This window comes from Alosa alosa, chromosome 1 (genome assembly GCF_017589495.1).
Source record: "Alosa alosa isolate M-15738 ecotype Scorff River chromosome 1, AALO_Geno_1.1, whole genome shotgun sequence".
Lineage (NCBI taxonomy): Eukaryota > Metazoa > Chordata > Actinopteri > Clupeiformes > Clupeidae > Alosa > Alosa alosa.
Window position 1 is genome coordinate 12353903 of NC_063189.1, and position 141062 is coordinate 12494964.

The following is a 141062-nucleotide window of genomic DNA, read 5'->3' on the forward strand; positions in this document are numbered from 1 at the left end:
CCCACGTAGCACGACTGGCTAAAAAGCAACCCACAGTACTGCATTTATCTGTGTTTTTTGGGCAAGGAGTGACTGGTGCGGTTTTTGGTTGTCCCTGACCAGATGTCAGGCGTGGACAGCTCCAGCCTGGATAATTAGTGAGTCAAGGCGAGAGGGCTTTTCAGGGAGTCGCTCAGCCCTCCTGAGCTGCCTATCAGAGGCCGACACGTCCCTGTGTGTCGGACAGCACCTCAGGTCTCGATTAGGGATCTCGCTCTGCCTTGTCATCACAAACAAGACAAGCACTTTCCCCAGTAGCCCGTTCAGCACTGCACAGCAGCGCATCAGCATCAACAGCACAGTTTGTTCAAACTTGAGTCCCACAGGACTGTGGTGCATGCAAAGGCAACATTAAGGACGCTGAAGAGCGGAAATATTCTACCTCTCCTTTATCCTACTCTACTGCACGCATACATTTTTTGGGCCAATGCATTTTTGCAAACGTTGCAACGCTATCACAAGCAGTGGCAGACATTGATGGTGAACAAAGGTTTTATTATGTGACCTTAAACTGGCATAATGCAATGATTATTCTTCCAAAGGACCACAAGTGGTTTTGATTTAGGTGAAGTAAAGGCAAGTCTGTTTTTCATCTTCAACCAGTTTTTGGAGATTTTATTTCGAAAAGTGCTCTGCCACGGTAACTAAACATTACACCGACATTACACAGTGGTAACCGTTTAAATGGTTGTACATCAGCGCCAGCCTTGGCTTCTTTGCTGAAAGAGCACTGTTAAATTACAGCGTTCATTAAGCCACTCTAAATCCCTCTCCCACTGGGACTTCCTGCAGACAGCCAGGTCAATACTGCCCTCTACAGATAACACGCCACTCCAAGTGGTCCCACCTCCAACGTTCCCCTGATTTTATTTACTTCATTCATTCATTCATTCATTCATTCTTTCACTTATTTATTTATTAATCTGGCTTTCATATATAGCGAGCACTTTAGACAAACATGCATGCTGAGCTCAAGTGATGGGGAGGTCTGAGTTCACCGGTGGACAAAAGGCTCTTAAAAGCGAGAGTTTATCTGGCGGGGCTGAGGGGTATTACTCAGGAAGTGAAATGAAGGTGGTATCTTTATCTCTGATGGAGGTCAAGTCTCCCAGGGAAAATGGCAGGAGGATTAGATATGGGGATTAGACTGTCTTGTAATTACAGTCAGTGGAGGGGCGAGAAATTATGCAAAAATAGCGTTAATCAATATGTGAGGTCAGGGTAATCCAGGCGCAGGGCAGAGAGAGACGTGCAGTGAAACTAAGTCTGAGGCATTTCTCCCCGCTAATGGAGTCTTTAAACAGTGTGAGCAACCACTGTCCTTTCATTCCATATGTTCAGTAGATGAAAGGTTGTATGGGGGGTCCATTTAGACATCAAATCACATTCTGTCACTGCACTAGATAAGTGTGAGGAAAACAATTTGTGGTAGCCGGTAAAAGGCAATGCCTGGAAAGGGGCCGTGTCCTCTGTCTCTGTCTCCAAACTCACATTTTTAGCCACTGCAACTTTTCTCTGTGGTAAGCAGCCGAATGAGGTGAAGACTCAAGGTTAACCCAGATAAGGTGTGACGGCTGCGGCTGAGTTCTAATATCAGCTGCCGGTCTGCTCCCAATCCCAGATTTATGGCGTGAATTGAATTTCAGTGTGTCCCACAGGCTTTGGCTCAGTCAGTTTTCTTTTTTCTCTCTCTCTCTCTCTCTCTCTCTCTCTCTCTCTCTCTCTCTCTCTACCGCTGATTGTCAGGGTGCTGTAAATCTCATTGAGTTAGCACAGACTGCGATCACAGTGTGGCCAAACCCGAGTTACATGAAAAATGCCCACGTGTGAAAAAGAAACAGGGGAGGAAGGGTTCTGGCAGATGGGGGGAGATCTCACTGAACTATGCATAACGGATGTCTGGGTTGCTTTCTGAGTTTTCTGAAATGATTTCCGTCATCCATCAGGCGCCAGAGATGGAGTGTGTTGCATATGGCTTTAAAGACTCCAGTAATAATTCCAGTTAATCACTGTCAGTCAGCCACACTCATATCAGCGATTCATCCTCCTCTCATCACCCCACCCCCCCTTTAAAACGTCCGCCGAAGTATTGACAAATCCCCAAACAGAACCCAGCTCCGGGCTGCCACGTGTGCACCAGAGGGAGAGAAGAAGGGCGCTATTCATGAGCGCTTCGGCGATTCGGTGTGAACGCAGACACACACACACACAGAGACAGACACAGAAACACCACACACACGTCCTCATCGTGTCTTCCCTGTTCAGCCTTGGCACCAGGCGCCTCACGAGAGCTGTGTGCACGGCAGCGACGGTGGCTACCCACCGCTGATGAAAATGCATGCCATGTATTATTTATGCAACTCCACACTGCGGCGCCGGCTCCGAAATTGAAAATGCACATTGTGCGAGCTCCAGCGGTCCCCAGGTTGAAATCACCAGAGAGCAGAGCTAACCTGCCACCAGCCCAGATGAGTGATTGAATCCAAAGAGGCTTGAAGGCTTAGCACTCCTCGCACGCTGGAGAGACTGCAGTCCATCGCAGCTCCAGCGTGGACTCATATTTCGATGCGGTGGGAGAGAAGGGAGCTTTCTCGGCCCCCCGGCGATCGCCGCCGAGGCCCCCGTGCTGCGTAGCTTCAGCCTCCTATCAGCGACCATCTGGGGGAGCCCAGGCCGCATGTCTCGCTCAGCTACGCATCGCAGGGTGATGGCGCTCACGCTCACCATGTGCGAGCCACCACGCCACGGCTAATTAAATGACATCAAACAAGTTCCGCGTGGGACCGCAGCCCCCATACGCGCTCCCCTGCCATGGTATTAACCCATGGGAAGGAACCCTGCGTCTTCTAAAACACAAATGCACACACACACACACACACACTCACACTGATGGCAGACCATTTTGAGAGTGAACCCATGCTGCAATGACACACACAGAGATGGCACTTACACAGATTTCACAAAGATTCACACACACACAGCCTCACACACATTGACAGACACACACTTTGATCCGCCAAGGTCAAAATGGCAGCCAGAATGACGCACTCAGTTGCACTCCACACCTCCCCCCTTAAAATGAAAGGGAGGGGTCAGGAGGAGAGGGTTAGAGAGAAGAGGGGAGGAAGGAGAAATGTCCAGTCATTTCACACTCTCTTCAGCACTCTGATTTGGACTTTATTCCCTCTGATCTCATTTGCCTCTGGGCATGTGCGCTTATAACCTATGAAATATTTTCCAGTTTTAAGATCAAAGAGCGAGCAAAGTGTCATCAGTCAAGTACGTCACAGAATCTTCAGTGATAAATCAAAATGTACTAAAGGTTCATATGAATAAATTAAGAATGCATTTAGCCTTGAGGATCAGATTACATTTGAAGGTGGAAGGTCCTTTCAGATTCACTGTAACAAATGCTGAGCTCTGAAGTATGGCCCATACCAATAGACCAGCGTTTTCTCGAGTAAAAAATAGCAAATAACAGTGTTTCACCCAACCTTCTGATCAAATAGTTTTACACAGCGCATTTCGCAACAGCTATAGGAGAAGCTAAGCTGCAGGTGTTATCCTAAGAAACCATCTCCATTCACCGAGGGCTTGTGGAGGTGTTTATAATGAAGGGCTTTCGTGTATTCTTCACCTAGACTGTCAATGGTGGATATGTATAAACCTGCTATACCCTACTATGAGTCATGCTGTTGATGCTTTACGAGTCTATCGTCAACCCCCTCAGGTGTGTGAGGAGAATATAACATTCTTATAATGACTGGGTGAAGGTAGCCTAGTGTCGCCTCAGCTCATGGCAACTATCATAAATATCAGCATCATAAAGGTCTGTGGGGGCACGCAGCTGTAGGATTTCTTCTCAGCCTTATGTTACATTCACAAGATACGCCTATGCTCTTTCTTTTCATCTGGTATGGTGAACGTAGTTGGTTTTCTCCAAAGGCGTCATAGCGGGATGCAGGATTTAAAAGTGGGAACAAATTAACACTATAAATTTAATTGGATTTTTTTTTTTCCAAATGGATATCTCACCCATGCACAATTCAGCTTATGGTTAAAATGAGTCATTTCCACGGTTTGTGTGAATGGGGTCTTTCTGTTCATTTGGCAGAAGCACGCTAGAAAACCAGGAGGGAAACGGTGAAAAATGCCTTAAATTGTAGGCCTAGCGCTGTGGAACAACAAATTTTTGAAAAGATTTAAAAGAAAGTGTAATACTTAACTCAGTGTGACTAAGGCACCCCATAAAATGCTCAGTGTTTTAGGAGAGTTCGGCATGAGGGAATTCATAGCCCAGGCCTGATTTAGCCTCCTCCCACTGCAGAGCTTGCAGTGTAACTTTGGAACATATGTGGCCTTTGGAATATTTGCTTTGCCTTGGGAAACAAAACCATCCTCGCTCAGGAGACACAGCTCTCTCCTCTCTCTCTGTTGTGAAATGAGGTGTGAGCAGCCTCCTCAACATATGGACTCAACAAATGCCTCTAACCTTCCTATTCTCAGCCCATCTTCTAGTTCTGTAAAGCAAGCACAGTAAGCAGTCTCTAGACACCCAAATTCATGCCAGCCTATTGCTCTGTAGTTTGTAATGGACGAGAGACTTGATAGCTGCCGGTATATTCCTGTCTTTATTGGTGCTTTTAAAGAAAAGAGGCAGGCAGCATTTGTGGTTTGCAGACCTTAACCCTCTCCTCTCAAAAGGTTATTTCTTATACGCTTCATCTGTCTCAGCACAAAGGCCTGTTGAAGTATATATATACTATATATATATATATATATATATTTATAGAGAGAGCTCAACAATCAACGTCTAAGGCTATCACATGGATGAGTTTCATTTCAACTCTTAATTAAATCTTTGACATTTTTCCAAGAAATTAGTTGAAGGTAAACGTGAACGTGAACTTATAATGATCACATGCCTGCATGAAAAACTTATGGTGTATGGAGGTCTTTGAGGTCCCCTTGATCATGTATACATGTCATATCAATGTGCATTCTGCTCTTTAAAAGACGGTTATAGTGTAAATCCTTGAAGTTAGTTGTCCTTTAAACAGAGAACAGATCAACATTTACTGTGTTTGGAGGTTGAATGGACAACATGACATCTAAGATGTAAAGCAGCTTGAGTAGTGGCCCAAATGTCTGTTCTAGAATGTTTACTACCTGGTGGTGAAGAGAATGTTATCATCATGTGAAGCAGAGTGCTGTGTATGGATAGGATCACTCATGGATCCATTACTGGATTGAATTTATCCTAAAGGCAAGGCACAAAACCATCACAAAAAGACATGGAGATTATGCTCTAATAGAAAGATTTTGTATCATAAAATAATATTGTGTTGTTCAAGTTCATAAAACGTCAAGTTCAATTTTATCAAAATTAATAAGTGATGCATTACAACTAAGACAGAAAAGTAATCCCTTCAATAATATAACATAGTTCCAGTCATGATTAATCATGCAAGACATTGTTCGCCATGTTATACAAATGTAAACTCTCCAAACTGATAAATATATCATATAATATTTACTTCATTGATTACCTTTTGTGCTGGGAATACTAAGCTGGTAAGTCAATAGTCTCTTGCTTATAAATTCAAATGTATTGAGTTTGTTTTCATCAGCATAGACATATTCTCCACAGAAAGTCCCAAAGCTCAGAGTGTTACACAATCTGCTAAAATATTGACAGGAAATTTCATCAGGATGGTTGATAAACAATCTATTATTAAAGACTGAAAACATCATGTAAGAATGGAGGCAGAGAAAGAGAGAGAGAGAGAGAATGTACAAAAGGTGATATTGCCATTCAATTTAAACACAATGCCAGTCATTGTTTGCAGAATTTCATCAAACATCAAGAATCATATATTTTTTTATATATTAAATGAGAATGCCAGCAGAGTGTGGAATGTAGGCCTATTGCATGTATTGTGTGTGTGTGTGTGTGTGTGTGTGTGTTTGGTTACACATTTTACTTTTTTATTTTAGAGTTTTAGTTTATTATTTATTATTAGTTAATTTTAGAGAATTACTGAACTCTCTTTTGCACAGATAAAAGGCATGCACCTTCAAATGTCGTTTACATGTAGGCCTACAATAACAATACAGATATATTCTATATTCTATTGTAATAAGAAATAGACCAACTAATGCTTTCAAACTGGGCTCATGCTTAGGACATGTGTAGTGCAGAAGCTGGTCTGACAAAGACAACTCAACCTGACACTCCGCCTGACTCATCAAAGCTCCTCTGAGGAGGGCACGTGTTGCTGCGTGACGGAGAGGGAGGCTGCGAGACTGAGAAAGAGAATTATTAATCAAAGGGAGTCTATTGTGTAGTCCTGGATCACCATGTCTGGCGACTAATTGAAAGCAGTATGTCTAACAGGTACGTAAGTCTCCATTAATTGACTGTTAATTTCGATGTGAGGTGAGAGCCCCAGTGGGCCAATAAGACGAGACGTTTCCGGATTCGCACTACACACAGGACCCTCATTACACATGGACAGTCACGCTCACAAGTGCGCGGTTGCAAATGAGAGGAGAAGAAAAATATAAGTGTAAAACGGACTATGCCGGGAGGAGCGAGCGCTTGAATGTAATACGGTCTGAACGCGTGTCCTCTGCAGCATTCCCGACGGGTAGATTTGTGCACGTGAAATGCACCATAAGAATGCCGCAAGCCGAGTGTGTAGGTCAAACTGCAAAGCAGAGAACTCTGGAGGCTTTGCAGTGGGTGCTGTGGATTACCAAATCCTTTTATCATTTTGGACACACTCACTCAGGGGGAGCAAACCAAGTGGTTTATTTTAACATAACAACCTCAAGTTCTGTGTACATCCTCCATACATTCACATTGTGACAGGTACACACACTCAGCACAATATGTCTGGGTCCTACTACATTTCCAATGCTACAGACATGTCTGAAAGTGTCAGAAAGAGTATCGGATACATGAGAGCAAGTCAGTTGTATCTCATTGTCACCCTAAGGATTTCAGCAGGCGAGGCCCCCCCTGATGAGCGGTAATAACTATGTCATGGCACTGCACCCTTCAAATAACTCCTCCTCATTGCCTTTTTGAACTCTGTATTTCTTTTCTTCCTCAGCCCAAAAATTATTAGAAACACAGCAGACTGCCACATTAACATACAGGCCCAAAGCTGTGCATTCATCTTGGATCCTTAGGCCCGAGGTCTTCACTCGTCTGAGGCAGACAACTACAAAGTCGGCCTCACTCCCCTAGATCTCACAGATTAAAAGACAGGAGTGCCATTTAGTCAAATACTTGGGAAATGGCTGCCAAGCCAATGTGCTTTTTTCTCCTGCCATAGCTTTTGCCTGTCAGATGAGATGGGTCTTTAAGTATATTTCCAACTCTAAAATTCAGCCTCAGCATCAAATCTTAACCTCATTATCATGAGGCCTTTAATACCCATTAGATAGCAGTGTAAAATATTTGGAATTGCTTTGCAATTTTTATGGGTCATTTTGCAAACTCTTCATGTCGTCCTGCCGCTCCATTAGGCATATGTTTGTACCAGTGGCAAATGAGTCTTTTCACCAAATTAAATCATTTTTTTTATTGGTTCCTTGCTTCAGTTTACTGTGTTGTTCTCTCTGCTGTTTGTCTCTGATTGTGCTGTTGAGTTTAATCCTCCATCGTTCGACTTCCTCTGTACTTTGGGTCTGTACAGAATAACATCTTTTCAGATGGCAAGCTGCCAAATTTACACTTCACACCTTCCCAATGCATTTTCTCCTCACAGCGATCATTGCAGTGGATGTTTTTGCAATAATGGCAACCCTTGTACATTTCACAAAGGTTTTTTTTTTTTTATCATAGACAGTACCTTGTCTTTACGCTACTAAAGCTCAGTAGAACTCCAATGGATTTCTTTGTCTCTGATGAATCAGGTAGGCATGATGTGTGTGAATGGACATGCTATAGCGGACATCCACTACAACTGTGTCTATTCTCTTAGGCACAAGAAGAGAGCCTATGTGCGACGCTAATTTGCATTTAGATATTCAAACCCTAAGCATCTTTTCCAGCAGTTGTAAACACTTACCTAATAAAGCACTGGCCTATTCAGGTCAAAGCCGTTTGTAAGACACCAAATGGATGGCCATTAGACACAAAACATATGTTGGAGGCTCATTATCCCAGAGAACATTTTAAAGATGCCTCGAGGATCCTCCCGGCTGGATTACTACTCCGCCGAGAGCCGAGAGTTGCCCCATGAGATCAGAAAATTCCTTCAATTGCACTGGGGCCAATTACTAGAGGAGGGGAGCGAAGAAAAACGAAGGGCATCCTGTCTCTCAGCTGGACTATATTTTAAATTATACTGCAGTCGGACTTCAGAAAAGATGATAAATAAACCCAACAACTATGGTCAGCGTGGACAGGCTAAGTAATGCGTGTCCTCTCAGTCCTTCTGAGAGCCAGGTCACCCATCAGCACAAGAAGCCATTTCAACTGTATGAGAGACAACTTTTTATATATAAAAAAAAAAAACACACAAAAAGAACAACAGAACCCCCTCAGAGTTGCATCAGTATTCTTTGACTGGCCACCTGACTCATTCATTGCTTGTTTTTGGAACCCAACTGAAGACCTTGTGTGGGTTGACTGGCACGTTGTTTCGTCAGCTCCAGTGGCCAGCGTCCCCCCTGTCCTCACAGCTCACACCGCTGTCACATCAAGCAGGCAGCTTCCTTTAGCCCTGTCCAGTGAAGCAGGAGGGGAAAGCTCTACTTTTGAAGCTTGCTTTTGGATCGGTGACAGCCGCGGACGGAGAGAACAGAGAAAGGGATGAGGCTCCTCTCCGCTATCTTTACCTTTCGTCCTCTCTCTCGTGCTCACACACACACACACACACAGAGACTTAAAGAACAAAAAAAACAACCACACACACACCATGCCAGAGAAGAAACACTAGATGTATTGGCTCTGTGTATTTTCACAGAATTAATGAGAACAGCTGCACAGGCCTGCTCACTCGTCCTTTGAGAGGAGCAGGAAGAGGGGGAGGAGGAGGTGGTAGTGATGCTGGCAGGTAGCTCGCAGCTCACGGTTCACCACCGAGTGCTAGTGTGAGGGAGGAAGGGGTCACAAACAGAAATAACTAAAGGGAAGCAGGAACAAAAAAAAACCCATGGCACACATTAATGAACGGACCTCCGAAATGGCGTATATCACAGTTTGATCATCTAACCAGAAGAAATAGATAATCTACGTTGTGTCCTGGCTGTCAGACTGCATGATTGATGGTTTGGGGTTTATTTAACATCTAGAACACCTGATGGTAGCCAGATGGTTTGTACTTATTTACTTCTTTACATTCAGCATACGTTGCGCCTTCTTAATTTATGAGTTTTCCAATGAATCATACAGGAACAAGGAAGATGACTGGCTGTAAATTGCTGTGTATACTGTAAGAGTGGAGGAGCCAGGGCTCTGGTGTGTGCAGTGGCCTGGTTAAGTACGTCTGCCTGCAGAAATAATACAAGCTGAAGGCCAACACTTCAATGGAACAACGCTACCCCCTGTTGGAATATGCAATACTGTCAGCTCACATCACAAAGGCAGGAACAGTCTGGCATTATTCAAGAGTCAAGATTCTGGCATGTATTATATTTTATTACAAAAACAGCATGATACAGAAATATCTGAAAGCCTGAATATAAATCTATTTTAGTGAAGAGAATGATGGAGGCTGTATTCAGCACGCCCAGCTCAAACAGCTCAGCCCAATACCTTCCACCGTCTTCCTCCTGGCAGAGGGCTGACGATAAGTCCCTCCATGTCTCATTCCCACACAGGATAAATCCTTTCTCCCGTGAGGAGAAGGAGCACTCAGACACATTCACAGACCTCTCTAGCCGGGAGTAATAGGGTGGCATTAGTGGCAGGTGTCTACTTGTCCCCCTCAGGCCATGTCACTTTGATGTGGTAAGGCTTCAGCTCCTCTTCAGACACAAAGTCAGGTGCTCGGCTCATCAGGTCGTGACCCCGAAAGGACTTAGGGAAGGCGATAACATCCCTGATGCTGGGGGCACCCACGATAATGGATATCAGCCGGTCAAGTCCTGTAGAAACAACACAGACATACATACATACAAGCACGCATGCACATGCACACACACACACACACACACACACACACACACACGCATACACAAAGACAAACACACAAATACACACAAAAAGACACACACACACACACACATACATAAGATTTCTGAATGGAAGGATAAAGTCTACTTCTTTAAAAATCAACTAACCATATTCCCGTATGTGCTTCCTAATTAGTGTTTTTTATAATTTCCATACTTGGGGCATTAGAGGAATCACTGCACATTTTTCTAATGAGTACTGTACACGTCAGTAGGCACATTATTTTCGAGCAAGACCATTACAACATTAACTTCTGGCTGGTCCACATCCAATTTCGGTTTGACACAATCCCAACTAATCAAATTATGCAGCAGTTTTATGTCAGTTATAAGCTCCCGATTAATAGACAAACTGCAAGGAGCTTGGGAGCAGAACGAAAGTATACAGCAGGATACAAATTAATTCGCTCTGAGCGCAGCGCAGCAGAACGCATGCTGTCGAGGGGGCCCCCAGCTTACCCAAGGCAATGCCGCCGTGAGGAGGAGCTCCTGAGTCGAGAGCCTCCAGGAGATGAGTGAGCAAGGAGATGTCCTCCTGGAACGTACAAGAACATATCAGCAAAGCCGATCACGGCTGGCGATCCGACGCGGTCCGAGAGAGGTCAGAGCGTGTCTCTCTGATCGTAGCACGCAGGCAAACCAATTACAAGGCTGGTCGGCGAAACCGAAGACATGTTCAAAAGGGGAAATTACCTGGAGGATGGTCTGGAGAACGTGGCGCTGCTCGGAGGCGCTGTGAATGCGAATGGAACCTCCTCCAATCTCACAGCCATTCAGCACCAGGTCATAATGCTGGCCACGCACCTGTGGCCCAGAGAAAGCAAAAGGGGAGGCGCACACTTAAGGCCATTCAGAGGTACAGAGCTAAAATGGGCCTGCAATGCTGCTTGACCTGGTCCACAGACTCTCCCCTAAGTGAGTCCAGGCCTGACTGGTCAGCTTGCAAGCTCATGATGAATTTATCTCGCGAAGTTTACCGCTGAGGTTATTAGGAGTTTAAATTTTAATGACTAACAAATACACACTCTCACTCTCACACACACACACACACACACACACACAAAACTGTGCAAATGTGCAGCTTGTGTCCAGAATAGCACTCTTATGTTCAGTCATAAAATAAGTCTAAAATATTTAACACTCTGAAACAGTGTTGCTAAAGCCTTGGATAACGTCCAGACCAGACCGAGACGAGGGGGCACAGCTTACCTTGTGAGGCTCAGAGTACAGCAGATGGGTGTCTTCTGGGACGGGAGCGGTGAAGGGGTGGTGAGCCGACTCCAGCTGCTCTGGATGGTCTTCTTTGGGGAGAAACAGCGGGAAGTCCACCACCCACAGGAAGTGGAAAACAGAGGGGTCACGAAGCAAAATGCCATGGCTCTCCAGCTGGTCGGCACACTGCAGCCTCAACTTGCCTAGGAGGGGGCGCTAAAGATGTGAGGAGGTGAGGGTCAGGTCAGTATCATGGGTCTCCACATGCTCCCGACCTAAATTTTAGATTAGGTTTGACATGAGCTATCTCTGGTCAGCACATTAGTGACGTTGGATCACAGTAACCATCATTTTTTGTGGAATGGTTTCATTACACAAATCTGAACTTTAGGTTTGTTTTTAATTTCTATCTCACGTGTTGTATGTAACCCACTACCAATAGTAACTATAAGGGGTCAAAAACAACCAGTTGACTTACCTCTGGCCAGCACAGTGTGATAACCTCCAGATCACCACTTTAAGACTCAGACAAGTTCTTGAAAATTAAACCATTGCGAATCCTTAGGCGCAAAAGAAATGTGACGCACATAGAGACAGTGAGTCTCGAGGACTATGACCTTGAAGATTTTTTACTTTCTTACCCTTTTTTATACGAGCAAGAGAGAGAGCTGTTCTTGCATGAGCGAGTCTGTTCAGCTCAACTCCTTTTCTCCACAGAAGGGCTCTTTCACTTACCATTCCACCCACATCCTCCTCACAAAAGACTGCTATTGATCCGCAGCCATATCAGAGATTTTTCCTCTTACATTACGCAGCACGGCATCTGCACCAAGCGTTAATAATACAGCCGCTGAAACCATATAAAACTGACAGTGTGCGATGACAATGACATCAAGGCGCCTATTAGGCAGACGTATCAAATCAGGCTTACTGATCAAGACAGAGTAGAAGACATCCGCCATGAAACACGTCCCTTTGTTTCAAAGTTGTCCAATCCAACTGAATGACTGAATATCCCCTCCCCTTGCAAACCCACCTCAAACATCTGGATTCATTTAATGGCTTTGACAACGAGCTCTAACGATGCTAAATCTGTATTACAGCACCATTAGCGGAGGGCAGCTGAGCGCGAGGCGGGTGACAGACGAGAGGGTGGCTCGGGGGCCGGGCAGTGGGTGCGTTATCCTCACCACGGAGTCCCTGGTGCCGGCGGCGAGGAGGACCAGGTCTCCAGCGCTGGCCCCCGCCATCTGGAGCAGCTGCAGCCGGGCGGCGTCCGACAGGAGCCTAGTGAGGGGAGACTTCAGGGAGCCGTCGGGCCGCACCTGCACCACACTCACGTCCTGCCGAATAGTGCAGAGATATACACACACACACACACATAAACAAATGCACAATCACAACAATGTGTATATGCGCTTAGACACACACAGACACACACACACGCTGATTCACATAGGCGCACGCACACACACAAATAAATGTTATCATTCCCTCTATTGGAAACTCAGATTTTATAGAAAAGGTGGTGTCCAAGGAGTACCCAACCAAATATGAGATGTGTGTACTGACTAAAAAATGTCCAGAACCAGACACAACAAACGCACAATACGAGGAGCTATCACCCCCACCTGTATGTGCACAGAATCATATTGCTTTCAGCACTGGGATAACATCGTGGAGGCTTCCTCGAGCAGGAGAAAGTTTTGAAATGAGTACAATAGACTTGTTGGTCAGACTAAGATGCACTACACAGGTAGTGGAAGAACTATCTGCACTAATATATAAAAGAGGCAAACTGTGATTTCATTTTCAGTTTAAGAATGTCCTGCCTATGCCAACAGATAAAGTACAAGATTTTATGCATGACTCAATGGACTGACTGATACATTTCTAGATAAAAGATGCATACACATTTTTGTGCATACCACTGGCACATGCATTTCAATTGGTGGATATACCTGGTTGAACTGTGTCTTGGCAGTCTCTTTCAGGGCTTCTAAGTCTTTACCCTTAAGATGTTTCTGAAATGAAAATGTAAAGACATTTTCACACTCAACATTGGATTTTTATTAACCTTTTCATAGCATTTCAAAAATGAAAAAGGATAACATATTGAAAGCCTAGAACAGTGTTCGTTAACTGGTGGGTCGGGACCCAAAAGTGGGTCGCGGAACCATTGTGGGTGGGTCGCAACTCTTGTGGTAAAACAATTCAAATGCTATCGTATCAGATCTAATATTGGACCTTTATTTTGATATACTTTACTCGTATGTCAGCCATTGCCATGGACATAGACAATGTTTATGTGACAGGTCATGTTAGACATCATTTTAGTGGTAAACACAAATAGGCTACGGCCCTGAATAGGACATACTGAATAGGTTAATAGGATATAGATTCAGATAGATATAGGTGTGCAGTGAATTGCTGGCACATGAGAGCATGAAACCATCAAAACTAACATGCTACATGGAAACATCCCTTTAAAAAACAAACTCTGAAAGGTGACATCAGGAGTTAAAGACTTGTACACAAATGTAACGCCAAACATCAGCATGTTCCAAACAAGTAGGCATACAGGCACTTCACATGTCTTATCATGTAGCTCATTATATCCATTGGGTTGATAAACACTAAAAAAATATCTGGGTCGCGACTTTGAAAATTGTGGGTCCCAAAGTCAGACCAGTTAAGAACCACTGGCCTAGAACATAAAGGCGAAAACCCAGGCAATTTGATTTCTTGTTTTACTTACAGATCCATCTGGCACACAGATTGCTAGGACACAGCCTCCTGATTGCTGAAGTGCATTCCGAAGAAACTGGATTTCAGTGTTTCCAAAAGCTTCACTAACATCTACAAGCTGCACAAATATAATAAATATAATAAATACTTCATTCACTTAATTGAAATTCACAGAATAAATACTTCATTCACTTAATTGAAATGCTCCACTTCTTATAGTAGTGAGGCCAAATAAAGAGTTAATAGTGTTGCTTTCTTTGACTGTTATCTCTACCTTCATTGCAAACCTGGTGTCCGGTTTGTCCACTCCATAATCTCTCATGGCTTCTTCATAGCTCATGGAAGGGAACGGAGTGCTAACGGCCCCCTTGTCCTCTGGCCACGAGGACTGCACCAGGCCTTCGACCAGGGCCTGGATCCCAGCCTGATCCACAAAAGACATCTCTATATCCACCTGCAAGGACGGAAAGGACATGGAGACATTATAGAGCCGGCCACAGTCAAAGCGCCGAGGTCTGAGTGCTGATTTTCATTCAGAGTGGGCCCTGGCTGTGCCTATTAAGAGAGCTGGCTGTCTGGCTGACTGTGTGGGAGTGAGAGAACCAGGCACATCATTAAAGCAGTCTGTAGCTCATCTACTCTGGCCAAACTCCCTTGCAATTTAGCCTCTCAGATGTGGGGTTGTGCTAAACATATCATTACCTGTGTAAATTCCGGCTGTCTGTCAGGCTTAGAGCCCTCATCTCGATAGCAGCGAGCCATCTGAAAATACCTGAGGCAACATCAAAACAGAAAAAATGTCAGCAGTTATTTAAAGAACCTATATCCAGCTTCAGAAGACAGAAAGTATATTTTGAGGAGTACCAAAATGTGTTCTTTCACTATATATTTGGCAACACTGTTCTGTAAAAGCTGGCAATAACTTTAGTAACAATGTGCCAGTACACAAAATGACATAACGAGCCCATGTTGTTGGTAGGAATGGTATGTATTCATATATTCCTCTCTGTTGTTTCACATCACCACATACAATCAAAAATAACTCCAGAATGCTTTAGATGTCATATTCGTCCTTTCTTTCTCCTTCTATGTCCTGAACAGTGTGCAAAATTGCTTATCCAATTCATGACACTGATTTTTGACCACAATTGTATGCATTCTCTATTAAATACTGGTATTACATTTGCAGACCATGATTCAATCCAATTTAAAACACTACTAGCAATTGTAACTGGCCAGCTTAATGACTCCTCTAAAACCTCTGGATAATGAACTACCTGTCTATGCCTGCAACCATGAGCAGCTGTTTGAACTGTTGTGGGCTCTGGGGTAAAGAATAAAATTTTCCAGGCTCCCCGGAGGGTACAACAAACTCTTTGGCACCCTGAGGAGAAAGGAGTGGGAAAAGGTGAAGAAGTGGCTCTTGAAGATGAAACAATATATCAGAAAAAATGTCAAATAATATGGAATTGGTATTAATCATGATCATGACTGATAGATAATCTATTACTGAATCTGTATTACAACATTGTGATTTTCAGAGGATAATAGAGGACTTACACCAGGGGTTCTCTTAAATAAGGTTGGTGTTTCCACATCCACAAATCCTGCAAATAGAGTTGGGAACATAATCATTATATGAGTTTATTAGGCCAATGATGCACTAACTTAAGAGGCGCTTATATGGTGTTCCTACCATGTAGATTGCAAAGGTATTCTCTCATTTTCATCACAAGACGAGACCTAACTCTTAAATTGTACTGCATCTGTGATGAGCGAAGGTCAAGGTACCGGTATTGCATTCGAAGGGCTTCGGACTTCTGCAAAGCAGGAACAAAATAGAGATTTGCATATTCATCTGGGACAGCCATAATAAATCATACATTCTGAGTCTAAATGACACTTGACTAATCAATTGTTTTATAATTAATTAGAACTAGCAATGCATGTTCTTTCCTATAAGTACTCACTTTCACAAAGTCTTTAATTTCAAAAGGTAATTTTCTGCATTTATTTATAACCTCCAAGCTGTCAGCGTGGACCTCAATCTCTCCTGTGAACATTGCCTTGGACATTAGGGGGGGGGGGGGCAGAGTTAAATGTTTGCTTCACCACCATTGCTAATTATAGTGCTCTTAACGAGGTCTCACACCAACCTTATTCTCCTGCCCTTTTGGACGTGGCTGTACCTTTCCCCTCACCATGACAACAGACTCCAAAGGCAGTTCAAAAAGAGTTTTCCTCAGGACCCGTTTAGACTAATGACACAAGAACATAGAATAGCATTTGGTAAAGTTAATAATTTGTATGCTACAGTTAAGCTATAAGCTAAATGAACCTAAAGAAAATATGGGACAACATTCACAAAAATAAATCATGTATGCAACTTACCTCATCTTGAGGGATAAGAATTTGCACCAGTCCACTAAAATCTCTCAAGATCACAAATAAATCCTGTCTGTAAATGTATAGCAAATAATTTTAACATTTCCCAAACTCCAAACATAATATGTTTACATGCAGTGTGTAACAGAGTAAGTTTACCTCACATATTGCACCCAGCCATACAGTGTTACTTCCCGTCCAATGTGTGTCGAGCATAATTCTCCACAAGAATGTGTTCTCAGAGAAAAAATATTTTTGCCTGTTAAGACATACAACAATATTGACAGAAACTACTTCACAAAATGATAAAATATATGATGCTAACACCTTAAGCATTCTGAAGAAAACAAGTGTGATGTCACTGTTACTTGGGAATGGGTGCTGGTACACTGCTATGACCAGAGAGTAAAAAAGTGATTGTTGAGTTACCTGATGTGCTGTTAGATATGTCACTGTGTGATGCATCGGTCCGGATCCAGGAAGTCGTGATTCGTTTAATGTCAGTGGCACAGAGCTGACGAGGACACTGAAGTGCAGTTCTTCCAAATGAGCATGGTCTCAGTAAAGACCAACCTCTCCGGATCAGTGTCTTGTATTTGCATGCCATTTTTCACGGTTTGCACAAAGTTGAAATTATTTTAATACAATAATTAAGTTGAACTGACTAGTGATGGAAGCTTAATTGCATGGCGAGCCAGTTCAATGACAGGGTGTGCTTGCTAGCTGCCTAAGCAACGTTATCACACTACTGCATGGCAGTAAGCGACATAGACCACTAAAACGTCTGTCAAACATAAAATTACAGAAAATGTAAACATCTCCATAACAACATAATGACTGGGTATATAGATGAAGCTTACATCTTCAGTGACTGATCTAGCTATCGACCCATGCGTTTGGTTTACAGTCACCTTCCCGTTTAGAAAACCCGTTGCGAAACAAAACATGCGCAGACATCGCAAATCTCTATATAATTTGGGTAGACTAAACACGGCGGACTAGTACCATCCACAAGCATTATAGTAAAATGTCAAGGAAGTCCAATCACATGGCACGACACTAGACTATACCAATCAATTACAATTAACATTGTCCATATTCAGTTGATAATTTCATAAAGTAAGCAGATATTTAATTTAAGTGATTTAAAACATAATGTGATTTTGTCCTCACACGTTTGCTTCAGCTACATAAAAAATACAACAACCTGAACTAACAGACTGACGATTGCTCTTTAATTGACTTGTAAGCCTATCTAATGCGCGGTTCCACAGAGCATAGCATAGCATATGGCGCGATGTTCAAAAACTAGTCTTGTTTGTTAGCCATGGACAGACGAAGGTACAGTTCTACAATATTAGATACTACTTGTGAAATGTAACTCTTTTAGTCTGTTTATGTATTTGGCTTTGAATTGTTGGGTTATTTAGAATGATCACCTTTTGTTTTAATAAATAATGCAATGACCGTTAATGCTAATATGTATAACATGCCATCATAGCTATTGTTATGCTAGCTTGAGGTATTTGTTGTGGGTGTGACGCTAGTTATTAAGCTAACATTAAAATGAATTGCGTACAGTGTTGCTAAGACACATATATATCCTAGTAATCGAGTTAATGTTATGCGAAAGACATAACAACGAGAAGATTAACTTTTTCTGACGTTGACATAGCTAACTTTTGTCGACGTTGACAACGCTATCGGAACTCCCCCTATTACCGTCGGTCCCGTATTTCCGCCGTCTTGCGTGTATGTGTCACTTAATATCCATTTCTATACAAACCAAGACGGGGAATTCCTAAAGAAACGCAAGCACCCACACCATATGTGTATCTAAATTAGCTATGTACCAGTAAGGACATTTTACCGTGACTCGAAGAACTGTAAACAGTGTTGTAAGGCTGCGTATACACATCCGCATGGAGCTCCAGTGTAATTTTAATTTCTTTACGAGAATTCTCGGTCTAACCGTTCAAGTTCCGTTGAGACGGCGTAAATAGGCGACCCACTAGGCCAGCACTAACCTCCGAGCGTGGTAAACAAAATCGGATATTTAATGCAGTAAATGCTCCCGTTAAGAACCCAAACATATATTTTGTTCAAATCTACACACCTATGGCTACTGAAAAATGTAAGGTTAATTTATCAAATGTTATTTTGAAGTATTGAAAAACATAGTTGTTTTAGAATTTTTTTAACGAAAGTGGTGATAATTGGAGGCGTTACGACTTACAACTTTTGAAAATAATGAATCAGGTTTATTTATTTATAGCCAAGTAGGGTTTTACATACAAGGAATTTGCTATGCTAATATTGTTATCTCTGTAAACTCTGTTCCAGCGCTGTGAATACTTCTGTGACACATCACACAACACATCGACGAAGTAAGAGTTATGGTCGAACCTTTGACGCAACATCTCGCTTCTGCTACACTCCTGGGCAGCTTACCATCACGAGAATACCAACAAGCAGAGAGGCAGCCAAAGCTCACAAAATAACTGTAAGTAAATGAGATGAAGAGTTTCGTAACATTGGATACCAATGTTATATCATCAGTTACTGTTTCTTTTTGAGTCATTGGTCAAACTAATAATAATTTTCCTTTCTTCAAAAGGAAAAAGTTGACCCTGAACAGGTGGCCCTTCTGGTAAAAAATGAATGGAAGCTGTCCTACGTCACACCTTTATATCAGTTTAGATATACACTGTTGAATGTGTACGCCAAGCATCTATCAGCCTTTTTAGTAGCGGAGAAACAACAAGGCACAGCAGTTGAAGTCGGCCTTGAGACAGGCTTTAAAGTCACATTCTCTACCGTCCTTGGGATGGTGGAGACAAAGGATGATGCAGAGACCGTTTTCATACAGGTGAGATATTTGCATGTTTACAGAGTTTTGTAGAGTCAAATGTTTAGGTAACATTAATGTACAATGTTATGACCTGACCCATGCATCATCTTCACTTTTTCCTGTGGTGACAGATTCATTCTAAGCCAGTGTTTGCTTCTGCGGGAGATACCCCACGGGTTGTGTGGAGTGGATGGCTGACCTGCATCAATGGTGACCCAGAGTACCTCCAGTCTCTTCCACCAGAGTTTGTCAGCTTGCCCTTGTTCTGCACAAGTGGTACAGAGTCTTTGACTTTCTTGGTAAAGTTATGGTTTGAAAGGACATTTGACTGCAGCTTTGGCTCACTGAGCCTCGACCCCAACGATCTACAATGGCTTGCTGCCCTTTGGACTGGTTGCCACAGTGACAACAACATCAGGTCTCTGAAGCTGGCGTGGACGCTGCCAGCTCAGCCTCCTCTCGACGTGTCGCTCACGGTGAACGGCCAGGACGCGTGGGACCTGTGGGAGAAGGTGCGACCCGGGGACCGTGCCGATGACTCTGTCAGCATTGAGGAGGTGAAGTGCTTCATAACCGGCATCGAGTCCCACTTCTTCAGGCACTTCAAGATCCACCTGTCTGCTGGGGTCCTGAAGAAGGTCTCCACAGCGCTGGGCTCTGTTCACCTCGATGGGAAAATCAAGGTAGGTTTGCCATCTTTCTTTTCCCACGCTGCAGAGTTACATCCATCCGAAGGGTTGCCCAGCATCACATTTTAGAGATGAATAAGTAGTAGGGCTGGGCGATATGGACCAAAAGTCATATCCCGATATATTTAGGTTGAATATCGATATATACGATATATATCCCGATATTTTTTCCGCAAAGTTAGCGCTATAAAATGAAATGTTCAGTCAAATATGTTGTTGAAAACTCACTACTCAAATAATAATAAAATGTAAACATAAAACTGGAGTGCCTTTTTTGAAATCAAAACTCCGTAAGGTGCACATTTAAATTAAAAAAATATCCTAAATAAAAATAGCCTATAAAATAAAATAAGCCAATCTTTTTCTGAAATTATTTATATGAGAAAAGTAGCGTGCAGTTTCACAGCAGTGCAGAGAGGGGAGCAGTGCAGAGAGCTCCGGTCAGCGGCTTGCGTGGAGCAAGGATCACGGCGCAAATTTGAACTATTTCGATATATACGATATGGTCTAATTCCATATCGCATTTTAAAATATATTGATATATATTTTATATCGATATATCGCCCAGCCCTAATAAGTAGTATAAATGTATTGGATTAAGGTGAGAGGGTTGTTTTAAATATTGGGGACATGAGGGATGATGTGACCTTACCCCTTTTTTTGCAAATAAACACTTGAGTACAAACCAAAATGTTATTTGATTATGATGTGAATTCTGCTCACAGGCAAATACCCAATTTCATTGTTTTCAAAACATTGCTGCTTTGAGCTCCCTTCATGAGTTGGATGCTTTTTTTCCCTGTGACTGGAAGAAACTAATTATTTGCTTTTTCTGTAGATCACATGCAGCGACTACATGATCACCGTAATGACATTGTTGACCGAGTGTGCCATCCTCAAGATGCCCACAATATAAACTGTATTTTGTATTCTATATTTGAACTGTAAAAACATCTTTTGTTACTATTCATTACTCTACTTTGCCATGGAAGCATTCATTGAATGAAATGAATATACATGTATTTTATTTACCCTATACTATAAGGATAAATCATGATCATTTTCTTGTTTTTATACCTTTATATTTCTACATATTGTTTAAAAATTTTCATGTAACAACTTCCATTCTTGTACATATAAGCTTATCTATTTTCCTTTGCACTCTGTTTGAATGGGGCTTTTAAATGTGATTTCAGACATGTTGAGTACTGGCTTTTTATTGTTCTTTTAATATTTCTTTGAAATAAATGGACAGTGCATTCAAAATGACCTTACTGGTGTCTACTAGATAAAAAAAAAAAATCACTTCAAATTGCACAGTGACATCCATACTCACTAGATGGAACACACATTGCAAGTCTTTAATAAGCCAAATGCATATTCATTGTTCATCAACACTTAATACCCTAAAACATCGGTGACATGTGCAAATGATAAAATGGAAACTGAGTTTAATGCATGTATGACAACATATTAAGAAGAAACCCTCAGTAACATGGGCCAATATCACAGAGTATCTGGCAGGCCCAGTAAGTGAAGATGAAATACATGTCATCCACTGATTCATTTCCCCATATATATTTCTAACATGTCTATACCTTCAAAACAAAACAACAAAAGGGGTTAAAGTGCATGGTCCAATTAATTTAGGTGTCCTTTCATATAAAAGTAAACAAGAGTGATTGTGTATGTCTAACTGATGTTTCTAAAAATATTCACCAACAGTATAACTTACTTTTGCACAGCCTTTAAATTGCAAATTTTCAACTGCAAGGGTTGCACATTCAATTTAGCAATGTTTGGTGATCACCATGGTACCAGAACTGCAATCTACAGGTCACTGAATCTGAATGTCTCACTTGTCTAGGAAAAGATGCGGCTATAATAACCAGTCACAGTGCATCCAACTCAGATGAATTTTAAAATGACTGAAGGAGTAGCTTATTTGTGAGGCCTGGGGACAGAGTGACATCACCGTCTCACAAGCCTCTCCACTGTCACTTCAGCAAGAATTGGCCACAAGGTCCCTTTTCAATTTGAGCCGCACAGAGAAGCAGGCGAGACTGCCTTCTGAGAGAGTCTGACCGTTATCCTCTCAGAAGTTTTCCCATGTCCTTGGAACAGCAACAAATGTTCACCGGAATCGCTGTGAAGACGGCTGGACAATGACAACCTCAGCTTGCATACCACTGGTCCTTTTCAGGAGGCCTCGAGCTGGTGTAGACTGATGTGTACAGGAGCGAAGGATGGGGCCGGATGCGCTCTCAATGAGCAGCTAAAACAGGACGAGTCGCATGGCGAGGGGGAAGGGACTCCTTGGCTTGCCATTGGAACGGCCAGAGATGCGTTTACAGTCTTGAGAGTCGTATTCTTTTGCATGATGCACAATGTCTGAGGCACAAGCTATGGTGAGGCACCAGTGTAGTGGGCGTGGGAGTGTTACCATATATGGGATTCACAGTGAGTCATTTTGATAACACCGACTCCTCCTCCTAGTCTTCGGTAATTCATTCCGCCGTAAAGCCTGTCAGGAGAGTTTGTCAGAACAAAGTTGTGGTTTTGTTTGAAGTTAGAGAAAAAAAAAAAAAAACAAGACAAATAGGAGGAATAACAATGATGATGGCAAACAACTACTAGTAGTTCAGTGGAAAATCTTACCTCCATGTATTGGCATCAGGATCATACACCTCTATTGTTTTCAGGTATGTCGTGCCATCAAAGCCACCGACGGCCATTAACTGCCCATTTACAACTGCTAGACCCACCTGCAAGAGCAAATTTGAAATGTATTTTCTGCTACAGGCTTGTAAGGCTTCTTTAGTGGGCCTATATAGAGCTGCAACAATAGTTTTGTTGTCAACTTAATGAATCGGCAACTATTTTGGTAATTGGTTTGTCTCTTTTTAAGGTACATTCCTCAAAATTCTGCAATTGCAACTTCTTAAACATTCTTAAATATTTTCCTCTTCTATGAAGCTAAACTGAATACCTTTGGCGTGTGGACAAAAGTGGGTGTTTGAGGACATCATCTTGATGAAACATGTTTTTCTTAAAAAAAAAGTCATTTTACTGACCAAACAACTAATCAATTTAAAGCTGCAGTTGGCAAGTCTGACAGATTGAGGGGACTTAGCCAAAATTTTGAATGTTTACAACTTTCATGGCCCTCCCCCACTACCACAGAGCGCCCTCTCATCGAGTTTGTGCTCATCAGTGCGCACCAGACTGTGACTGACAGTCAGATATCACACAGCCCTACTCTGATTGGAGCAGAAGAACCGGGAGCCGTGGATTTCTGCAAAACAAATAACAGGCTCTAGGTGGAGGTAGAAGTGCGGCTTTTTTTCTAAAACCTGCTGATTTATGTTGTTCTGTTGGAGCATAGTGTCGGTTTCAGTGAATATGATCAAAAAAATCTTGCCAACTGCAGCTTTAATTGAGAAAATGGTCAATAGATTAATTAACCATGAAAAGCCCAAATCCTTCACAATGTGAAAATGAACCACAGCTCCAATGTGTTAACGCCATCAGACGGTCCGCTGAAAGACTGCTGAACCAATCAGAATCACCACAAAACAACAGCTACACACCCCACTTCTTCGAGACGTCATGGCAACCACGGGAGACCACTGATTGGTTCTGGGGTTGTATCGCTCCGCGCTGCTCAGTTCTGTGGTGTCGTCCCGTCCGCCCACGGAGTAGATCATGTCCTGGTACACAGCACAGCCTAGGTGCTTCCGCCTGGTACCCATCGGCGCCACCGTGTGCCATCTGTTCTCCTGGGGGTTATAGCGCTCCACTGCAGACCACACAACAGTCAGTTGGCCAGTCAGAAACAGGACTTCACAGACAACATTATCATCACGTATGTATGTGTACAGCATACTGGCCAGTATACAATAACAATGCCGGTTAAAACCTGTGCACCTCTTATTAGTAACAGCGGAAGCAGGATCTACCGCTGTGTGTAAACCAAAGCACATGTGAAGTGAACGAAGCAGAGTGGTTGAGTACCTGTATTGAGAGGGGACGTTCCGTCTGACCCCCCCACTGCGTACAGAAATCCCCCGAGCACAGCAACAGCCACGCCTAGCCGCCGGGTGCTCATGGAAGCCACTCGTGTCCACTTATTCTCCTTGGGGTCATACCTGCAGCGATGGGGGCGACAGGACAGACATGAACCACACACATATCACTGCATTCCATTTTGCCTTGGTGCCTCCAGGCAAGTGTAGAGTGGTGAAGGCTGGCCATCTCTGAGGAGATACGGACAGGGAGACCTTTGCCTATAGCGGGATTCATCCAGTCAAACCTGCTCCTCTGTAAATGCAATAGTCATCCAAGCTGCCCTCATGCTTGCGTTGTTGTTGTTTGCTTGTTTGTACGTATGGGTCATGTGGGTAATGCTAAACTGAGACTTGCCACTTCAGAAAGTATTTAAATGACACACAGCACGTATACACTGTCATGCAGATAGAGAAACCCCAGATTCAGTGTGAGTCCTAGAAGTTTGTCAAGCTCACCTCTCCACTATATTGAGACAAGAAACTCCATCTTGACCTCCAACAGCATACAAGTAGCCTCCCAGCACAGCTACGCCTACACTGGTTCTGCAAGTACTTGTGGGGGCCACATCGCTACTCCACTGGTTGGTCTTGGGGTCATACCTGTGGACATGCACAAACACCATCATACTTCTGTTTCTGTTTCAGTAGGGGCAGACCGTATCCTACAAATCCCAAATGATGCACCACCTGCGGTTCCCTCACAGAAATGATACATTATTCATTATGAATCACTGGGCATTATTCCCACATTTTGTGACATTTCAGCATGATTACTGATTATGGTCAAGTAGTAGCCCACCTCTCCACACTGTTTAGGTATGAGGAACCGTCATGGCCGCCGACTGCATAGAGGAGGTCGTCCAGCACACTGACCCCGACCCCACAGCGGCGCTTGCTCATGGACGCCACCATGCGCCACTCGTTGGTCTGTGGGTCGTAGCGCTCCACGCTGGAGATGGCATCACCGCTGCACCAGCCCCCCACTATATAGCAAGCAGAGGAAGGGATGAGGTCAGCCCCATGAGTCATCACCAGAAATCCACGCACGCACGCACGCACACACACACACACAAAATCAATGCTTTTCTATTTTCTTACAGCTCTGAGGTGAATCAATACATACAAACATACACACAAACATCTGAAGTAGTCAGTTTCAATGCAGCCCATACAGTATATCCCCTGTTCAATAAAGATACACCTGACCAACATATAGATGTGCTTCTGTTGTTAGTCAGGGGCTATGATATGATGGGCTGCTGTGCACTTCCTGACTCCTGCCTACCTGCAAACAGCACCTCTCCACAGCGGATGGGTTTGCGGGGCCGAGTACGAGGGCCTTGCATGAGGGGGCGCTCTTGAGGCAGGAGGAGGTAGTTCTTGGCTTCATCCACCAGATCTCTGATGAAAAGGGGGGGGGTCAGAAAATGTCAATTAAAGGACACCTCTGAACCTCTGTTCACCACTGAGGTGAAAAAAATGATTTTAATTATTTTATTTAAAAAAATAAAATAAAACCTTATTCTCATTGCCAGGCAAAAAAATCAGACTTAAAGCAACACCAAAGAGTTTTTTGTACCTTAAAATAATGTTTCCAAAATTGTTTCAGTGGTTCAGGGTTCAGGGCGTAACAGGGTGAACGGCACTTCTGCATTTGCTTCGCGGCCCTCTATTGGCTGTAACCGCATTATGTAAGTTTGCCAGATCGGGTAGCGGGTTTGTAGTTCGATGGAATGAGACATAAGAAACTACAAATTTGACTTGCATGATGTCGCAATACATCGTACTTTCATAAAATCATGCAACATATTCTACCTTGTCTATGGACATCGTTATTTGCAAAGCAGTTGCTGGATAAACAAATAGCGTGTATGCGACAGAGGAAAAGTTCTTTGGTGTTTTGGTGAGAATTCCGGTATAATATTGACCTAAAGTGTGTTGAAACATGATACCGAGTGTGAACCTATGTCTTATAGCTCATCTCGTCTTGTCCCCTGCACTCAGAAATCTGGCACTAATTAGCCGATGCTACCAAGTTTTTCGATGGGGGTGCCTCAGGCATCAGCCTAGCCATGCAAATAATTCACTGTTTTACACCATTTACGAGGCTCAAAGTAGCTCCATACTTCATTGGTAGACGTCTGAGGGCCTTGACATTTAAAACGAGACATTGAGAACTTTGAAAAAGCACTGGTAGTTTATTTAAAAGACGATTTATACAGACAGTATCTTCAGGAAGTTTACCGTTCGCCGCCATCTTGAATTTAGTCACGATAAGTCGAGCGACGAGTACGAATGAACAGGTATGATAAGGGATCAGATTCTAAGGGATCAGATTCTAAAAATAATTCCGTGCCTCGTAACCAAGTGCAAAGTGGGAGTCATTGCAATTACTAGCTGTCAAAAGCTCAAAAAGAGATAATAACGAGGTGGTATTAATAGAATGGCTGGATGAAAACCCTCGTTCTGAATCTCTGGCCCCTGGAGTCTGTGGTCAGGGAGCAACAGTCAGCATGGAGCTACAGCATGAGTCATGACAAAACCCACCTGCACTCCTCATCACTCTTAATGAGGGGGTCTGACCCCACAGTGCCCACCAGGAACTTTGGACTGAGGAGTGGAAGACGAACATGCTGGAGTACCTGTTGCCACGGAGAGATAAAAGCCTTGAGAAATCTGTTGTCACGGTTCATCTTACATATTCATCATTCATGATATAATGGAAAACAACCCAAGAACAAACACTCTGTTCTTTAGGTTAAATTAATAAACATCTACAGCATGTCTATGATTTTTCTACTAAGCCTAATATAATAAATATGTATTACCTATACGAGCTATATTTTTAAAAAGAACAGCAGGGATGTGAGTTAATCTATTATGTCACTATGTTGTATTGACGGTTTCTTAATTAAAGTTTAATTGAATCTGAAATTGGAAGTTTATACTGACCCTTATTGCAAATACTACATCTTATAACTATAAACATAGTGTATATTGACTATGAGAGGCAGGTGTGTGTGTGTGTGTGTGTGTGTGTGTGTGTGTGTGCGACCTGTGGCAGCTGAGGTCGACGCTCCTGGATGCTGTATTTGACCCAGGCCATCACCGCATTGAACACCTGCTCCTCACTCCGAACATTCAGCTCATCACTGGAGATGATGTCTATGAGCTGATTGGCTGGCAGTAACATGAACTCTTCACTCTCCATGACCTGGCACAAGGAAGGTGGGTACACACACACACACACACACACACTTTTCAAAACGGTGTTTGGCTCAGGATAGTAATAGGTACTAAGCCAGAATCAAAGAGGAAAAAAACACAAAGCTGTGACACACACACTTGCACACTGGACACCCAATAAACAAAGAAAGGAAAAGACCAAAGCAGGTCTGGTCTTCCATCTCTCAAGAGTATTCACTGGCCGGGGATTTGGAAAGATTTTTCAACCTCTCACAGAAACCCAATTCCAGCAATTTACAACATGACACTGTACAACAATAAAGACACTACCCCATAACCACACCAAACACATTGAAACTCCTCTTGTTGCTCACTTTGACAATCTTTTTAGTATGCCTGAAACATTTTAATTCTCCTCTCAATTAAAGAAGGACACTTCCTTTATGTGTTGAAGTGCAAACTCACTGCGCACACACACACCAAAGTTCCGGTAATTAAAACTCAGGGGAGAATCAGATTTAGCTCTCTTCCTTGGGGTAAAAATAACGAGGAGCTGCAGTGTCATCAAGGAAACCCGAGAGGCATTGCTACTGCTAATGCTAGCGAGAGACACCCTGATTCTGACGGGATCATCTTTATAGCCTGGAAGTGGGGCTAAAATTAGTGGCAGGCAGCAACACACATCCGCGCGAGGGAACACAGAGGGCATGGTTCTTAACGAAACCAAAGTCACCACAGCACTTTCCTGGTCTGACATCTGTTGCCTTTCAACTAGCTTTGAGAGAGGCAGAGCAGCATACAATCTGAATAAACGCACGGGAAAGCCTAACAACAGAGAAAACAACGAGGAAAGGGTACACAAAATAGATTGCTCATAATGAGAGAGAATAGGCGAGACATACATAGAAACAAGAATTCAGAGAGTGACCGAGGCTTGTCTGTGTCTGTTTGTGCGTGTGTGTGATTGACAAACAGGCGTCACCTCTTGGAAGTTGTGCTGGGTGAACTTGTCGGCGATGCGCAGCAGCTCGCGGCAGGAGTGTGTGTCGGCGAAGGCGCGGATACCGAGGCAGTTAGAGGGGTCCAGTTGCCGTTTCAGAAACTCGCAGCATGCCTCCTGGATCTCGGCCAGCTGCAGCAGACAAGCAGCAGGCAACAGGGTCTGAACGTTGCCCTCCTCCACCGTCACCTGAACGCCGCACAGCACAGAACATCAACCTACTACCACACACCTGGACACCCGCTTAGCCTGCTCAGATGTACATGGAAGCATGCAGACACTTACAAACATATTAAGAATGCACCATATTGGATTTCTGTCAATATCTGATTTGCTGATATTTTCAATCTCAATTTTCCTATCTGCTGATAATACAATTCCTAAGCTGTTATCTGCCGATAGCGGTGTCGTACCGATAATATCATGCATCCCTACAACACATGTTCGTTAAACACGCACACACGCTCACAGGCGCGCGCACACACACACACACACACGCAGTGATGTACCAGTAACAGTGATTATTTGGGTGAGATGGATGGAGAGAGAAAAGGGGAGGACCAGTGAATTACAAATAAATACTCAAACAAGCATAATGCTTGGCTTTGTATCTCTCGCATTTCCACCGTGATTGTAAATATGGCAGCTTAAGAGGAGACAGTGGGCAGCTACTCTAAATACAATAGTCTTATAAAAACACATCTATTATGTTTTACTATTCCGCTACTTACGTTTCATCATTTCTATTTTGGGTACAGTGATTGAGAACATTTTACAGTCGTGTCATAGCAACACTAAAATAAAACAGCAATAGACATAACTCAAAAGTTACTTTCCTTAGTATCAATTTATTTATACACATTATTATTATTATACAAATTATTTTATCACAAAACTGTGAAACTGTAACTAGTTACTAATTATCAGTAAATCCCACAACACTAATGAGAAGTGCTACTTGTGTTATACACCTAAGACTAATCAATAACCGCATCAAATCTACAACAAATAAACTCTTCCTGAATTCCTTGTAGCACAGATGAAAAACAGAGAACACCAAAAACTGAGAAATGCCGCCGAGTCGTACCTGTGAGGTGTAAGCAAAATCAATGAGCAGCTCCATGGCGCGTTCGTCGATGTCTCGGATCACCACCTCCGTCTGCCTGCTCTCCGCCAGCTCCCCTGTGAACATGGCCCGGAAGTAGGGGCTGCAGGCCGACAGGATGACCCGGTGCGCGTAGATCTTCTTGGCTCCAACCACCAGCACGACATCGCATAGCTCCCGGTGCTTGCGTAGCAGGTTGATGACCTCCAGTGTCTGACGGGGGTGCTTGTCGGACACATAGGGCATCCGCGCAGGCTGGGGGACCCCCTCTGGAAGTTTGTTGGGGTCACCAAGGGTGCAGCGGCTGGTGATGTCCATTCCGGTGTTATCTGGGCGTGCACTGGTACCCCTGGGTGGGAGAGAGAAAGGTGACGATTTTCAACTGGTGTCTGTGTGCATGTCAAAACTACATAGGCATTCACCAGTCTGATGGCATAATGCCTCTAACAACTCCCTATGTCGTTATAAACAAAGAAAAAAACAGTATTTATGCTCCCTTAAAACAGTATTTATGCTCCCTTAAGTCTGATCAGCAGCAAAATGTGTGTGTGTGTGTGTGTGTGTGTGTGTGTGTGTGACAGAGAGATAGAGAGACAGAAGGAGGCTGAAAGAGAGAGAAGTGTACAGGACAGAAAGACCCCAATCCCAGACTTCTTCCTGAGACCTTTTTTTAACCACTACACATCAGTCAGTCACACAGAGAGTCGCAATGTTTTCCCTGATTCTCTAGCCTTTGTTACCAAAAACTGTCATTAGTAAGCCTCTGCACTCTGGTGAAAGGGGAATGGCATTCTGTCAGCTTGTTCAGTGTTTGATCATTTCAAATATTCAAACATTCAGTCAATCACATAGGCCTCTTTCTAGCACTGGATATTGGAATAGATTTTGACCAAATTACTGTTGCTATTTGATCAAACAGCATAATAGCTGTCTATTAATATATATATATATATATATATATATATAAAAAATATTTGAATCCAACATGTATCTGGAAAATAACACTGGTTATACATTCAGATATAACTCAGTGGTACCACAGTTGAGGTGACTGGTGGTAAGATTAAGTTTACATCCTTTCACTTACTCACTGTCTGAAATGTCTTTATGAAAAAGTTGGGCTAGCTACCTGTAATGTCCATCATCCAAGCACACCTTAGACCTACAGCATGTTGAGGTACGCTTAGCTCTTAAGAAAGGAAGCTACCCAACATGCTTCTGGCACCATTTCAGAGATCATGTTTAGCTGGTAGTTGCATAGACTCTACTAAACCTGTGAAACATGTAATTTACTCTTTACCTCCAACACCTGAAATACAAATTGATACTTCCAGTCTGAAACACACTATAAAAATGTAATGGATGGAACAACATGAACGATAAAATATTCAACTGATCAGCTCTGCAATTGCAAGCTTAGAGCTTTAACCAATGGTCCTCTAGAAATACTCATTATCCATGTCTGACTCTCCATTGCCTGTGGTCATATTAACTGATATAATATCTGGGCATATTAATACTTTAGCAGGATTTGGCCTAATAGTCTTTCTAATAAGTTTCCACTGTAATGTGTCCCAATCTGTTTGGTTGACTTTCATGTCTCTAAGAATCAGAAGTAAAAGATTTTCACTTGATATTTCTACAACTGACAACAAAAAAAACGAATCCACTTAAATGTGTTAACCATACCGTACCAAACCACACAGCAACAATGCAAATATCTAATCCAAACACGTTGTCTTACACATACCTGAATGGTTGAATTCAAGATTTTGTGAAGTCGATCCAATTACACATCATGCTATAACTGTTTCAACAAATGGATATTTCCCCATTAACTAAATCAGCTTTGATGCGTAACTGCAGGGAGCATGTCTTACTTAGTTTATTATAAGAATATGAAAAGTACGTAATTTAAGAACAACCTTTAAAAACGTGTGAATAATGTGAATAAAAATATCTGAAATAACTTTAGCATACTAACCTGCGCATTGGCTTTCCGTCCATGCACAGAAAAAATAACCCTTCGTGGTTCACCTTTCTGCTAACCTGTAATGCAAATAAACATTACGTAAGCTGTAATCTAACTTCCATAATTAATGATTGTGAAGACAGGATCTGAAACATGTTAATGCATGCAAACACCACAGTAGGCTAGTATTAAGGGAATCCTGAATTAATGACTGAAAAAAAAACAATCTCTCCCTATCTTTAGCTGGAAATGCTTCCCGCAAACTTAAACATTGTTGTAACCACAATATGATGTGCACTTACACACGACATTGAATTAAAAATGCAGCAGCTAACGTGAGAGTGTTGGTATGTTTTCAGATCTCTTCATTCGTGCCAACACATAATCTAAGCTTACGAGTTATCTGGTCGCATTTCATGCTAACTGTCACAGCTTAGCTACATTGTAGAGCCAACTACGCCTGTTAGCTACGGGTACAGCGACACAGCGAGGATAACATACCAAACTAAATTGCTAATCGACTTCACTTTATTGCTGGCCGTCAGCTTGGTTTGACCTCGACCTAAATAACACTTTACGGCGTAATACATATCACTAACGTCATGGAAGCTACCTGCTAGCTAGCTATCTAGCTAGATTCCACAAGTAGGCTATTCGTATTCCGTAGAAGTGGCTTCAAAATAGCCTGCCAGCTAGCTCACTATCCCAGTTCTGTGTTGATAGTTGTTTCATTTTACATTACATACACGTGATTAAAATGTCGACCAAACCAAACGTAAAAGAACAATCGATACCTCATATATCCATTAAAATGATAAAACATCCGAGTTTACTTGTCAAAGTGTGGGATTTCAGAGGTAAAACCGAAAAGGGCTATTTGATTCCGTCTGTAAACCCAGACAGGATGTGCATAAAAAAGCGCAGTCCCCGGGTTAACAATTGCCTGTCCTTAGTTCCGCTTGAGTCTAGCGGTCTAAAGTGGTCTAGCCCTTTAGCAGGCCTATTGATACATGATCTAAGATCATTTACACCGAAACACTGTATCGATCTGTCGTGCCATATTGGATACTGCCTATACAAGTGCCTAATGACAGTTATTAGTTATTTCTTTAACTGTAGCTTACCAATTGCCTAGATATGCCAAATACATTCAAAACTGAAATGTGTTCCAGGAAGTCACCTGCCAGACATAGAATATAGATAGATAGATAGATAGATAGATAGATAGATACTTTATTGATCCTCAAGGGGAAATTCAAGGGTCTCAGTAGCATACAGACATAACACACAACATGCACTTACAGCAGAAATGGTAAACAACATGCAAAAAGTAGTCCAACATTAGTCCAACAGTGCAACAGTGCAAGAGTAAGGTCTAGAGACCAGCATAAATAATATAGACGAATAGGAGAGTAAAGTAAAACAGTAGTGAAAACATTAGGCTGTGTACAATAGTAAAACAGTAGTAAAACAGTAGTAAGCAGTAGTGGGCAGGCAGTACTCAAAAAACATGGACATGGAGAGGGTGGAGAGGAAGACAGACTAAGCAGAGAAGTATATCACTCGATCCTCTTTGTGATCTGTGTAAATTTAGAAGTCGGGAATGTGGTGGACACGGTGCAGTAAACTTGTAACAACTGGTATCTATGGAGACGGAAACAAACATGACCTCCAACTTGCGAAAATGCAATCCAGTAACTGTGTTGGTTCTGTTTACCAGTTGGCATTGGCAGGTGACGTCCCGGGAATACAGTCCATTCTGGAAAATGAGAGTGCTACCAATGAAGAACGATCTAATTTGTTATGGGAAGAGGATGACATCGGAAGAAATGCCTTGTTTGCTGCAAGTATGCTGGGACGAAGCAATGTGGTTCGTGAACTTGTAAAACACGGTGCTGATGTGAATACCTGGACCGTCAGGGGTAGGCACTAAGCTTTTTACAGGCTAGACCCCCAGTATTGCAGTATGCAGTATTGCAAATTGGCTATCTTGTCTATCTTACAGTTAACGTCACATAAAAACAAGAACACAGCTCATCACATCATCAAAAATTACTTAGGCCTTTCAAAGCCATGTTATATTCATGTTGCCTAGACTAGGCCTAGGCTATGCATGGCTGTGTGGTTGCGTTGTTGCTTCTAGAAAAACAAAACAATCATTAGGCCTATATATTTTGAATTGATTCTATATGAGATTTCTATTGATTTAATTTTGTTTACACCTCTAGGTTATTCTCCATTGCACTATTCTGCCCTTTGGGGTCAACTCGATACTCTGAAAACTTTGGTGGAACTTGGTGCCGACATTCAAGCTATAAACTTTCGTAGGGAACGGGCAAAGGAGGTTGCATCTCGTTATTCAAAAATGGATTGTGCTGATTATCTTTCCTGGGCTGGTGAGGGGAGATAAAGTTTCAAACATCAGAGAACTGTTTTCAAGGGGTTCCAGGTTCCACAGGTCTAACATTTATTGCATCCTCCTCAGAGGCCAAACAGAGGTTGCAGTCATATATTACAATGGTTCGAGAAACCCTAGCGGATCCAGAGAGAATTCAAGGGAAACTGAGCAAGGAGGATAAGGTAACTCAACCACTACTGATAACTCTGACATTCTTCTCCTCCTTCTTGTTATTGTGGTTGCGTTGTTGCTTCTAGATGCTACATCATAGCCTACATCTTATATTCTTTTAGAATGTCTGTAATAACACATGCACAGCAAAGTCAGATTGGATCCTGAATTCCAAAAACCCAACGACTCAAGACTTCTGTGAACAGAGAAAACATATTGAAGATGTCCTTTCTCCCATTTTGGCCAAGTTAACACCTCAAGGTAATATACAGTTTAATGATCACCCACACAGTTAAAGCAACTCCAAAGAGTTTTTTGTACCTTAAAATAATGTTTCCAAAATCGTTTCAGTGGTTCATCAACTCGTAACAGGGTGAACGGCACTCTTTCTGCATTCACTTCGCGGTCTTCTATCAGCTATAACCGCACTATGTAAGTTTGCCGGATCGGGTAGCGGATCTGTAGTTCGGTGGAATGAGACATGAGAAACGACAAATTTGACTTGCATCTGATGTCGCAATACATCGTACTTTCATAAAATCATGCAACATATTCTACCATGTCTGTGGACATTGTTATTGGCAAAGCCTGTGCTGGATAAACAAATAGTGCGACAGAGGAAAAGTTCTTTGGTGTTGCTTTAAAGTGCCAAAGTAACCCCCACCCTACAACAATGCTCCATTTTATATACTTTGCCAAATCATTTTCTCTTTGTTTTTACAGCTGATGCATCTTCCAAAGTGAATAAGCAGTGATGGCTATTTGGATAATTAAAGGTTGATTTTCCCAAAATATTCTGCTTTAAACTTGAACCTTGCATCCTCACAAAATAAAGAAATGTATTTCAAATTTTAACCAGTAGGTGTCTCAGTGGTGTTGTTTTGTTTTTTTAAAGAAATGCCCAGTGAGCCTAATGGATTTCTTATACAGGCCTATTATTTTCATTCTTGATAAGCTTCTTTAAAATAGGGTAGGGTATAGATTAAATGTTGTAGGTTGTTTTCTGCTATATGGTTTGTGTTAGCTAAACCTATACCAGCGGAATTTCCTGAAATGCTTTCTCTATAGTTTGCACACAAAAAACAACTTATATTCCATAATAAGTTGATGTCACCTATTATAATCACCCCTCTATGTCAGAGGAAAGACTCTGAAGGGCAATATATGGCCAGTGAAATTTACACAGTGCATATCTTTTTATTATGCTAAAGTTAAATTATTATTTAAAAATTATTATATATATATATATATATATTTTTCCATCAAGTTTCCATATTATGTATCCTAAATAGGCCTGCACAAAAAACTTCCTAGGTCTATAGCCACCTCATTGTGCGTTTTTGTGATTTAGATGATTGGAACACAAGCCTTTTTCTTTGGGTAAAATAAATAAAATACTATTAGAAAAGTATTCTCAGTTTTAAGACAGAAAAAATGCCTGGGACTATTGAAAAGAATGACCAACAATATTAACCTGGAAGTGGCCATGTGAATCGAACTACTCGGATATCCTCTTGTCTTCCCTGACTCCCTTGAATCGAGACTGGCAAAGGCATGTGATTGAGGTGGAAACTGGTCTGGATTTTTAAATGTGAAGGGACTGCTGTGCTGACCCCGTTGTCGGAGCTGGTAACACCAGTCGTTCAAGACACCGGGAGGTATTTGAAAATTCAACAATGGACTTATTACAGGAACTATAACAACAGTTTTCCGTCCAGGCAACTAGGCTGAAAACTTCTGTCATTGATTTGGATAGCTTTAGAGTGCAGACGACGTTCTGAGTCTATTGTGCAGTTGTCGCTAACGTTGGATTTCGCTAAGGCGGTGGAGTCATCGGCAATGTATTGGAGCCACTGCCCACAGCTAACATTAGCGTTAGTAACTGTTAGTTAGCAGCAAAACAGGACAGTGCTCAAATAACATTACCTCTTAATAAGTCTTTATTCTGTTTAAATATGTTTATACGTTCAGAACAGTAGCTTTAATGGTAAACGAAACGTTATTTTCAATGCCTACCCAGTGGGAGAACATCTGGGTTGCAGTGAGGAATATGCAGTTACATTACCTTTACCTAGCCAACAAGTTATTTAGCGAACCATCTAACTAGGGAAGTTGTGGTTATTGTACAGTGTTGTCAATGTGACCATATACTGATTACTTTAGGTATCCAGTTCAATTCAAAGAATCTTTCGTCGGGAGTTTAACACGTGTGCAGCCTGGATAGAATTTTGGATTCTAGCGTAAGGGCTAAACAAAGAAGATGAGACATGCATTTATTGAAACAATTATGAATTTGGACAGTTATTAAGTTTAAAAAAAAATTGAAACAGTGCTCTACATCTTCACAAGTGCAAAGAAGGTGTTTTCAATTGAACGAATATTTCTCGATTACTGACACCGGTGCAACACTACACTACGTTACAGCACAGCCAACAGAGGGTTTATTTTCCCTTCATTTTCTCACGGAAACGTCGTGGACTTTCTGGACATGGACTCACTATCAGTACCTGGGATTTACCGTGGAGGTATATGTATGGAGACTGATTCGACCGCTGGCGACGTGGACAGTATTCAGGGGGGAATGGTGTCTTTGGACCCTGTGCTTGACGGCATTTTGATGGATTCATTTTGCCAGCAACAAGGCTGGATGCGCGTATACGGTAAGCAGCATTTCATTGTTGTGTCCAGCTGCTGTATTTCTGACTGGATGAATGAGTTTCGCAATGGGCGCTCAGGTTGAAAGGTCAGCGGCAATTCGCACCTAGCACATCCATCAGAGCAAATGTGATGTAAATACAGCATAAACACTGTAAGATAAACGCACTGCAGCTAAATTTGATGTTGCAGTCCATTATACCGCACCTCCCTTTGCTGATTTTAGTGCTGTTTCGTAAAGAGATCATTGCCACGCCAGCATATGCCATCATTGGTAAATTATACCTTGGATCACTGAGTCCTTCCACAGGCTATAAGTGTAAGCTTTCTTGAGCTAACGGGGCTCTCTATCCACTCCCTTATTTCTAACAACACAACGGAAAGGATGTGTTACGAAGTTTCTACATCATTGATTGCTGGCAGATACTTTTCACCGCTGTACACACTTTCCATGTCCGTCAACAGACTTGATACGTCAAGTGAAGCACTCTCCTTATTATATTACCGGTTAGTGATGATGTCCACTCAACATTCTTTCCCCATTTCTACATAGCTGCCATCCTGATCTCAGCAAAACTGAGGGTGCAACTTAAGAGATCAAAGTTACTCAGGCGCCGAACAATTCAGTTAGAATTGACTGACAATGCTGGTCAATAATGCCTCATGGAATAAAGCATACTATTTCATGTTGAGACTTCTTCACAGTGTATATTGGATGTTTGCACAAGATGAACAAACAGGTGTGAACCATTGACTGTATGTGAACAGGAGTAGCAGTTGCATTAGAAGCTATCATGTTGACTAATTGTGGTTCATTGTTGTAGGCCATGATGGATCAGTTCTAATTTATCATCTAATCATAAAACTATTAATTCATTCCGCCATTGTATTATGCGTAAGGAATAGCCTACATCAGTTCCTATAAATAGGCTTAAACAATAATAGCCCAAGTCAAAGCATCACAAGATAACAAGTAATCAAGTTTTACTGTAAGTAGTAATCGGCATATCAGTAGTGCTGTATGACCGACTGGTTTAGATGTTGACAGAAGTGTCTGCAATTTGGATAATTACTCAAATGTTTGGAGAAAAATACTTTATGAATGTATGATCTACCTGTATGCACAGCACAATCAGTATGAAACATGTCTTGTAATCTTTATATAGCCACTGCATATTGGGGAAAACTGTTATGCCGGAATACTTGGAGCGGAGCCTGGTTATAGTTTTGTTCTGTCTTGGTCAGAGTAGCTTCTCCACTCAGGGAATTTTCAGAGCACCGGGAATGTGAAGTTGCTTGGCATGGTTACCTGTCTCCTGTACTTTCCCCAATGTTTACAAATTTGATTCTTGTTGCATTCTGAAGGTGGCAACAAGCTCTTACTGGCCTGCCTTTCAGGAGCGAGATGAGGATGAGCCAGGGATGAGTCATGCCTGATGGGACCTCTTTTCTTCCCCTCTCTCTCGCTCTCTGGCTGTCTGCACTGCATGGTCCAGCAGCATGCCAAAATCAGATACCATAGGGGCTCCCACACCATGAGTAAAGACTCTGTCATCATGCTGCGTTCCCTCAGCAGTGCTTAGGCCAAGGCGGGAGGAGAGCTCTGGACGGAGGTGAGGGGGCGTTCTCCTGGTCAAGCGCACAGCCCACACGTCTCACAGGGGCCTTTTGTCTCTTTTTCCGCACATGACATCAGGTTCTTAAGGGGGTTCCATCATGACTATTTCTAGTTATGACTTGGTCATTTCATGGGAAAGTGACCTGCAAGGGGGAGAGGTTGGAGACCCTGCCGTCTTTATTGGCCGCACGTTTTTGATTCGCTGTTTTGGTTCACATCCGTGTGTTTATTTGAACAAGAAGGGGCGATGTTGATTGCCCAACCAATGTTGTGTCACTGCCTAAAAGCAGAGAGTGGTATCCGGTCTGTCTGGGAGACTTTATGATGAAATGTGTGTGTGTGAGGGTTAAATTCCCTCCCCTCCCATTGGATCTGATGCCTGTCGTTATCACCGTAAGCAGCACAGGGCCAGAAACAGGTTGAGGGAGGAGGAGAGCGATTGTCTTTTGTGATGTATTTTTGGAGGTGGTTGTGTGGGTGTGTGCGGCTCTATTGTAAATCACTTAAGTCAGCTCCTTGGCATGCTGAATGGCACTGTTCTGTCTGCCTGGTTTTGGGTGTGGGCCGGTTTTGACAGCATGTCTCGGGGGTTTCGGTCAAAACACGAGCCCTCCCTCACATCCCTCCTCTGGCTCTGAGGGTGGATAACCGACTCAAGCTGCCAGCGCTCTGCTTCTGAGCTGTTTGCTTGTCTGTGGCATGTTGTTTCATGGTGGTGGTGGTGGCGTTGCTTACAAGACGAGAGTGTTAGAGGTTTTGTAAGGCAGGGGTGGGGGGAGGAGGAGGCACTGCTGGGGGATAGCATAGCCATGGGGGGAGTGCTGGCTGGAGAGGCAGCCGTGAATGGCGGGATTGTGTCGGTAGACAGCTCTAGCCCTGTCTCAGGATGTGTGACCCACCCCCCCCCTTCCACTCTCTCCCGTCCCTCCCTCCCTCGTGCCTCCCCCTGCTCGCTGCATTGCCGGACGGCGGAACAGCCATTGTGATGTAAGCAGACCAAGCGGAGGATGACCTCAGTGGCCAGGATTCTGAATTCCAGAACAGCAGGCACCAGTCGGTTCGTCACTGCGTTCCAGGGCTAAAATAACTCTGTTCGGACGCCGGGCCTGCCGACCCTCCTGCATGCCATACTGCCGCCCAGCATAGCTATTCTTCACAGGGCTGACGTAAAAACAACAAAGCCCAAAGATCTGCCATTGGCCTTCACAGTTGCGGAATCTTTATGCCATTCCTTTTAAAGCCGTTTAAGAAGGAACAGTATTTTAGAAATAATAACAATTTATCATAATCCATGTCAACAATAGGCTAGACATGTGAAACAAAAATGTATTCAGTCCAGTTTCAGAAGGACCTATTCCGGCAATGTCCTCATGCAGTGTCTCTGTTAAGAGATGCTCCATAGAGAGGGCGTGACATTTGGGGTGGCAGAAGTTTCCCCTAGTGGCTTCAAAGACCGGTTGTCATGGATGCGCTTGAAAAGGCTCTCCAGGTCACCAGAGAAGCGCAGCTGAGGCCAGTTTTCACAGATTCACTTGGACTTCCAATTAGATGAGTTTGCAAACCTTTGTAGTCTAAAATCAATTATTGATTAATTTCAACAGGAATGACCATAAAGTCCATGTCCATAACTGAAATTGCCTTTTTAATCCTCAGATTTGCAAAGCATTTATGACTCATATGGATTAGGATGTGTACCTATATTCTATGAGTGCCACTGCCTGGTTAATGCGATTGGACCTTATGATGGAGTGCATTAGTCAGAGACAAGCTGTTGTGGCTAAGCTCATTAAACTTTATTTAGAAAAGGGAAGATGGAAAGGTTTTATTCTTGCGTGCTTCCCCTTTGTGCAGTCATTACCTTCTAAGGCTCTTGTACAAAAACGCATGAGTTTTCTATTTGATGAAGGTATGACATCCAGTGCTTTGTAAACATTATAATGCCATTTGAAGTTAAGATGTGTTTACCCTCTCTGATTGTCTGTTTCATATGATTTTATGAATTTGTTTAAACACAATAGGAAAGTGCAGGCACTTTACAAGAAAATTATGAAATTATCTATCACTGTCAAAGAATCAGTTGTTTTTGACACTAAATATCACATTATTTTAGGGCTCCTGTGATTTTGGTTGATTATATTGTGGCCTACTTCCTGCACAAGCAAGTAGTTCCAAGGTGAGGACTTGAGCTCAGTAATCTGAGTCAGTCTGAGTGAGAGCGAGTGAGAGCGAGTGAATGGAATCAATTAAACAGAAAGCCTCTGCAGTCACAAGTACTTCACATGCTCCACTTCCTGTTAGCTGGGTGCTCCCTTCTCACAGGCCAGGATCAAACGTATTTTGTCTTTAAAAATGGAGAGTGTGTGAAAGCAGGTACTTCGTCTTCAGTAAACACTGTTTTGTAAAAAACATCAGACATGTCGCAGAATCTTTTCAATTGTGCGTTGGTGCTGTCAGCCTGGTGACTCTGTCATTGTTGTAGTGTTCCCAGCAAACGAGAGCAGCTATCTGGGCACCACCACCTATCCCCCACCCTTTCCTGTTTTGAATGCCTGTTTTGGATGATGCATCTTCTTCCGGCGTTCTTCCCAGAGGGTTAATTGTTTTTAGAGTTGAATGAAGGTGACAGAATTACAAGCTCTGCAAGATGTTTGCTAGAATCAGAGGTAAAGCTGCTTTTGAAGCTTTAATCAAGCCCTGACTACCTTCAGAAGCAATGCATCAGTCCTCCCTCGCACATACAGCATGTGGGTAAGATATGGCCACAGTGTATTTCCACTGTAAGCACTTTACAACCCCCGTAGTTCGTATGTGCCTCAAGCAAAGGCTCGCTTACAGGCAGACACAGATGCCTCGCCAGCTTCCCTTACCACCTTACCGTGGGCAGATGCCTGTGGTTTCCAGTTGCATCCTATTGATTTGAATACATTAAGAGCAACACCATACCTCTTCCGGCCCCCCTGGACTTCTAATGAATCTGCCCCCCCCTCCCCCCGAATGCCTCGGGGCAGCAGCTTCTGCACTGAACAGTGTCAGATTAATAGGTCTAATTGGCTCAGCCATGATGGTAGTGCTTCGGGTCAAACGCCTCATGTCCAGTCGGGGGATTTGTGTATTGGTCTTAATGAATCTCAATGGTGCTGCTGGTGATTTGCATGAGTGCATTATTAATTAACACTCAAGGCAGACAGGTCCACCAGCATCCATCACGCCTGGGCCTGATGGCTCCACTCTGGGATGTGATTTGCAGCTCAGTGTTGCGACGTGGGTGTGGTGTTACCATGCAGGCTGGCGAACAGCTCGTTAGGCGGCTATAGAGGCTCACCTGCTGTAAGCCTGAAGCTCAACATATGGTGAAGCTGTGGAGAGACATGGAAAAGTGGATGGGTCCCTCACTCTCAGCCACTATCCACTCAATCTCTCTCTCTCTCTCTCTCTCTCTCTGTGCCTTTCTCTTTCTGTTCTTGCGCTGTCTCTCTCTCTCTCTCTCTCTCTCTCTCTGCCTTTCTCTTTCTGTTCTGTCGCTGTCTCTCTCTCTCTCTCTCTCTCTCTCTCTCTCTGCCTTTCTGTTCTTGTGCTGTCTCTCTCTCTCTCTCTCTCTGCGGTTTCAGAGAGATGAGGCTGGGAGATGGAGATGCAGGTGGAGGCAATGTGGGAATATGGAGGAAGCCTTTCAGCGCTTTTGTTTGAACAGTCCACACTGTTTTGATTCATAGCTCTGCTCATATTGTGTAGCATCAGTAAAACTCCCCCCCCCTCCCCTTTTAAATAATAAAACACTCAGGTCGTCTGTCTAGCGCTTACTGGGCGGACAGTAATTTTCCACCTGCCTGGTTTGATTCTCCATCACCACTCTGAACAAAGATGGCAGAATCAAAGGCGAGCGGGCGGAAGAGACACCCAGAGCCAGCCGACCGGGGTTTCACATTTCATCGACACATGTGACGCTGCAGACATTTAATCGCTTTAGACAGGAAGATGAGCTTCACTCTGGGTCAGAGGACCTTAGTGGCCCAATTGGGTGGACTTATTTTCATTTTTGTCAGTCCAACTCAGCGTTGTGATCAGGAGAACAAACAGCTGTCTGATGTGTGTGTGTGTGTGTGTGTGTGTGTGTGAGTCACTTTGACCGACTATATCTAAGAACATCCAAGGAAGCCGTTTTGTTCCGTCATGGTTTGGGAATATGGGGCACTTTTTTTCAATTCGCTGGAGTTTCTGCTTTGCTGCCTGGACAGGGTTCAGCAAAAGGTCTTCATAGCTTCTCACGCAAGCACACACTCTCTCTCACTTTACCTTTCTTTGTCAAACGTGCTTGCATAAGGACACACACACACTCTCGCTCTCTCTCTTTCTCCCTCTCCACACAAATGTAACATCAAATACAGTGAGTCAGTTCTCCTGTCTAGTTATCGAGAAGGCATTGCAAGAATTTCAGGTGGAGATCCAAAACAAAAATCCCAACACTGCAAACTCAGTCAGGAAGACCACATTTGGTGTGTGTGTGTGTGTGTGTGTGTGTGTGTGTGTCAGTGTCATTGTCAGTGCCTGTGCATATCCTTTGGCAATGCGAGGGCCCTGAATAGTGGCTTTGGTACTGCACCTTTGGATTCCTCCAGTGTGTTGCCAAGTAACCACAGGGTTACTATAACTACCATCTTCCCTTTCTCATTCTAGACCGGGTTTGTGTTTTGCACGTTGGAGTTGGTCATGCAGGAGACGAGTGCTGTCCCTCCACCCTTTTATTGTTCTCCAGCATATGATAGGAAAGAAGACAAAAGGCTGTTGGATGCTGGCCATCTTGGTCTTAAATTTAGTAGCAAGGGCCCACCTCATCCTCCATGGAAGTCCTTTGCTGTTATTGTTGAGTTGTCTCTCACATAGTCCTGCACATAACTGTCACGCACTGTGAAACCAAGGAACTAATTCTCACTTTGAAGAATGATACCAAGAGGCCGACTCTTAAGTGTGTGGAGATTGAGAGGTTGTTGAACCAAAGGTAATTTATGAGCTGATGTAATTATACGATAATTCACATGTAATGTGCCTTTGTATCTCTTCCCTGGCGATGGTGGTGTTTGTTCTGGCAGTATTGTTCGGACGCGGAATACTTGATAATCTTTTGAAATCAAGCATCATTCCGTAGAAATGCGCTTGGCGGCTGCCAAGAGAGATGAGTGCAAGGCAGAGGGTTATGGAAACCTACTGGAGGTTTGTGTGTGTGTGTGTGTGTGTGTGTGTGTGTGTGCTTATGAGCATGCTACAGTGCCAGCCCTGCTGCCTGAGGTGATTTGGCACCGCTGGAAAGCACCGCTTGATTAGTTGATTGAGGAGTGCTACATGGGGCTTGGCGGTGGGTTGCCTCGCAGGCCTTCGAGAACGTCACTGGACGAAGATTGTGGGAACGACTCGCGTCTTTACCAGCCCATAAACCATGCAGCCTCCCTCCACAGAGCAGCCTGGTGGAGCCAGCAGCATGAATGATAACATCTAAGTGATGTATTAGGGCCTCGGCCTTTGAATGCCAAATTATTTATTGATATGGCGCCTCGATATTCGAGCGCTTATGTGTTTCTGAGCCGCACTGACGCTCTTGCTATCGCTCTGCTCCTCCATCCCAGTGACGGCTCGGCTGTTTAATTTTTTACTGCTCATTTGACCTTGCAGTTATGTGGTGCACGCTCGAGCTATAAAACAAGACTTTATCATTAAATGTGGTGTGTATGTGTGTGTGTGTGTGTGTGTGGGTGGGTGGCTGGGTGGACGTGTGTGTGCACATGTGTGCTACCCAATGACGTCATTCGGTTGGTGGCCGGTGATGGTGCGCAAGACCTCCCACATCCACCCTCTTCCTCGTTGTGCCTGACCTTCGTCAGCTCCACAGGCACCATGTCCTTTTCCCTGAAGGCAGCGAGGCATTTTTGTTTGTGTGTTGGTGTTTATTTACCTAGGTAGAAGGGATGGCTCCTCATGGAGCGGAGCCAAGGTGTTTCAGCTCCTTGGTCTTTCTTGCCTACCTATCTCCTCTGTGCTGCAGATTCTAACCAGTCATACCAAGCACCCAAGAGCCATGACAAAGCGTGTGCATTCCAACGTGTGTTTTTTCCCTGCTCCATTTCACTGGCGCATTTTTTATGTGTTTTTTTTTTTTTTTTTTTTACAAATCTCACAACCTCACACACAATAGGAAGGCAGGCCGTGGAAGGAGGGGAAATGGAAAGTTTCTGGCAACCCTCCTCCCCCCACCCACTCACAGCAGTGAGACACTGCACTACGTTGTCGGGGTTGGCAGGATTTCCCCTCCTTAGAACCAAAACAAGAACACTAACCTGTGTCCGCTTTTAAAAATAAGCCTCACTCTTCTATTTCAGGGGATGGCTGGAGGAAGGAGTCATGGGGGTGATGGGGGCACTGTCTTAGTTGGTGTGGATGCTAAATTACAGTACATAAAGTACATAGACAATAGATGTCCCATCTCTCCCATTTAATGCGTAAAGAAGCTCCTCTTCCATGAGTCTCACCTTGGTAGTTCAGATATTGACTCGATCTAAGGCTCTATATATTCTATTATTAATAGAATTGTATAAACATGCTAAGATACTCTAAATGTAGTCTAGCTTACAGTCTACTTGATATTGAGAAGTTTTTAAACTTATTTAAACCTAAAATCTATACTGAAGGTATCTAAACTGCAGTAACATCTATAGCATAATGTCAATACCATAATACAGCACTATCTGAAATGCAAAAATATTGATGATTCCCAACTTTTAACTAAACATTTCCTCGCTGTGTAGTAAGCCATCTCACTGAGTGCCAAGCATGCCTTTGTGAATAGGACCACCAGTGGAGCTCCAAGGGCCCACCAGTCCTGGTTTGCATGCCATTCTGAGGTGACGTTCTGTGCAGAGGCCTTCGTCCCCTCTCCCTCCTGATTCCCCTCCACTGATTTATGATGGCTTTTTATAGCCAGGTGCTATTTTTAGGAGGGCCTTTGTGTGTGTGTGTGTGTATGTGTGTGTGTGTGTGTGTGTGTGTGTGTGTGTGTGTGTGTGTGTGTGTGTGTGTGCGCACCATGCACCCGTACCACTTACTTAGAAGAGGAAGCAGAAGAAAGGAAAGAAAGACAAAGTGGCATACGGCGCTGCCAGTGGCCTCCTGTCATATTTCCTGTCCTCCAAAGTGGAGACAGTGTGTCCCGATCTAGATCTACGCCATGCTGAGAAGGAGGAAAATGGGGGTGGTGAAGGATAGAAGGAAGGGAGTGAGAGCAAGAGAGAGAGTGTGTGTGTGTGTGTGTGTCTCTGTGTGTGTGTGTGTGTGTGTGTGTCTGTGTGTGTGTGTGTGTGTGTGTGTGTGTCTGTGTGTGTGTGTGTGTGACTAATTTAAGCACAGAGGAAGAAATGTGGGAAGAAGGCATGAGAAAAAAAACCCCTGTTGTCTCTCATTGTCACTGGTTTCCATGAGAAGCGATCTGCTCATATTTACCCTCCCCAGGCCCTCGCTACAGTCAGCAGCTCCGGTCCCACAGACCCACGTGGCACCATGCGTCAGCACATGGGAACGACTGAGCCGCTCTCACCTTCGCTCCTCTTATTATCAACTGTGCCAATAGCGTTGTTGTTGTCACCGTTTCTTGTTTGTGTGTGTGTGTGTGTGTGTGTGTGTGTCTGTGTGTGGTATGGAAGTGGCAGGCCCCACAGTGCAGGAGAGTGCTAGCCAGCCTTTAATGACTGATTTCTCACGCCCGCTATAGCCACCAGGCGCGTCGGGAGCGTGCTCGGTGAGGTGTTAATTGCTGTTGTCCAGACTGAACTCCTCCAGTGGTCCTCCACAACAGTCTTTTTCCAGTTCAGCAGCAGGAAATGTTTTGTTTTTTTTTCTCCTCCAAATGACCCCATAGGCAAAGTCCATGTTTCAAGAAAAAAAAAAAAGACAAGTGTGTGTAGTGTGTGCTTGAGACTGTCTAATTTCTCCCAGAGGCTTAAGGCAGTTAAAAGTTCTGAGCGTGGTGGTAGAAGCAGAATTTGTGACATGAAGGCCTGTGTGTGTGTGTCTGGACTATCCTGTCTGCGGGCAGCGTGAGGATGGTGTAAACAGGAAACCGTGCTAAGGAAATGGCTTCTCCTGACTCTGCCGCTGGGATTGACTCTCCTGCTATAGAAAGTGTGAAATTTGCTCACTGTATTCCAGGATGACACTTAGCGGAGTCCGCGGGATCACCCTCTTTGTTCCCTGGAAAAATTATTTACGATTGTTTTGTTTTTCCTCTGGCACTCATGGGCTTATTTTCATTCAGAAGCGTGCACATTTCACTCAAAACGCAGTCTAGAAGTGCTTATGCGCCAATGACCTCCAAGACTTTTGTCAAGTGGCATTAATAAGTAAATCACCCAAATTGATTGGATTTCTGTTTGTCAGCCTCTCTGGCAGTGGCCTTGATTTAAACCCTGCTGTGCTGCGTCTCCACATGGCAGGGCTGTTGGATGGACAGCTGGTTCCTTTGGGAGAGCTCTCGGTTTCCTCAGGCTAACAAAAGCATCACAAAGGTTTCAGCTTCTGTCAGGGGACTGCTCAGTTTAAAATAGGGTTGCATGAATATTTATGGCTGTGGTGGTATTTGGCAATTGGTGTGTGTGTGTGTGTGTGTGTGTGTGTGTGTGTGTGTGGGATAGGGTGACATTTCCCTTGCGAAAGTCTTCTGGCATTGTTATGTGACACAAGAGACTCTTGGTTTGGAGAAGGGTAGACACAGACCTAGACCGTGATCACATAAGACTACAGCTGAGCGCTCCACATAAACACACACACACACTCACACAGGCACACACGCTGACAACAAGCCATCCTATTTCTCTTTGACTAAAGGGGTGTGTAGGTGTTAATGCCCCTCCAAGATCATTGACACCTTGTTCACCTTGATCTCTTAAATGGTAGCAATATATTGCAGTGTTACTGCTCCACAGCTTAACAGGTGCAGAGCGGGCTGCTGTTGTAGATGCAGTGTTATTTTCTTACATGGCCTTTCTTGGAATTATAAGTCCCATCATAAGAAAGTGGTGCTATGAGCGACAGTAAGACTTTAATGTAGTGTATTCTGTTTTTTGACTTCCTGGTACAGCTGAAAACATCATTTTACTGTTATTTTATCTTCCTTTAATATTTTTTTGGAGTGTAGGGATCATACACATGAAGACCGTATTTGTTTGAATGTCATTTTGTCATGAAACAGAAACCCTGAATCTTTGAGCACTCTTTTGAGGCCGCTGATTGGACAGAAACAGGAGACATCTCTGTTGCGAAAGTATATCTGGCACCTCACTTCCTCTTAGGAAGAGTAGTATCAGTGCTGAAGTCAGGAAATGGTACGTCAAGACAAGCCAGTGGACGCCTTCAGTAACAAAGACAGGAGATGGGCTCCCGCAAGCTAAGGCTGTTTTGCTGAAGGCAATTGCTAACTGGGCGAGGATGTTCTGGAGGATCATCTGAGGGCAGAACTCCACAGCGTTGAGCTCAAAGATGGCGCCTTCGATCAACACCGCGTCAAGTCACGCGCCGCGGTAAGACTGTTAACGCCGGAGGGCAACTGTGAGCCGGTGGGGGTTTTGAGGAGTGAACAGGGCTTCCTTCCTGCTGTCTGTGGTCTGGCCTGCTTGCGTGGCTTTGGGGCCCTCAAGCTGAGCGATGAGTCTGCGAAGGAGCGCAGCGCTGGAGGAGCTGAGTCGCGCCGAGGCGGAGGCGAGCTGGAGCACTCCCGCGTGGGCCTCCAGGGGGAGCTCCGGAGGGCCCGGTCCGCCCCCGACTACCAGGCCCTGTCTGACGCTCCGCTCCTTCTCCGTACCCGAGAACCCTCCTGACCTCATCAACAGGGGGACCATGGTGTGGCAGACCTCTGAGCCAGGATGCCCCGGCGGGCAAAAGGTTACCAGTGGCCGGTCAGTCAACCCTCCGGTCACCAGGGCGCAGTCGCTCCCCCACCCGAGGAACGTGACCAGCCGCGGGGTGCTGATGGAGCACGTTCGGCCCCAGAGGACCGAGCTGCGGGAGCCCCCACACCGTGCGCCCCCGTACCACAGGTCCCTGTCGGAGTCGGGGACCAGGGCCACGGCCACCACGCTGCCCCTACGGTTCGACTACAGCGCTGTGTCACTCTCGGGCCTCGTCTCCTCGGTGACCCGCCGCCTTGGCCGGTTCCTAAGTCTCAGGGAGGATTTGTACCCAGCCGAACCAGCTCAGGACGGTAGGACAACATGCTCTGCTAGTGACCTGGCTGAACTCAAGGTCAATCAATATATTTAGCCTAGTGTTTTATATTTGAAAATATTGTACCAACACTGGCCAATGTATGAGTATGTGTTTTCTGTACCAACACATATGTAGGTGTTTTTGCAAAGGTTGACCTGAGCATTCATGCCTGCCTGTCATTACTTAACTGAGCCTATTGTTGTGAGTTCCCTATCAACCTACACCCTCCAGTCACTACATCCATACTACATCCATGGGGCAGCCATGGCCTACTGCTTAGCGCTTCGGACTTGTAACCGGAGGGTTGCCGGGTCGAAACTCGACCAGTAGGAACGGCTGAAGTGCCCTTGAGCAAGGCACCTAACCCCTCACTGCTGCTCCCCGAGCGCCGCTGTAGCAGGCAGCTCACTGCGTCGGTATTACTGTGTGCTTCACCTCACTGTGTGCTGAGTGTGTTTCACTAATGCATGGATAAATGCAGAGACCAAATTTCCCTCACGGGATCAAAAGAGTATACTTATATATACTATACTACATTGACACCACCTGCTGTGGAATAGATCTGTTTTATCACTAGTGCTATGTGCTGGTTTATGGTTTACCACAGAAGAGCTTGCATTGCAAAGGGAAGTTCCAGACAGTTCTTCTGTATTAGAATTTGGAGGGTTCTGATTAATTCTGTCATCATAAATTATTCTCACTGACTCGTAGTGATAAAAGTTAGGACTGGATATGAGCGCGATATCTCATAATTTGGCGATGCATTAGTTAGTCGTAGTGTGTTACACTCTCTGATTTGGTTGTGGGATTATAACGAGACCAGTCCTCTGGCTAGCTCTGCTGTGCATAATTAATGCATTATCATGATATTATAGAATTTTATCATCATTATATTGCGCTCCTTTACAAGGACCATAAGGCTTCTTTTTGAAGGTCATTGTATGCAAATCACCATTTCATATATCTGGGTATCACAGAGCCATGGCTTCAAGCCACTGCTGCTAATCATCAGGCTTTATTCTGTAGATGCACGTTTCCCATGAGCAAGGTTCATTTTTAGTGCGTCACGCATGTAAGTGAAACTAAACACCACAAACAGTCTTTACTTGTCTGTGACAGACATTTTGTCATTTCACGTTTGGTTGCACCTCTTCTCTTTGGACAAATGCACAATGTTATTTCTGTATTTGTTTGTGTGTGTGTGTGTGTGTGTGTGTGTGTGTGTGTGTGTGTATGTTCTCCCTGTGTGCCGTTATTACTTTATTAATATTTCAGCTTCACTTGTTATCTAACAGCCTCGTGTTCTAGGCACCTCCATAGAGGAAGTAGGCAACATATGGTTTGTACATTCATTGGAATTAACCCTTTCAGACCTGACAGTTTTGTACACTTGATTATTTTGGCGGTTATGTTCAATGCTATTGCTTATGTTAGTATGAGCTTCCATTCGAAAGACTTCTCAGAGTAATTCACCCCCACACACACACACACACACACACACTAGCCTTTTTCTCTTCTATTTTGAATATTTAGGTCAGAAGTAGGTGTGTGTGTGTGTGAGCGAGAGCCACACCTCTCAGTCTTTTGATCTTTCAGTTCTCTGTGCCTACTTTGTAAACACTCTCTCTTCCTCATTTCACATTCACAGCCCCCCCCCCCCACCCACACACACACACACACCCCACAGATTGCACCAGTCTGTCTGCGGATTTTCCCCTCTGAATTACCATGAATGCTAATTGGCGAACAGAGGAAGCCGTATGCACCAATGCACGTCTGAGTCTCGAAAGTGAAATTGCGCTGTGTTCCGTTTTGTCCAGGGAAGCTAAATGAGAGCCTGAAGTATCTATACACACACACACACTACACACTACACAAAAACACTGCATTACGAAGCTTCAAAGGTTGGAAGGTTGGGATGGGAATTCCCAGTTGAATCTGTGACCCTGCGGGCCACAGCGGGTGAGCAGAGCTAGCTGTCTGGCAGTGGAATCTACCCCCATTCCCACCCACCAAAATACACCCCACACACACACACACACACATTCGCACCCCTCCCCTCAATCTCCTGTTATCCAGAAAAGGGAAACAGCCTAGTTCTCTTTTGTATGCAAATAGCAACTACCCTGTCCTGTCGCCATACAAAGCATGTGGCCACACCACCTATGGCCTGATTAACTTTTCAAAGGCCAGGCCAGCCCTGGTCAGCCAGAGTCATGAGAAAAAGTAGAGACCGCTCTTGCACTCTTCAGGCTTTGGCTGAACTCGTGTCATGTCCCAGAAGAGGGCCTGGGAGACGGTTGGTGAAAGTCCCCCTGGCCTGGAGGCCTGAGACTGGGCCAGGCTGGTCTGGCTATTCACTACCAGGCCAGACAGGCTGTGTGCAGCCACACTGGCACCGCGCCAAGCTGAGCTTTTCATGCAGCCTGCATTGTGCCGTCATGGACGGGTAGCTTCTGGAATGCCCGGAGGTTCCAGCAAAGGCAGTGGTGCGGTGGCAGACGCTGCTGTGTGGCACGTAGTGGTGCGCACTACAGACCGTTCACACTTCAGCCTGCTCAAAGTGTAATACCTGCGTTTGCGTGTTACACATAGGCATACCATTGGTATCATAAATAACACACACACACACAGTCACACAGTCACACTACGCCAATGTGTCTGTGTGAAGAGAAACGAGCAGCGGGCATGCAAATGTGCTAAGGCTTTTTTGAATATTAAACAACGACAGCCACAGCAGGGGAGGAGTGGGCTCCCCGGGGTAACAAAGCAGCATGTATTCTCTCTCTCTTACACACACTCTCTCTCTCTCTCTCTCTCTCTCTCTCTCTCTCTCTCTCTCTCTCTCTCTCTCTCTCTCTCTCTCTCTCTCTCTCTCTCTCTCTCTCAATCTCTCTCTCACACTCTCTCTCTCTTACACACTCTCTCTCTCTCTCTCTCTTACACACACTCTCTCTCTTATACACACTCTCTCTCTCTCTCTCTCTCTCTCTTACACTCTCTCTCTCTCTCTGGGCCCTGGGCTACTACAATGGGCTAGCTAACTGGCACATCATTTATTAGAGCACATGGTGCAGATTGTGTCACCAAGTGTTGGAATGAGGGCTGTCAACACTGTGGTTGGAAGTCAGGGTTTCTCGGTTTTGTTTTGTCCCTGCTTTGATAAGAGATGTGTTTCCTGACGACTTTTTGTGCCTTATCTTCTTTTTATGCTGATGTGAGATTTGACTAAACCTGACACACTTCTTTGAAGGTAAGGCAACATCATCCTGTGAGCACTGCACTGCTGTCTTGTTTTGTGTGTGTGTGTGTGTGTGTTGAAATTCCAATGGCAGCCCTCCCCTCCCCCAGCAGCATGTTTTACCCTACTTTCTGGTAAGAACTGTCACTCAGGGTGGTGCACCAGGCAGCATTGTGAAAATGGGGAAACCCTCCACCCCTCCCCCTTCCCTCTGTCCCCCGACCTCTGCCTCCAAAGAAACAGAGTGGTTGTGATTTGGGGAGACGGCCGCGTGTTTGCCTGCAGGGGATGGAGCGGCGAGCGGAGCCTGTGTGTGGCCCGCGTCTTCCTCGCGAGTCAGCAGCCCGGCTGAGCTGACGTTGACGCGTCTCCACGGCAGCCGTGCGTGTCTGCTCGAGCCTCGCCACTCTGCCTTCCACGCCTGTAACACTGGACTGAATTATGAATGATACGAAGCACTCCGCTGTCACTGCAATGACACAGCCGCAGACTTGAGTCTCTTGACCCTCTTTTTTTCCCTTCTTCAAAAATGCAGAGCCCACAGAGGCTGTGTGGTGACTTATGCCACCAATGTATGCAGTTTCACACAATGGAATTGAATTTGTTTAGCTTGTTCGACTGCTGCTGTTTTATTTCCGAAGAACCCTTGTTTTCATGTGACTGAGACAATTCAATAACAGATACCTTGAAAAGTGGAGGGTTAATTTATTCAGAGATCTGAAAAGGATGAACAGTGGCCCTGAGCGACTGAAAGCAAAATGTCCCTCTGCCCTACTGACTAAATGTAGATTTTGTATTCCTTCAAGATGTGTTGGAACACACACACACACAAATTACGCTTATCAACACAAACCAAACTTCTGATTACTCCCTCTCTGTGCTATCTGACTGCTAACAGCTGGAGTTGCCGCACAAACACACACACACACACAGGGTCTGCAATCACAACTCAATCTGTTAATTGCCGTCATTTCCTCCCACTGCAGACTCTTTCTCAGCCCCTTTCTCTCCAGCTACCAATTAAACGTGCTAATTTGCAATGCTGATAACCCGCCAACCCGCAGTGATATCTAAATAGGGGCCTCTGAATTATTATGATCTGTAATGGAAGTTGAAAATTGCCACGCAACATTCATCCATTCAACGGCGTCTCCTACTCAAGGCCCTGACATCTGTTGAATGGCACGCAGGCTGCTTGAGTCATTTGCATTGCAATTGCACGGTGACGCAGTGGAGATGGAAAGCTGAGCCGCCTCTTAAGTAAGCTTGTTTATTTGTTTCGGTCTGGCTCCTGTTTGCAGTCGGGTTTAGGGCAGTATCAGTACCACACCCCGCTCTTGCTCCAGTTCTCTCTCTCCCTCTCCCTCTCTCCCTCCCTCTCTATTCTCTCTCTCCTCTCTTTCTCTTTCTTTCTCTCACTCTCTCTCTCTCTCTCTCTCTCTCTCTGTCCATCTCTATTCTCTCTCCCTCCCTCAGCTTGCCCCCCCCTTTCTTCCATGTCAACCTATGGTGACCGCATCCCTCCACCCATCTCTGTCATCCCCTCGGGGCCCGCTCTTTCCGTTGACCTGGCCGTCGAGGCTGACGTCGCCGCATTGTTATTGGAGGAGCTGTTTGTGTTTACAGGTTGCCATAGGTTACCAGGCTAGTCTGGTGCCGTATTGGTTATCATGGGGCGGGGGGGGGGGGTGATGGAGCAAGACAAGAGTCCAGGTCGCGGCAGCAGCGGAGGAGCCACACAAAGCATCCTCTGTTCGCTGCCTGTGCGGCGACGCTGGAGAGAGAGAGTGTGTAGTGTACTCAGCACACACACCTGGCACAAGGTGTGGGAATGCAGGCCAATGGCTGTGAGGCTGAGACAGCAGGCCGGGGTAAATCCCAGCTACATTCCTAACATCAGTCATAATCACACTCACTCACTCACACACACACACACACACACACACACACACACACACACACACACACACACAGACACAGACACAGACACAGACACACTCACAGACACAGTCACACACACACACACACACACACACACACACACACACACACAAACATAACACAACAGAATAACTGACATGTTGTGAATAGGGAGAGTAAATGGCAAATGCCTCATGTTTGTGTATGTTGGGAATATGACAGGCTCTTAAAGGCATCTGAAAGTAAAGTTAGATAACTATCTGTTTTTTCTCATTTTAACACCGTGGTTAAAGGATAATTCCGGTGTGATTTTGACCTAAAGTTTGTTGAAACATGATACCGAGTGTGAATGTATGTCTCATAGCTCACCTCGGCTTGTCCCCTGCATAGGGACAAGCCGAGGTGAGCTATGAGACATACGTTCTTTAGGTCAATATCACACCGGAATTCTCCTTTAAGGGGTCTAGTTTTAACAGCAGCAATTGCTCCCATAGTTTGTGTAAATATACTTCTGTTTTTGCACGGTGAGAATGGTTTCTTTTTGAGGGCTTCATGTTCTGTCAGAAGGGGGAAATGAAAGGGGGATTTCTCTGGGGAATCTGCAAAGAGCTGGAAAATTATGATTTCACGCCCCGTCAATCTCAGTCTTTCCTTACAGGCTGGATGTGTGTGTTTGTATGTGTGTATTTGTGTGACATTGGGTGTGTTGGGGGACTGATCAGCTCTTCATGCTCTGTGTGTGTGTGTGTGTGAGAGATGGGAGACTGTGGCGCTTTGAGGCAGTGGCAGTTTGTGTGTAGTAGTACATGTGCTGTTAAGCTCCGTGTGGTAGAGAGTGGTGTGATGGTCCTGGATGGGTTGGTGGTGGTGGTGGTCGGGTGACATGATGTGACATGGGGGTGACCGTGTTTAAGTGGCCCTGGGAGCATTCCCCCTCTGAAACTCCATCCCAGACAGGTGGCGTAGCCTCACCCAGAGCCCCAGACATTCCACCCAGGACTCCACAGAGCTTGGGTTACTGTGCTGCTCTACCCTGCTCCTGACCCGCCACACACACACACACACACACACACACACACACTCACACACACAACACATAAACACACACTGCAGTGGACTCGAGCAGCTTGTGACCTCTAGTAAGAGGCACCAGTGTGTGATGGGGCACAAACGCGTGCTGGTGGGTTGGAGGGCACTGGTGTGTCAGTGTCATGCATGCATTCTTCACATGCACACGCATGTATATATAAACTACACAAACACGCCGCTCAGACACAAACATACTCGTGTAGATGTGTTCATGCCGGGCTATGACTGGGTTCTCACGCTCACTCTGCCAGAAGCTCTCTCTCTCTCTCTCTCTCTCTCTCTCTCTCTCTCTCTCTCTCTCTCTCTCTCTCTCTCTCTCTCTCTCTCTCTCTCTGTCTCACACACTCTCATACACACACACACACACACATTCCCTGTGGAGCGGACAGGCCCCTCTGCTGCCCTGGCCGGTGAGCCATTTGTGCGCGCTGACCCCCTCCGGGGTCACAGACTGGCAGCCCAAGCGTCCAGCTGGCAGCCGCCCCACAGTAATTGTTTTCAGGCTGCGCCACCACCACCACCGCCTCACAAACAAACAGGCCAGCCATGCCAGGCCCGACCCACTCGGCCCGCTCCGCTCCGACCCACTCTCCTCAGCTCTCCTCTTCTGTCGTGGGCTCGGCCGGCGCTGGGGAGCAGGTCCAGGACACCCACGCGGTTACTGCCTCATTACGCCCACCGTGAGGCCCTCACACAGTCAGGCACAGCCAAGAGGTGGGCGGGTGGTCGGGTATAATTGGCCAGGAGTGTGCTCTGTTCCGTCTCCAGCTCTCAGATCAGCCAAATAGGATGAGCCCTGGGGACATGGCACCGTGCACTGTGGTGAAATAAGCTATTAAAATAAGACACATACTTTAACCAACTAGGCGAAAACACTGCCTTAAACACTGCTGTAATTTCCTCTAGAACCTTTCTTTGCTTAATTTATCACATACTCTCATCCTCTGAGGTAACTGTGGCAGTGGAAGCTTGTATGTTGCTCTTACTCTGTGTGTGTGTCTCTCTCTCTCTCTCTCTCTCTCTCTCTCTCTCTCTCTCTCTCTCTCTCTCTCTCTCTCTCTCTCTCTCTCTGTCTCTCTGTGTCTCTGTGTGTGTGCACGTGTGCGTGCTCGTCCCTCCTGCTGCGTCACATGGCATGCTTTGACCAACAGCTTATGCTGGCGCTGTCTGTGGCTATGCACCTCCTGTTCTGGCAGCCCCCCCCCCCACCTCTCAACTCTCCCCCACCACCAACCCTCCAGACTGGCACAGGGCCCCAAGGTGCAGGCCACCACCGCTCCAGTGAGGCCGACACACACACACACACATACACACACACGGACAGACACACACAGGAACACAAGGTGCAGGCCACCACCGCTGCAGTGAGGCCGGCACACACACGCACGCACACACACACACAGGGCCGCCTTCTTCATGATTTCCGTGTTGAGAGTGCTGAAGTGTTGAAGATCGTGCAGACTGTGACCTTATGTTCCCAGCAACACTGCTCTTCTTATCAACATGGCCTTTTAATGTCTGCCTTTATTAATAGGATTCTCTGGAATGTCTGCCGGATGGAGACTTTAGTTCATTCCCTCCAACAAAAACATCTTAAGTCATGTCATTCTGCAGGTTAGGTCAAGGATTGTAAATCAGCGCTGTGACTGGGAGTCAGATTTATCTTATTTTATTTTAGAAAAGGAAAGACAACATAGGGAAGTGACAGAGTTCAAAAGGCCTCCGCCACTGTAGGTGGTCTGGCCATGAACACCAGGGAAGAGGCTCCCTGCTGCACCAGCAGCGGCCACAGAGAGCTGTTAACGGCTTACGTAACGAGGATGGCCGGTGACAGCCGGCAGGCACGGCGCCCTGCCACGGCAGATGCCCACTTCTCGCCAGATGAAGGGCTCGCTCGCATCGGAGTCCGAGTGAGACTCGTGGCTGCTGTTCTCTCTCTCTCTCTCTCTCTCTCTCTCTCTCTCTCTCTCTCTCTCTCTCTCTCTCTCTCTCTCTCTCCATATGTCCTGGTCCTGGGAGAGGGTGCAACTTCTTGCACTTGCGGAGGGAACTAATTGCCATGTGCTATCGGGCTAAATATAGAGGGCGAGTTCCCAGCACAGTCCTGCACTGCTCCATGCTGCTGTAGCCTGAGAGAGAGAGAGAGAGAGAGAGAGAGAGAGAGAGAGAGAGAGAGAGAGAGAGAGAGAGACATGGCTTGCCTTTTACACCCCTTTCAGTTCCCTTGCTTCACTGACACTGCTGATTTTAGTGCCACACAGAGAGAGAGAGAGAACATGCAAGAACAAAGTGCAAACCAGGACACAGGTCATTTTGCTCTCGGCAGAACTCTCTCACACATCAAAGAAGTTTATTTCCACCCAAACAAAAATAAAAATGGAAAAATATTATATAAAAATGGGGGTGCCTGGCAGTATAAGCAGCTGTTCCTCTGCACGTGCCCTGTGCCCTTTGCTTGATTGCTTGCTGTTTTACTCTGCTTTGTTCCTCCTGAACAGTCAGAGGTGCGTGCGTGTGTGTGTGTGCGTGTGTGTTGTGGGGGCTGGCCTGCCGTGCTCATACTGTGTGTGTGTGAGAGAGAGAGCTGAGGCAGGTGTGGATGAGTGCTTCCTCTTGAGGACAGCCATGCGGGGAATCCATTAAGAATTCATCCAGAAATAGGGCCACATCCTCCAGATGGCACACTGCAGTTGTCACCGTTGCACCATCGAAGTGCACAGTCACATCGGTGCTTTCTCTCAGTTTGATTAATACTGAAACTAGCCTAACCTACATCTACAAGTCGCGTTGCCTTATCATGGTCAGGTTTCGTTCTGTCTGAAACTGGGGTGCAGTTAGTTGCATGTTGGAAAAATGAAACGTTGGGTGGACAAAATGTCTCGGCCCTCATTGTGGACAGACCAAATGATCTTGGGCCCTCAGGATATTTTCCTCCACCAAATGGTCTTAGCCCTCCTGCGAAGATTTAACACGCACACGTGTGTAACCGGTCTCCAGGCTACAGACCTGTGTTTTCCCCGTCGTCTCCTACATGGTGATGACCTGGGCAGATCGCTATCACAGTCACATGAAGCCTTCATCTTCCCACAAATCACTCAAAAGATTGCAAAGAAATGTTGCACAGGGCTGCACTAGGCTACGGCGGCTTAATAAATACTCTGGTTGTTTTCTCGCCCACGTGTGTGTGCGGTGAGATTGCAGCACTGCTGGTGGTACTGTCGGATTGGAGACAATCTGCCAGAGGGCCTGGACCAGATCCCGCTCCCACCCCACGCGTACTCTCTCTGTCTATCTCTGGTTGTGGGCGAGCTACTTTCTCGCTTTCTCGCTTTCTCGTTCTTTCTTTTATTTCACTCTCTCTCTCTCTCTCTCTCTCTCTCTCTCTCTCTCTCTCTCTCTCTCTGTCTATCTCTGGTTGTGGGCGAGCTACTCTCTCTGTCTATCTCTGGTTGTGGGCGAGCTACTCTCTCTGTCTATCTCTGGTTGTGGGCGAGCTACTCTCTCTGTCTATCTCTGGTTGTGGGCGAGCTACTTTCTCGCTTTCTCGTTCTTTCTTTTATTTCATTCTCTCTTTCTCTCTCTCTCTCTCTCTCTCTCTCTCTCTCTCTCTGTCTGTGTGTGCATGTAGAACCGGGCTTGGCACGCTGGCTGTGAAAGCGCGTTTGTTTACTCTGCCATGACATCCGTGTTTGCATAGCATCTGAAGAGGAAAACAGTCTGTGCCACCCATTCTCTGGTGACGCCTCCCACTGTCGCTTCCTTTCCTGTGGATCTGCCTGAGAACTCTCCACTTCCTCCTTCTCCTTCTCTCGCTCTCTTCCGCTCTTCTTTCTATCCATCTGTTCCTCACTTCTGGCCCTTTCTCTCCTCGTACCCCCAAAGGTGCCAGTCTTTGCTCTGGTGGCTAGTCATATTAGCAGCAGGGCGGGGTGGGGTAGCAGGCAGAGGGAATCAGTGGGAGAGTAAACACTCCCGGCGCTGGGCACAAGACAAGCTCAGGACAAGGGTCCCACCCATTCCCCTGAGATGGTGGCGTCACTGGCCTGCACTCTTTCTCCTGACTCAGCCACACAGACTTCGGGGAGATTGATGACTCCTCAGGGGTCAATGATGGCCCCTTTTCCTAATCAAGGGTGACACAAGGGCACATGACCTCTGACCCTCACCTGCGACCTTAGCTTTCTTTCTGCTTCGCTCCATCTGACCTCAGAACTGTTGCAGATAAATCACATAAACGCATGCTGAAGTGTGTTTTTGTGGAGGGCAGGCATCATTCCCGTCAGTTTATGAATGAACTTGCAGTGTAACTGTGTTCTGTATGAAGTGTGATTCTCTTCTCATTTCCAAGGTACATTGAAGATCTTAAAACAGTGATGGGTGCCATAAAAATTTAGTCAAATGTGCTACCTCTTTGATTAGCAGTCGTTACTTGTTCAAGGCTGTAAAGTGTGGGGCTTGAAATTGATTTTCTTCCACCCAGGAAGGTGTTCCTACATAAAGATGCTTCTATACTGCCCCCTACAGGCCAAAACTCTATATGATGGAAAAATATCAAGGCATCTGCAACTAAGTTAGTGTTAGTGGTTTGTAATTGAATTTTCACAGTCTTCTTCAAAACAGCCTACAATGCTTCTGTGTCTCTGGGGAACTATTTTGGAGATTAGGGGATTTTTACAAAGAAAAGTACGCCTATGTGTGCAATTCTTTCAGCATTTCTTTTTCTAAGTCCCAACCTTGTGCGAGATGAGATTAAGTCTTTGCAGCTCCAGAAGGCAGAAGAAGTCACTTAGGCTGGTCCTCACCAGGCATCTTCTCCCAGTTTCCCCTGGCTTAGGCGTAGCATCTTAGCAGAGGTGTGCAATGTGGCGTGGCTGTTTCTCCAGGCGGCTGCGGCGGGACTACTACCCTCCAAGCCTCCTGTGGGACGCAGAACCGTGCTTCAGCCCGCTGACATGTCTCCTCTGTCCCCTGTGCACAGACGTGAAGGGCCCACCCACGCACCGGTTCTCCTGCGGCCAGTCGCCCTTCTCCGAGCCCAGCGTCTGGGAGAGGAAGTACTGCATCCTGACAGACAGCCAGCTTATCCTGCTCAACAGGGAGGAAGAGGTGAGAAACATTTTTTAATTCCCCCTTGCCCCCCAAGTCCCCTTTCCCTGCTGGTGTTAATCTTATTTTCCCCCTACCCCCTCTCATTCCATCTGTCTATCCCTCTCTCTCTCTTTCTCTATCCTTCCCTCTGTCCTCTCATCCTAGTGATGAACAGAGGGAGGAAGAGAGGGAGGAAGGGGGCCAGAGCTGGAATCTGAGTTCTAAGAGGCCTTTTCCTCCGTGTCCCTGTTGTTGTTCTCCATGGTGATGACAGTGTTTATGCTACAACAGGAAGCTGACCAAGCTTCATTTTGTGTTTCTGTCAAACTGCCCGAGGATCCTTGATGTGGATTTGTGTGGTTCATGTTTGGATCTCAGTAATGTAGGGGTCACACAGGCTGATTGGCTTTGACACCTGGGTAGAATGAAAACCTTACTTGGCTGTTAACTGTTTTTAAATGTCACTGTTCTATGTGACAACCATGTTTGGTGGGTGGCAAAAATAATCAACCTCACCCACTGGAAGCAAGACAGTTCTGTACTAATTGTCCAGCTGTGTCTTGACCCGCTCTCTCTCCCCTGTGAGCAGATGCCGGTGGACATGCATGAGAGCCCCACTGCCTCCTCGTCCAAGGGCAGGAGTCTGCGGCGCACAGTCAGCGTACCCTCCGAGGGACAGTTCCCAGAGTACCCAGCAGAGGGCGCCTCCATGCTAGGTAAGCACACTGGACCCACTGCAGAGACATCATGACCACCCAGTGCACTGATGAGAAGATTGGACCTCAGCATCTAGTCTGGGGGGAGCTGTGATGCAGACACAGCAGTTGGCACAGGTCCTAAACCCAGTGCTTCCCGTCGGCGTACCCATCCATAAATGCACAGCTCTTCATTAGCACCTACCTTTATCGGAAGTGGCGTAGCAGGGCAACACGCATAAATATTCATCAGTGTGTGTGCTTTGGGTGTCAAGCCCATGATCTGGGGGTGAAGTTAGCAAGGTAGGTTAACACCAGTAGAGTTACAGGTACATTGCAGGTACAGCTAAGCAGCGGCTTTGAGTTCTTCAGTAGATCATGTCCTTTCAGATGTCCACATAACATGTCTATCACCAATGCCCCTTTTAAAGGCTACAACGGGTGCTGCGGTGTTCTGCTTAACATTCTGTCAGGCAGCATAAGATCTCTCTCTGGCTCGCATACTCCCGAGGTAAGCTGAAATGTGAATAGCCTGCGGTGTAATAAATGCAGCTTTAACTCATTTCAGGCATCACTGATTAACACTTACAGAGCACCCCACCCTTCTTCCCTCCTTCCTTCCTTCTATAGCACCATCTGCGCTAAAAGCAATAATTACATTTTTAGCTTGAAATCTGGATTTAAAAAAAACAAAAAAAAACAGAAACAGAAACAGTCCTTAGTAAACAGACTTAGTACACAGACTGCACGAGGAGGGCGCTAAAACAACAGATTGCGTAGGGCAGGGGGAGGAAAAAAATGAAATAAAAAAAAAATGTGTCTTGCCAGCTGTACATAGATTATAGAAGAGAGGAGGTCTGTGGAAAGGAGGAGAGTGAGCCGTATGAGGGTGTGAGGAGGCAGAGCAACGCACGCAACACTCTCCCACAGGAGCGGATGGCTCTGCTATTGTTCTGAGCGGCGTCATTGTCATCCTGTTTGTGGCCCGTTGTCCCCAACAAGGACACATCCTCCCATTTCAATCTGATCAGTACCAAACCGACGCCAAAATTGGCCACAAATTATGGTGGTTATATTGGAACAGTATGTTTTTGTTTGGTTGTTTGGGATTTCAGATTGGATTTCAGATTGAGATTTCGTTCAGCACTGTACCTCCTCAGTGTCTTTCCATGCTGGCTTATGGAAACACCAAAGGGATACTCAGAGAGTTGTGTCATAGTCATGTTATCCTGTCTCTGTAACCATGTGATAATCACTCTCAGTCGTACTTAACCTCGTTCTTCGAGTCTCTCTCTCTCTCTCTCTCTCTCTTTTCCCCTCTTTCTCTCTGTCTCTCTCCCTCTTTCTCTCTCTCTCCTGCTCTCTTTCATGCATAATAATAAAGTTGTTGCTACTCTGTGTGTGTGTGGTGGGCTGTGCATGCTTGGTAGAGTGGGTAGCAGGAGGGAATGCAAGACAAACACTGGCGGTCTGTGTCAGGCCACCCATCTCCCAGGCTCAGTGTCCCCCTCTCTGAGCTGCCGCTGACTCTGGGGGTAATAACATAGGCTTGGCTTCAGAGAGCCTCCATTGTGAGGGAGTGTGTGCGGGGGTGCGCACGCTGACAGATGAAGATGCAGAGGTCTCAAGGGCCATAAAGGGGAGTGGGGGGTTTGAGATGAGATGAGTTGGTGTGAGATGGGGGAGGGGTCGGGTAAAGAGGCTCTTGGAACAGGCCAGAGGTCCCAAGCTGCTGTATTGTGGACAGAGGGGATGGCCAGCATCGTGGACAAACCCCTGTGATTGAGGGGAGTCATTCAGCCCCCTGACCCTCCTAATCTGGGCTGCCAGCGCCTGGGCCGGGGGTGCGCATGCTTATTTATATGGTAATGCACGTTGTTGCCGCGTAACAAAGAGACCGCCACAGACAGGGTGATGAGAGCTATGGGTGGCAGTGGACACTCCAAGCACTCCCTTTTACTGTGATAAACAAGCATGTAAAAAGGCCTGAAAAATAATTAAACGGGATCATCACTGCCTTCAGTAGAGCTCCTACTGGGCATAACTAAGGGCTTATCTCTCCACATAACAAATTCAATCACGGGGTAATGAATCTTATGCCATTTATACATAAATGGAGAAAGAATGCCTTACCTTGGAATGTTGGGACACTCCTTGGTTTCCCAGGACAGGATAATCCAATCTGTTTCCCTCATAAAGGGCAGTTCACAGAATGTCCTTTGTTACAGGCAGTATTTTTGGGACCCTTCAGTTGTGATCCTTTGATTTTGAGGACAAATAGTGAAATCGTAAATAGATCTATAAGTAGTATATTTCCGCTCCTACTGTTGGCTGCAGTGATCCTCTCAGATAAATGTTACATTTTATTTGCCCAAATAAATGTCAGTCTTGTTATTCTCAGAGGACTCTATTATGCGAGCTGTTTTTATGTTGTTATGCGGCACTTCGGGTACTTAAGAGAGCTGCTGTCTTTGAGGGCAAGGATAAAGGCAATTAAAAAATGCTCTGTCAGACATAGAAATAGTTTTGCTTGCTACAAAGTTTTCTCATGAAAGAGTGTATGTTATTCAAGGGGTTTAGTGCATTTTATGCATGAACAAGACGGAGTCGCGAGATCTGAAATGTTCCACAATTTCCACAATGTAGCCAGTTCCTGTTTGTTGGGTGTATACGTTTTGATGTTGTCGACTGCTTCCTTTGGTGCATGTTATGCTCTCAGTCTGACATTGATGGAATTGCACAAAAATGTAGTTCACAGAATATATTGGTGATTTAAAAACTAGTGACAGTGACACAACATTACTTATGGGCATGGAGTAATAACGCAAATAAAACTCCCGTTAGGAAAACGGCCCTTTATATTTTCTCATGGACCTGGATCGGATGCGTTTGTCCTCTTTTCCGTTCCACGCCACTGAACATATTTGCTCTAGGACTCGTTCTCAACAGGTGAAACTTGCCATTTAAGACGCTGTTGTGTAACTGAAAGCTGCCATTCTTAGCCACAGTGAGGGTCTTTCTTCGCGTCGTCTTCCCAAGCAATCAAGGGGAGTTGGAAAGGTAGGTTTGCTATGCTCAGAACTTTTTTTCTCAGTCATGTTTACTCATGCTAAGTAGATATAGCTGGATATAAAAATATCAACTAGACAGAGACATGTAGGTATTTATTGTGTTGCCATTATCAGGCTATGCACATCGGTAAAAGTAACAGATGGTTTAGGTCCATGATGGCATAGTGGCCGGCCGGCATTCAAGCACAGCTCTACGCGTCCTGTGAAAGCGGTTACGCACATAGGACTGCTATTGTAGTGGTTTCAATGGGCTGATAGAGGAGAGAAAGCGGAGTGGGTTTGACTAGCTGGGACTCAGGCTTTTCTGCATTCCACAGTGCCTGGCTGGGGGTGAAGTAGGAGACACAGAGAGGAAGAGCATAAGGAGAACACGTATACGTTTCAGAGCTTCAGAGTTAAAAACGAGTTTAACTTATTTACATCGTGGACGCAATGTGACGGAATGTGGAATTTAGAATTTACGGACTTCTCTGGTAAGCATGGTTTATGTTTTCATAAGCCAAACGGCAACTACACGTGTTTTGTTTGCCTTGTTGAAGCAAACGTTGACCATTTGTTCCTCATACGAAGAAACACTACGCTTTCTTTGACACCAGAAACCTGTTGCTTTGCAATCTCTCACTGTTAGATATAGCTCACCATTCTAGGCTACACGTTTAAACTTTTAAGATTAGAAACGAGCATCCTTGAATTAGGCTACTCTACTGAAATTAAATCATGCACAGAAAAGGGCAGTAATGCAAACCCTATTATTAAGTATCAATATATTCCCAATACAGTATTACAGCCTTGTTCAGTTACAAACCCTAATTGGGTCAAACAATACAGTGTTGTCAGTTTGTTCAAGGCATAATGAGACAGAATACACCAATTCTTCCGGTTCCATGCACCTCTGTCTTTTCAACGGTCGATCAGTGGCAGTTTGGATTTAAACTTGCCCCAAAAGCAGCTGTCCTCAGCAATCGCTTGTCATTTAAATGTCGGCCTGTGTTTATTGCTTAAATGCCATACTATGCCTAGTGCCCAACGGAGGCCTGTCTAGTAGGGATGGCATGCATCATGAACGTTCTATAGCTGTGAGTTACATAAGAACAAACCATGTGTGTGATGCAAGTGATTATTCTGAAAGCAGGCTAGACATTAATATCAACAAACAGATGGAACATGTACTTGACAACAGGGAGAGATAAACAAAATGTCAGTGTTTACAAAACAAATAGCCCAGAACCTTACACATGAACAACATACTGTACATTATCAGTATGTGATCTGGGATAGAAATGCCACTGATCCTTCCCTAGAGTTTGGCAGTGGGTGTTTGATTTCCGATATTTGAAATGGTTAATAATAACAGTGTTATTGATAGTTTGAAGAGGATTTCTCTGTGACAGCAAAACTGGTGTGAAGCAGAAATGTTATTAAAGGAGAATTTTGCAATTTTTTTTTTCACATAGATTTCTGTTTCTCAAGGTCACCGAGTACTGTCGATATGAAAGGGAAAAAAATGGAAAGAAAACAATCGGTTCTACCAAGCTTGAGTTGCTGCAGCCAACAGCTAGAGCTGGCAGGCAGCTACACTGCTACACTCTGGGGGCATGAGTTCTCCTTTAACTGTATAGTTATACTATAAAACATGAGGTGCAGGCCAACATGTGGCTGGCTTCACAATACAGCTCAATCAGACCGGGCACCAAACCGGATCTGTAGGTTTGTCTTAAATTCCCATCATAGTTTTTCTGATTACAGTGTGTCCAATAATGCTGTGATGGCATCATGAACACGCATACCATACCAACTGATTGTGTTGTCTCAGTTGTCAATCATTGGGAGATGGGCTTAAACCCTTTTCCTAAGGTTTTCTGTGTCAGCTGAATTTTTACGTTTGACAAACAATTAGTGGGTCCCAGCCAATCCCAGCCATGGACGTCTTGGAGATTCTATAGATTAAATATCTAACATCCTTGCGTAAGGAGTTTGGAAAACTTGCGTCACGATGGTGTTTGAAACCATTCCTCAACAGAGATGTAGTTTGACCTCATGTGGGCCCCTGTGTGTGCAGACAGGTGTGGCACTGTTGGCATGCGATCAATGGCAATGAAGCATGTGTGTGGGTGGGTGCGTGTGTGTGTGTGTGTGTGTGTGTGGTTGTCAGTCATGTGCTTGTTTAGTGACATCATAGTCTTCCAATTCAAGTTGAAGTAAACAGAAGAGTATTGCTAAGTTACTACACAAAATGCACTCGGGTCATTGTGACGCAGTCACAACTCCGTGGTATTCAGTAGTGTGCTAACAGAGTTGACTTGATTGAAAATGCCTCTTGGCTGGTTCGCCTAAAATGGCCTATTCATTTATCATATTTCCCGGTCAGTCACTCCTCGTGTCCATTCCCAGAGTCGCTGTGGTTCCGCGGTTTTCCGCCGTCAGCCAGACTGAGGCACCCATGTCTCAAGAGACACGCTTCGCTTGTCTATTTCCTCATCGCTCTTAAACAGCAACGTGTGCTATGCATAAGAGAGATAAGCATGTCGGAGGTGTCGGTTAGTTGTTACTTTATGAGCAGACTTGCCCCAGGCTATTTATGTTCCGTCAGTCACACAAAGGAGAATTTCAGGCAAAGGTCACATATTGTAGCCTTGTGTACACAGCATTGGCTCACACTCTATTTGTTTTCCTTACTGTCCGTTCCTTAAGGTGCTGTTGATGGATAGAGGGGAAAAGCCAATGTCGCAAGTGCTAGGCCAGACCGCTGTGTTGGGCCGAAGTTCAATACTACCCCAGTGTACTGACCGACCTGAATAATTGATGCCAGGCATCCATGTTTGGTATCAGATATCATCCGCGTCATTAGAAAGATGGGTGAGAGTGGCAGGAGAAGAGAAAGGAGGATTCATATCAGCCTGTCTGGGTTTGAGAGAGAGAGAGAGAGAGAGAATGGGAGATGGAGAGCGCTAGAGGGAAGCTTTACACGACTCTCTCATCTGGCACAAGGCTCATGCATATCTGCTTGAATGTGTTTGTCCTCCCATTTAGGCTTTCAGAAACATTTATGAAAGGGGACAATACAGCCACATGGGGACACAACTCATGGCACAGCACTCTTGCATGGTGTGTGATGTTTTCCCATCATGTCAAGCACAACCACACAAACCTTTTCCTGGCTTATTTATCTATTCATTCATTCATTCATCCATCCATTCATTCATTCAATCAGCTATCTCTCCATCCCCCCTAGTCTTGACATTCAGAAGCCTCTGACGCCTTGTCCCTACTCTCCAGATGTCTAGATGTGTGGAGGAGAGTGGTGCGTTCAGCAGCATGCAGATGAAATGCTGTGATTGGCACAGCCATTGAGAGCCGGCACAGCGGGAGGGGCCCATCGAGCCATCACCTCCAATCACAGCCCAGAGCCATCTCTGCCATCGCTGTCCGTCCGCACCCATTTTAACCCCTCCGCTATCTCTAACAAGATATTGATCTCAGGAAGGCCTGCGTCCAATCAATGGCTTAAGTGGATTTTCAAAGCCAGCTGTATCTCTGTCTGTCTGTGTGTGTGTGTGTGCGTGTGTGTGTGTGTGTGTGTGTGTGTAAGCGTGAAGGGAAGGAGGGTGCTGTCTACTGCAATGGAGCAGACACAGTCAGACAGCCCGACTGGCTGATGACTCCAGCAGCAGCAGCAGTAGCAGCGACCAGGGAGGGACAGGCAGGTAGTCTCACTGACCTTCACTTGTGCAAGGGCAGGACGCAGACACACAGAGAGAGAGAGACGCCAGTCCTCTGAGAGGAAGAACAGGACTCCATCGGGGAAGGGGGAAAATGCACACAAACAGAAATGCACACACACAGCTGTATATCAGATGTTATTAATTCATACTGTTGGCTGTGCCCTCTCTGCTGCAACTTTTTGAGGTGGTCACCTTTCTCGCTGAGTGCAACACCATTATTTCATGTTGGGGGATTGACCTACTAAAAGCCTGCTGTTTTTAGTGCAACCTTTGTAGGCTGCTGTTGAAGTCTGGCCACGGGCTTACATTTGAACAGGTCACACAAACAAGCCCCTTTTGGCAACTCCTTCAAGACGGTCACCCAAACACTAACCCAAACCGCACACACCCACCGTGAGGAAGGACCTGTGTTGTCACTGGATCATATAGTTTGGCAGGCGGTGCAGTGACGCGCCGATTTCAGCCTTTCATCAATCACAGTGGCATATTTTTAGGACGGAGGAGAGACTGGCTTCCCATCATTGGCTCCTGATGACTCACTGTGCAGTGTTGCCTCAGTGTTTTATAACAATAAGCAAATGTGGGGATGTAACCTGCTGTGGTGTTAGTGCCAGCTGGTGATTTGTGGCGGCCGACGGGGGAATGTGCTGAATAGTATGGACTGTGTATCCTCGTAGAGGTCACGCGTGGCCAGTGTGCTCTATGCACCATGATGGGCTGACACTAGCTAATGTCTTGTCTGCTCTCTCTTTAAGACACCCACACACACACGTGCGCGCGCACACACACACACACACACACACACACACACAGGATAGCTCTCAATCAATGGCACACATGCAAAGCACACACACACAACACACAGTAATGAGGAAAGCCCCAAGAGTTGTGTCCTAGATGGAGTGTTGAGAGAAAAAATGGAAACTTTTTTTTTTTTTTTAATGAGCCTTTTAAGCGACGCGTTCGTCTTAATTTGTCCTAACGTTCACACTGTGTTTCCGACGTGTGAGGCTGCAGCAGGCAGACACAAGCAGATGCACCAGGAGAAAGAGAGAGAGGGGGAGAGAGAGGGTTTGCAGAGGGAGAAAAAAAGGAGAGCAGGAAAGAGAGAGAGAGAGAGAGAGAGAGAGAGGGAGGGAGGGAGGGCGAAGGAAGTGCTTGCAGTTCTGCTGAGAGGAACAGAGGAGTGAGGTTACAGCGATTGATTGAATAAATGCGGTAAAATCTCTTCCGCTGGCTTGCCAAAAAAGACAGAGAGGGGGAGAGAGGCAGAGGCTTATGAGAGTGAAGGTTAGGATTGTTGCCGAGAACGAGCGAGAGGCAGAGACCGGGATAGAGGGGGGGCTCAGAGAGACTGAGAGAAAGGAGAGAAGGAGGGAGGGAGGAAAGCACTAGGAGGGGGGGTGGAGGGAGACGGAGAGCTGGCCACAGCAAGGTATGGAGGAGTAGCAGGAAGGGAAGAGCAGGGATATGCCAGAGATCTTGGGCCAAGTAGGCGCTACTGAGGCGCATGCACTCCATTAGTTTGACGGGACGCTAGCTTACTGATGGACACCTAGAAAGGAAACACTCACCTCACCTCATTGGACGAGGATGATGGTCAATGTCCAGCCAATCGGATGCCGACCCTGAGCACATATCCAGCAGGTGATGGGTAACAGCTGTGACAGAGGTACTGCTTCCTCTCATCTTTATCATTCTCTCTCTCTTTCTCTCTATCTATCTATCTCACTCTCTTTCGTCTTAATTAGGCTGTGTTCCGTTACATAAAGTGGGTTAGTCATGCCTGTTTCCGATATTATGCTCAAGCGTCATTAAAAACTCATTATGGGCTGTATCAACTGCTTTGAGCTTACTCTTGTTTCTCACTCTGTTTTTAGCGTGTTTGTGCGTGTGATGGGGGGGCTTTCTGATACTCCTGTCTGATGTGCAATAGTTCTGGGTGCTCACATTTCATAGGCACTGCAAGGACAGGAACTGCTTAGCCCTGGCTGTAATTACTGCAGTACTGGCGGGTTTTGTTCAGGATGGGAGGTGAACTGAATGCGAATGCACCCGTCCGAGAGAAAAAAAGCTCCCCCTTTAAAAACGGACGGCAAAAACTGTGCAAAGACTGTAATCCATGGCGCGCTGTGGGGCGCCAGAATTGGCAGACTCTGTCTGGGGAGGGGAACTTGATGTTGCACTTTTTTGCATAGTAGCTTTTGTGATAGTGCTGACAGACACATCGTTTCTCTCTCTCTCTCTCTCTCTCTCTCTCTCTCTCTCTCACTCTCTCTTGTCCTCACCAATGAATGGCGGGGGGGGGTTAGAAACAGTGTGGAGAGGAGAGTCCTGACAGAAGGTTGGACATCACTCCATGACTAGTGTGTGTGGGTGTGTGCAGTCATTCCCATTCCCATCAGTCCCATGTGCTTCAGTTGTTGCTCTCTTCTGTTCCCTCACCTCTGCCTGTGATTGGTGTCAGCTAGAGCAGTTAGGACTGCTCCGTGACAGATGGGTGAGTCCAGTATGCAGTTCAACACTGATGATGTTATAGAGACAGCAAGGGCAGCATGAAGGAGGGTGGAATGAAGACATTTCCCCCAGGGGATGGGGTCTGGTCAGTGCTTCCCTCCTTCGTGCCTGACCCAGCAGAAGGAACATGCACGGATAGAAATGTATTTTTTTATTTTTTTTTTTATGTGCATATCTGCCAGTCTCTGACTGACAAATACTCAAATTTTTTACCAGCCTCTGATCACTATGTTGTGTTTGAAATCTACCATCCACTTCCAGCATTTGGTGGTTGATTAGTGCTAATTCTGGCCATGGGGAGTAGGGCTGAGGAACAGCCAGCCCAGCATCAGGAACCGCCCCCTCACCCCCTCCAGCCGTCCCACCTGACCTGCCTTGGCTGTTCTCAAGCCGGGAGAGCTGATACTCCATTGTCAGGGCATCCAGGAGCCTGTTTTTGCCTGAAGAAAAACTTAACCCCCGCAATGCATCACCACATGGCTGCCCTGGTTGCAAACAAAGGGGTTATTTTTGCAGTGGAACAGGAGTGATATGTATCATGCAGCTCCTGCAAGGAGGGGTATATCTGGTGCTGAATTTCAGCACGGCCGGGTGGTTGTTTCGCAAGGGCCGTAAAGGACAGCGGATCACAGGGGCGTAACTCGCAACTCTGCCGTGCCCTTGACACACTTAATTCTGTGATGGATAACCCACCCTGAGCACGCTGGTCAACAAGAGAGGGAGAAAAAAACAGAATGTGGAGTAATGCATGGTGACTTTTCCCATTTTGACCTGGGTAGGCTGAACATCCAGTTGTGCATTACCTTTCCATTTTGACCTGGGTAGGCTGAACATCCAGTCGTGCATTACCTTTCCACTTTGACCTGGGTAGGCTGAACATCCAGTCGTGCATTACCTTTCCATTTTGACCTGGGTAGGCTGAACATCCAGTCGTGCATTACCTTTCCATTTTGACCTGGGTAGGCTGAACATCCAGTCGTGCATTACCTTTCCATTTTGACCTGGGTAGGCTGAACATCCAGTCGCATTACCTTTCCATTTTGACCTGGGTAGGCTGAACATCCAGTCGTGCATTACCTTTCCATTTTGACCTGGGTAGGCTGAACATCCAGTCGTGCATTACCTTTCCATTTTGACCTGGGTAGGCTGAACATCCAGTCGTGCATTACCTTTCCATTTTGACCTAGGTAGACTAAACATCAAGTCGTGCATTACCTTTCCATTTTGACCTAGGTAGACTAAACATCAAGTCGTGCATTACCTTTCCATTTTGACCTAGGTAGACTAAACATCAAGTCGTGCATTACCTTTCCATTTTGACCTAGGTAGACTAAACATCAAGTCGTGCATTACCTTTCCATTTTGACCTAGGTAGACTAAGCATCAAGTCGTGCATTACCAGTCACTTTAACCAGTCAAGTTAACTCTTTAGGGGCCATGCTGCAAGTGACCTGCCAGAACTCCCTGTCATTCTAGCCTTGTGATCTAGTCTCATTCTAGAGACTTCCAGGGAAGGTGTGTGCCTTTTATAGGACTCTCCAGTCCATTTTGGAGCAGCACAGAGCGAGTGTGGCGGCGGGGGAAAGGGAAGAGCGTGCAGAGATGTATGGCCCCTCAGGTGGCCTGCGTCCTCGCTGGACACCCCATTCATTAGTCCTGCCCCACAGCTCCTGTAGTGATTACCGCTTCCTGGCCGGAGGTGTCTGATATTTGTGTATGTGTGTTTGTGTGTGTGTGTGTGTGTGTGTGTGTGTGTGTGTGTGTGTGTGTGTGTGTGTGTGTGTGGTGAGCGTTTGTTCTAGATGGTAGCAGGAAGCCATTCACCACTGTTTGTGTGTGTGCGCGCGTGCCCTCAACCTCGGACAAGGGTTCTCTTGCAAGCTCATGTGACAAGTCTTTATTCATTCATTCATTTATTTATTCAGCCACACACACACACACACACACACACACACACACACACACACATTGACAGGACACACATCCTTCGGTTGCTTTCCCGGCATTGTTCTCTCTTTGCCTGACTTCAGTAACAAGCATCTGGTCTTTTTTATCTTTCCCCCTCTCCCTCTCTCTCCCTCTCTCTCTCTCTCTCTCTCTCTCTTTCTCTCTATCTCTCTCTCCCTCCCTCTCTCTCTCTCTCTCTCTCTCTCCCTCCCTCTCTCCCTCTCTGTCTCTCTCTCTCTCTCTGATGCAGAGGTGTCAGCGGAGCGTTCGCCCCGGCGCAGGAGTATCTCCGGCCTCGGCAGCTCTGAGAAGAACATCTCCATGGACGGACCCAACTCCTCCCCCTTCAAAGTGCCCGTGAGTCAAACATACACAGAGAATGTGTGTGTGTGTGTGTGTGTGTGTGTGAATTTGTGTGGAACTGCCATGCACATAGTACACATAGATGTCTAATCATGCCATTCTTTAAAATCTAACGATGCCCCTAAAATTCATGTGACACTATGAAAGTGGAATGTAGATTATTGTTTCAGCATTTTATACATCATACAGATAAATTATACATGCAGCTTATTTCTATGACCATAACCCTAGATAGATTCCCTTGTGTCCCCTGTAGTTGGAATCATTTGAAATACTAGCATGACAGAAAGAAATCGAGAATTAAAAAAAGAAAACACTATTCTGCTGTCACCCAAAGAGTGGTCCTTGACACTTTAGCTTTATTTAGTTTGGCTTAGACTCAACACCACTGCAGTCTATGTTCCCCAATAATCAGCCTTCTTAATGAGTGGCACAGTAGGAGTTGCACGGCCACCTCCGAGGAGCGAGAGATGCAGAGTCATTCTTTTGATAATATTTTTATCGACTTGAGAAGTAGGCCACCATTGGTATTTATATCTCTGGCTTTTTGGGAAGGTATGTTTTATAGTTGACAAATCAAGAGTGTTTGTCATCACAAATGGTCGGCATTAGACTCTTTAATATTTGTGCCAAGGAGTCATGTTGTTTTCAGTCCCATGTTGACAGCCTTAAGCGTCATGTTTTGTTTTTTCCCGGCGCGTGGTTAACCACTGTGCTGTTCCTTCGCCTCTCGCCACAACTCAGTCAGTGTGTAACTTAGCGACGGTTGCCAACGGGGAGAGCGCGATGTGCGGTCTGCTCTGGGTCCCTGGGTGACTGGCCTGGCTTCCGTCTGAGGCTGTGACGCTGGCTGCTGTCCACTCTTGCTGACGCCAGCCGCACAGGGAGCGGGCAGGTCTGCTCGGGAGGGGGGGTCATGAGGAGGCGGAGGGGAGGGCATGCGCTTCAGCCGTTGTTTTTCTCTTCCTGCTGCTTGAATACAAGCCTCTTAAAGTAGCCTGTGTGTGTGTGTGTGTGTGTGTGTGTGTGTGTGTGCGTGCGCACTCTTACACAGGCTGATTCAGATTCCCCTCAGCCATAATGGCAAGGTGAATGAGAAAAGAGGACAAAGAGCTGACAGACACTTCCTCTGCCGATCTGCACCTCTCTCTGTGGACTCTTGTACTCTGCTTTCTCTGCCCTTCACTATTTGTTTTCTCCCTCTCTCCCTGTCCCTCTCTCTCTCTCTTACACTTACACACACACACACACACACACACACACACACACACACACAGTGTCTATCTGTCTGCCTGTCTAGTTCTGTTAAATGATCCTGTCTAAATGTCAACTGCCTATCCTGACCTATCCTCACCATCAGCTCTCTCTCTTAAAGCTCTCAGAGTCTTTGACAAGGTCTACATTCTCCCATTACCTTCCCTCTCACTCCTCTCCTCTCCTCTCCTGTCCACTCCTCTCCTCTCCTCTCCACTCTCATCTCTCCATCATAGACAGTTCATCATCTGGCTGCTCTAATTCCTCTCTACCTCCACTGCTATCTCCCTTCCTCTCCACTCAACCTCCAGCCCTTTTAATCTCGCTGCTATAAAGCTGTTCAGAAGTTACGACTCATTTTACAGGATGATATTATGACCCGATGAAGTGTTGCACTTTATGAAATGTAGTGCTTCTGTGGAACCTAATGAATGTTTTGGCCAGCCCGGCCTGATCTAGTGTAATATCATCACCATATTGGAGGTGGAGATGCACTTAGCCTCGATCTATCTCTTAACTCCCCATCTTTTATAGCACGACTTTCAAAAAATAGGCAGATATATACCGCAGCGGCTCTGCCCTAGTCGTTAATGTCCTCCATGTTGTCTTAGCCTTTTACCTCGTAGCCCGCCACGATATGTAAACTGACCACAGCCAGCCGTGAGGTCATGAGTGCTATGTGTGTTCTGGGCCGAGCAGTGGAGGGCTCTGCTATAGAAGAGCTGAAGAGAGGAGGACAGAAGGCTGAAGCCTTTAGATGCGCTCAGGGTCGCTGTTCAATTCCCAGCCAGCACTGAGGCAGTGTGAAGACTGAAGGCATAACTCTCTCTTTCTCTCTCTCTCTCTCTCTCTCTCTCTCTCTCTCTCTCTCTCTCTCTCTCTCTCTCTCTGTCTCTGTCTCTGTCTCTGTCTCTCTCTGTATGTGATGAGTAATGTGGCTGGTGAATGGAGTGGAGCACTGAGGCAGTGAATAAGCCTCTCCTCTGACTCAGGAGCTACACTGATACATGCCATGCCTTAGTCATAACTCCGTCTGAGGGTGTTTTTGTGTGTTACTGTGTGTGTGGTGTGGGGGGGGGGAGCTTAAGCAAAGTTACTAATTAATTTACACTCCCTTTTTCACAAACATGTCCCACTGCAGTCAAAGGCGCTTTATTATTGGCATGGTCTTACCACTAGCTCTGTTCCCTCACAGGATCAAAAGAGTATATATACTTGGATCTGTGTTTGGGGTAAAGTACTATAGGGGGTGAGGAGGTGGTCCGTTTAAAGAAATGGGCCAGAAGTGACACTGCTGATTCATAGCCTTTTCTTATTGATCAGTTTTCACTTAGTCCTGTCTGGTGGGAGACACATACAGAGTGGCCCGTCTGGTTCATGTTTGACCCGCCTAATGATCTCGTCGCTCTGTTTCTTTCGTCACCTTTCTCTTCCAGGGCTTCTTCAGCAAGCGCCTCAAAGGATCCATCAAGCGGACCAAGAGCCAGACCAAACTGGACCGAAATACCAGCTTCAGACTCCCCTCCCTGCGGTCCACAGACAACGACAGGTAGGACTTTTCTCTGCACACCTGTATTCGGTCTCTGTGTCTGTGTCCCACGGTGTAATGGTAACTCTGTCTAAATTGAAACAGGGAGTGGAAATGGGACTTGCTTGTATTGTTCCCATACCCTGGGAATCTAGAGTTCTTGCGGAAGCATTTGCTCAGCGAGAGACTTTGGCAACGAGTAATGATGCACATAACTTTTGCCCCTTGCATCGCGGGGAATCAATCATATATGTGTATCTGATAAAGGCTGGCCAGAGGCGAGCTAAACAGATGACAGACGTAGTGTTATCCAATTGCGTCAAAGTCCAGAATCAGTCAGTTAACATTGATCGTACAGTGTTATCCAATTACATGCAGTGAGATTTTCAAATGCATGCTTGGTGCCGCCCCTTCAAGCTGGGCCATTACGTTATTCGTGGCCAAACCCTTAATCTTTCAGATTGGGTCTGGTCCTCCAGGCTATTGTTCCCATGAGATGGACAGTAGTTTATTGGTAACAACACTAGTTCAAATAGTTTAGTTTTGTTTATTTGGAATGGCTTGTTTGATGTTTGGTCTCGTCTGTGTTGATGATTTACTCTTGATCGCCCCCTTGTGGAAAGTGCTAAAAAAAACTTTGCTATGAAAGATGCGCACTGTGTGAAAGATGTGCACAATTGTGAACTGCTCATGTGTTTTTTTGACTAAAGCTCTCGTAATTGTCCATTTTTGGGGAGTGAATAGACCGATCCTCTAAGTCATCTGTCAGCAAATCGGAGGATGCTTTTGGTTGGGAGGGTGGGAGGGAGGATGGGAGTCTTCCGGCGACTGACAGATTAATACAGAGAGAGCCAGATAATAGCCTTACTGTAAGCCAGCTGGGCTTTCTTGCCACGCAGTGAAAGGCTGCACGGATCGAGATGAAGAATTAGGGATTGTTATCTTGCACGCGGGGGCCGAGGGCCGGTGTAATCCCTCTCTCTCTCTCCTTTCTCTTTTTGGGCGGGATTGTGTGCCTTGTTGTAATTCCTCCCTGTCGCTCCTCACGCCTCAGACACTAATGGCTGGAGCTGCGGTAGCTGGTGGATAGACCCGAGGCTCACAGCCTGCCTGCAAGACCCCCACCCCCGAACCAGCAGTACCACAACTAAGCACATATCCGCTTGTTTCTTGATGAGTCTCTGTGTGTGTGTGTGTGTATGTATGCAAACATCTGTGCGACCCTCTGTTCTGGCGCTTTTGGTTGTGTTTGTTTTGTGGCTGCTGGGTGGGTGGACGGGCGAGTGTGGCGGCTCAGCCGGGCACGTGTGGCAGTGGAGGCTGCCTGCCGCTCACTCTCGGGTCAGCCATTTGTGATTGTGATTCGTACGAGGATATGACCGTGAGAACACGCTGAACACCGGCTTTAGTGGACATCTGTCACTGTGCAGTCTGTGTTCCTGTGCGTGCACTCTGTGTTTTGTTCCTTTGTGTGTGTGTGTGTGTGTGTGTGTGTGTGTGTGTGTGTGTGTGTGTATGGATAATGGTTGTAACAGTGAGACTATATGCGCAGAGCAGAGGGAGGCAGTGCTGACTCCCGTGATGTTCCTGGGGCAGGGCTGATGCTCGGTCTGAGTGACGCTACACTCCTCTCCCCTCCCCTCTCGCTCTCGTCCTCGAATTCGCTCGTTAGTTTGCTCCGCCGCTCGCTCTATCGTTGCTCTGTCATGACCTCTCCCTGGCTCCGATCTCCACGCTGGTCAAAACATGGCCACCTCTTCACTCCTCAGGAAGGCCAGGAATGCGCATTTGTCCACAACTCTGCTCTTCAGGTAGGACCAGCACATCATCTGCTCCGTGTACCAAAGACCCAGCCCAGCAGATCAGCAAACTCTTTATATTTTGAATTGATTTATTTATTTATTATTGAATTATGAATTCTGAGACACTGAACTCAACTTTGGTGAAACTGGAGATCCTGGCTTATTGTGGATGTATGCAACCTATTGTATTAGACAAGGATGTGAAACTAATTGTTGGGTTAATTTAATTCAGACTTTGCATGGCATGTCAGTGTAGTGTTATCTTGCGTGCTGCAGTGTCAGTGTCCGGGTTAATGTACTGTTATCAGTCCAGTGGCCTCTTCCTCTGCCTCTCTCTGCAGACTGATCTGGTTTCCAGCTTTAATGTGCAGGCTCTGGCTAGTCAGGGGCTGAGAGACCCAGGAGGGGGCATTACTGTTGTTTCCTATTTCACCGGCACTGTTCTGTTCTTGTTATTGTTGTTATTATTATTGTTATCTTTAATATCATTATCGTTATCATGATAATTATTCAAAGCTCCCTCTCCCATCTTAGCAGGTCAGAGACGCTGGTGAGAGGTCCACATAACTGCGGAGGGTTATAAATAGGCTTTCCTGTCAGTTCTGAATCTGATCCGTTGTGTAGAGACAGAACTGTGAAATGGGTTTGTGCCCATGCTGGAGTGCTCCATGCATCGTTAGTGAAATTACTATCCTGTGTGTGTGTTTGTTTTGTGTTTGTGTTTGTGTTTGTGTGTGTGTGTGTGTGTGTGTGTGTGTTTGTCATTTTTTTAATCATTGGCCCGAGAAGGCAGATCCGTATCCACTCAGGCCTTTAATCTAGTCTTATGTAATTCAGCTAGCTCTGACATAGCCAGCGCCAGAAGATTATCCGGGCACATATGCCTTCTCCTGATGTATGGCACTCAAGTATGGCGACAGAGTGTGTGTGTGTGTGTGTGTGTGTGTGTGTGTGTGTGTGTGTGTGTGTGTGTGTGTGTGTGTGTGTGTGTGTAGTATAGGCTTTTTCAGCTGCTTTTTTCCATTGCTTTGTTGTCTCACTGAAAGTAATCTCTTTTCATGTGACTTGCCTGCGTTCAATTTTCACTCTTCATAAAAGACATTTCTCATCGGTTATAAGTATGTTTTTGTTATGTTGTAGGAGTAGGAGTAGTAGGAGCAGGCTACTCGATGTGGGGCACTCCTCCTCACAGATGGTGGACCTGTACCCCACACGGGCCCCTCAGCCTGGGTGGCCAGACATGCCCACTGGGAGAGGGACACGTTCACCGACTCCCCTGTGGAGCTTCATCAGGGGAGCACTCCTCCTTTAGTGAATATTGTATCCCTCCCTGAAGGTTTGTTTACGGCGCGGAGATGCTGGGCTTCTCTCAGCAATTAACTCCTCGGTGTCCCCTCCGCCCACCCCCATCTCCCGCCCCACAACCATCGATCTGTGTCCTTCGCTGAGTCTCATTACCCACTAATCTAAATCTGTAGAGCTATCAGCAGCGTAGCTCCATTGACTTCTTAACCTGCTTGGTTTTGGATGCCATCTTCAATGCTGTGTCAATGAGACGTGGTGGAGTGGCCTGTCTCCTGTCTTTGCCCTGCTCGTACTGCGTGTAACACGGTTAGGGGGGGGGGCGGCTGATTGTATTATGGCCTCGTCTGCCTCGGCCGAGCTGTCTTGTCCGACGACCCGGCCGGCTGGCCGGCTCTGCCGCTGTTGTAAACTGGCTATCGATCGTCTGCCGCTCCACAAGAAGGCCCAGACACACCGGAGGCGCCAGGCTTCTTCTCGACGTCCCCGGCGTCTCAGTTACTCGTCAGTGGAAGTGCTTGGGAGAGATCTCTCACACAGAGGCAGCGTAAGATTAAAAACCGAGAAGGTTTGGTGTGCGAAGGTCTGTGTGGGTCTGCTCAGAACACGTTAGATAGATAGATAGATACTTTATTGATCCCCAGGGGAAATTCAAGGTCTCAGCAGCATACATACAAGACAAACACATTCTTTAACAGCAGAAGAGTAATTAAAGTATATAATATAAAAACACAACTAAGCAGTAAGGACAGTAGAAGATAAAGCATATGCTAAATATACTAAAATACAAATTATACTAACACTTAATACAATATATAAAAATATACTAAAATACAAATAACAAAATTACAAATTCAATCTAAATCAATTCTAAAAACAGTATCCACATAGTGGTGATTAATAAATCAGAGGCTCAGAACACGTTATTAGTTTCTAAAGGGCATGTCTAAAAGCAGGTGATGTGCAGCTGAAATGTTCTTCTCCAGAGAAGGAAACTGAAGGGGCTATCACTTTGTACACGATATGCGCTGCGCTCGCCACTAGGTTGCTCTTGGTTGAGGTAACGTCCCAAAGATTTTTGTTGTGCTTGCCGCTGGGCTCAGCGCAACATATCAATGACTCACAGCGCGCCGCGGTCAAAGTTCAACCTGATTGTGATGTGATAGGGCCTTCTTTTCTCTTTCCCTCTAGCGTTATTTCTTTTTCTCTCTCTCACTCTCTCTCACTTTCCCCTTCTCTCTCAATCTGCAGATTGTGTAGGTAATATGCTTTGTGTTGTGACAAACAGTGTCTCTTCTGCTGTCTGAGCTGCCATTATCCTGTAGTTTTAATATTTGGTTTACAAAGACTCCGTTGGCAGAAGGCTGTTGCTGCCATGCAGAGACTATAATTTGCTGTGGTTGGTGCTCTTTTTCTCTCTTATTTGGCTAATTGGATGAACATGTGAGCCACTTAACAGGCCTCATCTTCGAAACTTTGTTACCTCCAAACAACAATCAGATGGACTGGAATATACCAGTTAAAGGTCATCTATAGTATCCATTTCCCTCTAGTCTCCAGAGCTAGCGTGCCTCTGGCTGTGGTTTTTGCACAGTTGAAGGGAAGCAGGGAAGGGTTCCTCCATGTTTTCTCAGAGTGCAGACGGCAGATTTCCGAGCATGTGTCCCTCCCTCAGGGGTCTTCTTGAATGACAGTGACCTGACCCCTGTGTGTGTGTGTGTGTGTGTGTGTGTGTGTGTGTGTGTGTGTGTGTGTGTGTGTGTGTATTTAGCAATACTTTATGGTTGAGTTTATGCATTAGTAATAGGTCCATATTTCTAATTTAGGTCCACTTTTTTACTCTCCTTCTCCCTGACCCAGTATGACAGACATGTGTTTGTTGTATGTCTTTAGAGTGTGCAGCTTGTGTGTGTGTGTTGTTGAGTGTGCAGCTTTTGTGTGTGTGTGTTGTTGAGTGTGCAGCTTGTGTGTGTTTTGTTGAGTGAGTGTGTGTGTGAGTGTGTGTGGTGTTGAGTGGGCTGTCCCAGCTGCCGCTGCTGTGTTGTTGACGCAGTCACTCGGGCACGAGTGCGTGAGGTGTTTGTGAACACTTCTCGTTCCCTAGCCGCCTTCAGGCCGAGCTCCTCTCAGGAGATGTCCCTGTGGCAACGGCCCCCCCCGCAGGGGACCAGCCATTGGCTTGCTCCGATCCCTGTTTGTCGTCGGGCTTCTCGCAAAAAACAGACCTGTAGCCAGGGACGTGCAGCAGTGCACCGAGTCACTGGCTCTCGTCCACCGCTGACGGACTGATTTAGGAATAATGTAGCCGTGATCCGTGAGAGTGGAACGGAGCCAGAGTCTTTTAGCTGGACCCCAGCGATCTGAGCGGGATGAGCCGACGCTGATATGCTCTTAGGATACTCCTTCCATTGGATCTACAATTGTTTTTCGTAGGTGGTAGTCTCCCGTTACTGCAGGGTGCTGCAGGGTGTGTGTCTGACAAGCTGTTGTGGGTCTACACAAGCTGCAAAAATGCTGGCTCTAGTGGATCTAGTGTTGGCTGCATTGTATTTTACTTAATAGCGTTTTGTGTGTGTGTGTGCGCACGTGTGTTTCTGTGGGCGTCTCTGTATCTCTCCCCCCTCAATACCGCCCCATGGCCATGTCAGATGATGGTGCTTGGCAGTGCCAGGGCTCTCGGGGGGCAGCTCAGGTCAGACAGTCAGTGCCAGCGACGCACCAGTCTAGCTCTGCAGCGTACTGATGTTTTGCTGCTAGGAAGAGATTACTGTTGTGAGTCTTCTCAGCAGCTCCTTGAAGAAACACAGGCTATTTTGTTGTAGACATGAAGTGGGTGTGATGTTTGGTGATGGTGAAACATTATGGCTGACTAAAATATCTGATGTAGTTAAGGAAGTGACATATGCAACTTGTCGTTTGTCATGTGTGTGATGATTGATACTTCCTCTTAGGTCACGGGGCCTGCCCAAACTGAAAGAATCCAGCTCCCATGAGTCTCTGTTGAGTCCAGGAAGTGCAGTGGAAGCCTTGGACCTTAGCATGGAAGAAGACGTGTACATCAAACCCCTGCACAGCAGCATTCTTGGACAGGAGTTCTGTTTTGAGGTAGATGGCACACACTCGCAATGGATCCTCATTTAACCATTAAATGAACCAACGCTATCTAACTCTTAACATACAACGTTATACCACTCTAAAATGTTTGTTTAGTCTTCTCCCTTGTGTATGGGAAATGGAAACTGAGTCTTCCTTCTGGGGATTGCTCTGGGTTAATTGATTTTCGGCGTCCTGATGTTTGAAACGGCTGTGTTTCCCCTCTCCACAGGTGACCTACTCAGGTGGGAGCAAGTGCTTCAGCTGTTCCTCAGCCTCAGAGAGGGACAAGTGGATGGAGAACTTGAAGAGAACAGTGCAGCCTAACAAGGTGATTACAGCCGCCCTTAATTGTGATGAAGGCTAGGCAAACAGCTGTTTGAAACTCATGGGACACTGAGATTTGTACTACCGCAGGGTTGTTTAATATGAGAGAAATGAACCACCCCCCAAAAAGTCTTTGCTCTTGACTTTCCCCTTTTTTCGCCAACCCATTTTGATTTATGTGCAGCACCATCTGTTAGGTTAAATGACTTTGCGTTTTTTTTCTCACCAGGACAACTGTCGGCGAGCAGAGAACGTCCTCCGACTGTGGATCATCGAGGCCAAGGACCTGCCACCCAAGAAGAAGTACTTCTGCGAGCTGTGTCTGGACGACGTGCTGTACGCCCGCACCACCAGCAAGACCCGCGCCGACTGCCTCTTCTGGGGCGAGCACTTCGAGTTCTCCGGCCTGCCCTCCGTCAAGAGCATCACTGTGCACATCTACCGCGACGTGGACAAGAAGAAGAAGAAGGACAAGAACAACTACGTGGGGCTGGTCAACATCCCCGTGCTGAGCGTGATGGGCAGGCAGTTTGTGGAGAAGTGGTACCCGGTCAGCACGCCCACCACCAGCAAGTCCAAAGGCGGAGGCCCGTCCATCCGCATCAAGTCCCGCTTCCAGACCATCACCATTCTGCCCATGGAGCAGTACAAAGAGTTTGCCGAGTTTGTGACCAACAACTACACCATGCTCTGCTCGGTCCTGGAGCCAGTCATCAGCGTCAAGAACAAAGAGGAGATGGCCAGCGCACTGGTGCACATACTACAGAGTACAGGGAAAGCAAAGGTACGGCAGCCTCATACTCACTCATACTCACAGCCACTGGAACCGGGTAGGCCTACAGGGCTTAGTGTTAAGGCACTGTGCCTATATTCAGGCATGAGCCGGTATGTTTACGATTTGAGAATAGGCAATTAGACTACAGTATAAATGAAGTCCTGATAAATGTCTGAGAGTTTCAGGCACAGAAGTGTTCAAGCCCTGGGCCTACACCTGAGTATACAGTATTTGTATTATTATCCTATTCTTTTGGATAATAGTTTGACACTTTTTTTAATTAGAAATTCTTTTAAGAAAAGAACAGCTACTGAATCCAGGCTGCTTAGGATCACTCCTTACTGTATGCAGGATCATGATTGTTTGTGTAGTCATGACTGACACCTTGTGATTTGGTTTTCATCAGGACTTCCTCTCAGATCTGGTGATGTCTGAGGTGGACCGATGTGCGGACCATGATGTTCTGATATTCAGGGAAAACACGCTGGCTACCAAAGCCATTGAGGAGTACCTCAAACTCGTGGGCCAGAAATACCTGCATGACGCACTCGGTAAGCACACTACCACAAATCAATATTATGATTCAATTCCAAAGCTCACGCTGTAAGGCATAGCTCCTCAGAGTGTCGTCAGAGTACATATGACCATGAACACTTTGATCTGACCTCAGAGGACTCTTCACGTTTGTCTGTCCGGTTGCAGGGGAGTTCATAAAGGCGCTGTACGAGTCGGACGAGAACTGTGAGGTGGACCCTGGGAAGTGCACCAGCAATGAGCTACCAGAGCACCAGAGCAACCTGAAGATGTGCTGTGAGCTGGCCTTCTGCAAGATCATCAACTCCTACTGGTAATTCTGCTCGCCCGGTCTAGGGTCATTTTATTTACTCTGACGTTGTGCATTATAGGGCAATATAGAGTTACTTATGGAATATAACTGCATATTGTGTAGTTTAAATCAGTTTTGTGCCAGTGTGTAGGTATTGATACTGTGGGGCAGGCCCTCCAATTTGTACAGTGGATCTGCGGGGAGTGGGGGCATTAAGGCTAGTGGATTTTATGTGAATACCGGTATGTAAATACTGTTTGTGTAACCCCCACTCCAGTGTGTTCCCGCGCGAGCTGAAGGAGGTGTTTGCCTCGTGGAAGCAGCACTGCCTGACGCGGGGCAAGCAGGACATCAGCCAACGGCTCATCAGCGCCTCACTCTTCCTGCGCTTCCTGTGTCCGGCCATCATGTCGCCCTCGCTCTTCAGCCTCATGCAGGAGTACCCCGACGACCGCACGTCACGCACACTCACCCTCATCGCCAAAGTCATCCAGAACCTCGCCAACTTCGCCAAGTAAGTGGCACAGATGTCATCAATCATCTCAGACCCAGACACACTCAATGCTTTATCATGTCATAAAGATAGAATGAGATGCTTGTTGTAGTCATCGGTCTACTGATACACAAAACAGAAACTGTGATATGATTACATAAACAAGATAAAAGATGCCAAGGAACTTTTGAACCAAAGCTCTGCTGTCACTCACCAGATTCGGAAATAAGGAGGAGTACATGGCCTTCATGAACGACTTCCTGGAACATGAATGGGCAGGCATGACCCGGTTCTTGCTGGAGATCTCCAACTCTGAGACCATCTCCAACACGCCAGGCTTCGAGGGCTACATCGACCTGGGCCGAGAGCTGTCCGTGCTGCACTCCCTGCTCTGGGAAGTGGTGTCCCAGCTGGACAAGGTCAGTCTCCCTCTCACCCACCTCCTGCACTGCCACTCTGAAGCAAAACCTCAAAAAACCTCCCAGGGCCACTTGGTGTTCACTCGTAATGGAAGAGTGGATGGACGTTTTAGTCACACTATTTGGAATCCATATATTAGGTCGTGGCCAATTGTTGTGTAAAGGGTACTACATACTCGCCGCTCCCGATCGCGTGTGTCAAAATTGCGTAATTTCCTCTGTCGCATGAGAAATTTCAGCCTCTCGCAGGCAGGTCGTGCACAGGAGATTATTTTTTCAGATGCGCGCGACAAGCAAGATGAGCTTGAAACCAAGATCAGGGAGCATGCGTGCCTCTATACAGACATCAACCACATTCAGGCATTTTTGCCTAGCCCACATCTTAAATAAACATGACGTTTGAATAGTCAGTTTGAGAAGAGAGGGAAATTAACCTGGCTAGGTTACCAGTGAGAGTTTGTGATTTTTAAATAGTTTGCTGGATAAGAAGCTACCAGAGAGAGATGTAACACAGGGAATTAAGATGAAAGAACTAGGACCCAGGGACATGCCAATAGTCCAGCAAAAGGTAACAAAGATATTTATTTACAACCAAAGGATATCTGCTAAGACCCGAAAAAAATCTTCCACCTTAGGAAATTACACAAACTCATCTCTCAGCACCAGCCAGCTAGCTAAAATTTCCCTCGGGATGAATAAAGTATCTATCTAGCTGCACACACCTTGGAAACTAGATGGTAATGATGATGGTAGTTGTGAATAGCAGCAACCGAAGTCTGAAGTATCATCACAGAGGGTAGTTTTTTGAGGCCAATGCCAATTCAGGAGAATATTACAACTAGTGTCGTGACCACCACGCGCGAGTATAAATGGTTACGGCGCTCCTGTGACGTCACATTGTCGCGCTACCGGTCAGGAGTGGCGAGTATGTAGGACGCTTAAGGATGGAGTGCACTTGTTGGTGTATTGGGACTTGGAGGTGTTGCTTTGGGATAAGGCTAAGTGTCTTTCATGATTTGTAGTGTGGACCTGTATGTTTGGAGATTTTAGTGTACTGATATTTAAAAGCAGAACCATTTCATTTTGAGGGATGTTTTGGACAGTGTCAAACACTGACTTTCTTTTAAAGTATATTATTTTTAAGTACATTTTTATGTGTTAGTATATGTGCTTAAAAAGTTCTGCTAGAGATTGAAGCCAGTTTGATGCAGTGTGTCTGAATTTGATGTCCTCAATGCACTTCATTCAGCTGAGTTCCTCCCTAACCAATTCCCCACAAAGCATGGGAGCATGACTTCACCAAAACACTGTTGCATAATTTGTTTATTTTCCAGTCATCAGTTTATTTATCTCCGACCTTCCTGCATCTCCACTCATAACCGCCTGTTGTTTGCCCATGGCGCATGTCCTGCCACTCATTTGATTTGGAATGGCTCACATCATTTTATTTAGAGGCATGTGTTTTATTTTTCATTTAGTCCTAATTTGATTTCCTTTTGTTTTTTCCCCTCTCTGTGTACCTACCTCTTCTCTGCCTTCTTGCCCCCCCCCCTCCCTTCCTTCTGCCCTTCTTCCTCCACCCCACCTTTTCCTGCCCAACACACACTGTGTCTCCATGGTTACGGCTGTCCTGCCACCAATGCATTATGGTGCCTCTCTTGCCGACCAACCAAAAAAAAAAAAAACCTGCACCTGCCCATCCACCAACCCCTCCATGCCATCTGCATTTCAAAAAAACCCTTGCGGGGCAATGTGGCCCCTGTGCCCAATGTGGTTGCCATGGTTACGTGCGAACCCAGGGTGAAAATTCCTTCCTGCAGGCGACGGTGGCCAAACTGGGCCCCCTGCCCCGTATCCTTGGCGACATTGCCCGCTCGCTGTCCAGCCCCACTCCCCTCCAGCAGCAGCTGCGCCGCTTTCAGGACCACAGCTCCGCCCACAACATTAGCGGCAGCGTCTCGTCCGGACTGCAGAGGATATTCGAGGACCCGGCAGACAGGTACTCCTCCCTCCTCTCCTCTCCTCTCCCTCGTCTGAGAGCAGCTGCGCTTTTTTCATGATTTTGGATTTACTGACAGGTGCGGTCACTTGAACCCCCTCCACAGGGAAGTGTTTCCAGTTAACTGGTCACATTCGCGCAGACAACCATGCTGCAGAGACTTGCTACAAAAATGCTCTGGCACAATTTAACACAGTTAAAGTTAAAGTTAATTTAACACAGTTAATTGTATTTTTTGCTACTTAACTGATATTGTGTTCATGTTTTTTATTAATTTTTATTAAGTGTTTTTCTGTTTTGTTGATCTGGTCCTTTAAGAGTGTCCTGTGCTTTTTCTCCTCCAGCGAGGTGCGGAGCATCAAGTCGCCCGTGCAGGAGCACATGGAAGCAGCGAGTCGGGGGAAGCACCCTCTGCTGGGCCAGCAGTCCTCCACCCACAGCATGAGCTTCTCCGACAAGGAGGAGCGCGAGCCACACCTGCCCAACGGACGCAGCATCTCGCTCATGGACCTGCAGGACTCCTACCTGCTGCAGAGCGCCCAGGCCGCCCTCCCTGTCCACGAGGCACCGCCCAGACTGGGCCGCGTGGGCTCCCAGGCCTCCATCGGCCCTCCGCCACCTCCCCACCACCTCCTCCACCACCCGCACCACCACCCGCACCAGCCGCACCAGCCCTACCACAACCAGGCTCCTCCGCCACCGCCACCGCACGCCCACCAGGCCAAGGCGCAGGTGCCGCGGGATAACCTGCCCCAGAGCGCCCCGCAGGTGCGGCGGCCCATCCACCCGTCGCTGAGCCAGCAGCGCAGCCTGCAGCCGCTCTCCTTCCAGAACCCCGTCTACCACCTGAGCAACCTGCACGCGGCCGCTGCCGCCGCCGCCCACCACCACCACCACCACCACCACCACTCGGGCCACTCCACCACGCACTCCACCCGCTCCACGCGCTCGGCCCAGTCGCTGCAGCCGGACTCGAGCTCGGAGAACCTGAGCACGGGCAGCTCGCGCAGCGCCAGCCCTGGTCCTGGGGCCCACCGAGGGGGCCTGGACGCACCCGGCGGCGCCCACCGCGTGCCCTCCATCAGCAGCCTGGAGGACGAGCTGCGCCGCTGCAGCAGCGGCAGCGTCCACCACGCCGACGGAGAGTGCGCCCCGGTGGGCACCGCCCGCTGGCACCCGCCGCTGGCCGACTCGCTGGCCGGCGCCCAAGCCGTGGCCGTGCCCAGGCAGGGCAGCAGTGCGGGCACGGCCCACATCGTCAAGGTGGAGCAGCAGTGCCGGACGGTGGCGGCCCAGGCCCAGGTGGGCGCTGGAGGGAATGGCGGTGTACGCACGCCACGCTCTCTGCCCCACAGCGCCTCCCTGCGCAGCAGCAGCAGTGCCAACACAGAGCCTGTGCCCCAGAGCGGAGGGGGCAACCGCTCCAGACAGCAGTCCACCTGCTCCAGGGAGAGTCCCGTGCCGCCCGTCAGAGGAGCCAGCAGGCAGCAGGTACGGACACACGCTCAGTCCCACTCTCTCATGAACACTGAACTGTCACACTACTTCCTCCTGATTGGTTGCTATTCTAGCCAGACCTCTATATAGCTGCTGTAGTCTCTAAGCCTTTGTTGATAACTATATGGAGAACAGTATGGTTAGATGTTAGATGTACATCTCCAGCCTGAGTTTCTATACAAGGGAAAACTTTTACAATGATAGATAGATAGATAGATAGATAGATAGATACTTTATTGATCCCCAGGAGAAATTCAAGATAAGCAAGGACATGCAAAAAAAAAGTATTATCAATGACTTTTTGCTCAACATCAGGCATTTCTTTCACCAGTCACCCGAAGGTAAAGTGGAATGTGTGTGTCCTCCAGGTGCAGTCACCAGTAGATCCGGTGACCATGTCCCCTGTGGAGAGGACGGCAGCGTGGGTGCTGAACAACGGCCAGTATGAGGACGAGCAGGAGGAGGGCCAGACCAAAGAGGACGGCAAGCATATCGAGAAGGTGGAAAAACAATTCAAACTTTCATAACTTGACACATCTCATGAGCACTAAAGACCCCCTTCCCTCCTGAGTTGTTTCTGACCTCTTTCCCCCTGCTCCGCTCCTCCAGTACGAACAGGAGATCTCCAAGCTGAAGGAGCGTCTGCGCGTGTCCAGTCGGCGCCTGGAGGAGTACGAGCGGCGTCTGCTGGCCCAGGAGCAGCAGATGCAGAAGCTGCTGCTGGAGTACAAGTCCCGGCTGGAGGACAGCGAGGAGCGCCTGCGCAGACAGCAGGAGGAGAAGGACAGCCAGATGAAGAGCATCATCTGCAGGTGGGTCAGCGCTCCCTACAGGAGGGACACTAATAGACCAGCAGTATTATTACTATCAGTGGTGGTGGTGGTAACATGAACATTTTAGTAGTATAGTGTTATTTTATGTTGTTCTTTCTTTATTGAGTATTCAGATATTATAAGTGCATAATATATGTTCCTAAGTGGTGCATCAGTTGCACTTAGAGATATGAAATACAGGGCTTAAAGTTCTCAGGGCAGCACTAGGCCTGATTTCCGGGAATGGCCAGGCTGTTTAAGATTAGAAAACAGGTCATTATATATAATGGCTTGTAAAACTTGTGACAAGTTCAGGTACAGAAGTGTATCTTGCTTTTAAGTTTATAAACTATTATGCTGATGGTACAGGAATAATAATATAATATTAAAAAAAAAAGAATTACATTTTTTAATATAATTTAAAAGATTCAGCTCAGTGTTATTTAAATGAATATAAATGTAAATGATGGAGTCGTGTATGTGTGTGTTGTGTTTCATTATGCCCTGCATTAACCTCGGCACTCTGTCATGCAGGTTGATGGCTGTGGAAGAGGAGCTTAAGAGAGATCATGCAGAGATGCAGGCTGTCATTGATGCAAAGCAGAAGATTATCGACGCACAGGTACCGTGCCAGGAATGAGTACTACACATTAAACATGTGCATTGTATATAATGGGGAGCTTACATTGACAAGCGTGGCTGTTTGGCCCGGTTATCCTCTAGTGTTACTGCCGATCAGCTCTTGTACCCAGAGTTGGAGAAACCTGTTTAAAAATGTTTCCCCTCACACAGCTCTGTCCAGGAGCTGGAGAGATCTCTCCAGTGCAGTTTTCATTAGTATGCTGCTCGTCAGGGATGTGTGCTACCCTATATGCATAAGTGGCTGCGTGCCTGTGTGTGAGGGCAGACATTCTGCTGACTGCTTCATTGTTGTACTGTGTCCCACTGAATTCCAGGTCACTAAAGGAACTGAGTTGTTGCAGGAAGGCAAGTAAAGCAGTGCATTCTAGAACACCAAGCCTTATCTGAGCGCAATCAAACAACACCCATACCTCAGCTTGTATGATGACAATTGGCCTTTTTTTCTCTACCATCTCAAACTATTGAAACCGTACACTGCTGGGAGGGGGAGCTGCCAAATAAACGATCAGTATCTGCTTTTAATGTAACATAGGGATGCCTTTCCCCCATGTTATATTAATGTTAGCTTTTTTCTGTATGTTGTTTTTTTTTTTGCTGGATAAAAAATAAATCATACACATTTCTCCTCAGTTGCTGCAATATGCTGAATCCCAAAGGAGTTAAATGATTAATGGCAAACTCTAGTTCAATTACCTGTTTAGGTATAGTGTACGGATAATTGTTTTGCTTTTTTGATCTATGGCTTTCTCCTCCTTCTCTGACGTTGGGTAATGTGTGTTGATGAAGTGCGCTCCTTAGCTAATTCAGTTCATGTATCTGTAAGCTCGAGCTTTGGCTGCTTTCCACTCCTCCTTCCCTGTTTTTTGCCCCTAGCACATCCTGAAACTATGCCAGCCTCCTGCCCCAAACCCCCCCCCAAACACACACTCCTTTCCTGCTCTTCCCCAGGTTCCTTAGTCCAGCACCTTAGGAGTCGGCCCATGTCCAGACTGCGCCCTTCAGTAAAAGAGCCTGCTGAAAGTTTTTTTTTTTCCAAACATGTCAATGGAATGGAATGTGAAACGGTGCATTTCCTCCTCTTTAGTTCTGGTTAGCCTTTTTTTTCTCGCACAAGACTGTGTATGATCTTGGTTTAATGCAATTGATCTTCCTTTATCCAGTTTCTCCTCCAGTTTACTTTTACTTTATTCTTTTTAAGTTAGATGTTTGCTGTCATGAAAAACTGCATGAAGATCACTGACCTGAAAGTAGTCACTCTACTAAGAATTCATCATTGGTAGTGAGTGTAACATCAACCATAATTATGATGTAGGCATTTAACCACTTCTCATGCACTAAGAATGATGGTTGCACTTGCATTGCCTAAACATGGGTCATGATTTGAAGGTGTCCACTTCTCATTGTGTGCTTGAGGTTTGCACCGCACCTCTGAGGACCTCTCATAGATCTGTATGGGGATCAGGGGCCCCTTGCTCTGCCTCTCTTCCGGTTAGTTTGAAAAGCAGCAGAAACAGTGATGAATTGGGTAAATTCAACTTGTACCTCTCTCCTCTTTTCTCCTCTTTTCCTTCTTCTGTGTCTGCTCTGCCAGGAAAAGAGGATCAGCTCCCTGGATGCAGCTAACTCACGGCTGATGAGTGCCCTCACCCAGGTGAAGGAGCGCTACAGCATGCACAACCTGCGCAACGGCCTCTCGCCCACCAATCCCACCAAGCTCTCCATCACGGAGAACGGAGAGTTCAAGAACAGCAGCTGCTGATTGGACAGGGTGGACTGTCCCTATAGCACAGCTGATTGGCGCGCTCTGGCAGATTGGCTGTGCTAATTGATCATGATCACAGACAGGAAATGAAACTGAACTTAAAACTAAAGCTTCTGACTACTATAAACACACATCTACGTGGAATGTCCAGTCATTCATGTAAATAACTTGTATTAGTGTTGTACAGAGATAATACTGGAAAGGGCAAGTTGTTTTGGATGTGTGTTGTGGGGGATAAATTAGCATTCTGAATTTAGTGAATTTGTGTTTTATAAATACTTTCCCATATCCCCATATGCAGAATGCAGTTTAAATGAGAATTTAAAGTATTGTCTAATTAAAATATTATATATTAAGCCAATGTACATATAGAGGGATTGTTTTAAAAATAGGAGAATCACAGAGAATTGCTGTAGCTATGAAGTGTTATTGACCTATAACAGAAGGGGAAAGGAATAAAACATATGCGAAATATTGATGCACTCTGTTTTTTTAACCCGGTTTTCTATGTTTTTTAAGTGTTTTATTTTTGTCTTTACAATGGGCCATGTTATTTTATTGCTGTTATGGCTTTATTTTAACTGAGTGGTCCTGAAGGACCATTACTCCGGTTTTGCCAATGGAATGGATTTTCAAAGTTTGATTTGGCTAGTTATAGAACAAACCTGTTTACTACTTAAATATCATCTTCTCAGTGCATATTCTGATATCTATTTGTAGTTCAGATTTTCACAATGTATGTGGGTTTGCTGGCAATAGCCAACAGTTTCTCGCAGACAGACAGACAGAAACATATACACACACACACACACACACACAAATACTCATACACTCACTCATCAGTGAAGTCATTTACCTACTTCATTATTTATTTGTCCTCAGTACTGTTAAGCCATGGAGAACATGTGTGAAGATCACTGCCCCTCTGATTATGTTAACATTAATGTCAGAGACTACTGTTGTAATGGCACTGTTACTTTTTTGTTGTTTTCACTGTCTTGATATGAAGTCCAACCCCACTGAACACAATTTTATATTTAGTACAGAGACCTACACATGACTGTCACAAAGACAACTACAGATGGTCCAAACATTGCATATTTGTAAGAAGTTTGAAAGTTATTGGGAAATAAAGATGGACATTGGTCTCATGAACGTTGTAATTGTTTTGTGATGAAGCCTTGTGTAAGATCTTAGGGGAATAGTTGGGTGATTAACTGTTTTGGATGTGATTTTTGGCTTACAATTTTCTGAAAATTCAAGTTGTTGTATTTGATGTTTTAAGATTTTGTCAGAACAGTGCCATACTTATATATGAGGAATGTATGTTGGCCAAGCTCAGGGGCTGAACATATTATATACTATATATTATAGGCATTCATAAGTTAGCTGTAGCTCTTTGAGTGTGCAACATTTAGCTAGCACACACTCTACAGATGAACAGAACTTAAATTACTATTTCTAACATGTTTTTAAAAATATTCTATCTGATAAACATTTTCCATTTTCCATAATATACACTAACGGAGTGGAACTTTAAGGGTGCCTCGAGCAGGTGTGTCATTTGAAATTGAGAAAAATAAGGGAAAGAGTGACTGTTGAAGCTTTCATCAGTTTTCCAATTGAATTCCCTTCAAAAACAAATGTTGTCACTTCCTGCAAATGGCTATATGGATTTGTAGTCTTTTTTGGGAGGCAAGATAATACAGACTAACAGTGTGGGAAAGGATTGCAGGGATGTATAATATATTATATAACTACAGAGATCAAATGTAGTTTCACCAGATTTACTTCCTTGACTAAAGGAAGTGTACCCTAGTCTATCAAAGCAATAAAGAATAAGTTGATCTCATTTTGTAGTTTATATTTATGGAGGAAGTTGGTTATGTTGCATTGGGGACATGCTGAATTGAACATATACAGAAAAATGTACCTTAAAGAGAAATAAGAAAGGCATTTATCTAGGTTAAAGCAATAGAAAACATCTAAGTACATAATGAAATTATGTTATAATATATATATATATATATATATGTTTGTTATAAATATTTGTTTAATTTTATTATGGAATAAGGAAATCATTGGGATATGGAACTTTGATCCAAAACAGGAATCACAAAGTTATATATGGTCACAAGATTGTATGTAACAAAAAACAATGAATGTTTAAAATCCTTTTTAATGCCAACATTTTGCAGTAAATGACTCTCTTCATTCCCCTTCATTCGTAGTCTGCATCTGACCACATTCCGTTTTTAGTAGTAGGTAGTAGTAGGTAGTTTGAAGGGTTGAGCAACACTTCCCCTTGGTCCTAAAAGAAATGGGACACCCTACCCCTACACAAGAATGCACAGAGGGGAAGGGCGAAGTGGTAATGGGACAGGCCCTAAATGTATAATGAATGATAGTGGAATCCTTTGAGGGAAATGGAGTAGGCCTAATATAGTATAACTTACAATAAGAGTGGAGAAAAATTCTGAACTAACTTAAGTATATATACTCTTTTGATCCCGTGAGGGAAATCTGGTCTCTGCATTTATCCCAATCTGTGAATTAGTGAAACACACTCAGCACACAGTGAGGTGAAGCACACACTAATCCCGGCACAGTGAGCTGCCTGCAACAACAGCGGCGCTCGGGGAGCAGTGAGGGGTTAGGGGCCTTGCTCTAGGGCACTTCAGCCTACTAGTCGGGGTTCGAACCAGCAACCCTCTGGTTACAAGTCCGAAGCGCTAACCAGTAGGCCACGGCTGCCCCCAGTGTTTACTGCTCTGTATTTACATTTTTCAGTATTTTAATTTTTTTAACACAAGACTCAACTCCCGATTTAATGTTTCTGAGAGTAGGATGTGGAAATTTGGTTTCAATCCAGGTTTAGATGCTGAGAAATAAAGTAAAATGACAAGTCCTTTTCATTGTTTATGAACAAGATAGTCACACTGCTTTGTCATGTTGCCAATATGACAGTTTACTCTGTAAGTATACAAGGATACAAGGATACAAGGAAGTTTATTGTCACATGCATATAGTTACTGGAAGTAAGAAATGAACTTTCTACTGAACAATGTGTAAGGCAGCACTATTTTCTATGTGCCTATAGCCTTTTCAAAACTACAAAGTTACACATTATTGTGTGTGGAGGGGGTTGATTGCAAGATACTGGATATGTTTAAAAGTTTTTACTGTTGACAGACATTGTGACAGTGGAAAGCAATGACTCAAGTAATGAAACAAGGCCTATTTGTTGTATGGGGTACTATTCAGCATGGTCTAGTATAGTGCATTTTGACCAACACAACATTAGCAATTGAAAATGTAAAAAACAGCAGACATTTGTAAAGCATTTGCTGTTTGTTCAAAGCAATGATAATTGTGTTTATGATGTGAGAATATGGAGTTTGAACAAGCAGTTTTGAGAATTTCCATTCTGATCTGAGAAAAGGACCAAAGGCGGCTGAGAAATACTGTTTTTACATTTGTTTAGAAACCACAATTCGTATTCAAAGAAAAAACGTGTTTCTAACATTTCCATCCAGATGGCAGTATAGGCTACAGCCATAGACAGTAAAAGAAAGGCTACAGCCTAGTCCAGAAACAATGCCATAATCCTTGAGAGCAGACAGAAAAAGAGGCAAAAAAGCAGAGTTACATTTTTCTATATTTGATTTTAAACCATTATATAATTTTGCTGTTTGAGTTTCACGTACAATCTGGATTGTCCCTAAAGGTAAACGAAACACTGCGCCCTAACGTTAGGCAGTTAAATGGATTCTAATTTGCCCTCGGAATACAGCGGCTTTTATTTTGATAAAGCCGGTCATGGAACTTGCGGGTGAAATGCTAAGTTTGCTAACTTCCTCCCTTTTCTATGTCATTTCAGAGAATTTCCGATGTTCATTCATAGGGCCCATATTCATTTTAATGTAAAATACAAATATTTTGTCTATGACATCTTCATACCTGCAGTTTTTGTGCGCGTGACAGACAGCGTGCAGTAACTTTGTAGTTCAATCAAACGGCGTGCAGGACGAAGGTAAGTTAATGCAGTTCCGTCATTCTGCATGCAGAGCTACCGTTAATGTTAGCTGCCGCTAGCACAATAAACAGTGCAACATAAAATAGTAGCTCCACCTGGTCATCAGAAATTAAGACAATTGACGTTAACATACACAACATAACTTAATTAAGCATGGTGACCGTAAAAAATAGTTGCATGTGGACAATTCATTTACCATCTAACGCTAAGTAACACTGATATTGTGTCTGTCTTTGCTAACGTTGCCTTCAGGTCGAAAATGGGGGACATTAAGAATTTCCTTTATGCGTGGTGCGGTAAGAAAAAACTTACACCCAGCTATGATATTAAGGCAGCTGGAAATAAGAACCGGCAGAAGTTCATTTGTGAGGTAAGGTTAAATGACTACCAAGATGAGCCATCACATTTCTTGACTGTGTGAACCTGTACTGGTGCGATAGCTGATTTTGTCATGATCACATACCTAACGTAAGGTTCGTGTGGACGGATACAACTACATTGGAATGGGAAACTCCACCAACAAGAAAGACGCACAGTCCAACGCAGCCCGCGACTTTGTCAATTATCTTGTGCGTGGAGGCGAAATGAACTCAAGTGAGGTCCCTGCTCTGGGGGTGAGTGTAGCGCGGTCTTCTGCTCAGGTCCCGTATAACATCATCACAAGTGTAGTAAGTTAAGCATTTGCTCTGACCTGTTTTTCATAAAACTTTTCTATTCTAGCCAAGTGCACCTGACCCAAGTGAAACAGATGGCCGTAGTGGTTTTGGGGATCTCCCTGCTGCTGGACCTCTGCCTCCACATTTGGCAATCAAACAGGAACAGGGTAGGTTGGTTTGCTAGTTTGATCTGTCTGAACTGAAACCAGGTTTAACTTCTGGCTGTTGGTTCAGACCTTGGGCCATCGTTTCCCAACCTTGAGGTTGAGACCCCATGTCTCAGTCCCAGAGACTCGTTTACTTATTGTGTAATTAATCTATCTACATAATATAAATCTTCAATGCTTGTGTTTGTCTTCTCACTTTAATCACTTCAGGTCTGACGGGGCATGATGCTGGACCAGCCCCAAGTGGTAAAAGTGGCCTTGGCTACTCTGGGTACAACAGCAGTAATGCTGAGTGGGAACGAGGAGCTAATTTGAAGGAGTATTACGCAAAGAAAGACCAGCAAGATGCAGAAGCGGTAGGTGTTTCTCTGCTGTTTCGCTGCGTAGTCACACATTAAAGAATCTGGTGGTGGAAAGCTACTTTCATGTTGGTAGATGTGGGCGAGTGTTTTCAGTGACATTAATTTGACATCATCTGAGCTGTTGTATCTTAACAGCAAAATGTGAGGATTAACAGTGGTGGTGTCTTAGCAGAACCCTTTCAATGCAAAGTTGTATCAATGACGTACTGTAATGTCCCCCCTCTTCCTTTAGACCTATGAATCTGAGGAAGTTGATCTGAATGCAGGTCTCCATGGCAACTGGACACTGGAAAATGCCAAGGCTCGTTTGAACCAGTTCTTCCAAAAGGAGAAGAACCAGACTGATTACAAATACAGCCAAGTGGGGCCTGACCACAACAGGTCAGGCCGGGTCACACGAGACCTCTCCCAGAAACAGACATAGTGTGAATGATGATAAAGTTGTTCACCGTGTCTGTCACTTCTCACCTTAATCCAAGCACTGTGTGTCTTTATGGGGAATAGGTTTATTTAGGTTTGTTCAGGAAAAAGGCATCAATTAGTGGCTAGACTAGGCTAGCCAGTGTGTAAGTGAAAATGTAATAGATATGGGAACTGTATGTTTTTCTGCTGGACTACAGTGATGATGGAGACCTCCTTGGTGTGTCGAGAACCCCTGGGAGATCTCATACAACCTCCATAAAGTCAGAATCAGCAGTTGCTTCTGATGTTGAGCCACAATAGTCACACTACCTTCTGTTACATATTCAAGGGATGTTAAAGGGACTATGCAGTTTTAGTCGCTTTTTGCTCGCTGTTTTCTCTACAGAGTTCCCCCTACAGCTTCCGAGTATATATTTTTACTATGATGCTGATAATGGAACTCTCTTGAAAGGGTCCATATATTTTACAACACTCCTCGCTCGTCTACTGTCTCTTCTTTCCCTGTTCCTCTGACAACGGTTTACTCACTTTCTGCTTCTCTCCGCCGGCTCTGCCATGACTAATCGCTCGATCGAAACTCAATCGCTACCTTGTTCCACCTGATGCCTGGCGTGTATGTGTGTAGTGCCGTAATTTTTTACATTGTGAGACTGCAAGACTTTCTGACTCTGAGGCCAGCGGCTCGCTGGACCAAAGTTGCAAGGCTGTTTTTTCCGCTCACAGACACTAGGGGGAAGCGAGAGGACCACCATTCAACCCAGAAACCAATGACTTAAGTTAAGATAAATTTTGCTAAAAAACTGCATAGTTCCCCTTTAAATGGAAATTCCATTATGTCTTAAAAAATACATTGTTAGCATGGCTAGATGTCCCTTAGTTAAGTGTAGTGAATATGAAACCAGATAGCAACTGCTGAAGCTTTCTTTGACATCAGTAGTGGCATACTTCATCAAGGCTGCCAAAGTCCTCTAACTGGCTTTTTCAGTCAGTGGATTTTGGCTCACCATGTCAGTGAAAGGTCAGAGTATTATTGGGCTGATGATGATACCAGAAATCACAACCTTTCATGTTAAAAACATGTGACATCACTTAGGGTGAACTAAGCTGTCACATGGAGTAACATGCTGTGGGAATGAGATGGGTAATGTCTGGTTGTGATTTCTGGTGTCACTTCCCCACTAGGACTGGAAGGCTGTGGACACTGGAAAACAGTTCTGATTGGCTGGCGGAAGTCTGGCAGAAAAACATACATGTTCTTGATGTGGGGCAGTGTGGACATGTTAAGGTTCTCCCTTGCAGCTGGCCATTGCTTGTGAAGCTTTGAGGTCAGTTAAGAGTGTGCTCGTGAATGTGCTCGTGAACACTTCAGCTAAGGCCCCATGTCTGAGAGTTTTATATTTGATTTTGCAGGAGTTTCATTGCTGAAATGACCATTTTTGTAAGGCAGCTTGGGAGAAGTAAGTGCTCTATTTTTGTCTTTCAGCCACTCTGTGGTCCCATATTGGCTCTGAAAAAATGTGCCAGTAGTTGTCACGGTTGCCATTTTAATTTGTCACTTATTGCATTCATGTCTTTGATGTTTTTGTTTGTTTTTAACAGAGATAATTGCCCGTGAACATGGCTCCAACAAGAAGTTGGCAGCCCAGTCCTGTGCTCTGTCTATTGTCCGGCAGCTGTACCATCTGGGCGTGATTGAAGCCTACACTGGACTGACTAAAAAGAAAGAGGGTGAGACGGTGAGTGGAGTGGCCTATGTGTACTTCCTCGTATGGAAATGCATTTTAAAATGGAGTCGCCAAAACTTTTTTCATTCAGAGTTAATCACAAAGTGAATCATTTCACTCTCTGGTGTTCAATGCTTTATTCAGGTGGAGGTTTATGAAGTGACTGTACCAGATGAAGTGGTGCACCAGCTTCAGAGTGTCACCCAGGAACTGGGTATTCAGATCCCCTCACCTGTAAGTGCCTCCCCTTGGCTTCTCAACTCTGCAGTGTGATTCTGTGCGATATTGTGGTAGTTGAAAATGAGTGTGCATGGTAACATGACATTGGTTGTCATGGTCTCTGTCTACTTTAGCCCCAGGATCCGAGCACCCCCGTGTCTCTGGTTCAGGGAAAGTTGGCCCATTTTGAGCCCTCTCAGAGGCAGAGTGCAGCCGGTGTGGTGCCATGGTCTCCCCCGCAGGTCAACTGGAACCCGTGGACCAGCAGCAACATTGATGAAGGCCCTCTGGCTTTTGTAAGTACATTCTGTTTCACCATTTATAGGTCTGTGGATTTGGATTTGTTCCACACACCTTCTCCTCTATTCCTCCGTGTGTAGTAGTGGTAGAATCTGATAATCTAATGCAGTGCACTTTGGGTAGTGCGCACTTAAAAAAAGACTGCTGATAGTGCATGGTTCTGGTTCTGTAAAAGGCAAGCATAGTGTCTCAGGTCCTGCTCTAATTAGTACTTATACTAAATACAATATAACCTTTATTTTTAATCATTTGTAATCCTTGTGTGTGTGTGTGTGTGTGTGTGTGCATTTTTAGTGTACCCCAGAGCAAATAAGTTCAGACTTGTTGGCTGAGCTGAACTATCAACTAGAGAATGATGAAAACCTCCAGATGGTGAGTTGTTTTAAAAAGATTGAAATTAAATTTCCTCATTTGATATACCGGTGTATTTGCTTTCCCTGATGTTCTGTCATTTCTGTTTATATGAGCTGTGCGGTTCGGTTTTCTCTTTCCAGGGGATAAAGGAGAGGGACCAGCTCCCGGTGAAGAAATTTGAGGAGGAGATCATGAATGCCATCCACCACAACCCTGTAGTCATCATCCGCGGAGCGACAGGCTGCGGCAAAACCACACAGGTTCCCCAGTTCATCCTGGACTACTTCATCAAGAACAACCGTGCTGCAGATTGCAACATAGTCGTGACCCAGGTGACGACCACATCAGAGATATGTCATGACTAAAGAGATATGACTTACTAAAGAAGCCTATTTGATGCTCATGAAGACTGCTTTGTTGGTGATGGTTTTTGTCGCTGCTTTGGTTCTTTGGTTGGGCCAGCAAGGATTTCTTATGGCCTTTACTTAACTGTGTATTCATTTCCTATAAGAATCATGTTTTTACTTTATTTGTTACAGAAACAACATTCAAAACATACAATTTTGTTTTACTTACGCATAAGGTTTAAGTTTTGTGCAATTGCGAGGGGTACTGAGATGACTAACTCTGGTGTTTTTGCCCTCAGCCTCGGCGTATCAGCGCTGTGTCTGTGGCTGAGCGTGTGGCCTACGAGAGGGGAGAGGAGGTGGGCAAGAGCTGTGGCTACAGTGTGCGCTTCGAGTCCGCTCTGCCCAGACCTCACGCCAGTGTGATGTTCTGCACCGTGGGTACGTACAGCACCTCGCCGCAGCATCTCGCCACAGCATTGCTCCATCTCTGATTCATCATCTGTCTAGAGGTGTACTTGATGGCCTTGCTCACTTACAGGGGTGCTTTTGAGGAAGCTGGAGGCTGGAATCAGAGGGATCAGTCATGTGATCGTTGATGAAATCCACGAGAGGGATCTTAATGTAAGTGCTGTATGGATGTGTGTGTAGGCACCACCCTATGTGAGGGGTGTCTAGTTCTCTGAAGCCCTATCATATCAGCAGGCTGATAGTTTCACTGTTTGGCTTGGGCTGAATTCACTGTTTGGCTTGGGCTGAATTCACTGAAGGCCACTTGCTGTGATGGATGTTTTATTGTTTGATGGCCCATTTCAGTTATTTCACAATAGCTCCAAAATTCTTTCAGTAGATTTCTCTTCATGTAATTTTTATAAAGCCTGTTTAGTAATGATAAGCCCTGATTGACACCCTCCAGACGGACTTTCTGATGGTTGTTCTGAGAGACGTGGTCCAGGCGTACCCTGATGTCCGCGTCATACTTATGTCTGCCACCATCGACACCACCATGTTCAGGGATTACTTCTTCAATGCCCCAGTCATAGAGGTGTTTGGACGCACCTTCCCTGTACAAGGTGAGTGAATATTTTTCCATAAAATCATGATTCATAGTGATCAAGCTCTCTGCTCTTCTTATTGAGAATACAGATGTTTTCTGCACCTCTGGATGTAATGACGCATGATTTCTCTAATTGTGCCCACCCCCTTCAGAGTATTTCCTTGAGGACTGTATCCAGATGACTCAGTTCATCCCCCCTCCCATGGATAAAAAGAGAAAGGACAAAGATGACGATGGAGAAGAGGAGGTATTCTTTTTGTCAATATTTTCCACTGTGAAAACACTCACATGGTTGGTCAGTTGAGCAACACACTCTGGCTCTCAGTCTGTGAGTGAGCTGTTTTGATATTTGTATTGAGCGCTCCTTTCACCCCGGTTTCCTCATCCCAGCTGGGACACTCGACACACCCTGATCAAGTTGACCCTGTCTGAGACTGTCCACCCTAAGACCATCTGTCCTCTCTCTCTGTCCACCCCCAGATGAACTGTAACCTGATCTGTGGAGAGGAGTACGGCCCTGAGACCAAGCGCTCCATGTCTCAGCTGAACGAGAAGGAGACCTCCTTTGAGCTGATCGAGGCCTTGCTCAAGTACATCGAGACACTGAAGGTGTGCGGGGCTGTGCTGGTCTTCCTGCCCGGTTGGAACCTCATTTTTTCCATGCAGAAGCACCTGGAGAATAACCCGCACTTTGGTGGGTGAACGTGTTGTTCGCTCAGTCACTGTTGTTCTATTACAAGGAGAAACTAAATATCGATGTGAGCGAGACCTGTTGAAATATTAATGTGTGTGTGTGTGTGTGTGTGTGTGTGTGTGTGTGTCTCTGTTGGATGGTGCAGGAAGTCAGCGCTACAGGATCTTGCCTTTGCACTCTCAGATCCCCAGGGAGGAGCAGAGAATGGTGTTTGAGCCCGTGCCCGAGGGTGTGACCAAGGTCAGTCTTAGTTTTTGGTCAAGAGTTGAACACAGCCAATAAACGTGTGTTCACTGTAGCCCTTAATGGTTTACTTTTTTTTTTTTTACAGGTGATTTTGTCAACCAATATTGCAGAGACCAGTATTACCATCAATGATGTTGTCTACGTCATTGATTCTTGCAAGTAAGCGCTTTTGTTGGGATCATAATCCATAGTAATTCCAGGACATGCAGTGCAAGATGTTCCTTAAAGATATGTGTTCTGGCCACAGAAAAAAGGGCCTTAACCACCCAGACATGAATATGAAACACTGCCAAAATATATTAAACTAGGTTGCATAATCGTGAGAAAATGACCGGTATGCTGATTGTATACTATACTGAAGCCACACACATTGGGGGCAAAGGTGCTGCCCCTCACAACTGTCCTACCACATACAGTGCAAACCATTCTCTAAACCAGCTGATTCTAATTGGCACTCTTCAGCCAGATAGAACAGATCTGTGTTTAGTGCACAAAATAATTATCTTGTGCTAATCTGCAACAGAAAGCAGATTTTTCACTGTGCCTGTAGTTTTCTAAGACCTCTCCGATTTTGGTTTACAGGATCTTTAGAATTCTGGCATTCAAGTGAAGATATATCTATGATATGAAGGTATGGCAACCACCCTGAACATGAACCTCCTCTGTTGTAGACAAACTCAGAGGTAGAAAATCCTACCACATTCGTTCAACTATTCACTAAACCAGCTGTATGGCTCAATGTTCTCAGGCACTGTGCCTGGTTTCAGACATGGGCCAGGCTGTTTACGATTTGAAAATAGATGATTATATATAATGGCTTCAAAGGTTTCAGATAACTTCAGGCATGGAAATGTTCCTCGCTTTAAGCTCTGTTGCTGATCCTAATTAGCACAACGCTTCAGTCAGTAAGTCGAAAAATTATTGATTGATTGATTGATTGATCAGTGCACAGGCAGAGGGACTACAGGGCAGAGATTACTTTCTGGGCTTTGCCCATCTCTATTCACTCATGGGAGGGCTTATACTAAGTGGAGATCTAATTTCTTCATCAATACCCCTTCTCAGGACCATCGCCAAAAAAACAGGGGAATGTCTGGAAAGTGTACCACCATTTATTTTGACATCAAATAACTAAGCCTGTTCTAAGCGGCACTGTGGCCTGTTATCTTCCAGATAAAATCAACACTGTATGTCTGGCTCCATAACCTCATATCTCACTTTATGGCCCAGTTAATGTTTTCTAAAATTATGCTACAAATGACCTAATGAACCTTCAACTTTCAGTCGCACAGGAAAAAAGTGGAGGGGGCCAATTTGTTTTATTATTGGGCAAAAAAGGTATTTAGTGTCGAGAGTGAACATGTAAGGAGCAGAATATAATAGAAGATGGTGTTACAACACAGTTAACGCTCCACTGGAAATAAATGCGCTAGCTAAAGAGCCTTCCGTGCATGAAGTCCATAGAAAGTGGTTCAAATCAACTTCACGTCTCTCCATTAAGCCCTATGAAGAGACTCTGTGCAGATTTTTCCAGTCCTAAATCTCTGAGTATCTTCTCTAAGTTGTTGTTTTCTACATTTCATAGCTCTCACATTTTTTTCACACAGTAGTTTGACACTTTTTGTCTACATTTTCCTGCCCACAGGCAAAAAGTGAAGCTATTTACATCCCATAATAATATGACCAACTATGCAACAGTCTGGGCCTCGAAGACCAACCTGGAACAGAGGAAGGGCCGAGCTGGCAGAGTCCGGCCTGGTTTCTGCTTCCACCTCTGCAGCAGCGCCCGCTTTGACAGGTGACCTCATGCTTCTCATTGCAGCCTTGCTCCATGTGAAACTGCTTTGTCTGCTCTCTGTCTATTGCAGTCCTGTGACGGTGCTGGTTAGGCTGACGGCAAGAGCAGTTCCGGTGGTTAACACTGGATCAGGCTTTGTTTGGTGATGTTTTGCTATCTTAATTCCATGATCCAGCTCTACGTCTCCTCTCGCCCACTGCGGACATCTGATGAGTGTCTGCTATCACAGCCTAACATCAACATTAAGATTTCAAAGTCAAGACTCTTTTTTTCTGTGATCCCTTGTTGATGGAATGATTTACCTACTAGTGATAGTGACAGTTTTGTGATATTCAACAAGCGTTTAAAGGCTGTTTACCTCATATCTAACTAATTGATTCTTACTTTCGGTTTGTATGTTTATGGTTACTGTTCTATTGTTACATTCTATTTTTGTCTGTTACTAATTAATACATTAAGACATGAATTAATTTTAATGCAATGTGTATCAATGTCACTGTTAAGTCTCTTTGGATAAAAGTGTCTGCTTTTAGTTAGGAACCATTACCATAACCATTACCATAAACATGTGATATGAGACTTGTATGACATGTGAGTGAGATCTAGTCCTCTGTGCATAGGCTGGAGACCCACATGACTCCGGAAATCTTCCGCACGCCACTGCATGAAGTGGCCCTCAGCATCAAGCTGCTCCGACTGGGAGCCATCGGCCACTTCCTGTCCAAAGCCATCGAGCCGCCACCACTGGACGCCGTCATTGAGGCGGAACACACGCTCAGAGGTGCAGCTCAGATCATGCCTATATATCCTCATGAATCTCTCTGCACACATAAAATATCAGTCTAATGTTGCCTTCCTCAATTAATGACTAGAAGGCACTGGTCTCCAACTTGCATAACAGCACAGCCCTCTTATTTGTCTTATTTTAATCAGTGTAAGTAAAATCTGAAATCTGATCTGCTGCAGAGTTGGATGCCCTTGACTCTAATGATGAGCTAACTCCTCTGGGTCGCATTCTGGCCAAGCTGCCCATTGAGCCGCGCCTCGGCAAGATGATGATCATGGGCTGCATCCTTAAGTAAGTTTTCAAACTTAGATTAATATGCTCAATTAATTCAGTTCTCATGAAAGAAATCATCTTTTTTTCTTATCGTCTTCCCTTAACAGGGAAATCGGCATATTCTTGGGAAACATCTTGGAAGGTTGCCAGATTAATGTCTGTTTTTTTCCCCCTCAGTGTTGGTGATGCAGTTTGCACCATCTCAGCAGCTTCCTGCTTCCCAGAGCCCTTCATCAGCGAGGGTAAACGCCTGGGTTTCGTGCATAGGAACTTTGCCGGCTCACGCTTCTCTGACCACGTGGCCCTGTTGTCTGTGTTTCAAACCTGGGATGAAGTTCGGTAAGCCAATTATAACCTTTAACAATTTTGCATAAGATTGTTTCGCTTTCTTCCGTTTGCCATGTTTATGCTGCTTTATAATCATGTTATGTGGAGTGCTGAGTGAGTTTCCACCATATGTATTGGAATAATTTTCGTTTTGTGTATTACTTCTCATAATGTTTTTTTTCCCCTTTCTCTCCCCTTGCAGAATGGGTGGAGAAGACGCAGAGACAAGGTTCTGTGAGCACAAGCGACTTCACATGTCCACTCTCAGGATGACCTGGGAGGCCAAAGTGCAGCTGAAGGACATTCTCGTCAATGCCGGTTTCCCTGAGGGTGTGTTGCTCTGTTAAAATCTAGAATTGTTTGAAAAAAGAAAATGGCTGTCTGTTGTGAGTAATGTTGGAAATTGACCTTTTTCACAGCAGTCATTTCTGATATGAAATATATGGCAGGCCCAGGTGTTACTAATGACATTAATTAAGGTTGTGATTCTGCTGCACTTAAATTGAACAGACTTCATTAAGGTATTTAGTAACACCTATGCTTGCCCTACTATTTCATGTCAAAATGGATGCTGTGAAAAGGGTCTATGTGGCAGTGTTCAAGGAGGAAATTATCCTGGTAGTGAAAATGGCTTGAGTCCTTTACCTTTGTCCTTACTTCCCTACAGAATGCCTTATGAACCAGATGTTCAACAATGTTGGCCCTGATAACAACCTGGATGTGGTCATCTCCCTGCTAACTTTTGGCTCCTACCCCAACGTGTGCTACCATAAAGAGAAAAGGAAGATTTTGACTACTGAGGGCCGAAATGCCCTCATCCACAAGTCCTCCGTCAACTGCCCCTTCAGCAACCATGACTTGACATACCCTTCTCCATTCTTTGTCTTTGGAGAAAAGGTTGGTTTGTGGATCCACCTCGATTTTACCCAGTTTGTGCACATTTGCAGGAAAGATTTGCAGAAAGACCTGACCTTGTTGAACTGTGTTTCAGATCAGAACACGTGCCATCTCAGCTAAAGGAATGACTATGGTCAGCCCTCTGCAGCTCCTCCTGTTTGCTGCGAAAAAAATCACCTCCAATGGTGACGTTGTGGAGCTTGACGATTGGTAGGTGTCTAATAAATGGCATTCACATGTTTTATGCTGGTGTTATCACATAAATTCATGTAAAACAGCTACACAAAGATCGCTTCCCAGTTATGCTCGTCTCCCTTTCCCATAGGATCAAGCTGCGCATTCCCCATGAGGTGGCGGGCTCTGTGGCAGCCTTGCGAGCGTCACTGGAAGCTCTGGTGGTAGAAGTAACCAAAGACCCAGAGTATATCAATCAGCTGGACCCACCCAACCAGCGCATGCTCAACGTGCTGCGGCTCATCTCCAAGCCCTCCTCCAGCGGGATCAACCTGATGGCCAGCAACCCAAGGTAGAGATTCTATCGGGCTTAAGACTCCTGTTTTCCTGACATGGTTTAGCTTTGTGAAAATGCTGACCCTTCCCGGTTTCCCCATCTCTCCACAGATTTGGCGATGGTCCTCGACCTCCAAAGATGGCCAGATTTGATGGAGGTGGTGACAGAGGGTTCAGGGGGCGTGGTGGGCATGAGGGAGGAGGCTACAGAGGCTACAGAGGGGGTGGAGGATACCGTGGAGGAGGAGGATATGGTGGTGGGGGAGGAGGATATGGTGGTGGGGGGTATAGGGGCAGGGGTGGCTATGGAGGAGGCGGAGGCGGGGGTGGGTATGGGGGTGGAGGAGGCTTCAGAGGTGGTGGAAGAGGTTTCAGGGGTGGATTTTAAGGAAATTAACTTCCTTGATGAAAAGAATTGTTTCTGTTAATAACCTTGTTTAAAGTGTTAATTTGGTAAGAAATAGTCTTTATTTTACTTCCTTATGTTTTCCAGGCAATATTCCATTAATTTTCCAAAAAAAAAAAAAAAAAAAAGCCATGAATGTTTAAATGCCAGTACAGCTTTACCTTAGTCTAATTAGCGTGTTTAGTGTTAATGGAAATGCTTGCAGTAATTGATTCGACCATACTGTGCTGTGTCATCTATTGTATTTATATTCACGTCTGCATCCATGTCTGTAAAGTTGATTTATAAACAATCAAAAGAACAATAATCAAAAACTTTATTAATTCATTTTCCACAAGGTTTCAAAAACTCAAATGTGTCCATTTGTAATACTGTATACTTGAAATATTCAACACGTACCCAGAGGGCAGGCATAACATAACAAAAGACACAACCAATGAAAACAAGGTATTAAAAACTTTGTAGGAATGTAGTTTGATCAAAATTATCCCTACATTTGTGACGTGTAACTTTCACATCTTTGTGAACAGAATTTATTCTCCAGACACAACTATTACCAGTGAACTGTTCAGTTACCCTCGACAGTTTTTCAAAGTCGCAAGTTTAAGCAATTGTCCACATCTTGTGCAGAAGGCCTACTTCTCCCATGCTGTTGGACTCTAACTTGTTAGTGCTCATCTCCAGACTAAGGTTCTGGATGGCCTTGGACAGTTGGCCTGTCTCACTCTTGTCTCCTGCGGCCGTGCACTCCGGCTCATCGGGAGTCACACTGCAGGGGCTGTTGTCAGGCACTAGGATAGTCACCCCATAGCCCTGGTTGTCATGGATGTGATTGTTAGACAGTTTCAGCTGGGGCTGAGGAAGGACCTGGCAGTAAAGAGCAGAATTTAGTGCTTTCATTATCATTTAATCTGCCACAAATCATGACAAATGGTGCAATTGGATATGTGGCAGTACAGTATGTCATCCAGCCATAACATTAAACTTTAACTTGGACATTCACTAACAAAAACAAACACTACACTGCAAGTAGCTTAATTTAAACATCTACTTAATTCTGATAAAACAATGCTGCTGTCAAAGTTCAACTCTAGATAAACATTACCTCACAATGAAGGACCGATGACTGCAAACTAGCAGCTAGATCTAACCACTGCTTATCCTGATTGGCTACATGATGGTGTCCCCAAGTTAGCCATTCAAGAGATAAAGTGTTTTCTCTTACAAAATAAAAAAAAATGATTCTTTTAAAATGACCGGGAGAAGAGTCTGTACCTTCATGTTGATGCCTCCGAGGGCGCTCTTAATGTCCTTGGTGGAGGGGTTGCTGCAGTGGTGTATCTCATTTCCATTCAGCTCTGCACAGCTTCCTGGGTAGAGCTCTATCCCTGCTCCCTGATAAGGTTTCCACACAAAACATGACTTACAGGCGATACAGTAGCCTGGCTACAAACTTTCATTAAATTATTATTCAGTAACTGACACCGTTGAGATATAGCTGCAATCAAGAGAGTATTAACATGCAACAGGGTGAGTGGAAGGTGAGAACTGACATGCCCTTTCATAATATGTCTCTCCCGAGCTGATGTTAAATAGTGTGTCAGTGTTTTACCTGTGCACCAGTGACTTCACAGTTGGACATGATGAGTGACGCCCCGGTCAGCACACACACACCTGTGCCCTCGCACCTGAGCACACAGTTCTCCAGAGTCATGCGGCCTGACTCCACCACCACGATGCCATCGCATGTGCCACGCTGCACTAGGGTCAGGTTCTGCAGCGTAACCTGAGCAGCTTTGGAGGCCACAAAGTTGTCATGGGACGGGTGGGAGATGATCACCACCTCTTGCCGCTCTCCAGCCCCTGGAAATAACAGAAACCCAATCCTTCAAAGTGGTATATTCAGTGACTGCCAAACCACACAGTCTGTCAATTATGCTTTGGATGGAGCAGTGCTGTAAGTTCACAAGAACTTTGGTGCCCATGCTAAAGGTCTTGAGACATCTTTGAAAGTACAGCCTCTGCTGAACTTTCTTGAGAATGCAGTTTGTGTTGAGAGACTATGTGAGGGTGTCTGAGATGTGTAGAACAAGGAATCTACAGTTATTAACAAGCTCAAAAGACTCATGGATGGATATAGGAATGTGACTTGCTCTGTTTGTTTCTCTGTTCTGAAGTCAATGATTTCTCTTGTCTTAGTGACATTTAGAGAGTGTTGTCATGGTACCACATGATGATAAAAAGTCTTCCACTTCACTCTTCTTCTAGGCCCTTCTCATCACTATTGCCTATTAACCCAATCTCTGTGGTGTGATGCGTGAATATAGCGATGCTGTTGTTGTCATGCTTGGCAACACAGTCGTGTGTGAACTGTCTGGTCTGCCTGTTAGATAATCGAATAGCATGTTACAGATAGTTGCTTTAGCCAAGACCTTGTGAGTTTCAACACAACCTTGGATGGTACAAAGAGATAAAAGCAGAGCTAGTCTATAAACAACATTCTAACATAGCACTTTTGTAGGTAATACACTATGCGGTGCAGTTTGCATTAATTGTTTTGAGAAATGCACTGTTGTGCAAATGGTAATTATGATTCAAGAGATGCACCAAAGCGACTGAAAAAACTAACTCATCAGACATCCGAACCACATTTTAAAAACATTTTGTATTTTAGAGACGACCTTGGAAATGCAAACCAATTGTGTCTTAATCTTAATCTTACAACAGAATTCTATGAACTCAGACATTTGTTTTCCTATGGTAATAAAATGGACAAGAACGATGAGGGGAAATGCTTAGTGGAGACAGATTAAAACAGAGAATTTCCCATTTCACTATGCTGTAATCGGGACGTACATATTAGCCTTTCGCCCTCCTCATTCGGACATGATTTGGTACCTTTGATGGTGATGTCATCAGTGAGAGACGCCAGCGCAGCGGCTTTGTAGTCCCCAGGGAAAATGACCACTGCGTCTCCGGAGTAACATGCATCCAGAGCCTCAGGCAGCGTCTCGTGCTGCTGAATCAGCGTGTCCTCAGCAAAGCTCTTGATCTGTGTGGAGCCACCACACATTTACCACAGACCACAAGTAAAAGATAATGCCACTAGCCCAGTATATGCAGTCATTTAACTGTTAGGCTTGATTAGCCAACTAATGACATTAAATGGCTTCTAACATTATTAGGACAGAATGTACAAGTAAACCACATAATTGAAAATTATTAACTATTGCAAACTATTTGTTTTACAGTTTTTAAGATGTTAACGTGTGTTCCAGCTCACCATGTCTGTAGTCATCATTTGTGCCACTATGTGAGTGACCTTCTTTCCATTCAGTCTCTGTCCTTTTCTGCGCTTGTAGATTCTGGGGTAAAATGGCCCATGGCTTCTGTAGAAGGACAGAACAGTTTCACAATCCAAGTGACACTCTCTCACTATCCATAGACACACCTAAATGGCATCCATTTTTCAATACTGTTCTTTCCTAAGTCTTAGATCTTCCCAGAACTTCAGAAGGCCACAGAGCATGGACATCTCGTAGTATTTCTTCCAGCACTCCACAGCCTCCCCGGGTGAGGCGTCCCCTCTGATGCTGGACTGGAACTTGGTGAGCTCCAGCCTCTTGCTGCGGTATTCTTCCAGAGTCCGTCTGTAGCGCTCGCTAATTGGCCCTGGAATTGTTCCATCCTGGATGTCGTAGTGTCTGCAGGTATATTAAAATTCAAATGATGACTGTATTTAGTTAAGAAGCCATAAGGCAATAATACAAATGTGAGGAGAAGGGTAATTCCATGTCAATTCAACCAGGGCCCACGCACTTAGGTCTCAAAACATTTTGTAAAAATTACCAGGTGTATGTACCTATGTTACTCAGGAGACACACTGTAAAATTACTTTTATGCAAGATCAATACTTTCCAAGATACAGCCAGTTTAACAGGGGGAGGGGGTGTCAATTTTGTTTCCAAGCCCACAGCACAAGAACTAAACCATGTAGAAGGCTCACATTTTACATGCTGGTACATAAATAGGAATAGTATGTAGCAAAATAGTCACGTTTGGTCTGGATGATCCTGCATGGTCATAGCTGTCCCTCAAAGTTGATCAAAATTTTATTGGAGTTTTTTACATTACATTACATTTAGCAGACACTTCTTGACCAAAGTGACTTACATATGTCAGCTATATTACAAGGGATCACATTGTCCCCGGAGCAACTTGGGGTTAAGTGCCGTGCTCAAGGGCACAATGGTGGAAGCCGGGAATTGAACTGACAACTTTCAGGCTACTGCACACTAGCCCAGCTCCTTAACCACTACACTACCACCGCCCCTTTAGGCCTTCAGAAGACATATTTGTAATCAACATAGGCTCTTAATTTATTTTCCTTATTGAGATAGGTAGAAACACTCTCACAAAAAACAATGAACAGAAAATAAATTCCTTCAGGGTCTGAACAGCAGACCTCACAAGTCTGAAAAATCATTTTGGATCTCATTTTCAGAGCACCCAAGACCTTGTGGGATTGTACAAAGGTTTTTTTAGATATGTTTATTTTTAAAAACACCAATTTGACCTGCATTTTTTTCTTTTTTATTGATGTGGAATGACCCAAAAATAATTTTACTTTCAGTATTGCATTTCTGATTATGTTGTAAAAATCCTGTTCTGTTAAAGGGCACAATAAAACATTAACATCAAAAAAGTTCTACACTTTAAATACACACATATAAATTGTAGCAGGCATTCAACAATTTTATTTTTAACACTGCCATTATAATTTTAACAAGCTTGACAACTCACAGTTGTATGCGTTTCTCAATGAGTCCAGCATACTCATCACACTCCTCTTCATCATCCCAATCTCTCCAGAGAAAATCATAGAAAAACCTGTGGCGTGTCAAATTGTCAATCATTTAAGGAATACAAATATTGTCGGTTGAAAGCACAGCAAAGTATAGCTACTTTAATTATTCAGCCACATGCTAGATCTTTTTGTTGTGTGTTAATACTCATTACAACACAGCAAATTTTACCTTGCATGCTCCAAAGCCTCTGCAATGTTGTCTACATCAGGATCCTGGCCCTCAACTGGATAGACGTCAAGGATTGGCACAGTGTGATCGTGTTCCCTCAAAATATCTTCCACAAGTTCTCGTGGCAGATTGGCAATATTGGAGGAATATGGTTCAGCAACAGACACTGAAACTCGAAGAGGCAGTGATTTCCCTTCACATCCCGTGCAGTTTACCTATAATATGATAATGGTTATGTAAAATGTTGAAAGAAATAATTGAAAGGTCATATAAGTGATTTCATTTGAGTGATTTCAAAATTATTCAATCAAAACTGAGCTTAATAATGAGGATAGTAATGTTAGTTAATCGTGCAACTTCATTCTTAGTGAGGGTGTTTCTTTAATGGTTTGCTAATCAATGTAAGGTGGACTTCTTGACCTCGACAAGAACGCCAATGAATGGCAAGTCTCCAATGTCACTGTTTGATGTTACAAGCAAAACTTCAGGCGCTGTTTTCCACACTGCTGTCCAGAACGGAGCGTCGACAAGTTTGTCTGTAATGTAATAGCTGATGGCTTCATCTGCATCTTCAGCCTAAAAGCGACGGTAAACGAAATTATAACTTAATATGAAATATAGACATAATCAATATAAGTCAACGTATTTACATTTGCCCCAATTGAAAGTTGTGTTTATCATATAATTAGCTTGTTTGCTAACTTAAGTGATGACAAGTAGGCTAAGTTCATTTGAACTTTCTTCAGTTGACATTAGCGTTAGCTAACTGTGTAGCGTTAAGCCTTACCGAACAAGGTCCAATCATCTTATCACAGTGAAGGGCCACCCTTTCCTCAAAAGAATACGATTTTTTTGAAATATGTATTTGAGGTAACACCTCTGCCTCTTCCATGATATCATCTGGATCTTCGCCATCGGGGTTTGGAGTCAGGAGTTTTCTAGCCAGCGGCACTTTACTCTTAGCACCTTTAGGAGTCGTAACGACAACGATTGTGCTAGCTGCACTGGCGTTACTGCAGGGCCTTGTGGGACTATTGGGTGGCGTTTTCGAATTTCCCCCAGACAAGTGCAGAGTTTCACAATCATCTTCATTCGTAACGTCGTCGTTTTCCTTCGTGCTTCCCTCAACAAACGACACAGGGACATCCGAGTCCGCACACGTTGCCATCACTTAATTTGTTCTCCTGGGTGCGGTGTAGCAAGAATGCTGACGTAAAGTCTCTTTTTACCCAGACAGTTGGATAGCAGTTAGCTTCTTGCGCCGTCTTACCAACTTTCACCCGACTAGGCCCACTCGCGAGCCGCGGCCTCCTGGATGTACAAATGCGCGGGAAATTGGCCAAATTGTATGCCATGAATCCCACCTGCTCCCCCAGTGTGTAAGAAAAATACAACTTTTAACATTTAACTGCTGTTCCTCATTTCACCATTAGGGGGCCCAAAGATTAGCTGTTTTCCTCATAATTGCAACGACCCACAACGTGCATAATAGGACAGTTGAAATTATTTAAAAAATGGGCTAGTCCTGTTCACCAAGGCCACATTTTCATTCGCTAAATAATTCTTGGAACAATCATTGAGTAGCCTATTATCTTAATTACAGTATCAACCTGATTGGAATGTGTTGATGTGTCAGTGACTTAATCTGATTATAGCCTACATAAAAGGGGAATACAAACAATGTATATATCTTTGTACCAAAGTCTGAATACCCCTAGGGTAAATTCTGGTGATTGCTGAACACATACCACCAACATCCAAAGTAAAGTCCCCTTGGAGAACAATTACTGCTTAATGTGCTCTAGGTCCTTATACCGAGACAATGCACGTTGAAGCATGTCTGAGCTTGAAATGGCAGGATGGCCTTCTGTTTGAGTTTGGAGAACTGGAATGACTCTGACAGAGAGTGTTGACAGTGTGTGCACTTTTGACACTGAAGAATAAATCTAACACTGCTAGCCCCAATTTCTGGCTCTGTTGAAAGGGAAAGATTGATGGGTGACATGGTAATAATGGATGAGCTCAATACAACAGCAGAAGAGAAAAATCCGACAGGTGATGAGAAAGGAAGGAAATTGTCAGACACAAAAGATGTGGTAGTTTCCATTCTTTGAGTGGTTAGATGGAGAAGAAAGGCTCTAAGGGCATACTCACACTGGGCCTAGTTCACTTGTACCGTGCCGGAGTAAGCCTACGGTTCTCTCCCGTTCTTGGTCTGCACTCACACTATACCATCAAACTGTACCCAGGAATGGTTGAGCTGGCGCATCTTTGCATAGGCATGATCATAAGCCCAACCGCACCATGCCCGAGTCCACCTCCTCAAGCAGACCCAGCGCGGATAAGCGTACTGTGCCCAGCTACAGTACAGTGTGATCACACTGGTCAAGCAAACCGGATTTGGGGGTCAAACATAGGCTACTCGGTTACGGTATGGATGGCATAGTGTGAGTAAAGTAAGTTGTAGGCCTATTCATAATTCTTGCCCAAAAAGTGTTTGATTCAGGTTACTCACCTTTCAGATCCATTACTGGAAAGATACTACTTCCTTTTGAATTTTATTTTATTGTATTCAGTGATAAGTGCACATTTGACACTTTGTTTATTAACGTTTGATACAGTTTAATACACATTGTAAAATATACCATTTTCCCTTCAATGAAAATACATTGTGTAGGCTAAACCATTAAGAGAGGCTATAGGCCTATGTTTAGGCTATCCCAGAGAAACAGATCGTATTAGGCCAACTGAAATTAACTCTCTCTGAAGTTAACTCTACTCCACCCCCATCAAACTGTTTGTTGTGTGAACACACACAAAGCTTTAGAGGATGTTTACACAGAGGTGGGGAATTTAGTGTTTGGCATTGCTAAGTTTTGGTGGTTGTTTGGTGCCACTATGTAGGAATTCTGTAACATTAGTTTATGTGTGCTTTCATCGTTCAGTTCCTATTAGTATTAACCCATTACGTGCTTTATGTTTCTTTATAGGCTACTTGATTGATCTGCATTTCTATATAGCTCTAAATAGTTGTTTACTAAACAGATGTCTGGCACATTAATGAAATACAACACATTATAATTTTCAAGAAACAAATTGAAAGACTATGAAATACCTCAATGATGAAAGTTATCAATGAAGCATGCAGCTACAATGCATCATAAACTAAAATCCATGTAATCTCTAAAATGGTTTTCAGGCCAACAGAACGTGGATTCTATAAGGGCTGCAATGTAATTCAAGACTTGCATGCCATAAACAGTTACCATCCATACTGCTATTCTGGGTTTCCTGTTTAAGAGACACCCTTGCCCTACCGAATATATTTAACCTTGCTCTTTGAACTTACTAAGCAACCAGAGCAAGCCTCAGCACCAGTTTCCTTAAATTGTGGCAATGAGTGTGTAGAAATTTAGGGGGCAATTTTGAGATTAAAAAGTAGGCTATTATTATGAAATAGTAAGGTTTCATCTGGGATATTTGAAAGCATTCTGCCCTCTCTGAAGTAAATTTTGCATCGGCTACTCGTTTTTTGTTGTTGATGTTTTTATTCCAATTCAGGTAGACTATATTATGACTACTTTTCTGCTACTTTAATGAATTGACATTATTTAAAAATTGGATTAATTGGGCTTGAACTGGGTTGTTTACGCCTACTGCGCCTAGGTCACGAAAGTTGACAGAGGGCCTGGCCATTGAAAAGTTTGCCCATACGCCCCTCTCCCTTTAGCCACTCCCATCCATGTTAGCCCCTAAACCGCAGCCATTGGGACTTGCCTTTTACAGCGGGTCGGCTGATCATCAAAGCATCCTTCAGGCGGAAGTAGACGTAGGGAATTTTTTTAAGTTCTTTGACTTGCGCACTAGCTGCTAGGGTGTTGTCGGATAGTTCTTTTCCTTCAAAAGTTTTTCCAATGCGGGGGTGACAAAAGTGTTGAGACCGTGGAAGTTTGCAAAAGAGAAGGAGAGGAGAGTGCGCCTTAGAGGGAATCATTAAGGCTGAGGAACCGCTCTTGTACGTGAAAATCGAGTTACACACTTTTCCGCATGATTTTATTTATTTTTCCGCGAAAACGGTAACAGGAGAGTTACCGCAGATCCCAGCAGCTGCAGGGAGAGAGGGAACTTGATTAGTTATAGAAAGTTTCAACTTCCAGTTAACACGGACTAAACCATGCGTTTTCTACGCGTTGTGATCTTATTGACTTTTTGGGCTGCATGCAGCCATTGTGCAATGGATGAATGTGTGGACGAATCCGCTCGGCCTCAACGGTGCATGCCCGAGTTCGTCAACGCCGCTTTCAATGTAACCGTGGTAGCTACCAACACTTGCGGCTCCCCTCCCGAAGAATACTGTGTACAGACCGGAGTGACAGGGGTCACGAAGTCGTGCCACATCTGCAATGCCAGGGACCCTAAGCAACATCATAGCGCTGTGTACCTCACTGATTATAACAACCAAATGGATACCACCTGGTGGCAAAGTCAAACTATGTTGGCAGGCATCCAGTATCCCAACTCCATCAATCTGACTCTTCACTTGGGTAAGAATCAATTTAGGGAATAAATGCCATTTTGCAAACCTGTAGCATATGTTTCGGACCACCTCATTCCATATTAGGTCAGCCACCTTTATGGACCAATCTTGCACTTGAATAAGCGGTTTTCCTTGTCCGGAGGCTGTCTTTCACTGTGATTGCTTTAATAGTAATTTGCTTACAGTAGTTTATGTTGTTGGATAACGCTAGGCCCAGGCTACTGCACAGAGTTTGTGTATGCTAGCTAACCTTGCCTGTCGATATTGGCAGCCTTCACACTTTTTGAACACGGCTGTGTCATGAATCTGGTGGGGCCGTCCAAAACTGTTACATGGCTCTTCGTGAATTTTGCAGCCATGTATGCTCTAGCCTTTCCAGTACTCCCCTGGCAAACGGCAGCTGACATGAACCCAGCCTATTGTTACAGCTGTTACTTTTAAAAGAACTTGGAAAAACCTTTGGCCGGTGGGAATTGTCTGGTAAAATTTAACCTGGCACGCTTTCTGAAAGTGTTTTTGGAGGACGTTTGGAATTCTAGGATAGTGCAGTCATGATTGTTCTTTTACGACGATAAGTTTATGCCCTCCGGTTACACACTTCCCTCTTTCAGTTTTTGCCAGTGCTTTTCGCAAGGAGCCGATGCAATCACTACTGCGATATCTCTTCCTAACAACTACAGATAAAATATTATTTTGTTATCTTAATAAACCTTTCTTTTGTGTTATCTTCTCAACAAGATGGCGTCAGATTCCTCTCTGTTAAAGGTAATCATAAGGTAGAGGCTGCATAGCCTACCTGCCAGATCTGGTTTCACTGGAGACCTATTATCAAGACACAAGGCATGTCAACTAGTCATGATAATACCACGTATTGACTTAAAGCAGGCACACCAGGGTCGATGCATCAAATGCCTGTTGTTAGTGGCTGTCATGTAGGCCTACTGAAAGACAATTGTCAGGTTCAGTGTGAAACTCTAAATAATGCAAGTCATTTTAGGAACACCATTAACAGGCCTTATTTTATGCACGCTCTCTTGTGTCAAGCAATTATTAGAGATAAGCTACGAGTGAGAAGGTGTAGCCTTCAACTTGCCAAATGGAGAAAGATAAAATAACTGAATTCACTAAGAGTGAAGCTGTATCATGAAAACCTTATATAAATATGTAGTACTCTTGAAAGACAAACCTATATGATATTATGAATGAAATTAAAAACAGAGAAAGTGGGTATGGTGTAATTTTCACCAGATAAGGTTTGCAAAAGAAGTGTTTAAAAGACTGTTTTTCCTTTCTTAAAGGCTTTCTCCATGCTGCATTATGCTTTAGGCTATCTGTTTTTTTTTAGTTGAGTAAATGTAAAATCTCAGTTGTTATTTTTTTGGCATTGTACTGTCTGTGCTTGCATTTTGTCATCCAGTTTCTGGCTGACCAAAGGCAAACTTTATTTTTTCTTAATTAACTTGTAAATTCTGTAAATTTATTAGTGTTAATTCGACTTATATGAAGATTTAATCAAGCCCTCCTTTGGAATCATTAAATTCAAATCCCTGAACATTGAAAGTTTCATGGCAGGCTTAGGGCTCTCTGCATGGTATGACCCCTCTGCTAGTTTCTCATTCTCACTCTGCAGGCGTGAGTTCACTGATGAAATTGTTTGCATTACACGAATCATTGAATTTCTGCCTCCCTAAGCAAAACGATACGCTGGACTTCTGGTTTAGGAAAGGAGAGCATCAGAGTGGCCAATCAGCTGAAAGCAGCTGTCGGAGGCAACAATGGTGGAGATGGTGGTTGCCCCTTTACATTAATATAGCCAGTGTCTAGATTAATTCTGCTTCTGCACAGCATTTCTGTTTAGGGTGAGACACCAATCTGCATGAGCCAAGTATTTTTGGTAGCTTCCCTCTGATTAGGCTAACTAAAAATGACCAATTTAGTAATGATTCATTTATTTGAAGTTGTGGTATTATGATGATGCCATAAAACATATTCTATCTGTGTAGCCTATAGAATTACTTTTTTTTCGAGAGAGAGAATTCAAATTCTAACTCTCTGGGTAATTTTGCAGCAATTTGAGAGATTTGTAGTTTTCTTTTAAGACTAGTCAAAACAGTTTAGGACAGTGCCCTCTAATTAGCTGTGACATTGGATAGTCATCCGCAAAAGTGGACAACCTCTTGTACATTTCCCTTATTTACAGGAAATTAGATCAGGGTGGACGTAACTCTTTAATTGGCCGTTCTGTCTAAGGAGGTGTAAAATGTCCAGGTTTTGGTCACTTGGTCAAACAAAACGACTGCTTTAACTTAATCTTTATTTTCCATGTGTCAAGCCTTTGATGAGTTTTATCTCTTTATTCTCTCTCCCTGGGCTGGTTTTAGGCAGGAAGCTGACATGTCCTGACATGACACGAACAGAGTCCTTTGGGAAAGATGAAGTAGTCTCTAGGTTAGCAAGTGGGAAGGAGGGAGGAGAGGCTAACAAGATAGATTTACATTTCTCAGTATTTATAAATGGTTGTGGACATAGTCTACACCATAACACTTTATTAGTTGCCCTCTCATGTTATCAAATATTGACGTATAGATTTATGCCTGAAGGATCCTGATATATTTTTGTATTTATTGCTCTAGCTGTCCAGCATGTCTCTGATACACCTTTGTGCTGAGCTGTTGATATTACTTGGTTAAGAATGCTCATAACACTTGTAAAATATACAATAGTGCCTCCCTGATGGCTAAGGTGAAAAAGTTACCCCGCTGTAAGACCTTGTATGAGAGACGAGAGCAAATGGAAACTGAAAATCTGATTTTTAATCTTGTTGTTGGATGTCTGTTAGTATCTGATAAACTTGTTGCACGGTGCTGTGGTGCATATACAAGATATAAGAGAAAATTCAAATTCAAACTAAGTTCAAAAATGTTGTTTTGCTAGTTACAGGATACATAACGTTGACATATTTTACACATTACTATGTAAATGTCATGACGTGTAAATCACTAACCTGTAGAATTTTGCGGATTTGGGCACTGATCAGCTAAATGGTGGTCTGTTTATATCTCAGTGTTTCTAATGGCACCATGCTTCAACCACAAGCCAATGATGAAGATAATAGTTTCGCTCTTAATGTGGTGTCTGCCTGACATTAACAGTGAGCTACATAGATTGTTTGAGGCTGTTTTGAATTGCTGTTCTGTCGGTCTGTTGTTATGTTTTGCCCTTGTTTGTTTTATCTGTTGAAAACAAAATTTGCCCTTAATACTTCACTGCTCATATTTTCGTTCATTCAGTGTCTTTCCTTGAGATCATCAAAAGTTATAACCTATTGGATAAATGTAGAAGTCTCCAGTTTGTGATATGCGGAAGGAAAAGGATTGGAGATGGGAATTTGTTCAAGCGGCTCTGAAATCCATGATTTGTTTTCAGGCGAGGAGACACAGCTGTGTTGCATATGCTGTCTACATGCCCATTCAATACAGAAGCAGGCCTTGTTTTCCCCACGTCTTTAAATGGGAAGGGAGCTGTGTACATCTGCACTTTAATCACTTAAAGCTGGACTATCTGTTGGCAATCGTGTGCATTTTTCTCGGCTATTCAAAGCAGTGTATGGTATCCTCCAAAATCACTGTCCTCAGGGGTGTCTTAAGACAACACATCTGCCGTGAACATGTGGACTGCTTGCTTGGGAACCAGCTCTCAAGCAGTGAGGTGTCTACGAGAATGTTCAGCAAACTGACCAAACAGTAACCCTAAAGTACTTGACAGAAATAAAGCCACACTTGGCCTCTGCATAGGAAGAGCTCTCCCTCTGTTTCCATCTTTCTGTGTGAATCACACTCAAGCACAAATACCCCCTCACACACACACACCCACCCACTCAGCTCTCTAAGTGGTCTTTATTTTCCCCATGTCACCATGTCCCTCTCTTTCTTTCCTCCTCTATCTGTGCTACTCTTCCTATTTCCTCTCTCTCTCGTCTCTTCCCCCTGTCTGTCTCCTCCTCCTTCAGCTCTGAGTAAGAGATGGGAAGGGGATCTTTTAGTGTGGGAAAGTGAGGAGGAGAATGTTTTGTGGGCCCAAGGGTCTCCCTGGTCCCTCTCGGGTTTTTTTTTCCCAAACTCCATCAAAGTACATGTCATTTCTGAAGAGGGACCAGCTGGTCCAAATTATACCAGTTGGAGCAAGAGAGGGAGACTGGACAAGAACGAGTCATCTGGTTATAACCTATTGTTATGTTTAAGGTGGTATGATCTCACTGTGGGAAGCTTGTGTTTATAGGACTCCTCTGTATTTATGTTGTACTCTGAGGGGTCTGATTAACCTTATTGTCTAATTACCAAATCCGAGCCAAAATGACAGCTGGTCTGTGTTTCAAATCTCCTGTGGTTTGGTTTTGGAGCATGAATTCTTACACTTGTGCCTCTCTGTGAATGTGGAGTTGGATTAACCAGTTTGTGGCTGTGGTAATTGTATGACTGGTTGGACCACCCAGAGAGGACAAAATGCAGGACTCCTTCCCAGTCTTCCTCATTTCCCTGTGATAAAGCCATTGTGAGCTGTTGATCCTTGCCGGTATGAGCGCTTTCTGGGGGGGAACCCACTTAATTGCTTTGTTGTAGTGAAGGGGAGCTGCAGTGCTGCTTCATTTGTTGGAATACAAGGACATGTTCATTTGATGGAGGAAACCCAGTGGTCACCTGGCCTGTCCCCCAATGGATAATGATGACTGCCCTTCCCCCTTCTTTGCTGTGGTGATTGTGGTTGGACTTTTGTCATAAACTCCTGAGAACAGATCATGCTGTTAGGAAGTGTTGGTGTACTCTGATATCTGGGTGTGGATGTTCAGAGTAGATGGGATTCCTTGCGAGCCATGGATTAATTTGTGTATCATGGGACCGTGAGATGTGGTAGAGTAGTGTCTGGTAGTGTCCTTCAGGGTAGTGTCTGAAAATGCACTGAAATCGTGCATTTTCTTTAGTTTTTTTTTATTTTATTTTATTTTTTTTACATTTTTCCTCCGCAAAGTTTGGGGCTACTACAGGGTAGTAGTATGCTAGTTAGTAAGAATCAGAAAGTTTGTCCTCCTGTTAGAAATTGATGGGTGCCCCATGCTACATTGAACATGTTGATGCCTATTGGCACATACATTGACAAGGATGTGGTTACAGCAAACTTGTAATTCACTTCTGTATTCTGCTTCTGTATTCTGTTCATCTAAAAATACCTGTTCTCACCACCCATACCCGTTCTCACAACCACAAAATGTTGCAGTGAAGTCAATATTTTCTCACAAGCTCAACTCAAACACAAATAGAATGTGATCTCAGTCTTTTTGAGTTTAAAGACTGAGTGTAAGCTTAGTTCCAAGGCACGGCTATACGTTTGTGCAGAGTTTTGTGCACAATTTCCATCACCAGGATGCCAAAGCAGAGTGACGACAAAATGCTTGCGCTATTTACTTCCAGTAAAGATACCCATTTTCGTTAGTATGTTTGCACCCTGGGAATACAACTACTGCTTACATTACCAGCAACGATTTTTTAAGTTAGGTACTGTAGCTATCTCTATTGACGAGAAGAAAAGGGGCCCAGAAATCTATAGTTGAAACACACAATTTTTTACTGTAGATTCCCGCAATGGAGAGTGATGACTTCAAACACTGATTAAATGTACAGTACACTAGCAGACATGCCTGCAGCAGCAAAACTGGAATACATTCTAGAGACAAATGCACACATATGTATCCATGTTGAATAAACGCAGATGTTTTGAAGTATGCTTATGCCTACGTCAACTTCAAAATGTCTTTGTTCTTGCAACATCGATGCATACATGTGCATTTGTGGGAACCTCTTGAGTAATGTTTTTCGAGACTCTTTCTCTAAACTTATCCCTCTGGTTACGCTCAATTAGTTGCTCTTATCTTGTTTGCCTTCAGCCCTCCTAATAGCAAAGTATCCGTGATTGGGCATTCAAACCTCTCTTTATCCCGAGGGCATATAATTTGGTACTGGTGAATACTGGTGAAGTGGCAATGGATGAGTGTTCATTTCCATTTTTACCACAACACTCAGGAATCGCACACCATAGTCAGACCTCTACATCTTTCTTTGAGTGAGTGAGGGGGAGCCTGACCTTTTGATTTTTAAATGTCATGCCATTTGAATTAACAGTTTAACCAACTTTGGCCATTAGATTTAGCAGCACAAACATTAAGGTTCAAAAGGGGTCTCCTCCTGAAGTATCCTAGGTTTCTTCTTATGAGTGAGACTGGGTCAATTATCATGTGCCGTTCTTTTAGCTAGGGCAAGTTTTGTCCTTTGTAGTCTGTACGCTTCATTAAACTACACTTCAGATGTTATACAGTATAATTTACTTGTATCTCTGTTTTCAAGGTGTTGTCTTAAAGCGTATCTAATATCAAGACTGTTTCTTTTTTCCAACAAACTCTTCAAAGGCTTCAAAGACTAGTTTAGAAGTGTAAAAAGGACACCCTTTATCCACCCCTCTCTTGCAGCCTTTGGCCAAATACAGCTGTTCCCACATGTAAACAAATTTTCGCATGACACCACAGTAAAAAATGTGATGACCTCACAGTGGGACATCGTCTACAGTTGGATCTCTCCCTTGATTGGTCTGAAGTGTCTGTCATCTGTGTTTAAATAAGGAATTCATAAAAATCAATCGAAAAGGTCATACCCTATTTTGTTTTAATCACAGCCCCTGCTCTCACATGACTTTTTGTTTTAATTTTGGTTTCATTATTAATAGAATAAGTGTTTTTATACAGTTTACTGTCTTGAAATGATAGTTAGAAGTTAGATGGTAAAAAACCTTCCCAGTGGGGCGTAGGTGCAGGGGTCTGTCCAAATGTGCTGTGCATTAGTGACTGAAAGGCATGCTGCTTTAAGGCACGATCATGTTCTTAAAATGGCAGTGGTGTGCTTTTTACCCCTCTGGAGCATGGACAACATAGAAGATCAGGTCTTTTTTTTTTTCCAATTGGATACCAATGGAGTTTCAGACTGTATGAACAAACTCTCCACATGATGATTTTCCTTTGTTATTATGAAGTGAAGTGGTAAAATAACATAGTATCCGATCTTGGCCCAGTTTAGCCTTTTTTATTTGGAAGACTACAGAGAAACAAACCCTCATAAATTATTATTTTTAGTGAAATAAGTACTGAATGATATTTGGCTTCTATAAACTGTTTTGTCGAGACTTGCATGACTGTATCCCCAACCCCCCAAGCCCAAATAGCGGTCCTATCTTTGTAGAGTTGTCTCATTGTTATACTGTTAATGGCATAATCAAGATTTGTTTTTGAAAGATCCCTTCCTCCATGTATTTGCTTTGGGAAGTGTGATGTCAGACAGACGACACAACTAAATGTACCACACAGCATGATCTCTTCATAGCAGTTCAGGATAGTGGCTACTATTTTCAGAGAGTCACTGGCTCACCCTTGTACAGTATGTCAAGATACATAGGTTATAGAATAGACTCTTGCCAAGTGCCAACTAGTGTGATGCACGCCTGGTGTTGGCTCAAAAACACTTTAGATTTAGCTCCATGTCCAGCTCCTTTCAAATTATGTCCATTGTAGCCTAACGATTGCCATGGTATTAAGTGTGCAGATTGTGACTTCATGTATAACATATGACAGTCTTTGTCACTACCAGTGTGAAATCAGAAGGGCTGTGCAAAAATCTAAAAAAAGAAAACGATGATTTAAGAAATCAGATTCAGTATGATCTGTAACATTTCTGTAGCAAACTTAACATGGTCAACATGCATTTTCTTTTCCGGTTCTTAGTTATGGCAATTATATGCAATGCTCATTACCCCAATGTCACATTGAACATGTCTGTTGGATCATATCTTTAAATGGATGTGCTTACAGCAAGCTGGTTAGGTCACTTTTGTATTAATTGCAGATAAAAATACCTGTTCTCACCATATGACACTATAATACTTGAACTTGCATTACAAAATATTACAGTGAAGTCGATATTTTCTCACAAGTTCAACATAGAGAAAGAAATAACACAAGTTCCACATGTAATTGCACATTTAAAAGGACACCAGGCAACGTTTTTGTGTTAATTACTCATCTTCGTAAGTCGGTATATGGTTAAATGACTCATTACATGGCGAATGAAGAGACTCTCGCCGGCCCTTACTGCCTGTAGGAAGAATATCCCGCTTGCAAGTTCAGTGTATCGTACCCGCCGACCGAAGCAGGGTCAGTTTACATCCTGCATCCACAGCACAGAGGCAGGCTAAAGAAACGCTAGCGATTGTTGCAAACGTGTGTATAATGGCAGAGCCGGCGAAGAAGCAGCGAAACCCCTTGATGGAGGATAAAGAAAAGGAAAAGAGCTTCAGACCGAGCGAGGGGGAGTTTCGCAGAGAAAAAGCATCAGGCTTGCCTGGTGTCCCTTTAATATATCAAAATCACAGGTCATGTAGAGTTTCAAAAGGGGGTGAAATAACACATGAAACTCGATTGTCTTGCATGGTATTTATTGCAGCCAAGGGAAAATCATTACAACTATGATCCTCGGGTCAGTATTATTTTGAAATGTGTGGCAAATATGTTTATATTACAGAGACTTGATGCAAAGTGGAAGGAAGTCTAGTTATTAAATATTGGGATGCGGCCCAGATTTACTGGCTATTTGTCAAGTAAACACATTGTTTGTCCACTGCCCTTCCCGTGTTTTATTGGAGTCTAGTTTTATTTATTGAATTTTGCAAGGGTCACTTCATTTTTCCGGTCCAGAGAAACAATCGGGCTCTGGCTGTAATCGTATTCCTAACGTCCTTTGACGGTTCTAGCTAAACATGATCTCTTCCTGTGGAACAACAAAGCAAATTCTTCACTTTGTTGTGACATTCCTTCTTTTCTGCAAAGGTGACTGTAGAGTATCATTACTGATCAGACCATGCAGGTAGAGACCCCTAACTATGTTAGATGTACTTTAATAAAACGCAAATTGGCAAAAAGGAAAACAAAAATGTTGTATATTGATATTTATCATGGTTGGATATAGGGCGTTGAAGTCTAGATGTTCAGTCAAACAGGTAAAGTATTTTATAATTTGCCCTGCTCTGGTGAATTCACTCTTGAGAGTATTTTTGTTGTTCCTACATGGCTTCTAGCTTTTGTTGCTTCAGTAGGTCAGAATCTTTCATTTAATTTAAAGGGCCATGCCATAGCAGGTTTCTTTTTCCTGCATAGAGACTTGTGAGGCAGCCCCCTCGATCAAATTGCATTGTCATTTTGTCAATGCTGTCCCCAAACGTTTGCTTTATTTCGCCCAGGAAAAACCCTGCATAGAAAAAACGTATACCGAAAATGGATTTCCTGCTCTAATCTTTGTTAGACAGTCTGGAGGCTGAAATAGCAGAGAATGTTAGCCCAACCCTCATCTCCGTGTTCATATGCGTATAACTCTTCCTGTCATGATGCTGGTCAGTTGGGTGTTCATCTCTGTTCAGGAACAAACTGATAATGCCTTCCGCTGCAAAGGGAAACTGTTATTGCTTGCTTTTCTTAGTGTGCATTCAAGTTGAGTGTAGTTTGGTTGAATCTGCCTATTGCTATCTGTAGGAAAGAAACCGATGTTGGCAGAGTTGGTAACCTGGTTTAACAAAGCAAGTATAAGCCAAACCTCAGGTCGACTAGAAGTACTTCTCTTTTTTTTCTTTCTTTTTTTGGAACATCTCAGGGACACTATTTTGGATGACATTATTGATAAGAAGTGGCCTATCTTTTAAACAGCTTCCTGTTGTTATTAGAGGAATCCTGTTTTGACTTTGATTTTCAGGATGGTAAAATCCTGGTAAAATGATCAGTTTAGTGTAATCATTCGATTAGAAGCTTTTTTGTGAAGGCAGATTTAGGAAGGATTTGCCTATCTCCATTATCAGTTCATGGTGAAGGCTTGGGCTTGAACAACGTAAGTCCGTCAAGGATTTTTAAAACACAAAGACTTTGCCAGGACCTTATTAAAGCAAAAAAATGTAGGAATGTCTTCAGTGGCGTCTCCTAAGTCCTTTGAATAGAAACTCGTCGCATGCCGTGGCCTCTGTGAGACAACGTCAGGGTCCTATCTTTAGATCTGAGGCATGGCCCACTGCCCCCCACACACACACACACCCCTCCAACCTATCCCCACACCCCTCCAACCTGTCCCCCACTCCAATCTCTTGCCCACCCTCCCCAAGTTCTACAACCTCACAAAACCCCTTTGTATTTTTTTCTTTACATGGGGGAGGGGTTATTCAGTCACTGGATTAGTCTTTTTGTTTGTCATTCCTACTAGTTCAACTATAGACCCCCCCCCCCCCATTTCTCCTGTCTCTATCCTCTCTTTACTTTTTCACTTTAGAGCAACAATCTTTTTTTTTTTCTCTCGTTTTTCCTCTTCTCTTCTCTTCTCGCCTGCTCCCAACCCCTTGCATGCAGAGCTGTTAGGTTATTCCTGTTGATGGACGCTGTGCTCCTCTTGATTTGCCCTCTACAGGCTCAGTAGAAGAGCTTAAACACAGCCTATGTTTGCTGTCTATTCATCAGTGTTTACTTTGAAGTCAAAACTTAACATTCTTGCTGTTGTACGCTAATTGAAAGGCCAGTGACAGGTTGAGGCAGGTGGGGGGTTGGGTGGCTGAGGTCTGGGAGCCTGGAGACTCACCTATTCGCACAGGGACTCCCTTGTCACCAGGTTGCTGCTCACAGAGCTCTCCACCCCAATATCCCCTGTGCAGGAATGGGGGAATGTGTTCAGTGTGGGGTCATTTGGGAACATACCTGTGGAGATGCCTACTCTCCCTAAAACTGGTGAGCTGTGAAAACCAAAGTTTTGACTGCGAGAGAGGTGACTGTGTGCCCTCCTGAATCCTCTACCCTTCCTGTGAATTTCTCTTCCTGTTGGGACTGTGGCTTTTTGGCCACACAGGCCCACCTTGAGAAGGAATGATCCTTAAGACGAACAGCTGACCTCAGTGTGACCCGTAAGATTTCATTAGCCAGCGCCCTGCTCGTCTGATACATGTCTAAACAGGCCGCGGCTCCTCCACGCACGGTGCCCCCAATTTTCTGTGTTTAATGGCTCGCAACTAACTCAAGACCCCTCTTAACGCTCCTTGTGTCCCCCCACCCCTCAAGCTGTGATTAGGGTATTTACAGTCCTATTTACTCAATTTCTCTCTTTGTTTTTCTTAAGCCCAGAAATGTTGAGGCTATTATGTAGACCCCTGCTAATGTTCTGTGAGTGTGGTCTTTGTGTAGCCTAAGGATTTGTTCAACATCTAGTCTCCATTTCAAAAAGCCCCAATGTACATATTTTTCCCTGTGATGTATTTCTTACAACACTTGTCATTATGACCTCTGTGATGGAAGCAAACTTCCTGAGGTTGCTGAACAGAAGCCTTAATTGCATGGCAGGGTTTGTGCAGAGTTTATGGGATTCCTGCAGCATGCCTCCCTGAGTACACTCTGCTCTTTGAGGCCGGAAATTTAAACTGATACTCAGGAGTAAACTGCAGTTATGCTGAGGGAAACCTGCCAACTCCGCTTCCTCTTGGACCTGACCTTACAAGCCGGGCAGGAAACGTCAAAGTGAACAGGGGCTGTAACGTAGATGGCAAATTGACGCTTGTGGAAAAAAATTGTCAACTCTCAGCCTCACATGCTCATTTGTTGGTATAAAGAGATGTGTGGGCATGGTTGATCCCTAAACCATGACAAGACAATTTCTTTGTGTGCCCTATGTTAAGTTTGTATTCACCTCTCTGTGATATCTTTAATTAAACGTGACAAAGTGTATGACTCCGCTTTGTCAAAAGACACAGTTATAGATCAGTTAGATACAGTTATAGTGCAGTTATATACAGTTTGTGCATGCCCATGTGACTGATATTGGCATCAATGTGTCCATCACATTTCAGGATGAGCAGTAGACAGTAGGCATTGTTCTTTATAGAGAACTGACATCTGGATGAAGCACTCACTCCCATTCTATTGTGCCTCTGGCAGTGCAGGAAGTCACTCAAAGTGAAGTAATCAGCCATATTCTATATACAAAATGAAAAGGAAGTGTAGCTAGCTTGGCCCCAACAACTGTAATTACTACTCTTTATGTTGCAGTCGAGTCGCATTGCATGGAGACTCAAGGTGGTAGGCACTGTATTATTATCTATTTGCCCTTTAGCCGTTATGAATCATGCTGTAGTCTGTGCATAAATTTCTCTCGCTGCCCACTCCAAGATCAGTTTTAGCCAAAGCAGCTGTCCATAGGCCTTCTTTCCATTTATTTATTCTGAGCTGTATTTAACTTTGGCTGAGCAACAACCTCTTGTGGGTTAAGTGATGTTCTTTCTTTTTCTGTCTAGTGAGTGAATTGTCTTGTGGGGTCCATGTGCACACTGTTCCAGGCAGCTACATACGCAGCTTCATACTAATAAGCAAGCGTTGCATACTTTTCTAAGCTTCAAGTAAGCTCACTTAACTCGGACCTTGTCATCGTTATTGCTATCTGCTACATGAAGTAGTCCTCTGAAAAAACTCATTGAAATGATTGTGTGTGTGTGTGTGTGTGTGTGTGGTGTGTATACATAGCATATCTTGTTTGTGCTGTGAAAGCTGCTGATGGTGAGTCAGTATGCAGTTGGGCTGGGCTCTGGTGGTGTATCCCGCAAGTAGAATCACAAATGCCTGGGTCGTTCACCAGTGAACTAAGAATTACATTGAAAATCTAAACATTTTTCAGACACTTCATAGTTTGAAAGAGTGTTTATTTCAAAGTGTCCTGGATATGAAATTGATATTGTAACATCAAAGTATTAAATTGGTTAACACAAGGTTCACAAGTGCATTGACAAAATGTTCTACATGTACCCTTTATGTACAATCTATTGCGGCTTAGTGTTTCATCCCTTCAAAATATAAATACTATCTCCTAGCTGCTTCTGTCAAGCATATGCAGGTTTAGACTAAACAAAACACAATTCAAAAGCTCCCTAGATATTAATCTTACCCGCTCAAAAGTCAACAAGTTCAACGGCAATAAAAGTACAGCTTTGGGCTGGGGGTTTCGCTTTTGATTTGTCTATTAGAATAAAACGTTTTCTTTATGGCTCTTATCTTTCTACGACTGCAGGTTGTATGGGCAGTATCTCTTTTGTCTTTTGAAAGCTGCTATCACCAGAGTCAGCAATTTGTTGTTTGGTTGCCCTACTTTGCAGCAAATCCTTAAACCAGCATAGAATGTTGCAGAAGAACGTTAACGAAATACTTCTTTTCCCCTCTTACACTAAGGAGGCGTCTACTGTCCAGAACCCTTATTGGGGCCTCTTTACTCTTCTGTCATTTCACACTTTGTTGATTGTTTTCTGAAGCCTCTTGATTGCTGTTATCTTCTGTCGCAATAAGCCATTAAATCAGTTCATACTGCCTGATGAGCTTGTTCTATCTTAGAACACTGGCGCATACCGGGTGATCTGATTCAATCCCCCCCCCCCCATCCAAAATTCCCCCCCATCCGAAATAATGTCTTGAGGGCTTGTTGTACAACAAAATAGCATTTTGCTCAGCGTGCGTCTCAGTAATCAGTGTCCTCACTACCCCACCTGTCCTGGGATGACCAAATGTGTAGTCGTTAGGGACTTCCAGACGCCGACTTGTGGGGGAAAAAATGGGTTGACCGAGTGGACTGAGAGCATCCCCTGACCCCTTCTGCAAGTGCGGAGGAAGTACATTCTCACTCCGCGGGAGGCCTTGAGATCTGTATCCCCCTGCTCCTCCTCTTTGTCTCACACTAGAGATGTTGACTTGCCTTACATTCAGGAAATGATTAAATGCCCGAGGGAGAGGACTTTCCTTATTATAGAGACGGCAAATGTGCGTCTGTGGAACATCGACAGAGAAAGACATGGTAGGGGAGGGGGGGTGCATTACTAGGACATGCAGATGCTTGCAGTGTAATTTTACCCTGTTTTGAGTAAGGAATGATCTTCTTGTGGTCGGAGGGGGGTGCAGGGAAGGGGCTGAAAGGGTTGTCTGCAGTAAGAGTAGTAAACAGATAATTATGGAGATTGTGGCTGACATGGAAACTGATTTACACACCACCACCCGGGCTGAAACTCTGAAAGTTTGGTCCCTTTTTTTGGGGTTCCTTTGGTTGCTTCAGTGGTGCTTCATAGGCTCCCTCAACAAATCCCTCACAAACATCCATTATGACAGGTGGATTTTTTTTTTTTTTTTATGGTTACCTCACCTATATTGCCACATAACAGCAGTTTTCTTTTTTTTTATCATAGATGTTTAAACAGGCATTAGTGTTCAAGTTCATTAGTAGGCCTATTCCAGATCATTTGTGTCTGCAGCCATATGTAAGACCTTGTGTTAAACTCTTACAAAGCCAATGTTTCAACTGTTATAATAGCTATTTTTTTTACATTTCAACATTTTCAAGACTGTATACATTATTCACATAATAATAGCTGTTGCTGTGAATGATGTGAAATAACTGTACAATTAAGCTTTCAATAATGCCCTTTGTCATTGACCAAAATGAAATCCTACAAATTATGAGGTTTAAAAAAGGATGTAATGCATAAGCCTGGGCTTAGCCTGCATGTCCACCCAGCCCAAAGACACCGATATGAGCCTGGTGCAAGGGGTCCTTAAAATACAGCCCCCATCCTGCAGGTCCAAGTATGCTATTTGAGGAGGTGGCCCGGACATCAAGCTTTGGCACCACTACTGTAACTGTTTATGCAGCTGTTCCATGTCTAGCATCCGTGTTAAATCATGCGTACATGGCTGCGCTGACTAGAGAAGAAATATCCTTTACACAATACATTGTTTATTAGTCATGCTTCATAATGTATTTAACCATAATTATTCTCATGTGGAACTTAGTCTTCCACCAAAGTTAGCTGGGAACTGTTCACTGTGTTCTAAATACATTCTGGCAGTAGGGTTTCGTATCTGACACTAGCAAGCCAGATAACGTTAGCAAATAAGATACAACCTTTAGATGTGTTTTAGGATTTACCGTAACTTGGTTTACCATTAACTCTGCACTACAGATGTTCTGGCCTGTTGGCAACCCATGAGCCGTTGAGGTTAATTGATTTTTTTTTTCTTATTAAGAAATAAAATAATAGCCTGGCAACCTTCTGCTCAGTTAGTCAGAAAAGTGTTACTTTAGTAAGAAAAGTTCAGATGATTCCTGGTTTATGTATTTTTTATGTACATGTAGTTGTCTATTTTAGATGGCCTACAGTAAAGTTAAAAAGTTATAAGTTTCAAATCGGACTATGATTATGTGTATGATGCCAATGTCCTAAGGCTGTCTACCTCTCAACACGCCACCAGCATGCATGTTGTTACTCAGAGCAGAAAAGCCCATTGTTATGACTAGTCAACCACAAAGACTTGTCTGTGAATTACCTCTGATGTGGTTCCTTGAAGACTAGAATGTGTGACCAGCGTTGTGAGTATGTCTGGTCTTTTGTGTGGTATACTGAATGCCAGTGCCCCGAAGCATCCCTTTCATGCTGTCTCAACCTTTTGCGAGAAGGTTTCTTCAAGAGAGCTTGTGTTAAACTCTGCTATGCATTGTATTGCCTTTGTGGCTAATTATTGGCAATGTTACTGGTACCAGTCCCTTGCTCATTGACCTGTGACAAACATTTTAAGTTGCAGAAACCCATCAGTCGTCAACCATGAAATATTTCCCAGCTAACCTCTCCACTCCCCTGAGTTCTTGCTTAACCCTCACCTCCCTCTTAAGGCCAGCAAGTGAACCATACATCATGGCCACTCCTCTGGAATTCCAGTGGTACTGTAAGGCCTTCATAAAATAGGAGACATCCTATTAGGATAGGAGACATCTCTCAGATTGACTTGTGCTTTTTCAAATATGAAGCTTCTCTGTTAGCTTCAAGATAAATGCGAGTTGATCATGAATAGTGGCCATTGAGACCAGAGGTTGACTATTTGCCATTTGTTGTGGTGTGTTCTGTGTGGACATGCTTTGTGTCAATATCAGCTAGTGTAAAAAGAGCAGGTGGTTTAGCATAGCTGCAGGGGGGGGATCCTTCACAGACAGACAGGCAGGAACACACAGTGCTATCTGACCTGGCCGGTTGTCCCACTTACTTCCTTTGTCTCTGAACTAAATCCTTGGGTGGTCTCTTATGGGCCTGTTTTACTGCCTGTTTTGTCGTTACTTTTCCCACATTGTAACATCTATTTGTAAGAGAGGTGTAGGATGGGTAGCCAAATAGGGTCATTAAATAGTCTTGTGTTTGGCAACCCACACAAGTCAAGCCTTGATGAGGGTGGTACAATACTCGTAGCTGAAAATATTAGAGTTACGGTTGACTATGAGTCATGTTGGAATGACATGTTCTTTCCTTAGTGTTTAATGTTTATTAATGCTTTATGTGGCCTGCTTTATTTTGATCATTTAAGATTTGAGTTGTGTACCAATCAGTTGGACAGTGAACAGTACCTCACTTCAGCTGGATTCCACATTTCTTCATACCTGCAAAGTGAGAGTGTTGTTAGTTCTTGCGCCACATTCTGTCTCTTCATAAGTGAGAGTGGTGTTAGTTCTTTTGTCACATTCTTGAAACAGTCTTTCAAACCTTTGACCTCTCTGATTTGCCAGTCATTGGAAATCAATTTGCCATTGATTTTCAGTCATTTCATATTCTTCCCCAGGGGTGAATGCCTCAAGGAATGCCTCAAGCACAGTGTTTCCCAACTCGGCACATTGTCACATCGCACATCTCTGGGCTTGTTTACGCTTTCTTGAGTAACGACTTTGGGGCCCTGGACATTAAGCTCAATCATTATCCTCCCACCCCACTCCCCAGATCTCTATCCCACCCCCTGTCCTACATGCAGTCTCTAGTCTCATACCCCACAGGGCTCTCCCCAAACATCCCCCATTGAGCAACACCCACTGCACCTACCCCACTGTTGACTTCTCTCCCCTGTGTACACATATAAGTATAGTGCCAGTTAAATAAAGAACCAATAGCATTACGAATTGTGTTTTGGTGTTTTCCTGAGACCATTTGAATATGCATATAGCATATAGGAGTTTGGGCAGCTGTGGCCTACTGGTTAGCACTTTGGAGCTTTGGACCTGTAACCAGAGGGTTGCAGGTTTGAACCCCGACCAGTAGGCACGGCTGAAGTGCCCTTGAGCAAGGCACCTAACCCCTCACTGCTCCCCGAGCGCCGCTGTTGATGCAGGCAGCTCACTGCGCCGGGATTAGTGTGTGCTTCACCTCACTGTGTGTACACTGTGTGTTTCACTAATTCATGGATTGGGATAAATGCAGAGACCAAATTTCCCTCACGGGATCAAAAGAGTATATATAAATAAAAGCATTAATCTTAGGAAGATCAGAGTGTCAGAGTTGATCTCTCTCAGAACTTCTGGGTGTCTAGGCAGGGCAGGGCCTTGTTTGCTTCTCTCACTTGGTGGTGTGGTCCACAGGACGTCTGCTTCATGTTGAGGCCTTGTGTGTGTGTGAATTTTAAAGCCCTGCCTGGATGGCCACTCCGCTGTTTATCTTTACACAAGGCAGGGGTCAGATGGCCTGATAGGCCATACAAAAACGTGAGTCTGTGTCTCTGTGTGAATGCCTGTGTGTGTATGCCTCCATAGGCCTTATCTGTTTAATGACAGACTCTGAGTTCCCAACAAGCACTTAAGTCCCCTGCAGACTTGCTGAACTTCCTTTAATGCCTTCACTGTAATTAGTGGGGCATGTATCACAGAGGTACTGTATCCAGCTCTGCTTGAGGTGGTTGGTACAGGCATAGGCCAAATCTTCAACCTAAATAGTTAAGAGCTTAACTTGGCCAGTAATGCGTAACTAGCGCTGGGTGTCAGTGACTGTTCTATGGCTGGCAGACATACAAATTGGTAACGTGACTTCGACGAGTCGGGAGGTTTGGCTGGGAAAGGCGTTCTTGTGGAGACACTCCAGCTGGAGGCGGAACTGCACCACTTAGAGTTAGAAGGGGGGAGGGACCTGCTCTCATTTTTCAAAATCTTCTTCCCACTTCAAATTCTTTTAGACCTCATTTGACAGACTGTCAGCCCGTGATGGTTCGTAAGCAGCCATCAGCCTCCAGTCTCTCTCTTTCTCTCTCTTTTTCTTTCTCTCTCTCTCTCTCTCTCTCTCTCTCTCTCTCTCTCTCTCTCTCTCTCTCTCTCTCTCTCTCTCTCTCTCTCTCTCTCTGACGACAAGCTTCAGTGCATTCCTTACATTCCTCCATTGTAATGCCCCCCCACACACACACACACACTAAATAAATCTCTCAATTTGCTTTGAATTTCATATGTGTCAGGTTTTTTATAAAATGTCACCTCCTGAATTCCCCGCAGACACACACACACACACACACACACACACACACACACACACACACACACACACACTTGGTGCAGTGTGCTTTTGGCAGTACCTGTTTAATCAGAGGTGAGTGACTCACTCTCAGACATGTTTTTAGGAGGCATCAGCCTTGCTTGGCTGCCTTGTCAGGCACGTCTGTTGCTTGGAGGCTGTATTTTAACTGGCTAATGAGAAAAGGTGAAAAGACACCATGCCAAACCGTCGTGCCAAATATGGGTTCGCTCTAATTGGCCATAAAAACGCTTATGAGAATGTACTATGCAAGCAGTTTAACTGTGATTTGTGTCTGTGTCTGTTGAAAAGCAACGAAACCAATTGGACAGCGACAAAGTGGATTTCTTAATTAGTAATACATCACTAGTTGACTTGTATTAATTCTCACAGACTGTTTGGATCGGTTTACAGTTCATCAGCCTAAAGTAAACCAAGGCGAAGTGCACGATTGCAAGAAACATTTGGTTCATGGTATTCCTTCCGCACCACCTGATGTCTCGGTATGCTCTCCCTGTCAGCTTGCTGTGGGAGTGAGTGGTCAAACAGATGTTCTTTATATCTCCCAGAAGACACTGGGGCAGATGGTGAAAAACTGTACTGGAGGGGGGGAGTGAAAAATGGTCATACCCATTACCCACACGTTAAAAAGTCAAAGCCAGCATTGTTCATCCCCCTAGGGAGGAATGTGATGAAGTCATGGGAGGAAATTTTAATTGGGCAGCAGCTTTGGGTTGAGGCCTTCCCTTGGGCATTAAACCCCCCAGCCTCCCCTACTGCTCCATCCCTTGTCCCACGGCACCCCCTAATCCCCCGCTTTCCTGGGTGACTCCTCTGTCAGTCCCAAGGCCAAAAGGAAGGAACAGTGAGGAAGGAATGCAGCTTGAGGCCCTAAGCAAGTTGCTTCAGCCTATGCACAGCTCTCTGTGAAAAGGGAAACATGGACATACCTTAAAGAGTTGCAACAGTAGAGCAGAGTACAAGTGTCTCCGTATAGCCATTTTCTGAGCAGATAACAGGTCTAAAATGGTCTTGTCCTTTTGGAGTTTACGTTGAGAAACTTCATGTTGATCACAGAAGAAATATATTTTTTTGTTTTAATGACTTTGTTGTCACCAAAGTAATGCAAATCCCGTACGTCTCTTCACTTTTCCTCTCCCGGAAGGCATAACTTCGTGCTTCACATTTGTGTTTAATTAAGATGAGCTATTCTTGGAACGGCAAAGAATAATGCAGCCACATTGCCAGCAGTGTGGGGGGGTGGCCTGGGCGGTAAATAAATGGGGCTCGTCACCTGTGTGCGTACTTAATGACAGAGCTGGGAAGTGGAGGATTCCTGGGGAGAGGGGCCATAGGGTGGGGGGTGGGGGTTGGGGGTGATATGGGGCTGGAGGGGGACTCAGGACGGAGCCTGAGAGAAGTTCTCGCGGGAGAGACAGACACACCACAGATCTTGCGCCTGATCAGAATGGGTGCCCTCAGGTCCCTAAAACCTGTTGGTTTCTCACCTCTTCCCAAAGGAGTACAGCTAACAGTCTGCTGACGGTATATTTGGCCATCATCCAAATGTTTGAGTCCAAATGTTTAGTGTTTTGTTTTATTATTTGTAAAGGACTCGAAACCAATTTATTGGTGTTAAGAACTTCCCATTTTCTGAACTGGGTTTGTTTAATGTATACCTGTATGTTAATATTTTTACATGTCAAAGATGTCACCCTAAGGCTGGACCTTGTTTATCCTCAGGTAACTGAGATAAAGATAAACTCAAAGGTTGCAGAAAAGTGTAAATTCAACTAATAGCTAACAGTAAAATCTGCTGCCTGTTTTTTCATGCTCTGGAATGTCAGTTTTCAAAGGAATTTAAAAGTCAAAGTACTAGACCTCACCTTTAAACTGTGGCCTGAATTCCTTTCTCAGTCTCCCGTGCTACTTCGGCACTTTGTAATGAGGACACGCGTCTTGGCGCAGTCCATCAATAGTTAGTCCTCCTGCAACTTCACAAGAAAAGCTTATGCTTTGTTCCATTTATTTAGAAATGATTTAGAACTGAATTTATTTATTTAAATTATTATTTATTTAGAAATTCTGAACCTTTGTCCAACTCACATTTCAGCCATCAAAAATAAAGGTACAATTTGTTTTCCTAGCGTCTGTTGCACACACCATTTTTGCACAAATTGTAGTTATGGTCAAACCGCCATAAGCTGTCATCCATTTTGGTGTGGAGGGGACCACATCTTTTTTTCAGTCACCTTATTTAGAGGCACCTTGATAAATATTTTGGAAATGGAAGGAATTTTATTAAAGCGCTGTCTGGGAAATGGCCTCGGTGCCACACTGACGGTTCCCTACACCTTGTTCTCATGTTTGTCGTTTAAGGTCCTTTTAAGAGCTGCAAAATCCTTTAATCAGTGACTGGTAGCAGTGTCGAAGTGGAACACAATGGACACCGTAATCTGGCAATGAACATGTCAGAGGGAGTTTATCAGTCAGGTCACACATAAAAAGGCTCAAGGACAAGCCTGTCTCTGTTGACTGATCAGGGGGCCTCACTCACACTTCAAATCCTCAGGGTGGACATGTGGGCGGTAGCCTCCCTCTTGGCCGAGTCCTAATCAGTTTTGTTCTCAAGGCTGTTTCCTCTCGTTCTCTTTCTTTCTCTCTTTTTCTTTTTCTCTCTCTTTTTCTTTCTCTCTCTCTCTCCCTCCCTCTCTCTCTCTCTCTCTCTCTCTCTCTCTCTCTCTCTCTCTCCATTTTTTTTTTTCTTCGGCCCTCTCTCCCTCTCCTCTGTCTCCTTCTCCCTCTCTCCTTCACTTCTCTCAGCAAAGAACGGCCCGCTTCTGGAGAGAAATGAGTACAGGCTGTTTTACTCTCCCGTTCACTCAACATATTGAGAATGATGGGGTTTGTTTTGATGAAGAGTAGTCTGAGTGGCTGCCACTGCTCTCTCTGTAGCTCACAAATGATCATTTTTCCTTGAAGGAGACACTCGTCGAGGCCACCGTGATTCGCTCTGAAGTGATGAGGGGTAACAAGAGACCAGAAATGTACATCTGAAACCCCTTGTGTGAAACGTCTCCAAATGCCTTCACTCGACAGCTCTTTCTCCCTCCCTTGTTTAAAGCACCAGGCGGAGATGGGGTTGGTTTGAAAGACCCTGTGTTTATGGTAACCACACATGCCCTGGCATGCAGCGCGAACACACAACTTGGGTTCCATAATGACCAGTTAAGCTGAGAAAAAACCCACAATGTGGTGCTTAGGTGGGAAACATTTGGTTGAAATAGGGACATGTATGGATTCTCCCGTTACCTCAAACATATATTTTGTATTGAAAGACTAGGCAATCAAAAGAGATGATTTAAAAAAAGGCCCCTCTAGAGCCACCCTGAGCTGGAGAATAGTGAAGGTGGATTGGAGTTGGAAGTGTTAAGCAGGTCTGGACACTCCCAGCTTCTCTCCCTCTCCTGCAGTGCCCCTCTCATTAGCTGACCCTTTGTTCCTTTTCTTGCCCACTGTCTGCCGACGTCCCTCTGGCTTTTGTAGTCTCCCTTCTTCACTCGCCCCTCGCTTGTCTGTCTTCAGTCTGTCTTTTGCCTTCCCTACCATTCTTTGAAGTTACCTCCATCTCTCTATCTCTATCTCTCTCTTTCTCTCTCTCTTTCTCTTCACTCTCCTACTCCTCTCTTTCTTTCTCCCTCCCTCCCTCTCTTCCTCTGGCTGCCCCCCACCCCCACTGGCGTCACAGTGCTGTATGGAAATGCATTCCAGCCAGTTTACCCCTCCCCCACTGTCACCCCCCACTCTTTTCTTGTCCTGTTCTTCAGAGAGTGCCTGAAGTTGGCAGGTGCTCAACTGTGGACACACACCACACACACACACACACACACGCGTGCGCACGCACACACACACACACACACAGGATCACACTTTAGGGAATCCTTGTCTCAAATGCGGTTGAATTACAGAGGGCAGGCGTGGTGCCGTATGTGCACCAGTGTGTCGTTTTAGCCAACAACACAACAACTTGACTTTAAAGTTTTGATAAGAAATCTCTGTGGGAGGTTTTGGCAAATGTGAAGGGTTTTTGTATGTTAAGTACTATATTCATGTAAAAAAAAATGGATTGCAGTCACTGTACTGAGTGAATGCAGCCTAAATATGATGTGTATATTTAATTCACTGCATCAAGACAAACTTTTACTCAAATGTGCCTTCTGTGTGAGTAGTCTCATCATTTGGGCAGTCCATTCAGCTTTTTGTGACATGAATTGGTAAATACTTTGTCTCATAAATGGTGGTGGATTGTTCTGGAAGGAGTGACGGAATTCCTTTTGGCTGTGTGCTCTGGGGCTGCCCAGGACTTGAAGGCTAAAGCCATGGATTTACGATCCTTCATGGGGCTCAAAACAGACCCACTCTCAATTGACTTCTCTGAGTTTTCACAATGGGCTTTAAATTGAAAATAAATGGGCATCAACAGTTTGGAAGCTTTTTTTTTTTACCTTCCACCCTTTCCCACCCTCTCAACCCGAGACTGTCTGGATTATCTACCTCAACTTCCAACTGTGAATGTTCTCATGTGGTAAAACTGTGATGTTATTGAAGGAAACTCCTGCTGCTCTGGTCTCATACAGCTGTTGTCCTCTTCTGCCACGCCGTAGCCTACAAAGCTCCCAAACCCCCACCCTTACAAATCTGCGCTTGTCGCAATTGGGTTAAGTTCTCACAGCGGTCTTACATGTGGCCTGAGTGAATTTGGTCATTTACAGTGAAATGCAGATGCCTCTCTGGAGAAGATGCCGTGAGACCAGGCTGATGTAATTGCAAGCCGGGTTCTCATGGTCTGTTCCATGTACAACTTTGTTGGTCTTCAGGACACCTGTGGCGGCTTTTCTCACAGCTGCAGGAACATGACTGCATCGCTTCCCATACTTTAGCTAACCCGACTCTGAGGTCACTCGGTTGACCCAAAGGATGTTGTTCTGGGCGCAAACAGGATGTCCAATGCTCTTGCTGGATGACCAGACGGCGAAGACAGTCAGAAATCCCCCAGCTGATGCGTTTTGGCAGTGTGGCATTCCCTTTCGCATTGCATCACTCACCATACTGCTGAAGTATGTCCCCATAGGCTATAGATACTGAAGCAGTTTCAAGTCCTCCACCAATTCCTCCAACAACTCTTGCACAATCCCCCCCCCCCCCCCCAATCTCACAAAGTCGATGTCCAATGACTACATTGCAGTTCCAATATGTGCCCTCCACTCTCTGACCGAGTCCAATGTTATTTTTTTCTCCAGCCTTTTAAAGTGGAGTAAGGATCCCATGACTGCCGTGCCTCAGAGGTGGCCCAGTGTTTCCACTGGCCCCTGACCCATGGCTCCGTGCTGTCACTAGCACAGGCGCAGACATGGCATTGAACTCGTGATGCTCCACTGAGCACCTGTATTCAGCACTTCAAGTGCTCTTTGTGTGCTCTCCCTCAGAGCTTCACCATGTTCCAGCCATGAAGGGACTGTGTGTGTTTGTGTGTGTGTGTGTGTGCCCTGCTCTCCTCATCATCGTGCCAACAGATGCTGTTTGTCTTGTTTTGTGAGGATGCGGGGGTGGCCTCTGAAATGAAATATCAATGACAGAGTCTGTTCCCAAAGGATAGCCCTCCAGTAGACAGAAACCCTCTGCCTTTGGCAAGCACACATTCCAACTGAAGCCTCTTCAGCTGGTTAGTGTAACACTTTATTTTAGCGAGCCATTTGAATGGTTGGTGTTGACCTTCAGGTACTGCTAACTGAACTAGCCAAGAGTATGGAGTAGTCTAGCAGTTTTCCAGTGATGTCATCATTGTTATCACTTGTAATTGCAGAGGGTTGTCTGTGCAGCAAACAGGATTTAGAAGGTGTGACCCAGTCGAATTAAGTGTGCCGTGAAATTGCTTGGTTAAAAGAAAGTGCTTATGAACACCTGTGGAGTTGAATTCACAACCCTCCATCTGCCCCTGTTCTGTTCTTCTACATCATCAGTAAAGAAAACACTTTCATGTTATATTTGTCCCATCCTGTGGTTCGACTAAAATCGTTTGTCTGTCCCGTGGTATGTGCATACTCTGGATCATGCTCCGTGCACAGCATTGTCCTCCACACCCCAGTCTACAGACAGACGTTGACTCACAAGCTAAACAAGGTGACGGCATATCCATCTCAGCCTGCTTTAAAAGATAGTGGTGGTTGCGCACACATTTAGTAATCATAGACTTGATTTTTTTTTTCTGTTTTAGATGCAGTCATTTGGAACTTGGCATTACTATTTTGCTCTTCTTAAGTGTTTATGTTGCACTGCAGCCAGCAGTCATGGTCTTCCAAACAGAAAACTGTCTGAAGTAGTGTCCCTTAACACAAAACCTTCACTGTATGTGTTTTCTGTCTTTTTTTTTTTTTTTCTGTTCACGTAGGAACAGGTCTCTCTGACCTCCTTGTTCTGAGACACAGTTTGAGATATATTTTGTGTGACATGACGGTGAACTCACATTTTAGGGCCATGTGTAATCTCCCTACCTCCTACTGTCTGAATTAGCTTGAGGCTAAAGCCATTACCGTCTGGGAAGACTGGAAAGAAGAATACAAAATACTTTTGTATTGTTTGAAGCCCCTTTTCTTTAAGCAGATTTAATAAGCTCATCAGATTTGTTTGCCTTTTGATTTGGACCTTCACTCAGGCATGCTGTTTGCTCTGTCTCTGGGTTGAAATCT

General features: G+C 44.6%; 8 protein-coding genes across 22 annotated transcripts in view; 5 read left to right on the plus strand and 3 right to left on the minus strand.

Annotated features, from left to right (window-relative positions):
- Nucleotides 1-9673: 9673 nt before the first annotated feature.
- Nucleotides 9674-18508, minus strand: dars2 (aspartyl-tRNA synthetase 2, mitochondrial). Of its 2 annotated transcripts, XM_048242868.1 has the most exons (18): nucleotides 18446-18508; nucleotides 17005-17164; nucleotides 16735-16834; nucleotides 16582-16648; nucleotides 16347-16448; nucleotides 16161-16256; nucleotides 15887-16010; nucleotides 15751-15797; nucleotides 15468-15574; nucleotides 14893-14962; nucleotides 14465-14644; nucleotides 14201-14308; nucleotides 13404-13466; nucleotides 12633-12785; nucleotides 11440-11658; nucleotides 10924-11034; nucleotides 10690-10765; nucleotides 9674-10143 (listed from the first exon to the last, which is right to left on the minus strand). In XM_048242868.1, the coding sequence occupies exons 1-18, from the start codon at nucleotides 18497-18499 to the stop codon at nucleotides 9971-9973; spliced, it is 2010 nt and encodes a 669-aa protein (XP_048098825.1). In that variant the 5' UTR covers nucleotides 18500-18508; the 3' UTR covers nucleotides 9674-9970. The 2 variants fall into 2 exon arrangements, with proteins under 2 accessions (XP_048098825.1, XP_048098834.1); XM_048242877.1 differs by lacking the exon at nucleotides 18446-18508 and having other exon boundaries at nucleotides 17005-17638.
- cenpl (centromere protein L) lies at nucleotides 17831-21381 on the plus strand. Its single transcript, XM_048242927.1, has 5 exons — nucleotides 17831-17916; nucleotides 18919-19078; nucleotides 19193-19444; nucleotides 19558-20109; nucleotides 20954-21381. Exons 1-5 carry the CDS (start codon nucleotides 17903-17905, stop codon nucleotides 21029-21031), a joined length of 1056 nt encoding a protein of 351 aa, XP_048098884.1. The 5' UTR covers nucleotides 17831-17902; the 3' UTR covers nucleotides 21032-21381.
- A 70-nt stretch (nucleotides 21382-21451) lies between these two features.
- On the minus strand, nucleotides 21452-32383 carry klhl20 (kelch-like family member 20). 4 transcript variants are annotated; one of them, XM_048242898.1, is made up of 13 exons: nucleotides 32240-32383; nucleotides 31458-31522; nucleotides 29456-29822; nucleotides 28351-28557; nucleotides 27238-27396; nucleotides 26730-26824; nucleotides 25468-25583; nucleotides 24982-25165; nucleotides 24639-24782; nucleotides 24130-24263; nucleotides 23706-23914; nucleotides 22774-22880; nucleotides 21452-22639 (listed from the first exon to the last, which is right to left on the minus strand). In XM_048242898.1, the coding sequence occupies exons 2-13, from the start codon at nucleotides 31478-31480 to the stop codon at nucleotides 22555-22557; spliced, it is 1830 nt and encodes a 609-aa protein (XP_048098855.1). In that variant the 5' UTR covers nucleotides 31481-31522; nucleotides 32240-32383; the 3' UTR covers nucleotides 21452-22554. The 4 variants fall into 4 exon arrangements, with proteins under 4 accessions (XP_048098855.1, XP_048098869.1, XP_048098861.1 ...); XM_048242912.1 differs by having other exon boundaries at nucleotides 32279-32380; XM_048242904.1 differs by lacking the exon at nucleotides 32240-32383 and adding an exon at nucleotides 32059-32227.
- Nucleotides 32384-33102: 719 nt separating this feature from the next.
- ankrd45 (ankyrin repeat domain 45) lies at nucleotides 33103-34869 on the plus strand. Of its 2 annotated transcripts, none has more exons than XM_048258336.1 (5): nucleotides 33103-33367; nucleotides 33674-33841; nucleotides 33931-34025; nucleotides 34137-34275; nucleotides 34738-34869. In XM_048258336.1, exons 1-5 carry the CDS (start codon nucleotides 33130-33132, stop codon nucleotides 34767-34769), a joined length of 672 nt encoding a protein of 223 aa, XP_048114293.1. In that variant the 5' UTR covers nucleotides 33103-33129; the 3' UTR covers nucleotides 34770-34869. The 2 variants fall into 2 exon arrangements, with proteins under 2 accessions (XP_048114293.1, XP_048114303.1); XM_048258346.1 differs by having other exon boundaries at nucleotides 33103-33292.
- Nucleotides 34870-35591: 722 nt separating this feature from the next.
- On the plus strand, nucleotides 35592-91868 carry rasal2 (RAS protein activator like 2). 8 transcript variants are annotated; one of them, XM_048245736.1, is made up of 18 exons: nucleotides 35592-36674; nucleotides 59758-59885; nucleotides 60457-60583; nucleotides 72070-72176; nucleotides 74873-74985; nucleotides 81020-81173; nucleotides 81394-81492; nucleotides 81718-82272; nucleotides 82670-82814; nucleotides 82966-83110; nucleotides 83367-83603; nucleotides 83800-84001; nucleotides 85801-86000; nucleotides 86345-87491; nucleotides 87866-87997; nucleotides 88107-88309; nucleotides 88844-88931; nucleotides 90543-91868. In XM_048245736.1, exons 1-18 carry the CDS (start codon nucleotides 36503-36505, stop codon nucleotides 90708-90710), a joined length of 4122 nt encoding a protein of 1373 aa, XP_048101693.1. In that variant the 5' UTR covers nucleotides 35592-36502; the 3' UTR covers nucleotides 90711-91868. The 8 variants fall into 8 exon arrangements, with proteins under 8 accessions (XP_048101693.1, XP_048101702.1, XP_048101710.1 ...); XM_048245745.1 differs by having other exon boundaries at nucleotides 35617-35672; XM_048245753.1 differs by lacking the exon at nucleotides 35592-36674 and adding an exon at nucleotides 43266-43283.
- A 2695-nt stretch (nucleotides 91869-94563) lies between these two features.
- Nucleotides 94564-106600, plus strand: dhx9 (DEAH (Asp-Glu-Ala-His) box helicase 9). Of its 3 annotated transcripts, XM_048253418.1 has the most exons (28): nucleotides 94564-94746; nucleotides 95002-95119; nucleotides 95223-95363; nucleotides 95470-95572; nucleotides 95783-95928; nucleotides 96167-96315; nucleotides 97768-97814; nucleotides 97957-98093; nucleotides 98226-98315; nucleotides 98435-98596; nucleotides 98895-98972; nucleotides 99095-99286; nucleotides 99601-99742; nucleotides 99843-99925; nucleotides 100218-100374; nucleotides 100511-100605; nucleotides 100839-101052; nucleotides 101198-101292; nucleotides 101384-101457; nucleotides 102944-103096; nucleotides 103717-103877; nucleotides 104063-104174; nucleotides 104334-104495; nucleotides 104686-104813; nucleotides 105151-105380; nucleotides 105475-105590; nucleotides 105706-105906; nucleotides 106002-106600. In XM_048253418.1, the coding sequence occupies exons 2-28, from the start codon at nucleotides 95009-95011 to the stop codon at nucleotides 106276-106278; spliced, it is 3756 nt and encodes a 1251-aa protein (XP_048109375.1). In that variant the 5' UTR covers nucleotides 94564-94746; nucleotides 95002-95008; the 3' UTR covers nucleotides 106279-106600. The 3 variants fall into 3 exon arrangements, with proteins under 3 accessions (XP_048109375.1, XP_048109383.1, XP_048109391.1); XM_048253434.1 differs by lacking the exons at nucleotides 94564-94746; nucleotides 95002-95119; nucleotides 95223-95363; nucleotides 95470-95572; nucleotides 95783-95928 and adding an exon at nucleotides 97540-97682 and having other exon boundaries at nucleotides 96200-96315; XM_048253426.1 differs by lacking the exons at nucleotides 94564-94746; nucleotides 95002-95119; nucleotides 95223-95363; nucleotides 95470-95572; nucleotides 95783-95928 and having other exon boundaries at nucleotides 96185-97682.
- A 261-nt stretch (nucleotides 106601-106861) lies between these two features.
- LOC125301132 (testicular spindle-associated protein SHCBP1L-like) lies at nucleotides 106862-112656 on the minus strand. The gene is made up of 10 exons (XM_048253448.1): nucleotides 112120-112656; nucleotides 111753-111908; nucleotides 111333-111547; nucleotides 111100-111186; nucleotides 109782-110000; nucleotides 109580-109685; nucleotides 109195-109348; nucleotides 107909-108159; nucleotides 107572-107691; nucleotides 106862-107163 (listed from the first exon to the last, which is right to left on the minus strand). The coding sequence occupies exons 1-10, from the start codon at nucleotides 112498-112500 to the stop codon at nucleotides 106900-106902; spliced, it is 1953 nt and encodes a 650-aa protein (XP_048109405.1). The 5' UTR covers nucleotides 112501-112656; the 3' UTR covers nucleotides 106862-106899.
- Nucleotides 112657-115178: 2522 nt separating this feature from the next.
- lamc1 (laminin, gamma 1) overlaps nucleotides 115179-141062 on the plus strand; it is a 48052-nt gene continuing 22168 nt past the window's right edge. The window contains exon 1 of the mRNA XM_048248917.1: nucleotides 115179-115876. Coding sequence (XP_048104874.1) covers nucleotides 115507-115876 — 370 coding nt within the window. The 5' untranslated portion in view covers nucleotides 115179-115506. The remainder of the gene's footprint in view (nucleotides 115877-141062) is intronic.

Excerpts from the sequence above, each read along its gene's own strand:
- cenpl (XM_048242927.1), top strand. Across the intron at positions 19,079-19,192 it reads CCAAAGCTCACAAAATAACT|GAAAAAGTTGACCCTGAACA; the intron begins GTAAGTAAATGA and ends TTTCTTCAAAAG. Across the intron at positions 19,445-19,557 it reads CAGAGACCGTTTTCATACAG|ATTCATTCTAAGCCAGTGTT; the intron begins GTGAGATATTTG and ends CTGTGGTGACAG.
- dars2 (XM_048242868.1), bottom strand. The coding sequence starts at position 18,499 with ATGCGGATGTGTATACGCAGCCTTACAACACTGTTTACAGTTCTTCGA. Across the intron at positions 17,165-18,445 it reads TTACAGTTCTTCGAGTCACG|ACACTGATCCGGAGAGGTTG; the intron begins GTAAAATGTCCT and ends TGCAAATACAAG. Across the intron at positions 14,645-14,892 it reads GACAGCCGGAATTTACACAG|GTGGATATAGAGATGTCTTT; the intron begins GTAATGATATGT and ends CCGTCCTTGCAG.
- klhl20 (XM_048242890.1), bottom strand. Across the intron at positions 27,397-28,350 it reads CCCAGCACAACTTCCAAGAG|GTCATGGAGAGTGAAGAGTT; the intron begins GTGACGCCTGTT and ends TCCTTGTGCCAG. Across the intron at positions 26,825-27,237 it reads GTCGACCTCAGCTGCCACAG|GTACTCCAGCATGTTCGTCT; the intron begins GTCGCACACACA and ends CCGTGGCAACAG.
- ankrd45 (XM_048258336.1), top strand. The coding sequence starts at position 33,130 with ATGCAATCCAGTAACTGTGTTGGTTCTGTTTACCAGTTGGCATTGGCA. Across the intron at positions 34,026-34,136 it reads AACTGAGCAAGGAGGATAAG|AATGTCTGTAATAACACATG; the intron begins GTAACTCAACCA and ends ATATTCTTTTAG. Across the intron at positions 34,276-34,737 it reads GGCCAAGTTAACACCTCAAG|CTGATGCATCTTCCAAAGTG; the intron begins GTAATATACAGT and ends TTGTTTTTACAG.
- rasal2 (XM_048245720.1), top strand. The coding sequence starts at position 47,969 with ATGAGTCTGCGAAGGAGCGCAGCGCTGGAGGAGCTGAGTCGCGCCGAG. Across the intron at positions 48,525-59,757 it reads AGCCGAACCAGCTCAGGACG|ACGTGAAGGGCCCACCCACG; the intron begins GTAGGACAACAT and ends CCCTGTGCACAG. Across the intron at positions 74,986-81,019 it reads CGGTCCACAGACAACGACAG|GTCACGGGGCCTGCCCAAAC; the intron begins GTAGGACTTTTC and ends ACTTCCTCTTAG.
- dhx9 (XM_048253418.1), top strand. The coding sequence starts at position 95,009 with ATGGGGGACATTAAGAATTTCCTTTATGCGTGGTGCGGTAAGAAAAAA. Across the intron at positions 98,597-98,894 it reads ATGAAGGCCCTCTGGCTTTT|TGTACCCCAGAGCAAATAAG; the intron begins GTAAGTACATTC and ends GTGCATTTTTAG. Across the intron at positions 104,175-104,333 it reads ATCATGGGCTGCATCCTTAA|TGTTGGTGATGCAGTTTGCA; the intron begins GTAAGTTTTCAA and ends TTTCCCCCTCAG.
- LOC125301132 (XM_048253448.1), bottom strand. The coding sequence starts at position 112,500 with ATGGCAACGTGTGCGGACTCGGATGTCCCTGTGTCGTTTGTTGAGGGA. Across the intron at positions 111,909-112,119 it reads AGATGATTGGACCTTGTTCG|GCTGAAGATGCAGATGAAGC; the intron begins GTAAGGCTTAAC and ends CGTCGCTTTTAG. Across the intron at positions 109,686-109,781 it reads TGGGAAGATCTAAGACTTAG|AAGCCATGGGCCATTTTACC; the intron begins GAAAGAACAGTA and ends GTCCTTCTACAG.